Source organism: Tiliqua scincoides, chromosome 6 (assembly GCF_035046505.1).
Source record: "Tiliqua scincoides isolate rTilSci1 chromosome 6, rTilSci1.hap2, whole genome shotgun sequence".
NCBI classification, from domain to species: domain Eukaryota; kingdom Metazoa; phylum Chordata; class Lepidosauria; order Squamata; family Scincidae; genus Tiliqua; species Tiliqua scincoides.
The window spans coordinates 1,590,178-1,727,500 of record NC_089826.1 but is presented as its reverse complement, the minus strand read 5'-3'; the positions used below and the strand labels follow the sequence as shown (position 1 = coordinate 1,727,500).

General features: G+C 50.5%; 5 protein-coding genes across 6 annotated transcripts; 4 read left to right on the top strand and 1 right to left on the bottom strand.

Moving 5' to 3' along the window:
- Positions 1-23,325: 23,325 nt before the first annotated feature.
- Positions 23,326-45,975, top strand: VAX2 (ventral anterior homeobox 2). The gene is made up of 3 exons (XM_066632224.1): positions 23,326-23,608; positions 38,301-38,488; positions 45,265-45,975. Exons 1-3 carry the CDS (start codon positions 23,326-23,328, stop codon positions 45,745-45,747), a joined length of 954 nt encoding a protein of 317 aa, XP_066488321.1. The 3' UTR covers positions 45,748-45,975.
- Positions 45,976-53,385: 7,410 nt separating this feature from the next.
- Positions 53,386-101,732, top strand: ATP6V1B1 (ATPase H+ transporting V1 subunit B1). The gene is made up of 14 exons (XM_066632150.1): positions 53,386-53,494; positions 67,617-67,672; positions 73,392-73,490; positions 77,471-77,564; positions 82,658-82,735; positions 84,011-84,150; positions 86,949-87,050; positions 90,659-90,756; positions 91,761-91,884; positions 94,049-94,199; positions 97,848-97,930; positions 98,619-98,723; positions 100,977-101,106; positions 101,448-101,732. Exons 1-14 carry the CDS (start codon positions 53,386-53,388, stop codon positions 101,606-101,608), a joined length of 1,530 nt encoding a protein of 509 aa, XP_066488247.1. The 3' UTR covers positions 101,609-101,732.
- Positions 101,733-104,933: 3,201 nt separating this feature from the next.
- LOC136655634 (shootin-1-like) lies at positions 104,934-115,806 on the top strand. Its single transcript, XM_066632221.1, has 16 exons — positions 104,934-104,970; positions 105,705-105,748; positions 106,189-106,249; positions 106,371-106,465; positions 107,982-108,138; positions 109,075-109,151; positions 109,330-109,411; positions 110,481-110,575; positions 111,228-111,374; positions 111,596-111,749; positions 111,898-112,012; positions 112,327-112,376; positions 112,633-112,748; positions 113,218-113,271; positions 113,502-113,751; positions 115,211-115,806. Exons 1-16 carry the CDS (start codon positions 104,934-104,936, stop codon positions 115,288-115,290), a joined length of 1,614 nt encoding a protein of 537 aa, XP_066488318.1. The 3' UTR covers positions 115,291-115,806.
- Positions 115,807-119,180: 3,374 nt separating this feature from the next.
- ANKRD53 (ankyrin repeat domain 53) lies at positions 119,181-124,102 on the top strand. Its single transcript, XM_066632220.1, has 4 exons — positions 119,181-119,380; positions 120,550-120,714; positions 122,338-122,458; positions 123,383-124,102. The coding sequence occupies exons 1-4, from the start codon at positions 119,199-119,201 to the stop codon at positions 124,100-124,102; spliced, it is 1,188 nt and encodes a 395-aa protein (XP_066488317.1). The 5' UTR covers positions 119,181-119,198.
- A 1,290-nt stretch (positions 124,103-125,392) lies between these two features.
- TEX261 (testis expressed 261) lies at positions 125,393-132,160 on the bottom strand. Of its 2 annotated transcripts, none has more exons than XM_066632380.1 (6): positions 132,053-132,160; positions 129,586-129,665; positions 128,622-128,775; positions 127,812-127,879; positions 127,264-127,366; positions 125,393-126,620 (listed from the first exon to the last, which is right to left on the bottom strand). In XM_066632380.1, the coding sequence occupies exons 1-6, from the start codon at positions 132,120-132,122 to the stop codon at positions 126,505-126,507; spliced, it is 591 nt and encodes a 196-aa protein (XP_066488477.1). In that variant the 5' UTR covers positions 132,123-132,160; the 3' UTR covers positions 125,393-126,504. The 2 variants fall into 2 exon arrangements, with proteins under 2 accessions (XP_066488477.1, XP_066488479.1); XM_066632382.1 differs by lacking the exon at positions 132,053-132,160 and adding an exon at positions 131,248-131,315.
- Between the last annotated feature and the right edge of the window lie 5,163 nt (positions 132,161-137,323).

The window sequence follows — 137,323 nt, the reverse complement described above, 5'->3', positions numbered from 1 at the left end:
AAGGAGTGACGTGAAGACTGCAGGAATCGCGTTGTCTTTCCCAGTGGCGTAGCTAGAGGGCAAACTGCACCCCCTCTAGCTACGCCACTGGTCTTTCCAGTTCTTTGAAGATCCTGCAGTATAGATCACTGGGTTGGGCGGGTTTGGTGAGAGTAGCCCCCCACCCACGTTTCTAGGGGTCAGAGCCGGTGTCCCTCTGCCCGTTCCTGTGGATGAGCTGAGGACCAACTCCCCGGACTCCCCAGGAAGCCCAGCCCACTCTCCTTAGGGATTCGGGGTAGAGACTCCCTGATCCCGGGGTGGGAAGGTGGCTGGAGAGAACGCCCCACCAGCTGTCAGGGGAACGCTCTCTCGGGCTGGTGGGAAGGCACTTCTGACTTTACTCCGTGCAACCAACACCGACGAGGTCAGGCACGCTGCAGCTGGACCTGAGCCACCCCCGTTCAGTGCACACTGGTTCGGGGCTGGGGTCACAACGAGGCGAACCCTTTTTCGGTGGCGTAACTATAGGGGGGCAAAGCACTAAGTTTTGCGAGTGCTTGAACGCACCTTGCGAGCGCCCACCTCTAGCTACGCCATTGGCCCGCAATTTTAGCCCGCAGTAGTAGTAGTAGTAGTAGTAGTAGTAGTAGTAGTAGTAGTAGTAGTAGTAGTAGTAGTAGTTGTTGTTGTTGTTGTTGTTAACAGTATTTATATACCGCTTTTCAACAAAAAGTTCACAAAGCGGTTTACAGAGAAAAATCAAATAACTAAAAGGCTCCCTGTCCCAAAAGGGCTCACAATCTAAAAAGATGCAACACCAGCAGACAGCCACTAGAACAGACACTGCTGGGGTGAGGAGGGCCAGTTACTCTCCCCCTGCTAAAAAAAGGAGCACCCACTTGAAAAAGTGCCTCTCAGCTGTTGGGTGAAAAGCGGCTCTGAGTTGGCACATCTCTGACTGGCGGGTGCCAGGAGAGCGTTTTCTGTTTTCTGTTGTGGCTCAGAAGGCCAAGATTCAGGGCAGCGGAAGCAGTAATAACAACAGAGAGTAAGAATAATTTGTTTTTGTTTTTATTGATTTATTGCTCCAACAGACTCTTTGCTAAATATATTTTATTTGTTCACATTTTTATGCTGCCTTTTCTCCAAGGAGCTCAGGTTTGGGGGGGGGGGGGGAAGGCTCAGTGTTCAATAGGACTTCCTACGAAGAAGAGCCCTGCTGGATCAGGCCCAGGGCCCACCTAGTCTAGCTTGGTGTATCTCACGGGGGGCCTCAGGGAGCACACACAAGACCACAAGATGCTTGCATCTCGTTTCCACTCCCTTGCACCTGGCGTCGTCTTTACCCTCGAACCCCCAACGAAGACACCAGACTGCACTTGGGTTTAACTTGTGCCACTTATTAGGCACAGTGACCAACTTTTAAAGCATGAAGCCAACTGAACATCCTTCCCTCACTCCCCAGTCTGGGGTAGGCGAAAAAAACAAACTGCCATCCACGGCTAATTCGAATGACCAAAAAAAAAATTCCTACCGGCCCTGATGACGAGCGACCAGCTAATCTCAGCCCGTACATGCCCATCGTGGCTTGTAACCTGTGATGGAGTTTTCCTCCAGAAATCTGCCCAAGCCCATTTTAAAGGCATCTCAGCCAGACGCTATCACCACGTCTTGTGGCAAGGAGTTCCACAGAGTAATGACACGCTGGGTAAAGAAATATTTTCTTCTCTGACACTCCATTTTAAGTGCCCTGGTGTGGTGTTTGGTGGGAGGGAGAAGAGCATCCCTCTATCCACTCTATCCATCCCCTGCCAAATCAGACTAAATGTGATAAAATAATAATAATAATAATAATAATAATAATAATAATAATAATAATAATAATAACAACAGTATTTATATACCGCTTTTCAACTAAAAGTTCACAAAGCGGTTTACAGAGAAAAATCACATAACTAAATGGCTCCCTGTCCCAAAAGGGCTCACAATCTTAAAAAAGAAGTGATTGCGCACTCCTGCCTACAGATGAAATCTGTGAACTTACTTCCAACTCACTTCTTGGTGCTCATGGAATTATTTAATTCTTCGCCTTTGCAGGGTGCTTTTAAGCGTGCAAAACGCCTGCACTCTCTTGTCGCAAACCTGGCAGGAACCCGGTTAGATAATTCAGTACCATTGTCTACGCAGCTTTATGTCTTGAGTCAGGTCAGCATAAAATAGAGTATGTTTGTCCCCACGTACAAAACATTTGTGTGGTATTTCTAGAATATATTTCTGCGACGATTTATTCTAACTCGCTCCTTCCCTTCCACTCCTGCGAACATAAAACTTCAAGAAGGACTTTCCCCTGACCATTTTGCCACATCTGGGAGTAAACTCCATTGAACACAGTGGGACTTACTACTCAGTTGACCTACCTAGGATTTTGCTGTAAGAATATAAGAATATATTTATTCTTACTGTGTATAAGAAAAAAACACACACACTGATAGATAGATAGATAGATAGATAGATAGATAGATAGATAGATAGATAGATAGATAGATAGATAGATAGATAGATAGATATTGAGAGAGAGAGAGAGAGAGAGAGAGAGAGAGAGAGAGAGAGAGAGATATCTATATATCTAGGGGAGAGTCTGCTTTCCATTTAATTGTTACATTACTCCCAAGAGACCTTCTAAAATTAATACCTTTGAGACCTCCACCTCCTTTTAACTGAGTTGCCCTGTTAGGAGAGACCCTCCGCTGAGGATCTCGTTTTAAGAACCCCAGTCTGAAAGAGGCACCTTATGAGGAAAACAAAACACCTCTATATAAGATCTCCGAAGTAGGAACCGGAGAGATCAGCTTCTGTTCTGTTTTCCAACGATCTGAAGTGGCTGCGGCAAAAGACTTGGTGCTCAGGGGAAGGAAGCAGGAGCCCTTTCCCCCAGATCCGAAGGGGGTGCCCAGAATTACCACCCTTTTGGGGGGAGAGCGATTTGCGATCCGGGTTTGCTGCTTGCGAGATTCCTCGACTGGCACAAGCCCTTCCTCCTCTTCGCTCCCAGGCTGCTGGGATCCGGAAAAGCCCCTCCGGATCCAGCGCAGCCCCGACTTCCTATGGGCCCCAACCCACAAGAGGGTCCCGAACTCCATTCCTCCGAGACGGCCCCGCCTTTTTATGTAGTTTAAAAAAAAACAAACTTATTTAAACTTTTTATAATTATTATTATTTTTAATATGGATTTTAAAAACTTTTTTAAAAGCCCAGACGAAAAAAGAGGCGAGGCTGCAGTTCGAGGGGCTTCTGGCGTTGCTTTCATGTGCCAGCGGAGCCCAATCCAGTCGGCCAAACGAGGCTGCCCGGTTCGCCCAGGAGAGGCGCCGAAATACGAAGAATGAGCAGGAACCACCAAGGACTCGATTCCCAGCCTCTCCCCGTTTCCTTCTCCGGGCGATCAGAGGCCGGTGCGCGGGAACTGCTCTGATTTTCGCCCGCCCGCAGGGAGAACCTTTGTCACCTTCTTTCTGTTCTAGTCCGTTCCCCAAAGAATCTCCCTTCGCCTCCTCGGTTAGCGTAATAATTATTACTATTAATTACAACAATCAATGTAATAATCATCAATAATGATTATTGATGTAATGGTGTAATAATAATTGATGTTCATAAATGTTAATAATGTTAAATGTTATTATTAATAACATTAATGATCATTAAACATTAATAATTATTAATAATGGAATAATTAATGGAATAATCGCCTCTTCATTCTTTCTTTTTCCACTTCTTTACATCTCTCTCTCTCATCCTTTCTTTACTTCCTCACTCCTCTGCCTGTCTCTCTCTTTCTTTCTTTCTTTCTTTCTTTCTTTCTTTCTTTCTTTCTTTCTTTCTTTCTTTCTTCTTCCTTCCTTCCTTCCTTCCTTCCTTCCTTCCTTCCTTCCTTCCCAACCCCGGCAATCCGACGCCTTCTGGGCAACCCTCCCTCCGCGGCTGCCCCGTCCCCCGGCCTGCCCGCGCCCCCGTCCTGGGCGAGCTCCCCGGGCGGGGGCCTTGTTGGTCAACACGCTGAATGGGGCCTTTCAGGCGCGGCGGACAAAAGCCCTGTGTGTGCCTGCCGGCCGGCCGCCCTTCCGCACCTGGGACGGCCTGGCGCGGCTGGAGGCGGCGCGGCCTGCCAAAGACTGCCTGGCCAGCCAGAGGAGGCGGGGGTGGGCTGGGCTGGGCTGGGCTGGGCTGGGCTGGGGGGCTCCTCGCCCGCGGCTTGCCATTCTTCTTCCCAGGTGCGCCCTTTGGGGACCCCCCCCCCCCCACTGCGCCTCAGACCTCCTACGACGATTGCCCACCAGCCTGTCCTGAGCGGAAGGAGACTGCAGGACCAAAGAGACCCCCCCCCCCAGGGAAGCAGCCCCACTGAATGCTCCTGTCTCGGACTGCGCAGTCCAGACTGCCGGGCGCTTCCCTGTCCACAGCGCAGTCCGAGGAGGCTCCCCAGAAAGCGCTTCTACAGTTTTGCAGGGAGCCTCACCGCGGGGTGCGAGCGGCCCCCCCTCCCCTTCGGAGCCAGGCCAACGCCTCCGTTTTGCTCCCCCACCTGGGATGGCTTCGGGGGAGGGGGATGGGCCGCTCGCACCCCGCGGTGAGGCTCCCTGCAAAACCCAGTGCTTTGCACCCCCTCTCGCTACTCCACTGCCCCTTCTTCGAGATACGTGGTGTTGTTTTTGTTGCTGCTGAGGATGATCTGACCAAAGTTAAACATCTTCAAGTCCTGACGATTTCACCTGGAGAATCCCAGGAACAGTGGTGTCATCCTCCTTCTTGGACCCTCTTCTCCTGGCCCTTATTAGGGCTGCATTCCTCATCAGTACAGTTCTGTCGACACAGGATGACCAGGCGCAGTGAGGACAGCTTGCCAGCACCTTGAACCACTGGAGGGAAGAGGGAATTTGGGTAGGTGCAGTTCCACGCAGAAGGGCTGCCAAAATCCCTGCTTCTCTACAGTGGCTCAAGGTACAGGCAGCCTGTGCCCTATGGCACCTGGTCACCTGATGAGTGCCCGCACAAGGCTCACCTTCCCGGCTTCTCCGTGGAGATGGTGCTGGGCTGGGTTAATGAGCTTCGGCCTTTCTACTCCCGGGTTCGCATCGCTTGTTTGGTGGCTCAGATGCCTAAAAAGTCTTTTTTTCGTTTGCCTGTTGGTTGGAAGCGGCTCTTCGAAAGCAAGATTATTGACATGCCGACTCAGTGCTAACAAATCCATAGGACCCAAGTTCACACGTGACGTGATGGACTCCAGCACCTCATGTCTCACCCTGGATTGCCAGAAAACCGGTAGCCTGGAGTGCGTGTGGATCGATCCCGGGGACTGGACTGCGGGGGAGCTTCGCGATAAACTTTTGTCTGTGGTGCAGCACATCTTGGATGAACCATTCACACGTACAAAGCCATCCCTTGACGTCATCAAGTGCAGTCACCAGGGGGGGAATACGCAGGCGTGATCACCGACCACATTTTGTAGGATCTGGGGAAACAGGCTGCGCCGGCTAGCGCGCTGGACTCGGGCGTGGGAACCGGGCTCAGCGCAAGCACGCTCTGGACACGTCCGCCTTCCTCTCTCTAACAGCGCAAGCCTGTGCAGGTTTACTCTGAAGTGAGTCCACAGTGTTCATTGGGGCTACTCCAGAAAAGTGTGCACAGGATCGCAGCCTTAGTCGCCTTGCAGGGTTGTTGTGAATCTAACGCCTTGCAAGAACGTCAAGAAAGAGACGCAGTGAGGAGAGGGAGAGGAAAGTTGTCATCTGAAATGCTCCTGGAGGACAAGAACCCTCTTTCCCTGGGAGAGCCCGGAAAGCAGAGACTGAGGAACGTTTTTGGCAGAAGGGATCGTGAAGAGCTCCAGAAGGATCTCTCCAAACTGGGGACTGGGCAGCCAAATGGCAGGTGCGTTTCCGTGTAAGTAAGTGTAAAGTCATGCACTTTGGGACAAAAAAAGATGAAAGTGTGGTGGTGAAGAAGTCTAATTCCTTGCTTGGGATCATTAGAAAAGGTATTGAGAATAAGACGGTTAATAGTATAATACCGTTGTGCAAATCGATAGTAAGGCCACACCTGGAGTATTGCGCCCAGTTCTGGACTCCACATCTCAAAAAGGACATAGTGGAGATGGAAAAGGTGCAAAAGAGAGTGACTAAGGGCCGGATCCTATCCGATTTTCCAGTGCTGGTGCAGTTGTGCCAGTGGGGTGTGCACTGCGTCCGGTGGTGAAGGGACAGTCACTGGGGTCCTCTCAAGGTGTGAGAACATTTGTTCCCTTACCATGGGGCTGCATTGTGGCTACACCAGAGCTGGAAAGTTGGATAGGATTCGGCCCTAAGATGATTACGGGGCTGGGGCACCTTCCTTATGAGGAAAGGCTACGGCGTTTGGGCCTCTTCAGCCTAGAAAAGAGACGCCTGAGGGGGGACATGATTGAGACATACAAAATTATGCAGGGAATGGACAGAGTGGATAGGAAGATGCTCTTTACACTCTCACATAACACCAGAACCAGGGGACATCCACTAAAATTGAGTGTTGGGAGAGTTAGAACAGACAAAAGAAAATATTTCTTTACTCAGCGTGTGGAACTCCTTGCCACAGGATGTGGTGAAGGCATCTGGCCTGGATGCCTTTAAAAGGGGACTGGACAGATTGATGGAGGAGGTCCATCACGGGTTACAAGCCGTGATGTGTATGTGCTACGCCTGGTTTAAGAGGCAGGCTACCTCGGAACACCAGGTGCGGGGGGGGGGCACCAGGATGGAGGTCCCTTGTGGTCTTGCCTGCTCCTGAGGCAGCTGGTGGGCCCCTGTGAGATGCAGGGAGCTGGACCCCCTGGGGCCCGGCCCGATTCTGACGTGCTTCCTTGACGAGCAGGATTCTTGCACCGACGCCTCTTCCTCGGGCTCTCTCGCTGCTGTCTCTGCGCGTCCCGGAGCAGAGCGAATAAATTGTCAAGCGCCTCTTCCCGCCCGCCTCCTGCAGAGCACGTACGGGGGGGGGGGGTTCGCCGGTGCCTCTGCACGCCCCTTCCTCTGCCCTCCTACTCACACACGCATGCGCAGGGCCTCTGGCCCACCCGCGACGCGAATGTCGCAATCGCCCCTCCCAGCCCCCGACCGCCCGACGCCCAAAAGAGCAGTAGGGAGCCTGGGGGTCCCGAGGGGGAGGCCGGTGGCGTAGCTGGAGGGCTGCAAAGCACCCAGGCTGCCGTCCTAGCTACGCTTTCCTGGGAGTAAGCCACACCGCACAGAAGAGGAGTCACCTCTGAGTAGACATGCAGAGAACGGTGCCCAGAGTCTTGCGGGGAGCCTCACGGCAGCCTGCAAGCGGCCTCTCCCCCTCCCCCTCGGAGCCTTTGGGGGGGGGAGCAAAAAGGAGGCGAATGCCAGAGAGGACCCAGAGGAGAGCTGCATGTTGGATCTGCTGTCCAGAGGTGGCAGGATACTCTCCTGAAAGGGTTAAGCCATGGCCCAGGGACCCTACACTTTACCTGTCCCCTTTGGATGACCTATGTGGGGGTGTGGCCCAGACCCTATAACCTTCCCTTCCCTCCGAGCACGCCCCCTTTTCCTCACTGACCACTGACCTGACAAGGTGGCACCCAGCAGGGCTCTGCTGGTGAAGCCATCTTGACCACATGGCACGCAGGATGAGGCAGCTCCAGGGCCTTGTTATCTCAAGTTAGCGTAACCTCTGATCATAATCAGATGCTGTAAACATGCTTCTATGGAACTGTGAGTAAATGACTTCTTTTGCAACTTCAACCAGCCATTGTTGTTTGTCTTTTATTGATTAGCAGTCTGCCGGGTGTGGGTGCTTCCCTGGGGTTGATTCCCAGCAAGAGGGGGGTGGGGGTCTGCTGCTGAAGCTACTCTGCTTCCCCCCAAAGAGGAAACCAATTTTTAAGATTCCTCCAACAGGTTATGGGCCCAGGGAACGGACACTAAGGAACCCAGGGACTGTGCACTAAGGAACCCAGGGACCTTGTACTAAGAAACCCAGAGACCAGGTACCAAGAAACCTAGGTGGGTTGTGCACTGGAAAGCCCAGATCCCTTGAAAGAATATTTTGATTTTTGGGAACTCTCCCCACCCACTCTATAAGGCTGAACTTGCTTGCTGAGTAAACAATGGCAGAAGGATCAGACGTAGGAGCCTTAGCCGTACAACGAATGGTCAGGCTGAACCCCAAAAGCTTCCACAACTGGCATTGTAGGATTATGGCAGAAATCCAAACGCATGGAGCATTGTCCGCTCTAGAGGCAGAGCATCCTACTAGTGGAGAGGCAGCAATCTCAGCGTGGAGCAGAGAAGATGGCAAAGCCAAATGCCTCATTCTCAGATCATTAACTGAGCTTCAATTGCCTTATGTAAGAGAGGCTAAAACAGCAAAAGAAATGATGACTATCCTGACTGAAACCTATGCAAAAACAGGAGTGAAGGATCAGTTCAGATTGATTAATGAGTTGTGTTGCCTCAAACTAGAAAGAAAGGAGGACTGTGATAAATACTGTAGCAAATTGACTCAGCTCTTCAATGACTTAGCGCTTACCAACTTGGTTTTTTTGGAAGACCAAAGAGTGGCATGCCTTGTAGGATGTCTTGATGAATCTGTTTTTGGAAGCTTTATGTCAGCAATATTTGGAAGAGAGAGAAAGGAGTATAAAGCCATACTCGCAGAGCTGAGATCATATTGCACACCCTTCAGGCAACTGGATCAGATTACAGGGCAGATTTTAAGCCACACAAGAGACCCTTAAGGTGCCATCTTTGCAACAAAGAAGGCCACTTTGCTCACCTTTGTCATTCAAAGCAGCCAGGCATGAAGGAGCAGCACCTAAGCTCCACCCAAGGCAGAGGAAAGGGTCAGAGAGAGAATCAGAAGAAGGGGGTTGGCAATCCCACTCACAGATTTACTAGCAGCAGCTCAAACCAGAGGAACAATAATGATTTTTGCCTCAGAGGAGAAAAAATAGAAAAGAAGGATTATTGATTCAGGATGCTCATTTCATAAATGTTTCATCCAAAGTTTCTTTCAGGAAATGGACACAGATGTGGAAGGTCAGATTACCATCACTATCTGGTAAGAAAGTCCAGATCCAAGGAAAAGGGACAGTGAAAATGAAATGTGTAGCAGACGATTCAATAAACAACATTACAGTATGTGATGTTGTGTATTCACTCAGCTGATGAGTGCCAAGCAAACCTGCAGCAAACACTGTTTGAACTTGTGGCATGGCAGGCTGGGACACAGAGACACAACTGCAGTCCTGGACTTGCAAAACAAGGACCTCACAAAAGGAATACAGGTAAAACACTGTGAGAACCATCCAGACAGATGTGTATGTTGCATCAAAGGCAAGGCAGTCAGTCCATCCTTCCCAAAGAGGACTGAACAGCGCAGCACCAAAGGTCTGGAAATTGTACACAGTGATCTAGTAGGTCCAATGCCCAGTCACTCACTAGGGAACTATAAATATGTATTAATGTTTGTAGATGATTTCTCGAGATATACAGTGATTTATCTGCTGAAAGAGAAAAGTTCCTGAGATGCTCAGAAAATACCTAGCCATGGTGAAGAACAAGTTTGAAAGGAATCCTGGCACGTTGCAGACTGACACAGCACACAAAGTCACTTCTAGAAAGCCGAGGAATCAAACACAAATTAACTATACCATACACACCACAATTTAATGGTGTCGCAGAACGCAAAAATAGAAGCATCTTAGAAACGGCTAGATGCATGCTGACAGATGCAGAGCTACCCACAAATTTTTGGAGTGAAGCGATAATCACTGCCAACTATTTGCAAAATAGACTACCCACAAAGGGTGTTGTAAGCGACAAAACCCCTTTTGAACTGTGGCATGGCAGAGCACCAGACATGAAGCATCTTTGTGTGTTTGGATGCAAGGTCTATACCTATGTTCCAAAGGAGAAAAGTTCCAAGCTAGACCTGAGAGCTGAAGAAGGTCTTTTCATAGGATATGCTCCAGGAACAAAAGGTTACAAAGTTATGGACATGCACACCGGAAAGGTGACCACTAGGTATGGTCTATACTTTGCAGAGAATGAAAAGGCTGACAAAAGCAAAAGGTTCATTAATGGTCTATCACAGACAGATGAGGAACTCATGTATGTACCAGTTTATCATAACAGCATACCAGGACCCTCATCACCAGAGTCTGAGACCAGTGCAGCAGAAGAAGAGGAGACTGTTGAAGAAGAGGAGACTGATGAAGGAACTGTTGGAGCCAGAAGTTGCTGCAGAGGCAGACCAAGTTCCAGCAGAACCCAGACGTTCATCCAGAGAGAACAAAGGCGTACCACCTCCACGACTTGGACTGACCTACCTTGCAGGGTCGTCATCAGAACGTGAACCAGAATCCTGGGAAGAGGTAGAAGCAATGCCTGCAGAAGTATCAAATAAGTGGAAAGGGCTGCACAAGAAGAAATAGATGCACTACACAAAAACAAAACATGGAAATTAACCAAGTTACCTCAAAATAAAAAGGCAATAGGGTGCAGATGGGTCTTCAAGGCCAAAACAAATGCACAAGGCCAAATAGAGCACTATAAAGCAAGACTTGTAGCCAAAGGTTTCTCCCAGAAATATGGAGAAGATTTTGATGAGGTTTTTGCACCTGTAGTGAAACACACTGTTATAAGACTGCTTCTAAGCATAGCTGCTTCCAGAAAAATGTCTGTCCAACATTTGGATGTTGAGACTGCATTTCTCCATGGAGAAATTAAGGAGGAGCTTTACATGAAACAACCACCAGGTTTCACAGACAGCAAGAAGGCTCATCTAGTATGCAAGCTTCAGAAGGGGCTGTATGGCTTAAAGCAATCAGCCAAAGCTTGGAATGAAAAACTGCACCACATGTTGACACAACCACACTTCACACAAGGTGCAGCAGACCAGTGTCTGTACACAAGGCAAAAGGATGGAAAATGGACATATGTCTTGGTTTACATGGATGACTTGCTGTGTTTTTATGAGAAAGGACAAGATTACAAAGAACAAGTTAACCACTTGAACAAAGAAGTGGAAATTAAAAAGCTAGGGAAGGTCACTTATTACTTGGGAATGCAAGTAGAAAGAGAACAAGATGGAAGTTTTCTTCTCAGCCAGAAAACAAAGATTCTGATTTGTTGGAGTCACTAGGACTCAAAGATGCACACCCAACAGCTACACCAATGGAGACCAAATTTCTCAAACAAACAGATGAAAGTGAACCTCTCCCAAACAACACACAATAGAGAGAAGCAGTGGGCCGGTTGCTTTATCTGTCAAACACAACTAGGCCTGACATTGCAACTGCTACTGGAATTCTGAGTAGGAAAAATAATTCTCCCACAAAATGGGACTGGCTTGGAGTTAAGAGGGTTGCAAGGTACCTAAAAGGCACCCTGGACTTCAAACTGAAGTTGCCAGCCAGTGAAAGACCCAAGTTAGTAGTCTACAGTGACTCAGATTGGGGAGAAGACAGAACTGACCGAAAGTCAACCAGTGGACATTTGGCTCTGTATGGAGATGGAGTAATTAGCTGGGCAAGCAGAAAACAAACCTCTGTTGCTCTTTCTTCCACAGAAGCAGAATATGTATCTGCATCAGAAACATGCAGAGAGGTAATGTGGCTTTGTAAATTGTTGAATGATTTGGGCATAGATGAACAAAAGCCAATCCAGGTGTTTGAAGACAACCAGAGTTGTATCAGATTGGCACACTCAGAAAGCCAGAATGCACGCACTAAGCACACAGATATCAGAAATCACTTTGTGCGTGACATGATTAAGAAAGGACTTGTCAGGATGGACTACTGTCCAAGCCAAGAAATGACAGCAGATATCCTGACTAAGCCACTAACAAAGGATAAGTTCCAGAGTCTACGTGAAAGTATGAATCTACTGGACTTGGGCATCCGGAGTTGAGAAGGGGTGTTGGAGTTTGGTGCAACTCTGTTTGCTGTCCAGAGGTGGCAGGATACTGTCCTGAAAGGGTTAAGCCATGGCCCAGTGACATGATACATGACCCAGTGACATGATACATGACCAGGTGATACTTTACCTGTCCCCTTTGGATGACCTACATGGGGGTGTGGCCCAGACCCTATATCCTTCCCTTCCCTCCGAGCATGCCCCCTTTTCCTCACTGACCACTGACCTGACAAGGTGGCACCCAGCAGGGCTCTGCTGGTGAAGCCATCTTGACCACATGGCACACAGGATGAGGCAGCTCCAGGGCCTTGTTATCTCAAGTTAGTGTAACCTCTGATCATAATCAGATGCTGTAAACATGCTTCTATGGAATAGTGAGTAAATGACTTCTTTTGCAACTTCAACCAGCCATTGTTGTTTGTCTTTTATTGATTAGCAGTCAGCCGGGTGTGGGAGCTTCCCTGGGGTTGATTCCCAGCAAGAGGGGGGGAGGGGTCTGCTGCTGAAGCTGTTACCCCAAGCGGCTGTTTTGTTTAGGGGAATTAGTATACTACCCTTTTTGGAACTTCAGGATCGCAGGCTAGATAACAAGACGGCGTAATGCAGAGAAATTCCCTTTTTTGCTTACGGAGGAGACTGAGAAAGATAACTTTTTAATACAAGATTAGATTTCTATTACAAAAGCACAGAGGAAAACATAATGCACATTTCTTGGTTCTAGTACTTGAAAATTGTACCTAGCTTATGGTGGTTGCATGTGACATGTATTTGGTGCATCTAGGAAAAGGGAAATTTGTAGGGAAGGATTTTAGGGGTCCCTGGTCTGCTAAACCCCGTTACTAACTAAAGATGGGGAGAGAAGGGGAGAAATAAGTGGGAAAGAAAGAAGGGAATGAGTTCCAGATGTATATAGTTACCTGTTCTGAAAAGCAGTTGGATGGGGGATGGAGAGTCTTATGGAGGACTCTCACAACACAGATGTGTTGTGTCCTTGGAGGGGGGAGCCCAGAGAGAGTGAGCATGAGGCGAAGCCCTCTCTTAAAAAGGATTTCTTTTTTGGGGAGGAAGGTGGGCTGGGCGCTGAGCTGGGGTAAAACTGCCACCAGGGTGTTTGGGGTCAGGATGTCCCTTATCAGCGAAATTCAATGTGTCTAATGGTTGGCTTCCTAGCTAGGGGAACTTACACAATAAGCAGTGATTGAGTTAAACAATACAACAATAGGAGACACTTAAGCAACAATTTACTATGCCAGCCTGGAGAGGTGGAGGTTGTATAAGCGACCTGGAGAGGTAGAGGTTGTGTGATCCATGAGTTTGTAGCTTGACCAGGTTTTTTTGGAAGTTTGGCCTGTGAGAAGTTTTTGGCCTGCATGATATTTTAGTCCATAATAACATAACCAGATATAAAATCACAACTTAAAAGGAAAAAGGGGATTTTCACATAACAAAGCTACTCTGCTTCCCTTCTAAAGAGGAAACCAATTTTTAAGATTCCTTCAAAGGCCTTCCTAGTGCAGGCCTCCGTTTTGCTCCCCTCCCCCAGAATGGCTCTGAGGGGGGGCTGCTTGAGGCTGCCTGCAAATCCTCCAGCTACGCCACTGGTCCCCACTTCGCTAATAAACACCCCTCCCACCTGCCTACTCTGAAGCAAGCTTCCCTGCGTTCCCCAGAGCAGTGGGTGTCGGATTCTGCGCTGCTTCACATGCCAGGATCAAACCTGTTTCCTGGAGGAAGATTCAATTCAGGGTTAATCCGGATCAAGTGGAAAGTGGGTTTCAACCCCCCAAAAACAAGCGTGGGATTGCTCGTTGCCCAAATCCGGACTCGCCTAACACGCGAATGTTCTCCGTAGCTGGGGAGGTGGACCTGGAAGACTCAGGTTCAAATCCCCCTCAGCCAGGAAGCTTCCTGGGTGACCTTGGGCCAGTCGCTTTCTCTCAGCCTCACCTACCTCACAGGGTTGTTGTGAGGAGAAAAGGAGGGGAGCAGCTGTGTACTCTGCCCTGAGCTCTATGGAGGAATTGTGGTATATTATTATTATTATTATTAATAACAGTATTTATATACTGCTTTTCAACTAAAAGTTCACAAAGCAGTTTACAGAGAAAAATCAAATCACTAGTGCCTCCCTGTTCCAAAAGGGCTCATTAGACAGCCACTAATAATAATAATAATAATAATAATAATAATAATAATAAATAAATAAATAAATAAATAAATAAATAAATAAATAAATAAATAAATAAATAAGAGGAGATTTTAAAAAGCCAGCTGGAAACTCTTCTGGTTTGGCTTTAAATCAAGTTCAGGGCTTTGTTTCTGAATCCTTCAGTATCATCAGCAGGGCCAGGTTCGATCAGGCAGTGCTGCCAGCTGGGAATTTAAGAGGAGAGAGTGCCTCTGAGCATAGGGAGACTGCGCTTTCCTCCTCAGCAGAGGGAACCAAAGAAATGAAGTAGACTGAGAACTGGTGTGGCTGCAGCTCAATCCTGTGCAAGCAAGTATTGGATGCCTTACGGCACAATCCTACACAAGTCTACGCAGAAGATTTGACGTTCCATTGACTTTAATGGGAATTGCTCCCAGGGAAGGGTGTGTAGGAGGGACGTGGGGTGGGTGGAGAGGCAGGTGAGGCAGGTGAGAGTAGAGCCTCCCCCACCAGAGACCTTCCAAAATGTGTGAGGCGCTCAAGCACCGGCACCCACAGCTCATGCAGAGAGGTAGTGGCACTTTTCAAAGGACTCCAGTGGGGAGGCTCTGCCCTCACCTGCCTCACCTACCTTCCCACCCACTGCATGTCCCAGGCCCGGGCCCTTGTGGCTGAAGAAGGATTTCCCAGCACCAGACCCAACACTGACTTTCCATACTGTATGCTAACGTTTGTACAAGTCCCCACTGAGTTCAGTGGGACTTACTGCCAGGATCACAGCCTTAGGCCGAGATTCGATGCGCACTTAGGTCCAGGTAGGAAGGCCTGGAACGGAGGAACGTCTCCTGATGTTGCAGAGAGAGGCGGCAGGCTTCGCTGGAGTGATGGGCTGGGGGGCTGGGGTGTCCCTCCCCGGCCCCCCCCCAGCTGAAGATCAGCTGGAGAAGGCAAGCAGACGAACAGTTGCCCAAAGTCTGATGGTGCCAATGACTGAGGAGGGGGAGGCGGGCACACGGGGGTCGTCTTCTACTTCGGGAAGTCCTCGGGTGACAGTGGGGTGTGGCGTCCCTTGAAGACTCCAGCAGGAGACGCTGCGTTAGGGCTTCTCCGCACCTTAAACACCTCCACCAAGGACTGCCACGGAGGGGGCTTCGTGCATTTGGCGGCCACGGAGCCTCGCCGGACCGCCTTCTCTGTCTGCAGTTGCGCCGCAGAAGGCCGGAGCAGCTCTGCTCCTCTGAAGGCGGCAGGAGACGGACTCCTCGTCGTCACCGGAGGAGGAGGAGGAAGAGGAAAAGGAGGGCGGCCCAGCCAGCCAGCCAGCCAGCCAGGGAACTGGGAGAGACTGGCGAGAAGCTGGTACCTCCCCCAGCTCTCGCCTTGAGGGTCGAGGCAAGCGGGGTGACCCCTAAGTGATCACACACCCCCTCCGCACCTGGGCGCGCAGTGGGTCGTTCTCGTCCTTCCCTCCGGCCTCGGAAGGGTCTTGGGCAGAGCGGGAGGAGGAGGGCGGCGCAGGGTGCTGAACTCCTCTTCTGCTCTCCCCGGCTTGGCGGCCCGGCCCGGCCTGCACGTTTACTCAGAAGCAAGTCCCACCGCGTTCCACGGGGCTTCCCCCCCTCCTAGGAAGCGTGTTTAGGATTGCAGCAGCCTGAATCCAAAGTCCACCCTAGGGTGCCGGGCCGCAGTCCTGAGCATGCTTACGCGGGAGTAAATTCAAGTGTGTTCATTGCGGCTTACGCACGAGTAAGCCGGGCTGGTAGCTGAGCGCTCTTGCTCCGCTCCCACTCATTCAGCGGGCTGGTGCCGGGGAGATTCCGCTGGGCTGTACCCGGAGCTTCTCGGAAGTCCCGCAGAGAGATGAGAGCAGCGCTTTTGTTTCCAGTTCAGGGATCCATCTGTACGTGTCTGGAAGCCTTTCTCAGATGTCCTGCATACATACAGCAGGTGAACCAACCCCACTCCCTTCTTTCTAAACAGCTACCTCGTCGTTTCTCTTTGCAATGGTCTTGAAAACAGGTCGCTCTCGAGGTCTGTTCGCAGTTTCTTTATATTCGTTTGTGTTTTTAAATGTATTTTGTTTTTTCACACACTCAATTTTTTTTACGTTTACAGCCAGAGCAGCTGAAACCAGTGTGGTCTCTCCTTTCGTGCACAAAATGCCTCCATAAGTAGGTGACACATGAGTACACTTGCTGTTCCAGCCTTGTCTCTGTCCTTATGCACAACCCTTCTGAGATCGACCTTCCTTCATTTCAGTTAAGCCATTTCTGCCTAACGTTGCATTAACGCAACAAGCACCAAGCCTGTACAACCTGTGGGCCAGGCACAGCCATCCAGAGTTCAAGGGGCAAAATCGTGTGAGTGTAAGATCCTGTCCTACCTTCACCTGAAAATAGGTCAGGTGGATTTCAATGGGACTTGCCAAACCAAGTAAATATGCTGAAGACTGCAGTACAATCTCACAGCACAATCCGATGCATGTCTACTCGAATGCAAACTCCATTGAATTCAATGGGATTAATTCGGGTCTGATGGGCAGAGAGCCTGATGGGATTGTGTCCCATTTATTTCAATTGATTTATTAAGGTAGAAAGTAAACTTTTTTAAAACCGCTGCTATCTGGCGTGCCTATACTATAGCTGACCTTCAAGTACAGAATTGCACCATGAAAATAATAGAGGATATTCTGCTGGTAACGCTCAGCCATGAAAGCTGCGGAATCTCTAGGTCCAGAGACAGCCTATCCCTGAGTCCCATTTCTGGGACAAGATGGCATCCTCTTCCAGGAACATGATCTGACTACCCTCTGCTGGAAGCAGAATGTTGGGCTCCAAGAAGCTTCCGTCTAAAAAACACACAAGGTGGTCCTAACAACTTAATGCTGAGAAGGCTTTGGGAATGCCCCTCTGCTTGTGTCCTCAACAGCCCTGCACAGCATTTCGCAGACACAAATGCGCAAACGGAGCAAAACAAACATGTTTTATTCACGTATTTTAGCGAAGGGGGTTTTATCCCGGCTTGAACCTCAAAACCTTTCGAAGCTTACAACGGGCTTCCCAAATTCACTAGAGGAGCCAGCACAGAAAGCAGTCCGGAAGGCCTGGCCGGTCTCTGGATTCTCCACACTTCTAACACTTGAATCATTTCTCACTCAAACGGAAAGAAAATTGAATCATAGAAGGAAGGCCACGATCCAGCGGGGAGAGGTCCTGAGCACCCTCCAGTGAATCCTTTCACCTTCCTGTATACAGTAATGACAGCACACAAAAAAAGAAAGTTTCGGCAGCGGAAACCAGCGGAAGCTGGACTAGATGGGCCTATGGCCTGATCCAGTGGGGCTGTTCTTATGTTCCTAGTCATGGAAACACCTGGGGAGGGCATTTAGGTTGCTGGGCCTTGACTTTGAAATTCTTCTGTATCAGTGGCCTGACACAAGTGTATCTGGAAACAGAAGGAAGCCGTTCTGCCAAGGCAACGTATTTTCCAAGAGAGTAAGCAAGCAACTGACTGAGCCAGAAGGTCTCCTGCGCAAGCGAATGGGAGAGGCAAGAACCCGAAGGACTGTCCAATTAAAATAACACCCCACATTTTTCTGATCCCCCCTCAAAAATATTTTTCCCTCTTCTTTAACGACACACCCGTTCCTCTTCCCTCCCTCCCTCCTTCAGAATGGGGCCTCTTCGTGCAGTCAGGAGCTTCTATGAATCCAGAAAGTTTATCCTTTGAGATGAATGTGCAGCATAAATATCCACAGGCGGCCTCCGAGGCCCTGATCCGCGCGGCGCTTTCACCTTCGCAGCGGGTCCCGAGAAGCCAGCATTTCCTCCCTGCTCAGATTTCCGTCCGGGGAGGATCCGCGAGAACCCTCCCTGGTGGAAGTGGAAGAGTCCGGATCCCAGGCAAGCCGGAACACGCAGCCCCGCGCAGCGCCCAGCCACCCAGAGAGGCCAGGGGGCCCTTCCCGCCCGCGGCTCCTGGAGATCCCTTGGGGCTGGGGGACCAGGCGCCTGGCCAGGCCAGCGACCTGCCGCTCTCCCGAGACGAAGCACGACTCTCCGGACCTGCCCCCTGCAAAGGTGGCCCCCACCCTCCGCCTCTGCGGTCTTCTGAGGCCCAGCCAGGGCCGGGAGGCTGTGCAGGCGTCAGGCGCTGTCCAGGCACCCCCCTCCCAGAATCGGAACACTGTACAGGCGGATACCTGGGAGGGAGTTGGGACGGAGCTACTTGCTGGCCCCCCCGGGAGGGGCCTTCGGACTCTGTGACTTCCAGACGCCTCGAGTGCTGCTCCGATTGTGTGTTGATTGCACGCTGAATAATCTTGAGCAGCCCTTACTGGGCCGTGTAAAAGGGGCTCCGAGTTAAGGGATTTAAGGAAGCTGCACCTGCAGTGAAGGGGCTAAAGTGGATCCTTCTTGCTCTCGGTTCAGCCAGAAACACCTCGAATGCTCTCCAGGTGGGGCTTATCCCCCTCCAGGCTTCAGCGATCCTTCCCAACCAGGAGATCCCAAGGCCTGTGGCGGGGGGGGGGGGACGACTTATTTGTTCCAACTGGAGTGCAACTCCATTGCACGTTGCTGCAACATTCAGCCCTTGTTTGTGTCCACAGGACTGGCACCCCCCCAAAACAGGTGCACTCCCCCATCTGAAACATTTGACGGTCGCGGAAGCCCTTCCTGCGCGTCCGGCGGAAGCACTTTGGCGACCAGTTTGCGGACTGCAGGTCTTGCCCGGCAAGTCAGATTTTCAGATTTCAGGAGGACACGTTTAGGGCTGTGATCCTAGGCACACTTATGCTGGAATAAGCCCCGTGAACCTCAATGGTGCTCACTTCCGAGTAGGCTTGCATAAGACTGCACTGCCAGTGACCTCGGGATGAGAGCCTCAAACCGGTTCATATCCTCCTTGGAGGTTGATGCTGGATTGTCGGTCATGTGCGAAACGGGGGGATCTGAACTGTCTTGGAACAAAATACGCCAGAAGACAGTCCATTATTTTGAACTCAGATGGCGCAAGTGACTTTATTCAGACACAAGGCAAATAGTATTAAAACCAGGACCCATGAGAGGGGTGCAGGGGATAAATTGTACTCTGACCAGGGTCAAAAAGGGGGCCAGGAGTCAAAGGAGGGTCCCCCCAAATTTCCTGAGATCTTAGGACCCCACCAGGACTCAGGAGAGCGGGCGCAAGGCATAAATTGTACCTGGGCAAAAGGGGACGGGAGCCAAAGGAGGAGAGAATGAATTTCCTGGGATCTGAGAAAGTACTGTGTGAAGACTGGCGTTCACAGAAGCCCACACAGTTTTATATCTCGTAATTCGTAGAAATTATGATCCAGTGGAGAGGGAAGGGCCCCAAAGCAAACTTGGTATCCCCTGATCAAATTCCTCTCGCGGCCCTGATTAAAACGCAAGGGAAGAAACCTGGCGGCTTCCTCCGCTTTTGTCTAAGTTGGGCCCCTGCAAAACATTTAATTTTGGAGGGTGCAAGTCCAGAACCGCTGGAATGGAACCAGGCACCTGAGTCCAGGTTTGCCAAGTGGGTTTCGAAGAGGCCTGGACTGGGGCCCGCTCTGCAGGGCAGGGGATCAAACTGAAATTTCGCCCCTTTCCATCGCAGCAGAAAACGCTGAAGAGCTGGCAGACCCTCCGGATTAAAACAAATGAACTGTTAAAACAAATGAACAGCCAATCATGGGCGGGGCGGAGGGATGAAGTTCCCACCTGAAACCGAAGCATTCTGGTCAAATTCTGGTGGGGTGGGACGCCCATCTCGGTCGGGTTCGGAACCGGTGGTGTTCTGGGCTGTCAGCGGCTTTCTGATCTTTCCGGAGCTGGGGGGGGGGGGCGAGAGGCGCCCGAATTTTCTCCGAAATGTACACAAAAGTCGCTGAGAAGCAAAGCAGCAGCGTGGACATTTCATTTATTCTGCTGCTTCTTTTCCACCAGCTAGCCAGGAAGGGCTGTGGGGGGCACTAATGGTGTGTGGTTAGAAAACAGGCACACAAACACTTGGGCGCACAATTGCACAGGTACACACACATGGATGGGTCTTACAAGTACTGGACTTTAGCTGATCCCTGCCCCAGATATGTTCTTTTAAAGTCTTTTAAGACCCATTCATCTCAATGGGGGAGTGAAGAAAGTGCTGAAATTTCTCTCACTGTAATTAATGGGATTTTAGAAGACTTCATTTGAGTTGTCTCATGTTCATGAGGGGTTTGTGGGAAGCCAGTTTGAGTCCTCAAGGTTCAGAAGCGGCATTTATTTATTTATTTATTTATTTATTTATTTATTTATTTATTTATTTCTACCCCGCCAGTCTGCAGCACTCAAGGTGACTTTTATCAAGACTGGATTTGACTATGATAAAGCGAACGGTTGTGAGAGGAAGGAAGAAGGGCGAGTGTTGGGGGGGCCGGGTGCACGCGGGCCTGCGGTTTAGGAAGCAAATATTTGGGGGTGGCTTCGTAATCCCACCATCTCAGTCAGCAACTGCGTAAACCCCAATGGAATCGGTGTTCACTCCGGATTTAGGTCGCCTTTCCTGAAATTACTGCAGTTCGTAGGAGGAAAAAATCCAGGGAGAGAGAGCAGCTTCAGAGTTAGAAGGGAGCACTTTTTAAAAATAATTTTTAAAATAATTGTATTTTAAAAATTTTTTTAAGGAACTTCTTTTCAGGGTGAGGCTCAATCCCAAACCCAGACCCAAACTCCTCTCTCCTACGGTCACTGCGAGTCCCTCTTTGCGGGCTTCTCTGCCTTCCCCGCCAGCCTGGGCGTTTCTTGCCAAGAGTTGGCCTTTCAGAGGACCAGCCCCACTTCTCGTCCTGCCTGTCGCGGCCACGCCGAGCGAGTTCTCCTGCCCAAGCGGGGGATGAACGGCCGCTGCGGCCTCGTCCCCTCTCGTCCGTTTCAACGCTGCAGGAGAACTTCCGTCGGGATCGGGTCCTCCCGTCGCCTGCTCTGTCGCGTTTCCCAGTAGGGTCCAGCAACACTGAGAATGACGGCAGCGGGCTCGTTTCAGACGCACGTGCCGGATTCAGAGCCCAAACCTATGCATAGCTACTCTGAAGTAAGCCCCATTATAGCCAAAGGGGCTTACCTCCAAGAAAGTGTGGATAGAATTGCAGCCTCACTGCAGCCCGCGGCGACTGGAAAGAGCCTTAAGACCAGAGTCCTGTCTCGGATGGGTCTCCCCTGAAGGAGGGGGGCTTCACCCCCATGTGGACGTGCCCAGGCTCCGTCTCGTGCCCCACCCGGGTGTCCTTGGAAAGGCAGCCACTCCAGAAGTCGCGGCTTCCTGGTGTGTCTTTATGGAGAGGCCACCAGGCCTGCTCGGAGGGCCTCCAGGTTTCACCCCCTGGCTCCCGTTCCACGGCCAGAGAGGCCTTCCGTGCAGGGGACTTTCCTGAGCAGCGCCTGCGGCCTTGCTTTTGCCAAGGCTTCTCAGAGCAGCCGGCCAGTTCTGAGGCCTGCTGCGGGGGAAGCTCTCCTGTCCACGACGGGCGACCCCCAAAAGGACTCCACGTCTGGCAAGCAGAGTCACCCCCTGCCCAAATTTCTCCCTGGCCGGCAAGACCGAGTCGTGGCATCAGCAGGGCCCGGATCCCCGGCCAGCCAGCAGTGGCGAGGCTCAGGAAGGGGCTGCAGTCACTCTCAGCCGGTGCGCCCCAGCGGCTTCCGTGGGGCTGAGTCCCCGGGGATTGCAGCGGATTGGGGATGGTGGTGATTTATTACTGGTACTGGAAGTGACGGCAAACGTGGTGTTTGAACGCAGGGCCGCGCCTGCTGCTGCAGAACTCCTCCAGCAGAAGCCTCGTGTCCTCCTTCGGCCTCCAACAAGACCCAGGTTCTGGAGACCCTCTTGCTGCTTCCCCCACTTCTGCGCACTCGCCCCCAAAGGAACCCCAGAAGTTAGTGGAGAGGGAAGCGCCCCACTTAGGGACCCTTTCGGCAACGGACCAAGCGGGCCAGGAGGAGGTGGGGAGGGAGGAAGGCGGAGGGGGGGAGATAGATGCTCAGTCTCAACCCTAACCCACCCACCCGGGCCGCGTCGGACGCAGGATCCCCCCCCCAGAAGGGCCTTCCCAAGTGGGCAGACCTTTTCACAGCCTCCTCCAGCGGCAAAACAACCCCCCAGCCCAGCAGCCCCTCCAGCGCCAGCTCCCTGGCCGCCTCAGGCTTCCCCGGCAAGGGCCACTTCGGCCAAAGCGCCCCCCCTCGCAGCCTTCGCCCCCAGAGCAGAGCACCGCTCCCCCTTCTCGCGCTCAGCTCTTCCTGGCCTCATTATTTTTATTGCCCCCTGAAGCATCTTGCACAAACAGAAAACCCCCGGAGTTTTGTGGGGGGGGGGGCGCCGCGGGCCCGCGTGGGGGGGCAGAGGGGGCGGCTTTGTTTGCCAATGGAAGGCCAGAGACTGCCGGGCAGGAAATTGCGTGTGCGGCCGCCAGTCGGTTCAAAAGTGCTCCTCCGCCTCCGCCTCCGCCGCGCCCGGGGAGGGACTGGAAATAAACTCATCCCTCGGGGGCAGCAGGGACCCCCCCGAAGGATCGGAACTGGGAAGGACAGGAAGGCAGGCAGGAGCCCTGGACTGCGGCCGCTGCCCTCCCCCTGCTCCTCCGCCTCTCCGCCCGGGCTCCCTCCCCCCTCGCCCCCCCTCTAAATTCAGTCCGCCCACGCTGCCAAAGACTCCCCCCGCCGAGAGTCCAACCTGGCAGGACGCGGGGCGGGAGGGGAGAGCCCGGCGGCGCGGGGGGGCAGGGAGGCGGGCTTGGTCAGCTCCGCGCTCGGCTCTCGCGCCTGGTCCTCTCCGCCTTCGCTCATCAGAGAGAGACGGCGGCAGAGAGGAGCGGAGGCGCGCCAGAGAGCTCGCGGGGCCGGCGGGCGGGCGGGCGGGCGGGCGGGCCGCGAAGTTCTGCCGGGCTGCGGGGGCTGGTCGATGGGGCGAAGCGCTCGCCAGCCCGGGGCCCGCCGGGGAGAGTGGCTGCCTCCGGCCTCGCGCCCCGAATGAAGGGCAGCGTCTAGCAGCCGCGCGCCCCGGCTTCCCGCTCTCGGAAGGGTCTGGGCGCCTCCGGAGGGGGGCAGGCTCGCCTCCCGCCATGCCGCCTGCCCGGACCCCCTCCCTGGGCTCCCCGCGGCCGCTCCCCGCTTGCTGACCCCCGTTCCGGGGGCGCACGGAGCGGAGGGCGAGGGCGCGCTGGGCGAAGGCGGAGCGGGCAGCCCGTGGATGTTCCGTCCGGCCGGGGCGCCCCCAGGCATGAGCGATGGCGGCAGCGAGGCCGGCAGGCGCGCCCTCCTCCTGGGCGACCCCGGCGGCCCCCCGGAGCGGGCCCGGGACAAGGAGAGCGCGAAGCTGCGCGCAGGGGCGGCGGCGGCGGCGGCGGGACTCAAGGAGCTGGCGGCCGGGACTTCGGCGTCCAGCCCGGGCTCTTCCAAGGAGTGCGCCCCGGAGACGGACGCTCAGTCGGCGGGAGGCGAGGCGGACTACTGCCGCCGGATTCTGGTGCGAGGTAAGAGCGCGGGAGACCCCCCCCCCGGCCCTTCCTGCCCCACAGCTTCCATCTCTCCCCCAGCCCCGTCTCCGCCTCTCCCCCAGGACCCTCTGTGCCCGGCCTCCAAGCCGCTGCCTTCTGCCTCCTCTCCATCCCGCTCCGAATGCTCCCCAAAGACCCCTCCCCCGACTCCAGCCCCCTTCCGCGGGCCGGGCGGCGACTCTGCCCCGCTCTGCTCTCCGCACAGCCGGGCTGGCGGGCGGGCGGGCGGTCCTGCCGCCTCCTGCTCCGAGAGGACCCCCGGCCCGGCCCGGCCAGCCCCTCCTGCATTCGGTCCTATCCCTTCCCGGAGACGCTGCCTGGCCTTCTCCCGGGTTTTCCGACCCCCCCCCCCCGCCCTCCTGCAGGGCTAACCCGAGATGGGGCTGGGGAAGGGGAGTCCCTCGGCTCAGCCGGACGGAACTGATGACTTGGGAACTGCTGGATAGGAAGGGTTTTTTTTTGGGGGGGGGGGGGGGATGAGATGCCTCCTTGGCCAGGTGGGGAGGGGGCGACGGAATCATTCAAGCAGTCGATACAGAGGTGTGTGTGTGTATGGGGGAGGGGTTGCAGTTGTGCTTCCAACCCATGGAGGTGGTGGGAAGGGACCGAACCCCCACGTCTCCCCTACCCGGCAGGCAGATGTCTCCGTGCGTGCGTGCGTGTGTGAGCGAGCGAGCGAGCAATGCCAGGTGGCTTCCCTGCCTGCGGAGAGTGTCGCAGGAAAACAGCGTCACGGCAGCATCAGCACGTCCAAAGCGGTTGCCCCCCCCCCAGCAGGGAGCGGCGTCCCCCGGGACCCCCTCTCGCCCCCGAGTGGGCCCAGCTCGGCCAGCGCAGCCGGGGCTCGACCCCCTGCCCAGGTCCTGGCTGCGGGGCGCGTGCCTGCTGCGAGCCAGCCGGGGGTCGGCGTGGGGGGAGGTGCAGGCGCGCCCGAGTGCCGCAAACACGCGCGCGCACGCTGCGGTCACCGAACGCGGCGCCGGATTCGGCTCCGCAGCCCTGCCTGCCTGGCTCGCTGCCTGCGAGGCCGCCCTCCGACGGGCGCTTTCCTGAGCGGGTTCCATCGCGTGCGGGGGACTCGCTTCGGAGTAAACCGGGCCAGCGCAGTGCCGCGCTGTCAGCCCCCCTGGAGCCGCTTGCGAAGGAAGCCGGGCCCGGCTCCGGCGCAGGCCACGCCTGGCCTCTCCGCTGTCGGAGAGGGCTCTGCTGAAGCCCTCAGGACCACCAGGGCCTCCACGCACCCAGCCACCTGGCTCCCCGGTCGCCTTTCCGCTTCCTCCTGGGCCCTGTCCCTCCACACACAGTCACCCCCGCCTCCCTCCCCCGGGATGTGGCCCTGCCAGCTCCGCTTGGGGGTCTCCTCTCCCGCGGGCGTCCAGCCTTTCTTCGGACCGATCCTTTTTCCTCCTCCTGTTGTCTGCTTCGCTGTGAGATCCCCTGGCCGCCCGGCCTCCCCACTCCCCTCGGGCCCTCGGCCGGCTCCAGAGCGGCCTCCCGGCTTCTCCCCGTCCGCAGGAGCGCAAATGTGCCCCCCTCCGTGCCCCCCCCAATCTTGGGGTCCTCCTCGTCCTCCCCCTCGCGGCAAAGCCGGGCCAGCGATACGAAGCGCAGGCGGGCCGCAGGACGTGGCCGGGGTCTGGCCTGGCTTCTCCCGTGGCTCTGCGGATCGGGCCCCGCCTGTTCTGCAGAACCCCGAAAGGGTCGCGGAGACCCCCTCCAGGGGCGATTTCCAGTTTGTGTGGCCGGGGAGGCCAGAGAGAGAGAGAGAGAGAGAGAGAGAGACACCGGCGCTGCTGGGCCAGGCCTAGAAGCTGGCGAGGGGCCTCCCTCCTTACTGCTGCCTTGCAGACCCCAGACCCCCCCCCCCATCACCACCCATCCTCCATTTTAGCCGCTTCAAATACCCAACACTGGCAAGCCGGTGCGAGGGCCAAGAAGGTCTCCCTTCCATCGCGGCTGGAGGGGAGAGAGCGGGCGCAGCGTCTTGGCTGAAGGCCTTGCCGCTTCTCCGGCGTTGAAGACCCCAAAGCTCTTCGCCCCGACCCCACGCGGGGTCCCTGGATTTGTGAGGGAAGCAAGAGGCGGGCGGGGCAGGGGTCGGGGGCATTTTTGGCCTGGTGTGGCGGAGGACAAAGAAGGGGCGCTTCGCGTACGTGACTGGCACGGAAGGGAAAGAGCGACCCGATCCTTGCGGCTCTCGGGGCAGGCAGACGAGTTGCTCGACCCCGACATTCCGCCGCCTTCCCCTTCGGGGGCTGCAGAGCAGCGAATGTCCCCGCGCCCAGGCAGTGGAGCCGGAGCTCGGGTTCCGTTTTCCCCGCTTTGGGACTCTAGATCGGGCCCCCTGCGCGGCGGGTCTGTCCTATTTATCCCCTCTCGCCGCCCTGACTGGCAAAGGTCTCGGCTGCGCCTCAGTCGACTTTGACCCTGGCTAGGTGGGCAGAGAAGGCGGGCGCCACAGAATCCATCCCAGCAGCCTCGTGCCCCTCTTGCCACGGAAGGAACCCCCTGCCAGCGTCGAAGGCTCCCTCAAGCCGCAGAACCGCCTCGATGCCCTGGCTTGATTGTTTTTCCGCGCGGGCTTCGTAAACGTTGGGTTTCCTCTGCGGTCGACTTTAATTCTGAGTGTTCATTTCTCTATTTACGTTTTCTCACCCCCCCCCCCCAAGAAGGCTCCTCCCAGTGGCAGGATGCAAAGGACGGGTGTCAAGAAATCCTCAGCTGGGCTTCCCTGTCATTGCAGCCAGGATCGAGGCCCAGCGAAGCCCTGAGGATTGCAGTGGGAGAGGATGCAGCCAGCAGCCCACCCACCCAGCGGGCCTGCTCGAGCCAGGGGCTTGGGGGGACTGGCGGGGCTCGCGTGGGAGATCTTGGGGGAGTCGTGCCCACAGGAGCTTCTGGAGGCCTCGCACCGGAAGGGAGCCCTGAAACGGGGCGGAAAGCGGTTGTGTAGGTGGCTGGCTCCGGGATTAGTCTGGCAGGGAGGCCTCGGGGTCTGCGCGCATTGCGTACTCGCCTTCTCCGCCGAGATCTCCAGTTGTGTAACCTGCCTAACCCCGACACAATGATCTTTTGATGCAAACGGATTCCTCCTCCTCTATGGTCCCTGTAATTCCTCCGGAGCACAGAAACGTCTTCTGTTTCCCTTCTCCAGAGAGAACAGCAGGCCAGGCCGCCCCTCGCTGCAGTCTCCCTGTTCCAGGCCCGAGCAGGACTCTTTCCTTCGGGGTTCTCCTCCTCCTCCTCCTCCTCCCTGAGCCACTCTCTTTCTCCGCGGAGATCTAGAAGGCTCTTTGCAAAAGTAGTGCTGCTTCCTCTTCTGTTGACACTGTCTGATTGTGGCCCCTCCCCGTCTTATTTTGGCCACTCACACAAGCTGACCTACGGCCCGATCCTATGCATGTCCACCCAGAAGTATGCCCCATCATAGTCAATGGGGCTTACTCCCAGGTAAGTGTGGATAGGATTGCAGCCCTAGGGCCCAATCCTATTCAACTCTCCAGCGCTGTGTCAATGGGGCATGTGCTGCAACCTGTGGGGGCGGGAGGGGCAGTCATGGAGACCTCATCAAGGAAAGGGCATGTTTGTTCCCTTACCTTGAAGTTGCATCAGAGCTGGAAAGTTGGACAGAATCGGGCCCTTAGTCCCCAGCCTCTGGTCCTGCAGGCGGTTTCAAGTTCAGCTCGTCAGTTTCGCCCTGGGAAGTTCTAGGGAGGTGTGGCTCGGTTTGTTTGGGTTGTTTGTTTCCGCGGCCAGACGAACGTGTCTGTGTGGGGCCAGATGGGGGGTGGGTGGGTGGGGGTGGAGGGTGTTTGGGACCGGAATGGCTTCAGGAGATGAGGCCTTGCAGTCAGTGCGCGCGCCTTGCAGGGGAATGGAGTTTGACTTGAGTTTAAGGCTGACGTTTGGAGGACGCACCGAATAGATACCCTGGAAGCAGCCGGGGTCAGGCTGAGGTCGCAGGGCACAGACGAGACCAGCTCCTGCTCTGCTTGCCAAAGAACGTGGATTGCATGGCAAGGTCCGGATCAGATCCATTGGGAGCAAATAGAGAGATCCACAGGCCGACGCTGTTGGAGACAGGACTGGTTCCAGGGGCGACTGGGACGTCCCATTTACCATTTACACTGGAACAGAATTTACATTGCAATTGGCTCTGCACTGGAACTGCAAATTACATTGGGACAGAAAAGGGGAAAGACAGCAGGCAGGACCATCTAAAGCGGAACCCTCTGACCTCCCCTGACTTGAGTGAACGCGTTGAGAAGGAAAGGGACCCGCCGTGCTTGTGCCCTATATTTGCTCGCCATTAGAAGCGGCAGGTGCATCCTCTGGCCTGGTCAACACAATCATAACACACAAGAACAGGGAGTGGGGATTTATTTCTGCAGGAAAAAAAATAACAACACAGTCCACACTACAGTCTAAGGAAATTAGTCTTCCCAAATTTTCTTTTATGCAAACACCACAGCCGGAACAATTATTTTTTAGTGTTATACAAACATCACTTTTTAATTTAACAGAAATTATTTTTATGGGCTGCATTTTTTAAGATGCTGTTAGTGTAAAAAGTTTTAATAATAACAGCATCTTAAAAAAATTCCCCCCATAAAATGCTTTTGGTACAGAAAACTTTTTATACTAATAGCATCTTAAAAAAATGCACCGAATAAAAATAAATGCATAGCTACTGAATGGATTTATGTACCATATTTACACCCACATCCACACATACAGAGATTAATCTAACATTTTTTTTGCTGCCCCAACCGGGCCGCCCTCTCAGCGCCCAGGACTGGGTAAGTAACTCCAACGAAACAAAATCACAGAGTAAAATATCGTTGAAACCGAGAGGAAAACGGAACGATGCGCCCATTTTAAAATACGCGACTACCTGGCGCCAAGTCGATTGCAACGGGAATTTTCCTCTCGTTGAACTGGGTCGGATTCCGAGTGAGTGGGCCTGATCCAGCAGGAATCAGCAGCCTCCTGGTTTCAGTGGGGCCTGCTCAAGCGACCTCCTCACTAGTTGGCGGCCTTCGGTGCCTGACCACGGACTAGCGTGGGGAAGGAATTCGAGCCAGGGCGGGCACCCTTGGGTGCTTTTCTTTCCCAGTGTGGTGTTCAGGATTCCACGGATTTTCAGCCCGCCTTCAGCCCTAACCAGCCACCATCTGAGACAGTGAAAGCCCGACAGAAGGGGAGGGGGCTTGCAGGGCCTGCAAAGAACTCGCAGAGCCCGGATTTCCAGGGAAGGTGGCCCAGAGGATGGCTGGAAGGCCGGTCTGCTCCTGGTGGCGAGGAGGGACGAGCCTCTTCCTCCTTCCCTGCACAATCCAGCCCCCCAGCTCGGGTTTCCTCCTGCCGGATTCTTCGATCCGGATTCCAGAAGGGCAGGAGGAAAAGCTGGACCCGGAGGGTGGCTTTTCCCAAGAAGACATCAGATTGCCTCCATCTTGCAGCGAAGGCCTGGGCGCAGGGACAAAATGGAGGGCAAGGGGGGGCTGAAGAAAGAAGGTGGAAACCAGACGAGAAGCGTTAGGTTAAGGGCCGCAAGTGGGGAGAGGCGCACATCTCAACGCCTCTGTGCAAAGGCCGATCTCGGGCTACTGCGGGCAAGCAAACCGCTCAGCCTCATGACAGAGAAAAAAGCCATCTCTGCTGAGCTTTGCTGGACAGAGCTGGCCCTATAATACGCTGGATGTTCGGGTCGTCCGTCCCCCCGTCCCCCAAGCGAGCCCACCGAAAGATCGACTCTCACTACGCGACATCCATATGGAGCATACCAAATATTTAGGCATAAAAATTGAGGGTGAACAAATCCAGCCTGGAATTTCTCTCGGTTGCATTTTATGCTCTCCCCCCCCCCTTTTCATGGCGAGCTGGATCTCTTTGTTCCTGCTCCGGGGGAACCCCCTCGACGAGGGACGCGTCAATTCGAACCGAACCAAAACAAGCAGGACAAAGGCGCGTCTGAACGGAGAGCAGAGCTCCCTTGAGAGCAGGTCACTCCCCAAATATTGAAAAGCTGTTGAAAACTGTTGGAAAGTGGTACATAATTACTGGTACTACTAGTAGTAGTAGTACTAGTAGTAGTAGTAGTAGTAGTAGTAGTAGTAGTAGTAGTAGTAGTAGTAGGAATAAAAACGCCAAGTCCAACTAAAGAACAGGCAGCTGTGATATGCAAGATAATAATAATAATAATAATAATAATAATAATAATAATATTGGCGCGGATTTCGTGGGAAAGCGCACCTTGTTCTAGAGGAGCCCCCTTCACTTCAGCGCGGCAGGAGCAGAGATTTGCCCCCCGCGAGGCATTTTGAAGCCGCCCTTTTGCGTACGTTGAGATGCACTTGCTGGAGAACGTCAGAACGAGAGTTCCCCCACAGCCAACCGCGTGAATGTGCAGCCGGGACCCGAGTTGGGGTCTCCTTCGGCGGGCAGAGAGAGCCCCGGGCCCAGGTGGGCTCAGCTCCAGGCGTCTCCTGCCTGCCACGTGGTGCGCAATCGCTATGGAAACTTCTCATTTTTAATTCATCGCTAGCAGGGGAAATATTTGCTTCGGGTCCGGAAAAAGAAACCTGGGGGGGAGGGGCGGAATTCAGGACCCCCCTTTCGTTTGGGGGAAAAATACCTCCACTTGCTTCGCAGAGTGTGGACACCATCCAGGGCGCGTCTCTTGCGCCAGCTCCAGGCAGTGCATTTGGGGGGGGGGCGCTTGATTTCGTTCTGAATACAAAACAGGAACTTTTGAGAGGTTTTTATTTTATTTTAATTTTATTTTTTTAAGAGGTGGATTGGAAGTTGGGAAGGGGGCGTCGTGGACATCGGTGGTCCAGGAAATGATGGCGAGAGGCTGGAGCGGAGGGGGCGCCTGTACTTTCCTCCCCACCCCAGACAGCCCCAGATTCTGGGGGGGGGGGAAATTCAAGACCGACCATTGCACCTGTTTCGCTGCCAGATCCCCTTTCCTGGCACATTCAGGACTGCGCCTTCTCAGTATTTCTAGCTGGGGAAGCTTTGCGCGGCTGCGCAGGGCCTGGTCGCTGCTGATTGCGCCACTAGGAAAGCAGGACTAGTCTTATCCTTGCTGTCCTCAGGACTCCAGACTTTTAGCGCAGCCAGGCCCGGCTGGCAGGTTATATTCTGCAATTAGGCGTCTAGCCCAGACCCTGAGAATATTATTATTATTATTATTATTATTATTATTATTATTATTATTATTATTATTATTATTATTATTATTGAACAGTCACGTGGCAGCCCACCAGATGCTTGGACTGGGTTTTTTGGGTGCCCACTTGCCCAAACTCTACCCAGGAGTTTAAGAACTGGTGAGATGTCACCATAGAAAGTTTGTTGTTCCTGGTATTGCTACCCACTGCAGTTGTTCCACAGTTATCTTGGCCAGATATTCCTTAAGAGGCTTGGATTGCCCCAAGAACGCACTAATGACAATAGGGGTTGTGGGTGTTTTCTTTCCCCAAAGGTGCCACATTTCAATTTCGAGCTCAATTATATTTTGTGATCTTTTCCAATTGTCTCCTCAATCAGATCATTGCCAGGAATGGCCATATGAATCAGCAGGGAAGTGCTGGAGCCACAGGACCAAGACTCCAAAGCCTCCACTCCTTGAGTTGACTCGAGTTGCACATTAGTCATAATGGCAGCCATCGCGACTCGTCCAGAGTCATTTTTCAAATCATTTTGATCCACATCTGAGTCCTTTTGAAAAGCGAGTCAAGCCCCGGAAGCAGGGTGGAGGAAGGTCAGCACACACCAAAAAACAGTCACAGGCACACACAAAAGCACGTCTTGACTTGAGTCTATTTGAGTCTTTTCATTTTTAGGGTCAAACCCCCATGTCCCAAGTCAGTGCCCAAATTTTGATACACATGACTCAAGTCCACACGAGTCATGAAAAATGCTTTCACAAGTTTTCATTGCGCGAGTCAGAATCTCTGAATGGCTGTCCAGCCCTGGTCATAAGCCTCACTTGTTCTTCTGTCTGGCCTGTGGTGCTCCAACTTTTTCTCTGTCTGGATTTTGAAGCCCCGCAAGACTTGGGCCTGCTCCTTTTCTACAACCTTTCCAGGCTTGTGCTCTCAGCCTTTCTTTCCTGATGTCATTCAGTATCTCTTGCAGTGGAGCAGGCAGGGACTTCATTGTGGCTTTTGTACTCTGCAGTTTTGCTGCCCCCACAAGGTGCTCAATTATTTCCTTCATTTGAGACCTTTTCCTCTTTTGCCGTCATCACATTTGGATGCACTGCCTGGTCCTGTGCAGCAAATCTCAACCCCTCTGATTCTTTAGTCCTCCATGCTGCAGCCACTTCCAGCAAGAGCCCTTGTCCACCTTGTCTGCTGCGTTCTTGATGCAGTGGCCATGCAGTGGTTTATTCTGCTATGCATCTAATTGTTGTTGTTGTTGCATTTTTTTTTTTTTACAGTTTGTTCCTTACGGGCCCCTTTCGTTAGATTCTTTTGTTAACGCTTTATAAATGTCTGCCAAACTTTAATTACTATTATTAGGAGTTTGTTGGGTTTTTTGTTAAAAATGCAAACAAACAAAACACCTCCTTTTGGTGTTAAAATATCTGAATAAAAACACAAACACTGCATTTTGTATTTTAAGATATTTTCCAGAAATTGAAATCGATTAATTTTCTCTTTAGAAATAATACTGTGGCTTCAACTACTGATGCTGTGTCACCCAAAGTGGTACATTTTTAAAGCAATTATAATTTATAATCATAATTTATTAAAATGCACCCTTGGAATGAAAACACAGAACATGACCATTTGCTGTTTTAATCAAGAAATTTTGGGGAATTACTACTACTACTACTACACAGGCCAACACACATTATGCTTCCTTAAACGTTACACCAATTCTTGGGTATATTTGGGGTGCCGATTCAAAAAATGGCATCTGTTTTGCCCTATCACGTCTAGTTTTGGACACACAGCATAGCCTCTTTAGTGAATGGTTCAAGCAGCTTCCACTAATGAGTATACTATATCTCCAAAACTAGATGTGATAGGGCAAAACAGATGCCCAAATTCATATCAAACCACCATAAAGTTTGGGAAAAACTTTTCTGACCCTCAATTTTGTAGGCCTGTGTTGTTGTTGTTGTTGTTAACAGTATTGATATACCGCTTTTCAACGAAAAAGTTCACAAAGCAGTTTACAGGAGAATCCCACCAAAAACACACCCCTCACTGCTGCTATTAGTCGCCACTTTTAGCATCCAGCCCCAAAGTTCTGGAGCGGTTTCCAGGCAAAGAGGCGGGCAAGGGGCTGCTGGTCCCAAAGGGGCTCTTTGTCTAAACAAAAACACACTCAAGGGGACCCTGGACTGGAGAAGATGCGGCGCTGGCGTGGAGAGGTCCAGTGGCGTAGCTAGAGGGGGCAGCGCAGGAAGTTTGGCAGGCGCCGTGCAGGCGGCCACCCTCGCGGGAGGCAACCCTGCAAAACTTCGTGCCTCGCGGCCAGGCCTCGGGACCCCTCCGCCTGGCCCGGCCTGGCCCTCTCCTTCCGAGAAGCGCTTCCTCGACGGCGCCCGTCCAGCCCCGCTCCTCCTGGAGGCCCGCGGACCCTGCGCTCCGGCTCTTCCCCCGAGCGCGTCCCTTCGAGCAGGAGGACCGGCGAAGGGCCCGGAGCGGAGAGGGCGTGGGAAGCCCCTGCTGCCGGCACCCTCGGGCCAGGCCCCGCTCTCCTGCTCCGCGCCGAGGGACGCGCATCTCCTGGAGCCGAGGGCGGACCTGGCAGGCGGGCGTCGGGGGAACCGCTCTCGCCTCCTCACGTCCCAGGCCTCGAAGCCGGGGGCGGAACGAGCACAGGAGGCCGGCGGCAGGGCGGCCCGGATCCCCTGGAAGGGCGCGCTGGGAAGCTCCCCAACGACGGGGGACTTTTCCCTTCGACCCCACTATCGGGGGGCGGATTTATTCCAACGCCTCCGTGCGAGCCCAGCAGGCCAGAGCGCGAAGGCCCCGTTCACACGAGCGCCGGGACCCCCGTTGGCACCCAGGAGGAAACCCGGCCTGCGTGACTGCCCTCGGCTCCGGGCTCCGTTGCCCCTCCGGCCCCCAAAACACATGGAACCGAAGTCCCGCGTCGCCGCACTGGGACTCCTCCAAGGCTTCTGCACATGCAGACGTGCCTTCGAGACACGCGGGTCGGTGAACTCGGGCTAAGCGCTTCTCCTTCTCACGTAAGAGGAGGCCGGGCAGCCTCCCGCTCACCGCACCGCCTTGACAGGCTGCTGGCGGCAAACCTTCCCATTTGCGACGCCCCCGGCCCCCCCCCCCGGTGCTTGGCGCAATTCTGGCCACTGGCTTCTCAAAGGGACGTGCAGGGAGCCCCGGGAGCCGGCCGGGCTGTGGTCGGGAGATGCGGGCAGTCAGTCCTAGTGGGCGCGGCTGACCGCTCTGTGCTCCCGGGTATCCCCCGCGCTCCCGAAAGCGGCTCGGGATCCTCTGCCAACTGCCCTCCATCCAAAGGCGAAGAGGGCTCCGAGCAGAAGGGGGGGGAAGTAGACTGCTGCAGTGCCTGGGGGGTGAGTAGCGAGTTCACACGTGCACCCGCTTCTGGGGGCCAGATCTGCTCAGGCACGCGCCATCCTGGGAGGGAAGAGGAGGGGGCGCACCGCTGGACCCGCAGCCGATTTTCGTGGGACCGACTTGTGCTAAGGAAGAAACCCCCCTCCTGCAGAGAGCATCTCCTGCGCAGAAGCCCCGCGGAGGTGGGCGAGAGAGAGCCGCGGGTGGAGGAACCAACTGGCCTCCGGGAGGGTCAGGCTGCCCCGTGATGATAATCGCGCCACGGATCCAGGGGATCTCCTCGAGGAGCGGAGGCCACCGTGGGATCCAGACGGGGGGGGGCGAAGATGGGGGCCGCAGACCAGCCCTGCAGGAATGAGGAATGGGGTGCGGGGCGAAGGCCCCCCTGGCAGTAATGGGGACATCTCATTTGCGGGCCGGTCTTCCCCAGAGGTCTGTTGGGACCATAAGAACTCTTGGAGTGAAACACAGAGGCAGGCCCTGCCTGGAAGTCCTACTGGAGTCTCCAGCAAGGAGGCTGAAGAAGGCCTCCTTGTGAGTAAATGCCCCGTGAGCCATTGCACTTCACTTCCTGCCCTCTCTATTTCTCCCAGGCTATACTTTTGGATCCACCCGTTCACCATAAATCATGAGCAGGTCCTCTTTTCCATGATATTCCAGACAGAGTAGGGGTACTCAAGCTTTTTCCCACCAGTACCCATTTTTTAGAATCTATGGGGACCCACAGGAAGTGATGTCATTAACCTGGAAGTGATGTAGTGACGGGAAGTGACATCATCAAGCAGGAAAATTTTTAACATCACCATATGACAAAATCAAATCAGTTAATTAAGTAAATTGAAAATTCACAAGAAGTATATGTTTGAAAATTTCTTTAAAATAAAGAAGAAGCCCATTTTAGAAATGGGTTATGTCAGAATGCCAGATGCAAGGGAGGGCACCAGGATGAGGTCTCTTGTTATCTGGTGTGCTCCCTGGGGCATTTGGTGGGCCGCTGTGAGATACAGGAAGCTGGACTAGATGGGCCTATGGCCTGATCCAGTGGGGCTGTTCTTAACTACAATTCCCAGGAAGCCTTGCAGGTCTCTTGTTATCTGGTGTGCTCCCTGGGGCATTTGGTGGGCGGCTGTGAGATACAGGAAGCTGGACTAGATGGGCCTATGGCCTGATCCAGTGGGGCTGTTCTTATGTTCTTAAGAGTCCTCCTAACCCTCCCAAGCAGTTGCTGATCTGTTTAAAAAAAATTCCCCAAACATCCCAAAGGCTGCAGTCCTGTCCACACTTACCTGGAGTAAGCCCCACTGACTATCATTGCTAAAAACATTAACAGTAGCCTGTTAAAAGTGGAGAACTGTCACATTCCCCAAATGTAGTCACATACCAGGGTGACATCAAGTCATTGAAAAATAAAATGCACATTGAAATGAACAGAGACCCACCTGAAATGGGCTTGCGACCCCACAGTTTGAGAAACATTGAGGTATTTCACATAGAGGGTGAGACTTGCATGCAATCCTTGTGGTGAAACGATCACGGTTGATTCCCTCTTTGCTTGAACGTACATATCCGTTGGCCTGCTCTTCTGATAGACTGCCATGGAAATCTACCTCCATGCAAATTTAATGTTCCATACATCATTTTATCTTTATTTCATTTATTGATGAAATACGACTTTCACCTGGGAGCATGAAGCAAGCCCAGCTGCAGTTCATCTTGCGCACTTGTTGGAAGGAAGTCCCATCATGGTGGTTGGGACTTAGCTCCAAGTAAATTGATTTAGGAGGGCATGTCTGGGGAGACGACCCACAGTTATTTTCTATTTTTGCAGAAAAGAGCTATTCTGCACAAGCTGCATTGAGATGAGAACATGACAGAGCTCTTGAGTAGCTTCCATTCATCCCAACAGGGTTGGTCCTATCTGAGCAGACTTGGACAGGATTGTACTGTGAGATTCTATGTTAAGAACATAAGAACATAAGAATGTTATCTCCGGGGTTCAAATTTGGGAAACAGCCATGTTTCAATAGACTCTGGATTTCTTTTTAGACTTTGGGGGGGGGGGGTCCACTGTGAGTGCTGGAGAATGCTGTCTCTCGCTACTCTGGTCAATCAGCTACATGTAGTTCTCAGTCCCCATCCTTTGACTTGGATTGTAACAGGTTTCCTGCAGTGCATGTATTTGTCGGCTGTCAAAGCGTCCTCAGAACAGAAGTTGTTGCTGCAACATGACAACTCCTTTGGAATGCAGACAAAGCTGCTTCATCAGGCATTAGCTCCCCGCACAGTTTTTAAATGGGCTGATTCCTTTCCAACAACAATCTGCTATCATTCTGCAGGAGTACAGCAGCTCTAATGATCACCAACACGTGATCAAGGGACGGGATGTTGCATGTTAAAACTGGCTCTTCTGCATGGACATGTTTGTAGAGGTGAACACAGTCACAAATGTTTAACTGAGTGCCAGGAAACCTGCAAATGGTTCTTAGAGCCCATTGTGGAAAAAGCTTTGCAGCACGTCATATTTTGTGCTACAGGAATTTTCAGGATGTTGTATACTTTGTGCACTGAGTTAGCTTAGCCACTAGGTGTCTCTTTGCCAGGCCCCTCTTCTTACAAGCACAGTATCTCTGCTCCTGCTCAGATCCGAACAGGTTGTCTCTAACACTGGCTGGGGCCTAAATCTTTTGATCTGGAAAAGCCAGTCCCCTCTGATTTTCCCAGGGCATGTTTGCATGACGAGGGAGAGTGTTGGTGTGAAATGGCCCTCTTTGTGAAAAACTGACCACAACGGAGAAAATGTTCACTCTCTGACACTGTTGTCTGATAGGAACTGGGGTACAGTCATGCCTGTTTAGCAGCCCTGCAGGCTTCCAGTGCTTGTACTGTAAAAGAGGAGTACTTTGTGTATGAACAGATGCACTCTTCTGACTAAAGATGCAAACAAAAATTGCCTCATTGCTAATGGAATTTAGAATACTGGGGAGTGAAACTGCTGGCTTGATGGCCAATACTTGATGAGCAAACCCACACTTGAGATGGTTCTTTGTGGCTTTCTGCTTCCTTCCAGTAGGTCACCAAAATTTATGTTAGAAATGAGGAAGAATTTCCTAACCATGAGAGTTGCCTTGTGGAACTGTGGGCTCTACCTTGCTGGTGGTTTTCAAGAAGGGTCTGGAACAACCACCTGTCAAGGATACTGACACCGTCACTGTCATTGAACATGGGTTTGGAGTAGATGAGCTGCAAGGTCCCTTTCAACTTAAACGATCTATAATATAGTTTAAAAAAAACAAAACCTACTGGCTTCCAGTCATGAAGTCTAGGATATGCTCCTTAAAATACAGAGGAGGACTATTGCTGGGAGAGAAGGAGAAATGGTCAAAAGTGCCCCACCTCTGTCACCCACAATGTGCTTGTCTCAGACCATCACCAGGTTGGCCCATAGCTTGCGTATCTGGCAAACCACAATGAGAAGAGCAGTGTATGAAGTGGTTGGTGCTGCAGCTCATTTCCTGAGAGCCAACATGGTGTCAGGCTAGGAGCCAGGAGATCAGGTTCAGATCCTCACTTCGCTTTGAAACTCACTGGGTGGCTTCAGGCCAGTCACTATATCTCAGTCTAACCTACTCTTGTTGTGAGGATACTGGAGTGGGGAGGGAACCTTGTGTTGCTGTCCTGAGCTCCTTGGAAGCAGGCTGGGACAGAAAAGTAACCAAGAAGAAGAAGTGCATGCATTTGGTGAAGGAGAGCTTGGTTTACACCAACTGGTGCTCCACTAAATGTGCTACTCTCCAAGGTGCTGCTGGATTCCCAGCTGCTTTCTTCTGCTGCAACAGTCTAGCATGGCTCCTTCACTGCTGGAATTGGATCCAAGAGCAGCTGGCTCATTTTTGTGGCATTGCAACTTGGGCCTCAACCTCAACTGCAGTGGAGGAGGCAGCAAAATTTCTGGTGGTGGTCCTCTACGTAATTGGGAAGGCAGAGAGCTTTCAAAAGGCACAACAAAACCTCAGGCCTGATGTGGAGAGGGAGCGTGCTCTTTCCCCAGAGTAAGGTGCTGGAATGCCCCCTCATGTCTCTTTCTTTGTGGTTACCCCTAGATGCCAAAGGGACCATCCGGGAGATTGTCCTTCCCAAAGGGCTGGACCTGGACCGACCGAAGAGGACCCGAACCTCTTTCACTGCGGAGCAGCTCTACCGGCTGGAGCTGGAGTTTCAGCGCTGCCAATATGTTGTGGGCAGGGAAAGGACGGAGCTGGCCAGACAACTCAACCTCTCTGAGACGCAGGTAAGAAGAGGCGAGCCTTGGTGATGAAGAGTCTCACTCTCTCTGGGCGGTATGCAGGGGGATTCTTGTTCCCTTTCATTTGCACCATGAGTAGGTGGTGTGTAGTCCACCCCAGGGCCAGTAAGTCTCTTCAGCTGACTCTCAGGCACTCAGAGGCAAGTGCTGGGAGGGACAGGCAGGTGGTCACAGGCAAAGACAAGAATGGAGCTGAAGTCGAGATAGGAAGCCAGAGTCAGGGCTTCTGAAGGGCAAGAGGAGGATAATCCAAGAAATTCTCACAATGAGCAGCAAATACAAAGGTCCTCTTGTTTTATATAGGTGACTTATTAGCATTTACAGCCAAAATGACACAGGATTTGGCCTTCATTCAGACAGACACAGCAAGCTAGCTGGAGAGTAGCCAAACTGGGGATCTCTCAGGAAGGGTCTCTTTAAAAGTGAGGAATTCTTTTCCACTAGTACTAGGGTATTGTGTCCTGGACAATTCTGCCTGGTCAAATGTGTCCTGGTCATTGGTAGCCTGGACACTCGCGTCTGGCTTTTTTGTTTGCATTCTGGTCATTTGCATCCCACTCTAACTGGGGAAGAACCAAACTGTAACTGGGCAACAAAACCCATGTTATAGATCAGGGGCGCCCAAACCCCGGCCCGGGGGCCACTTGCGGCCCTTGAGGCCTCTCAATGCAGCCCTCAGGGAGCCCCCAGTCTCCAATGAGCCTCTGGCCCTCCGGAGATTTGTTAAAGCCCGCAGTGGCCCAACGCAACTTCTCTCAGCGTGAGGGCTGTGGGATGAGAGCTCCCTCCATTGCTTGCTCTTTCACATCTGTGATGCAGCAGTGGCAGCAAAGTATAGGCCAGGCTTGCTTTGTGCAAGGCCTTTTATAAGCCTTGAGCTATTGCAAGACCTTCATTCATTCATATAAGTTCATCTTTCATATATTCATTTATGTAGACTTATGTAAATTTATTCAAATTTTAAATGTAAATTAATTCTTTTTTTTCCCCTGCCCCCGACACAGTGTCAGAGAGATGATGTGGCCCTCCTGCCAAAAACTTTGGACACCCCTGTTCTAGATCGTAAGCCTCTTATCCCTAACCCTATTGTTGCATTTTAAAAGTGAAAAAGTATATCTCGCACATGGGTTGTCAGTGCTTGCAATCCTCCCATGGCAGTGGCGCTTGTCGAAGGACTCTACCCAACCACTTCATGTTCCTGCTATCTAGCAGGGTTGTGAAATCTCCCTCCTTGGAATCTTTCCAGAAAAGATCCACCAGACAGTTGCTGGGAGTGCTCAGGAAGGAATAGACTCTCTAGCTTTGTTATTAGGGCTTCAACGATAACATTTCCTTGCATGCTGCCAGTTTTTTTCATGCTGCCATCTGGTAAGTTGGACTCTAACAAGTGCTGGTGGAGCACATTACCAGTGTTTCAATGTTGGCTGGCAGCGGGGCAGATAGTCACCGGTCCAGATCATTTTAAGAAAGAATTAGACGGATTCGCAGAGAAGAGGTCGGTCAGTCATAGTTGTTTGTTGGAACATCAACCCAGAAGTCTGTGGCAGAGACCATCTAGCCAGGCATGCAGCCACTATGGAGCAGCAACAGTGTTGAGGGTCCCAGGGGCACTTCTCTGGACACTTCTGGATACAAAAGTCCAGACACGCTGAGCTCTGACCTGATTCAGCAAAGAGGTTCTGATATTTGGCGTTCGTTCAGTGTGCTGCTTCCCCTGAACCCTGCAAAGCCCTAAACAGCCCAGAACGGCCTTTTTCTGTATGTCCCATCACACCCATTGGCAGCTTCTGTGGATGATTTCTTGGAAGCCCCCCCCCCATCCTCAGAACAGAAGAGCACTGAGGGCACATGGAGAGCCACCGAAAAGATCCAAAAGCCATGGCAAGGCAACTCCAAAGTTATGCTACATCCTCCTGGTGGAAGCCCATTAGAGGCAATTCAAAGCTGTTCTGCTGGGACCCTCTTCCAGCCCCCAGGGACTGGTATCTCTCCTCTCAGTGAATGAAATGGTGCAAAAGCTCTGGGTTTTATGATTTCTGCTGTTGTTTACTTATGCAGCATCGTCAACATTTATGGTGCTTTGTAAAGTATCAGGTAACAAGTCCCTGTCTTCATGAGGCTACAGTGCCAAATTCAGAAGAGGGGTGGGAATCACCCTTACTTGGATTGGCTGGGGAAAAAAGTTTTTAAAGGGTTCCTGCTGATGGGAAAGGACTATCTTTCCTGCTTTGATGGGGGGCCTGTCACTTTGCTACTGCCTGACAGGCTGGGAAAAGAAGCAGGTCTGACGTATGTTCTTTAGTGATGACACAGAGGTTTGGTTTGTGAGTTGAAATCTGAATGCATATCTCCCCAGAGCCCATCTCAAGCAAGGACTGTGGGGGCTCTCAGTGTTGCCCCCTCCCACCATGGTTGCCCTCAATCAGTGGCATCCATGATCCAATCCAGCAGACAATGCTTGGAGACAAACATTGCTGATGAAGTTCGGAAACAAAGTTTGTGGGCAGGGCAGTGCAGGTCACTGAGTAAATAATAGAGAGCTCTTCCCTGCTTGGCCAAAGGCAGAGGTGGGTGGAACTATTACAGGAAGATGTAATAAAGAGCTAGCCAAGAGCAAAGGGGTACTTGAGCATGCAGTGAGTTCAGGACTGAAGACACACGCAGGCCACATGGCAGCTCAAAAGAACATTCAAAGAGTCCTGCTAGATCAAGCTTTGATGGGGTCCGGGGGGGCTAATCAAATTGAACCTCCTGCTTCCTACATGGTCCAACCTGATGCCTCCAGGAAAGCTGCATGCAGAGCTTCTCCCACTGTTCTGCTTGAGAAACTAATATTCAGTCACTTGCTCTGAAGAAGGTGCCATCTTGATCTCAATGCCATTGATGAGCCTCATCCTGCCCTTTGTGGAATTCTCTTGACGCCTTTGCCATACCACTGAGCTTAAGTGGCCTGCACCATGTTTTGTGGCAGTGAGTCCATCACTTAGGGTCCAATCCTATCCGATTTTCCAGCTCTGCTGTAGCCACACTGCAGCCCCAAGGCAAGGGAACAAATGTTCCCATACTGTATGGAGGCCTCTGTGACTGCCTCCCCGCCACAGGATGCAATGCTCCCCCCATTGGCACGGCTGCAACAGCACTGGAACATTGGATAGGATTGGGCTCTGAGTTCTGCATTGTATGAAGAAGTTCTTTCTTTTGACTTTCAGGAGACGAGTCAAAATCTGGCTCTTTGTTCTCCTTTTGGTGAAGGCAGCAGGTTGAGTCTTGTCCTGGTGATGGCCCCTCAGTTGGGCTTCTTGCAATGGGCCGAGTGCCTTCATGCTGAGAAGACAGTGCTGCTTTTTTAAAATTTGCTCTGTAAGCCACCTCAAGTTGCTTCTGTGGCAGGCAAGGTGGGGAATAAATGCTTTAAAATCAATAAATAGCCTGCCCTGAATCTCCTGCAGTCAGTTTCATTGGATGACCCTGGGTTCTGGTGTTGTGAGGGAGGAAGTAATACCTTATGGCCCAACCCAAAAATGGTCACATGTGGCCACAACAAGTGTGTCAATGGCATAAGACCCTTTTTACAGCTGTCACAAAATGTGACATGCCATTCAGTGTGGCCTGGCCACGCTACAAGCGGTGAGTGGCTGGGTTCACATGGTAGTGGCCAGAAGAAGCTCGCCTGTGCTAGTAAGTCAATGCAGGGGATGGAAGGAAAATGGGGAGGGCAAAGAACAGGGGGGAGGAGTGGGGCAAAGATGGGATGGGGAGGAGGGCAGATCAAGGGCAGGAAGGTGGTAGTGTCCGCAGCAGCAGTGTCTCCAATACCCTATCCCCTTTCACAGCCCCAGTCCCCTGACCCAGGTCCATTCAGACTTGCACCAGCTAAATCAGTGCGGCTACATTCTTGCACAGGGAATGTGTTTTGCACCCCTCCAAGCTATGCCACCGATGAGTGCAAACATCCTCCACACCAGAACACACTTGATAATTCCATTATTCCCCTGAAGCAGTCTCGTCTGTCCCCCTGGTCTCAAGCATGTGCTGCTTTTTCTTTTTTCCCCAATTTCTGAAGTGCCACATACTTAAAAAATTAAGCACCTGGGGAGCAACAAACTGGGGCAGATAAGCCCTGAGTGTCCTCAGGTCCCAAGCTGTTTGGGGTTTTAAATAGGCCACCAGTGAGGCAATCACCTTTCTTGCTTCTCTGATCCTCTTTAGTACCAGTGTTTAAGTTACTACTCCAATGAAATATAACCTTGTAATAATAAATATATTTATCAAATAAATTATAATTAGCATAGAGAGCTGGTGTAGTGCAGCGGCTGAGAAGCTGGCCTGCCAATCAGGACTTCCCTGCTCTGAATTTTGCCTCTGTAATGAGCTCACCAGGTGGCCTTAGGCAAGCCACTCTCTCTTGGCCTCAGTCTTCCCCATCTGCAATATGTGGACAATAATGCTAACTTTTCCTTACAGGTTTGTTGAAAGAATTTCATCAAGAGAATACATGTGAAGTCCTCTGAAAACTCAAAAAGTATTATTAATAAATGTGTCATTTTCATGTACAATACTGCATACATTAGAAACATAGCATAATTATGGATCACTTTTAATTATTACTGTCGTTCTTGCAAAGTGGTTTTAAACACGTGCCCAGATGTCCCCTTCTTTCACTGTTCATATTACTCTTTTCAATAGTTGATCTTCCTCACCTTGTCTCTATCCAAATTGATCTAGAATATAGAATAGAATTGATCTAGAATATAGAATATTCTAGAATATAGAATATAGAATATAGAATTGATCTAGAATATAGAATAGAATTGAGTATATAAATAGGCTCCCAGTAAATAAAACTGTAAGAAGTACGGCCCATGCAAGGACTGTCTCCCATTACTAGTCCAAGTCCCGACCAGATCTCTAAGGAGATCCTACAGACTCAGCCACTCATGCAGTTCTCTACTGTGTTTCTGCCAGGACTCTCACGTGACCTGTCTCAGCCAGAGGCCTTCTGAGCTTGGCTGTTAAGGCAGGACACCAGAGAGCCTCTACGTAGCCTCTCTCTCTCTGACACTCAAGTTGTTGTTGTGATTTTTTCCCCCTAAGAGTGACCCAGTTCATTTTGAATGTAGGTTGAGTCTTCAGAGCATGTGCTTTGCACCTGCCTACCTCCAGTCCCAGCTGCCATTGGGTCGTCAATTCTTCTCTGACATCACACACCCTTTCAGGAGTCTCTTACAATCCTCTTTAGCTCTCACTGACCCACATAGATTGGTGTCATCAAATCCTATTTATAGTATTACAAATCTCAGGCCAACAAAGACGCTGCCACTCTCTCCATGCTGGAAGTACAGGGTCTACCCTAGATTCCCAAGAAGCCTGCAGAGTTCCAGGTTCTCTGCACAAAGAACAAGATTCCCCTTTTGTGAGTCGCCTTTTGTTCTCGGGGCCAGACAACACATTATGTCCAATGCATTCTTGGGCACTACATGTATCTCCGGTGGTGTAGCTGGAGGGGGGGCAGAGCACTCAGCCTGTCAGGTAGCCCCAGCAGGATGGGCAAGTGGCCCCTTCCTTCCTGGCAGGGAGAGCAAAACGGAGCCATACAGCTCCATACAAGCAAAATGGAGGCGAATGCAGGATGAAGCACATTGGCAAGGCAACTGCCTCCATTTTGCTCCCCCTGCCTGAAATGGCTCTGAAGGGGAAGGGAGGGACCACTTGCACACTGCGGAGAGGTGCTTAGTGCTTTGCACCCCCTCTAGCTACGCCACTGGCACAGTCTTCCTGATGGAGCCAGGACTCTATGGGGGCCCAGGGTTTGGCCTGGCTGGGTGGTGCTCTGATGGGGACAGGCCCTCAGCCAGTGCTGAACTGCTGAGCACTGACAGCACTCCCAGTTCTACGAGACTGTAACACCGATTGCATTCACAGGTAGCACACACCAGGTGCTTGTCCCCTGGGGCATTTGGTGGGCCGCTGTGAGATACAGGAAGCTGGGCTAGATGGGCTTTTGGCCTGATCCAGTGGGACTGTTCTGATGTTCTTAACTACAATTCCCAGGAAGCCTTGCAGGTCTCTTGTTATCTGGTGAGCTCCCTGGGGCATTTGGTGGGCCGCTGTGAGATACAGGAAGCTGGACTAGATGGGCCTTTGGCCTGACCCAGTGGGGCTCTTCTTATGTTCTTAACTACAATTCCCAGGAGACCTTGCAGGTCTCTTGTTATCTGGTGTGCTCCCTGGAGCATTTGGTGGGCCTCTGTGAGATACAGGAAGCTGGACTAGATGGGCCTATGGCCTGATCCAGTGGGGCTGTTCTTATGTTCTTAACTACAATTCCCAGGAAGCCTTGCAGGTCTCTTGTTATCTGGTGTGCTGCCTGGGGCATTTGGTGGGCCGCTGTGAGATACAGGAAGCTGGGCTAGATGGGCCTTTGGCCTGATCCAGCGGGGCTGTTCTTATGTTCTTATGTCAGTGTCTCTGCCTCAAGGTGTGGTGGAACCTTCAGGGTTAGATTGCTTCTAGATGGAATTAGAGAGATACACAGAGGAGGAGGAGGAGGAGGTCTGTCACTGATTCTGCTAGCCAAGTGAAGCCTCTGACCTCCAAGAGGGAATCCATGCAGTGAAATGCTATTGTCTCTCTTGGCCAACTGTGGGAAGCAGGAGAGTGACCTCAATTGGCCCATCTGGGCTCTTGTCCCCCCCCCCCCCACATCCCACTACCAGGGTGGTGCCTATTGTGACCCTCCCTTCTCTCTTCGCTCCCTGCAGGTCAAAGTCTGGTTCCAGAATCGCCGCACCAAGCAGAAGAAGGACCAGAGCAGGGACTCTGAGAAACGCTCCACGTCCACCTCGGAGTCTTTCGCCACTTGCAACATCCTGAGACTCTTGGAGCAAGGGAGACTCTTGTCGGTCCCAGCCGCCCCTCCCGCGTTGCTCTCCCCAAGCGCCAACCCCATGGGCTCCTCTTCCTCTGGAAATGGCTCCTCCATGGCCCCATCAGGGAACACCTCGCCGGGGCTCAGCGGTGGGGGCAGCCCTCCCGGGACAGGGGGCTTTGGCTTGCAGGTGCCCTCTCTGGCCTCCTCTGCCTCTCCCCGGCTGCCTGCCACCCCGCTGTGTTTCAGCAGCCCACTGCTGGGGAGCCTGCATGACTTGCCAAGTGGCTACGGACTGGGCACCTCTGCCTTTGAGCCTTACACACGGCTGGAGAGGAAAGACAGCGCCACCCCCAGCAAGAAGCCAAGTCCTTGAACAAGGAGGAGGACAACAATTAAAGAAACAGTGTGTCAAACAAACGCCCTGCCCCCCACCAGCCCCCTTCCCCCACAACTGCTCATTCTCCCCTCACACTGAAGTTTCTCCACCAGGGGCTTCTCTTTTGCGGGTGGAATTGCAAAGACTGCTTACCAAATGTCAATGTGATCATGTGTGCCTGTGCGTGTGCTTGTGCGTGTGAGTGTGTTCCTGTCACGGAAATTAAATGACAAGTACAGACACGTCTGGCTTGATGTGGTGATGTGGCTGCCTCCACACGTGGGCCTGAAAGATCCTTCTGGGCTACAGCCTGATGTACCTGGGGTCATTTCGCTGCCAGTGTGCACCATCCACAGGAGCCTGTTGTGGCACTTTCAGGTGACCTGTCTGTACCCCGAAGGGTGACCCTCATGAGCTCTCTGCCTGCGTGCTGGAAATCCAACCCCACCTGTTTCGCAATTCACAACCTATCACCGACATTCACCCTATTCACACATTGCATTCAGCGCATGCCTGCTCCAAGTACAGGATTCACGACTGTTGATCTATATGTGGGTGTGTACAGTTATCCGTCTCTTATGTTCATTGCACACACAACAGCACACACAGTTCCCTTTTACAATGAAGACATGTATTCACACAAAAACAACCGAGTGAATTTAAGAACATAAGAAGAGACCTGCAAGATCAGGCCCAGTGCCCATCTAGTCCAGCTTCCTGCATCTCGCATCAGCCCGCCAGATGCCTCAGAAATGAATATCCCTACCTTCTCTATGACCCACGCGGTCACAGATCAGGACCAGAGTTCCACAAGTCAACAGTGCCCGAATGGATGATCACATGCATGTCAGCAGGTACGACTTGGCAAATGGCATAAAGGATGAGGGGGGTTTCCCTAGACTGCTTGCACTAACTACAGGGGGGGGCACACAGATGCACCAGCTTACACCTGTGTTCCTTTCTGCTATCCCCAGCCAATGGACTCTCTCACCTGGTCTTCTTTCCAACGCGTTGGTCAGTTTGTGCCAGGGGTGCCATTTCGTATGGTGGGACTCTCGCGATTGAAACTATTTTCCTGCAGGTGGTTAACCTGCAGACCAGGGAGAAGAGTTCCAGCCTCGCCTGCTCCCCAGCACACTCATTTCCTATCTGCAGCAACCTTGTTGGTGTTGTTAAGTATTTTCATGTGGAAAAGTGCTCAGTGGCCTGCAGCCTGCAATGCCACACCCAGGCACAGGATCACCCTCTCCATGGGGCTTTTGCTTCAGGTCGCAGAGTTCATCCCCTCCTGAGCATTCCCGCCACTGCTGCTACTCTCCCCTACGCTCCATGCTAGGGGTGTCCACCCTCCAGGATTGGCTTTGAATCTCCAGGAATTGGCACAAATCTCCAGGTGACGGCTGAAAAGCAATCCCAGGGGGTTTAACAGAGTCTCCTTGGTTTATGTCACAGTGGAGAAAAGAGCCTTGCGGCAGTTGTAAAAGCTGGAATAATGCCGGCAAAGAGGCCAGAGTGGCCGGGTGCGCAGCAGTGGACTGGGAAAGGCCTGCCAATGCAGGTTAGTTGACAGGGAAGCATAATGGGGCAGGGAGAGGGTAGAACAGGGTGGGGGAGGGCAGAACGGAATGGAACGGGGAGGGTGTAGGCATGATAGAGGGCCCCCCAGCAAAGGCAACTTGCGGTGCATGCTATCCCCTCCATAGCGGCCAGCACACCCCCTTTGACTTCCCCGGCTTGTGTTGGCTAAGGAGTGGGTGCAGGTCCAAGGAGACGCATAGGAAGCCATGGCACAGCAGACTAGGTAAGTAGAACTTTGCCCCACCTCCCGCTCCCATTGCATCATGGCGCACACACAATATGCTCAAGCCTCCTTGGTGTGGCTGCATTTGCGGGGGAGGGGAAGGATAGGATTGTCAGTTACCGACTGACTCAAGATTCGCCACCAAACAAGACTTCCAGCCTAGTGGAAGTCTAGAGTGCCAGGATGCTCTGCGGACTGGAATATGGAGGGGGTGTTTGTCTTCCCCTGCCATGTGCTATACCATGGCTCCAAATTGCAAGCATTTAGATGATTGAGAATCCAATCCTATCCAACTTTCCAGGGCCAAAGCAGCCAGAGTGCAGCCCCGAGGTTAGGGAATATACATTTCCTTACATCCAGGAGGCTTCTGTGACTGCGTGGCTGCCCCACCAACACCTCCACAGGATGCAGTGCATGACCCACTGGCATGATTACATCACTGCTAGCAATTTGGATAGGAATGGACCCTCACGGGAGGGCGACCCAAGGGAGTCCACCTCTGATCCCCACACCCCTCCATGCCAGGTCACGCTAAGTCAGACCTGCACCAGGTGTTCCTGTCCCCTTTTTTTTACTCCTGACAGCAATAAGAACCTGGTCTGAAGGGACCCTTCACCCTCTCCTTGATGCCTCAGCTTCCCCCCCCCCCATCTGCATGGTCCCTGCCTGTTGTGGCCTAAAGGTAATCCTATTTATTAGGAAAAAACACTCATCCCAAAGTCAATGCATGCTGGGAGGAAAACAAGTCCTATCTGAACCAAGACAACCAGTCTATTCTGAAGCAGAAACTAGGGAGCCTGGGTAGGCACTGAGCCACCTGCCAGTCACAGCCTGGAGGCAGGATTTCCAGCTAGTGCTCTCCTCCTGTGGGCTGCTGCCACCCGAGCTTGAAGCCAGCCGTTGACACTTGTCTCCACCAATACCCTTTCTGTCTGCAAACATGCACCAGCACCCGCAGCAGCAGAGGCAGGGCCGCCAGTGTCAGGAGGGCATAAGAAAAGCCTTGCAGGATAAGACCAAAGATCCTTCCTCTCCTTCCCACAGTGGACAGTCAGATGCTTTCCACAGGTTTTCAACAGGGCAGAAAGAACACAGCCCTCCCTTGTGTTTGTCTCCCCCAGCCCCCCAGCACCTGGTATTCATCGGCATCCTGCCATGTCAGACAAAATATCGAGACTTGGTCATTGAAATTGCACAACAATGGACAAAACACACAAAAGTAGTCTCCGTTGTCATTGCAGCACTTGGAACAATTTTGGAAAAGTTTTGTAAATAATTTTAAACCACTGCAGCTTATTGAAATAACACCATCAGAACTGCAAAAAATGATGCTTTGGGGAACATCGTACATACATTATGCGCAGATACCTAGTTGATACTTAGGTCTCTGGCTGAAACTTGTATCAACTACTCAATGCCAGTCAATGATATTTTCATTTTTTTTGTGGTTTGTTTGTTTTTGACTGTGTTTTATGTAGTTTGGATAATAATTATTATTTAATAATAATAATCCAGCCAATCTGGTATGGATTTCTTTCTTTTTTGATTCACCATATTGAATGGGTTTTCAGCAGTAACATAGCTAGAGGGGGTGCAAAGCACTAAGTTTTGCAGGGAGCCTCACTGCAGTGTGCAAGCAGACCCTCCTCCTTCCCGTTGGAGCCATTCCTGCTGGTGGGAGTAAAATGGAGGCAAATGCCAGAGAAAACCCAGAGAAGAGGCCTCTGTTTTGCTCCCACTACCTGGAATGGCTCCAGAGGGAAGGGGGAGGGGCTGCTTGCACGCTGCAGTGAGGCTCCCTGCAAAACATAGTGCTTTGCACCCCCTCTAGCTATGCCACTGGTTTTGAGCACTTTTAGTCTGCCTTCTCAGCAAGAGCTTGTCTGGCATGGACGATCCTACCAATAGCAAAGCCATCATCAGCATAGCCCCCTGCCTCACTGAAGCACTCATGCCCCACCGCCCACCATGGTAGTACCCTCTGCTGGGCTAAAAATAATAAGCAGTGGATGAAGTTTCCAACACAACGAAGTCTTACCCTATGCTTCTAAAGGCCCAATTCTATCCTTGAGATACACTGGAATATCTCCATGTACACCAGTGCAATGACACTGCAGCACAGAAGCCAGCCAGCTGACAGATATTGTGCCACAGATGCTGGCACAATACCCCAAAAAATGTCATACTCAAAACGTCACCCCGCCTAGAAGTTCATGTCAGAGATGAGCACCTCCCTGGATCCTTGTGTACCAGATGATATTGGGAACTGCTTCACAGATTACAAAATACAAAGCCTCTGCATCGGAAATACGATGCAAATAGCATGTAAGTAATCATGCTACCTCTGCACACGAGAGTCTTTGCTGGAGGTACATGTAATGTAACTGTGCTAACAAGAAGCAACTGAGACTTCCGGGGCATGTCAAGGCAGCAAAAACATCCTTGTGCAGTAACCATACATGACAATTTATATTATTTATTATTTATTTTATTTTTCACATTTTTATGCCACCCTTCCTCCAAAGAGCTCAGGATGGTGTACACAGCTGTTCCCCTCCTGTTGTCCTCACAACAACCCTGTGAGGTAGGTGAGGCTGAGTGAAAGTGACTGGCCCAAGGTCACCCAGGAAGCTTCGTGGCTGACGGGGGATTCGAACCTGGATCTTCCAGGTTTAAGTCCACCTCCCAAACCACTACACCATCCTGGCTGGTATTTATTTATTTTTTTTCACATAGGTGAAAAAAAACCTTGTAGTGACATAAAGAAACAAAACAACCTTGTAAGGGTTTGATAATGTGTGTCACAGCCCATTCTATTTGATCATCAACCATAAGGAAAGCCCTGCTGGATAAGGCCAAAGGGGCCTCATTTAGTCCCCTGTCCTGCTCCCTCCAGTGACCCACCAGTGCCTCTGGGAAGCCCACAAGCAGGAGAAAAAGGCATCCTTCTCCCCCACAAGCAGCATTCAGAGGCCTACAGCCACAGAACCTGGAGATGGGGCATTGCTGCCATGACTAGTAGGCACTGATAGGCATGCCCATTGTGGCTTGTCTGATCTCCTTTTAAAACCATTCAAGTGAGTGGCCGTGACCACATCTTGTGGCAATGAATTCCACAGACTCTGTGCTGTGTGCAGTTGTCCTTCCTTCTGTCCTTGGGGTGATGGAGAGTTCTTGGTCATTTTAAACAATTGGAACAGACCTGCCTGTGAAAGGATTTCAGCTTGCCCCCGACAGTCTTGTTTTCGAAGACCAAGTTACCAGCATCTGTCTCAGTCGAGCACAAGTTTGACGCAGTAATAATTAAAGGCCATTTCCTGGCCTGTGCAAACGTGGGACAAAGCGTGATGCTCCTCGTCATTGCTTGCCAGGAAACTCTATGAATTTTTAACTCGCTTCTTTCCTCTTCTGATGCAATGGCGGTTTCATGGATGGACACACTCACGGGCCTCCATTTCTCGGCTCCTGCTAAAATACTTCTGCAGGGCAAAAACAACAGAGAGCCTTGCGGCGTTTATTGATGAACCAGTTTATTTCAGCACGAGCTTTTGTGGGCTGCATCCACTTGGTCAGATGCAAGGGGGGGGCGACTTCTGCAATTGGCTGACTGTTTAGCAGGCAGCAGAGAGGACGAGCGCAGCCTTTGAGTTCTTAGCAAAGTTCCTCTCTTGGGATCAGGCAGAAAGAAAACATGGTGCTTCTGAGCCACTTAACAGGATGCCGGGCGGATGCAAAGCCTGCCATCTAGCTGGCTCCACCATGGCTGAGTGGGCAACCTACGCTTCCTCCAGAGTTGTCTACGGCAAAGCTCTGCAGCTCGGTGCAAGAGGTGCTAAAAGCACAGCCCTGTCTGGCAGGAGATTCCTTGGCAGAGATTCCCACCTCTGGACTGAGCGAAAGGACTAATGCAACCCTTAAGATGATTTCACATCCTGATCTGGTGAGGGAAGAGGCAAGGCAGGCCCCAGCAGTGGTGATGCACGCGGTTCCTGTGAGGCCCTCTTTGATGGTGGGGGCATTTCCTTGGGGCTCCTTGGTCATGGACTGGGCTTGCTCCGTGAGAAGAACAGTTATGGTGGAGGAGCTTCCATGAGAGATGGTTCCCCTGTGACAATGGGTCTTCCTCTGCAGCGTGCAGCTCCTAGAGAGTGCTGGGGCTGTTCCCTGACACGCTCCAAAGCTGGGGAAAGTGGGGCCTGTCCTGAGATGTCCCATGGGCCTACCCACCCCTATTTTGTGCCTGACTGTCTCCCCCACTCAAACAGGCTTGGCAGGTTTTCTTTCTAAGAATTTAAAAACTGTACAGTGGCTTGACCAGAGGCATCAGTGAGAGAAAGCACTCCACCCAGCAAACACCAATCCCTTTTCAAATCACCTCCAGCTCTCTGGAAAAACTATCATCTGCCTCCGTGCCACTTTACGTAGGGCAGCTGGGAGTCCGGTAGTCTGGTAAGTTCCACAAGGGCCAAACTACACATTAGATTGGAACACCTGAAGTGATTTTCTTGCAAAAGCCGCCATGAGGGGCAGGGTAGCTACTTGGACTGAGGCCATGGTGCAGAGAAAGAGGGGGGGTCTAACCCTTTCTGTCTGTGCTGCTGCAGTCCTGATCCAAGTTTCCACCCACCCACCCCCACAACTACTATTTGCCAAAGAGAGAAAATCTTAAATGCGCAAGTCAGATGGGATGGTGGCAGTGATTTAAATTGGGAAACTGGTGTGGGAACTTCCAACCACCTCGTGATGCAGCAATTGCAAAAGAAGAAGGCATGGGGCAGTCATGGTGGAGAGGGGCACAGAGACCCCAGGGCAGGGCTTCAGCAGCCCAGTGCCAGTGCCTAAGCAGGCTTCCCTGGGCCTGAGAGCAAACTGGCAGCCCCTTTCCCAAATTTCCCCCAATCTCCAATGCAAGGGTTTCCCCCGTGAGGAACGTCCCCTGTGACAGTGATGTCCAGCTCCCCCATTCTCTTGGTGCTTGTCTCTCCCTCCTCCTGCAAAACCCTTTTGGGTCCTGTGCGTAAGAAAAGCCAGAAAGATCAGAGGATCCCGAGGCTTGACCTTCTGGAGACAGTGTCAGCCCAATCCTATCCACACTTTCCTGGGAGTAAGCCCCATTGACTCTAATGGGACTTACTTCTAAGTAGACAAGCATAGGATTGGGCTGACAGTGGCAAAACACTTCACTGCCCACTTGTCTCTTGCCTTCTTCACACAATCCCTTTACATTTAACGAGTGCACTAGGGAAAAGAATGGGCAGGGAAAACAAATGGGATGGATATAGCTCAGCATGCAGTGCTCTGGAGGGAGGCGGCACAGACTCTGGGAGAAGGGCACCCCAGACCTGCTTCTCTCCCCCCACCTGTCGCTGATGCGAGCGGCATAATTTTCATAGGATGGCTGGGTTGGCCCTGGGACTAGGGGGGTTGACTACCTGGGCAGCAGAACAGTTGGGGAGCAAGGCCTGTTGGAAGGTGGCCTCCTGCTCTGTGCAGAGAAATCTGGGACCACCCTATCAGCAGAGAGACAAAGGTGAGAATGGCCTTCATTTGCTATGTCTGTAGGAAGCCAGGAAGGAAATTCCTCCATCTGTTTGGAAAGGCCAGCAGCACTCCCCAGATGCGGTGAGGCCATTCCATCATCCAGCTAAAACCAGCTCCTGCCCAAGAGTTTACAGCCAACAAGCTCTTCTGTGTGCAGGCACAACACCTGAGGGACCAGCAGGGCAGGACGCTCTGGTTGGGTGAGCAGCAGGCTGGCAGTGTTGCTATAAAAACCCTTGCAGAAGGCTCCTGCTTGCTCATTCGCTTGCTTCTCCCACAGACCTGGCAAGGACATGGCCACCAAGGTTGAGCTGAGAGTTGGTGGGCACGCGGGGACTCTAGCGGGGCCACGGGAGCATGTCCAAGCTGTGACAAGGAACTATATCACCCACCCAAGGCTCAGTGAGTATTGGGGGGGACGACGACACACCGATAGCCTGTGCTGTCTTGCAAATAATTGATACACACCCACCAGCTTCCCTAGCTTCAGATCCCTTGAAATAGTAGTTAATTTTTAAAAATTAGAAAAGTAAGTCAGGATGGAACTACCCCCCCCCCCAAACACCCAGATCATTGGCATTCAATTACCTTCACTCCAGTTTTCTGCTTACTTGCAGAGCACTGCAGATAGCCTTCCTGTCTTAAACTGCATCAATTTCACAGTTCTAGTCCTTATGGTCAAAACTATCTTCCCCTTTTCCCTGTGAGGAAGAAGCCAGGAAGTTTGTGATAAAGGGTCACAGGGCAAGGAGTTAAGCCAGAAGCAGGGGGTGACCTCCTTTCCCTTGGGGCTTAAGCCCACCCACCCCTGCCTTCTACATCCTCAAGTACAAATCACCCTCCTTTTCTAATAAGTTTTTGCAGTCTCAGGACCCAATCTTATCCAATTTTCCAGCACTGATACAGTTGCAGTGCAGCCCGTGGTAAGGGAACAAAAGTTGCCTCTGGCAACCTTACCTCTCTCTCACACACATGTGCACACACAGAGAATGTGTTAAATACAGAAATGGGGGAAAGCTAAGCTTGTTGGCTGAACTGCTCCTTTCTACACATCCCTTAAAGCTAGAGGGGTCTTTTCAGAGTCTGCTCCTGCTAACTTCACCACACCCACATTCTGCATGGTGTAGGAACAGTGGAATTGTGTGTGTGTCTGTGTCTGTGTGTCCAATGCTTGTGCACTGAGATATACAAATCCATACCTAAGAGGTCAGATGCAATGGCACTGCTGGATGTCCCTGAGGGTGCTTGAACTTTTAGGTATTTGCTTTCAGGAACCTGCCTGTATGAACATGTTCTGTGAAGTATTATTATTATTATTATTATTATTATTATTATTATTATTATTATTATTATTATTAACAGTATTTATATACCGCTTTTCAACAAAAAGTTCACAAAGCGGTTTACAGAGAAAAATCAAATAACTAAATGGCTCCCTGTCCCAAAAGGGCTCACAATCTAAAAAGATGCCAAGGAAAAGATGCCAGCAGACAGCCACTAGAACAGACAGTGCTGGGGTGAGGTGGGCCAGTTACTCTCCCCCTGCTAAAAAAGGAGCACCCACTTGAAAAAGTGCCTCTTACCCAATTAGCAGGGGTTAAGTACGTATCCCTCCTTTCAAGCAAACAGATGACATGCATGTTTGGTATAGATATGCAAGTCTCCAGAACTCAGAGACTTCCAGGGAACTCCCCTGTGGCCAGAGCCCAGGTGAACTGTTCCAAATAATTTCAGCCTCCAGCCTGTAAGTTTCTTTCGGCAGCAGGTAGCAAACAGCTCAGATCCGCCACAGACCTGCTCTGACACACAGGCCCTGGCAGCTCACAGGGTTTTGTTATTAACTGAAACAACAGCAAACAGTCAGCTTAGCTCCAAAGGAGGGCTGGTAGTTTTCCACAGCGCATTGCTTAAAGTATTAAGCAAACTGGCTGAGATGTGTGTGAATGAAGGGCAGGGGCGGAGGGAGGAAGCATGTGAGCGCCACTGCTTGATGTGTAATGATTTCCGTCAGGGTGCTAGGTGCTGTACGCAGAAGCTATGCAAGCATTGCCCAGAAAGTTTATGTAGTTGAAATTGTGTGTACATGTGAACAGTGGTGTAACTAGAGGAGTGCAAAGTGCTAAGTTTTGCAGGTGCCTGAACGTGCCCTGCAAGCGGCCCCTTCCCCAGCACCTTTGGAGCCATTCCAGGCTGTGGGAGCAAAACAGAGGCTCTGTATTGCCCCCACCACCCAGAATGGCTCCGAAGGGAAGGAGCCACCTGCACGGCACACTCAGCTGCCTGCAAAACCTACTGCTTTGCACCTCACTCTGGCTACACCACTGCATGTGAAGTGGGAACTCTGGGCTTCCATGTGCAGAACTTGAGACTTTCTGACGCTGGTACTTCACAATGTGCTTTGATTTTTACCTCCCTACATAGCTTGGTGTCATCCACAAACTTGGCCACCTTCCTGCTTACCCCCAACTGCAAATGGTTTATGAACAAATTTTAAAGCACCAGCCCCAACACAGAGCCTTGAGGAGCCCACTTCCCTCCACTCTGAAAATTGCCCATTTATTCCTTTTCTCTGCTTCCTGTTAACATAAGAACATAAGAACAGCCCCACTGGATCAGGCCATAGGCCCATCTAGTCCAGCTTCCTGTATCTCACAGTGGCCCACCAAATGCTCCAGGGAGCACACTGCAAGAGACCCGCACCCTGGTGCCCTCCCTTGTCAGTTGAACATAAGAACAGCCCTGCTGGATCAGGCCACAGGCCCATCTAGTCCAGCTTCCTGTATCTCACAGCGGCCCACCAAATGCCCCAGGGAGCTCACCAGATAACAAGAGACCTCATCCTGGTGCCCTCCCTTGTCAGTTGAACATAAGCACATAAGAACAGCCCCACTGGATCAGGCCATAGGCCCATCTAGTCCAGCTTCCTGTATCTCACAGTGGCCCACCAAATGCCCCAGGGAGCACACTGCAAGAGACCCGCACCCTGGTGCCCTCCCTTGTCAGTTGAACATAAGAACAGCCCCACTGGATCAGGCCATAGGCCCTCTAGTTCAGAACAGCCCCGCTGGATCAGGCCACAGGCCCATCTAGTCCAGCTTCCTGTATCTCACAGCGGCCCACCAAATGCCCCAAGGAGCACACCAGATAACAAGAGACCTCATCCTGGTGCCCTCCCTTGCATCTGACATAGCCCATTTCTAAAATCAGGAGGTTGCACATACAATTTCTTTTTGTTCTTTAATGTGTTCTTGTTTTCTGTGGCTATCAAGTTTACTCAAGAGTCTTTTGGTGAGTGACTTTGTCAAAGGTTTTTTGACAGTCCAAATATACAGTCTACTGGGTCGCCTCTGTGCGCATGCCTCTTGGCATGTCATTTAGGGTCCAATCCTATGGGCCTGCTGCACCACCAGAGCCCATGTTCAGGGGGCACAATGTACTTTATAGCAGTCATAAAATGTGATGCACCATAGTGAAGAAGAAGGTAATGTGGTAGTCAGTGAAGAGCTGTGAGCTGACAGCAGACGCAAATATCAAGACTCTGTTTAGAATTCCAGCGTTCGTGCAGGCCACCGGTTTTGTGCGAAGGAGCTTTGCTCTTGAAGAGCACTAGGGGCCCTCTTTGGCATCACTTGCTGAAAGGGACTGCCAAGGAGCTGTGCCAGGCAGCAAGGGGGGTGGCAGTAGCAGCAGGAGGATGCCAGGTGCCACCCCAAAGCCTTTGTGAAGCTTGACACTGAGGTGGTGTGTAGCCAGGTCCTTCCCCGGCTGCGCAGGAATGAATAGAAGCAGGCAGTTGGCTCTGAAACATGGAACACATGCCCTCCCACTCAAGGTCTGGGCAGAGGGCTCTCTCTTGGTGGTCTTAGGTTGCTCTCACGACCTGGAATGGCTCCCAAGGAGAGGGAGAGGGGCCGCTTACGTGCCGCTGAAGCTCCCTGCAAAACTTAGTGCTTTGCATCCCCTCTAGCTATACCCACTGAACTCGACCTGGTTTGCAACCAATCCTGTGTGGGCATTTTCTTGGTGATGTCACCTGACATGGCCAAGGGCAGAGGCCCAAAGGTGAGAATGTTCTGGACATTAATGGATTTACTGAGTTTTAGAAGAGGCTCCAGGGGGATTTGAAGGAAAATGGCCTGAAATGAAGCAGAAGAGAGTTGTGCACTGGAGAGCCAGGCGGTGGGGTCTGCACCAGCCGCCTTCTTTCCATTGTGAAATCCAAATTGGATGCCATCACCCCTCCCAAACACTTGTTATGCTCTGGCATTTCTCATTCAGGGAGCACAGTGAAGATTTTGGAGAAACTGGCTTCCTAGAAAGATAAAAGTGTGCTGCAAAGTCTTCGTTGTTAGCATTGCATTGTTGTGGATGCTCGTGTAACTCCGTACCATAGTAAGTCCTGTGCTGTCTGCCTCACATTTCCATCGGTGTCATTGGAACAAATCATAATAAAGATTTGTAAAGAGAACAAATCATAATAAAGGGAAGTATTCTGCATTTTTTAAAATTGCTGCAGAAACAATCAATGGGAGTAGTGAATCCACCTCATCGGTCAGGCCCATCCAAGAAGGAACTCCCAGAAGGGCCAACCAGGAATTTCACCGGAGCCTGATGCTGGGTTGTGGGGTCTCCTTGCCCCCATGACCCATCAGAGGTGCCAAGGGCATTTTGTCTGCCTGGAAATGTGACTGTGAGCACAACCACTTTTTTCTTTCTTTTCCCTTCGTCTTTTTTTGCAGGCCCGCTCATTTTGGTTCACGCTTGGGTGGAGCGGTCATTCTTTGCCCCCCCATGAGTCATGTGACCATGCAGGTGTGTATGGGAACCCTCTGCTGCAGGCCCTAATTAGTGGCATAGTGCGCGGGCCCCTGCTGAGCCTTTCACAAGGTCCGCTAGGCTTGGACAGGCCAATGTGTTTGACAGTGCTGCACAAACTGACACATCGCACAATGGGCAGGTTGCATAAGAGAGAGAAAGAGAGAGAAGGGATGGCAGAAAACTGGACACTCCAGGGACCATCGGAAAAGTTTGCAGTGAGGAGGGAGGAATCAGATGGGCTCTGTTTAAAAAAAAAATCTTCTGAGCCAACAGAGCAGGAAGTGGTGGATCAGTTGGGGGATTACCCAGAGCCTGCTTCCCCACGATCAGCCTGGACTAGCCCCATAATGTGGTTGGTCCTGCATGTCCAGATGGGTACATTCTCTTCATCATTTCCTATGGAAAGATGTGACAAGAACTGCCACAATGTCCTAACTGACAGACTGAGCTATGGGCCCAGAAGACTCTGGTTCAAATCTTGCTCCACCTACAAATTCATGTGGGACGGTCAGGGCCTTAAGCAAGCTATGGTCCCCTTAGCCCCTCTATGTCCTTGTAATATGGAGATCACCATATTGACATACGCTACAGCAGAGATTCTCAAACTGCCGGAGCTGCAACACACCTTGTCCTCCAGGGCTGGCGTCGCAACCTGAAACAGCTCCAGATGCAACCAGAGGTTTTGTTCACAAAACCAGAAGTGACCCGGAAGTCACTTCCTGAGGCATTATGAGGCCTGCAGAGGCCTCTGGAGGCTGTCCCAGGCCTGGCGCAATCCAGGAGCGGCTCCCGAAGGTGGGTCACAACCCAGAAGTGGCCTCCAGTTGTGTCCATTTAGCTCTAATTTGGAGCCAAACAGAAGCAAGTGGGACCAACCTGCAACCTACCTTGGCATCAGGCCATGGCCCACAGTTTGAAAAGCACTGCTCTATAGGGCTGTTGTGAAGACAACTGAAAGAAGGTGTGTGAAGGGCTTGGATTGCTCAAAAAAGTTTTATCTAGGTTTATTGTTACATACTATTAGTACGGAGGGAAAACACTGTCTGCAGCTCTGAGCCCTGAGATAGAGAAGTTATAAATCAAATGGATAAATTATCCAGGGAGTGTGAAGAACCCAAGAGACAGGAAGCTGGACTAAATGGGCCCTTGGCCTGATCCAGCAGGGCTCTTCTTCTAAGAGCCACGCTGGATCAGATCAAAAGTTCAACATCTGGTCCCCCAACCAGATGCCTTTGGCAAGCAGGAGGTGGGCAACAGGCCTCTCCCGACATGGCCCCCCTACATGGGCACGCAGAGGTGCACTGCTGGAGAGCCAGGAGGAGGCACCTGGCCTTCGTGACTGGTAGCCATTGCTAGACTGGTCTTCCTCTGTGACTGTATTTAGTTCTCCTATAAAGCCATGTAAGCAGGTGGCCGTCATCTTGGGCAGCTATACATTCTTTGGAGAAATCCTTGTAGGGGAGAAAGAGAAAAGGGATTGGGTTGGGGAGACGAAACAGTTTGTTGTAGATTCATCTTGTTAGATCAGGGGTGTCCAAAGTTTTTGGCAGGAGGGCCACATCATCTCTCTGACATCGTGTCTAGGGCCGAATTAATTTACATTTCAAATTTGAATAAATTTACATAAATGAATATATTAAAGATGAATTTATATGAATGAATGAAGGTCTTGCAATAGCTCAAGGCCTATAAAAGGCCTTGCACAAAGCAAGGCTGGCCTTTCCTTTGCTGCTGCTACTGCATCACAGACGTGAAACAACAAGCAGTGGAGGGAGCCCTCATCCCACAGCTCACTCGAGAGGCCAAACAGTTGCCCTCATGCTGAGAGCAGTTGCATCGGACCAGTGTGGGCTCCAACAAATCACCAGAGGGCCAGAGGCTTATTGGAGATTAGAGGCTCCCTGAGGGCCACATTGAGAGGCCTTGAGGGCCGCAAGTGGCCCCAGGGCCGGGGTTTGGGCACCCCTGTGTTAGATTGTTTGGAGTCAGCCAACACAGGTTATAGTATCATTCCTGCATGTTACTGATGTGGAGCACATGCTGAAGTCTGCTTCATGGGTAGTTTGTTATGTGCTTATGTGTAAACATGCATGCATTCAGAATGGCCCTTGGAGGCACAGCACCAAGGCAGTAGCAACAGGAGGGAAAACCCTAAAGGTGCCCTAGAAATTTATTTTTAATTTTTAGTTCCAAATTTCAAGAGGGTCTTCTGCTCCTTCAGGGGCACTGTTCACGCAGAGCAGACCTCTGCAATCCAAAGAAGAAGAACATTCTCCTCTTGAAACATGTTGGACCTCACAACCACAACAATTGTAGGACACCTTTGAAATTTCTTCTCTTGTTGTTTTGAGATGCTCTGACCTTCAATGCAGGAGTTTTAATGAGAAGACTCTGGGCTCCCATCTGACACTCTGGGCACATACTTTAGGTCACTGAACACAAATTACATTAGATTAAAACAATATAGCTACTTATTTTATCTGTTTATGATCTGCTTTTCTTCACAACACCAAGGCAGAGGACAGCCCCAAAGCATCATAAGAACATAAGAACAGCCCCGCTGGATCAGGTCATAGGCACATCTAGTCCAGCTTCCTGTATCTCACAGCAGCCCACCAAATGCCCCAACAAATATAAAATTTTTAAAAAATCATAAGACCTCTTGGAAATTCAGTGAGATCATAGTCAAAAAACAGCATCATTAGGCCCCAGAAGGTGTAATGGGTCTTTCTTTGCAGAGGGTGCCCCTTATCAGCAATACAGGGACCCAATTCTTGTCAGTATTGGGCTCAAATTATTCCAGGAAGCTTCACAGAGTGGGTGACGAAACCACGTCAATACTCCAGCAGTGTGCTACCCACAGTGTCTTTAGAAAGATCAACAGCAGGAAACGAAGACAAAAGTGCTCCTCCTGTGTCCCTCTCCCCACAGCAACTGGTCCCCACTCTGAATGGGTCCATTTATCCATCCATCACCAATAGCCATGAACAAACCTTTCCTGAATAGAGTTGACTGTTCCCCTTTTGAATGCTATATAAACTAGTGGCCATCAACTCATCTTTTAGGATAAATTCCATGATTAAATAGCCGTACCTGTTGGAATTCTCCTCTAGATTTTTTTTATAAACTTCACTGCAAATAGAAAGTTAGCATGTCAGGAGGGTTCTATATTAGTCTGTTCCTTGACATGCTGATTTTCTATGTGTATGGGTCATTTTTTTTCATTGAAACTTCCACTCCCCCAGATCTGCATAAAGTAGGACTCTCTAAAAGCAGTAGTATCATCTAATGAACTGTTTGTGTAAACCACACCTTGGAAGATTCTCCTGCACCAGCTCCATTGCCATGAATAGAAACTGTGCGAAAAGCATAGTAAAGAACTCCCTGGAGGATTCTGCTCCCACTGAGCGAGGCGTTTTTAACCTCTACACCTCTCCAATGCCGAGGGCATTGTGAACGCACGAGAATGTTTAGTGATAACAATGACGGTTGCTTTGCACAGAAACTAAAGTGTGCTTAAGCCCCACCAAAATCAATGGGGCTTAAGCATATTTGTATCCTTCTCAAGAAGCAGTGACAAAAACACTCTTTGCAATACCGGACAGAAGAAAGCTTGCTTCTTTGGCACTAAGTGGGTGAGGACGTCACAACAGGACAGCCAGCAGGATAAGTAGGCACCAATTTGCCTGGCTTTTGGGGCAGGTGAACCAGGTGAGGTCAGGCCTGGGGGGGGGAGTGCCAGGCCTTTTGGTATCCCAAAATTTAAATGCTTATGTGAAAAGCACATTTGTTTTTATCTGCTTATATGTGGCATGAAATCCTTGGGATTTCCAGACTTGTATGACTTGCAGATCTGTGTGTGCAAATGTATCATGTGAGATGGAGATCAATCCTGCCTGGCTGCAGGTGATGCATCAGAGGAGTGAAAGGAGTTCCAGATTCAATAAAAGAGGAAGAATTTGAAAGCTGAGCAGCTGGGGGCAGGGGGAGTCGTTGAGGTTCCTCACATCCTGCCAAGAAGGTTTGAGATCCAGTTTGCAAGCCAAGCAGGTCTCCAGAGTGGACGGCATATTAGCCTCATTACAATTTGGCATTGACTCTTTAATCAGCTCAAATTTTATCTGACTAGTACGTGATGCTGAGACTGAAAGTCAGACTTGTTTATTTTCTGAAGCCAGGTTGGCTTGGGGGTGGTGTTGTCGCACCAGAGCAAATCACATCTTAAAAATGATGTTCTTGTTACAAATAAGGGGTAGATTTTCCCTCATAGATTGCAAATCACTCTGCATTTCCTTCAGTGTAGTCAAAGCCGCAGCTATGTTGAGGTTTTGATACTATGCAAATTAATTTAAATTTAATTGTCTGGTTCAAAGCCAGACAGTCAACAAAGACCTTTTTTTTTTTTTCTTCAGTTGGCAAGCCGGCCCAATTATGTCACAAATCCAGGACCACCAGTAATTTGCACACATTTAAATTTACTTTAGCGTGCTTCATTTCAAAAGGATGCAGGGAGACTCAGTCTGGACTGAACCTTTGGAGCAGGAAGTGGATGCTGTGATGAGGGCAGAAAGAACTTTGCAGAGGAGCCCTAAGGATCTCCTCATCCTCCCGCCCCAGTCTGAGAAGAGGGACCCACCCAACAGATGCCAGGGGAAGGGGAAGGAGGGGGCTGGCTGAGTGGAAGCAATTAGCGACTTGGTGTGGTTGGGCTGGTTGTCCCCTTTGTCAGCACGGTCAATTTCCTCTGCTCCTTCACCCCCCTGTCCCCCCTGCCCTATGGGAGTTAATAATGCGCAATTGTCAGGGTTAATTCAGATTGCCAATGATGTTGGAGCGGTGAATTTAAGGAAGGAGGCTGCACAGAGGCCAGGCTCAAAGACCTCTCTCTGGCACACACACACTTTAAAAAAAAAAAATTGTGGAATCAGCAATCAGGCCCAACAGCTTTTCATCCACCTTTTCCCCTCTCTCCCTGACTCCCTTCACCTCCGCAAAGAAACTGCACAGCCCACCCACTCCGCTGCACCTAGGAGGCATTAAAGCCCCCTTTTTTAATAACAACTCAACCCCTTAATGATCTGAATTGATGCTTTCCGGTGCTGGCAGGTCTTTCCTTCCCTCCATCTCATTTTCTGTCCTTCCTTTCTTCTTTCATCTCTCTCTCTCTCTCTCTTTCCCCCGCCCCCCAAGTCTTGGTTATACAAATTCACATCAGTGGACACCTCTGTCCAACCCCACCTCTCCACTTGGTAGTTTTCTGTGGGGTTGTTTGAATTGGATTGTAACTTGTGCCAGAGTGTTGATTTTCAGACATTTGAGAAACCAGTTCCACACGCAGCCAGTGTGAGAGTGTGTCATTGCGCATATCTCTGTGGCCCCTCCCAATGGCAGAGTGTAACCTTCAGCCCATTTCTGATGTGAACCACCTCGCAACTGCTAGAAGCTGGTATTGATTCTTGCAAAGGGTGCTAGATGAGGTGGATTTGGTTTTGATCCAGCAAGGTCCTGCTTATGGTTCTTAAGCAAGAAGATCATGTGACACAGGCCAGCCGCTACATCTGAAGAGTAGGGGGGTTGACTCTTGCTTGTCAATTTTGAATAAAGTGGAGATTCTACTGAAACAGAAGGTAGCCCAGGTATGTCTGAAATTAACCCATCCTGTTCTGAGAGGCGGCCATGACTCCTAGGCTGTGTTTTTAGGTTATCGTCAACTGGCCTTTTTTTGCCTAGTTGCTGGTCCTGCAAATTCATTCATTCCTGGAAAAAGTTGGGTGAATCACATTTTGGATCCATTTTGGAGCATCCCCTTGACGAGATGCCATGCCAGAGAGTGACTCTGTGGTGGCCCCAGCAATCCATGAAAAGAGTAGTCACAGCATTGCACACATTGGTCTTCAATTCTAGAGTCTAGAACAATCTCACATCCCCGGATTATTTTCACTGTTATATTGCATCTGCTTTCCAAGCTTTTATATCTGCCTTATCTACGTTGCTACTGTTTTTATACCAGTTGAGCAGTTATGGCTTCCCAGAGGGGATTCTGGTAACATGGGAAGGCCCTTGGTCCATCTAGCGCAATACTCTCTGCTCCGACCAGCAGGAGATCTTTGGTATCTCTGGTCTTGTTAACTGGAGGTACTGGGGATTGAACCTGGGGCCTTCTGTGTGCAAGGCACATGCTCCTCCCCTATGGCCTTCAGTATGGGGAGGGCACTGAGAATTATGTGCTAGAGAAACCTGAGTCAGCCCACCCCCACCCCAGAGTTCTCAGACTTTCTAAGAGAAAGGGAATTATGGTTAAACTTAGTTTAAGCCTGTGGTGTATGTATTGCCCTACGTACAGCCTACGTACCTGTCTCAAGAGATAGGTTAGCTAATGCTGCTTCAGGAGCTGCTGGTTCAAATCTTGACCAAGGCCAGAGCTTCTGTGCCTCTCCAGGAGAACAGTTTTGCTGTCCTGGCTGCATTTCCTCCATTGATGGAGTCACCAGATGGCCCAGCAGGATTCCTGAGTTGGTAGACAGAAAAGGGTGGGCAATAGAGGATGCTGGCTGGTGCGTCATGTTGATGGCAGCTAAATGCCTGCTGCTGTCAACAAAAGAGGACCTCTCGCTGGGGGAGGGGAAGCATCTGGAGGAGACTCCCAGTCTCCCCAAAATGGGTATTTGTCCAAAAATGGTGAATGGAATTGAAAGCCTTCATTGTGAGATCAAAAGAGATAAAGGCCAAGGGGGGGATGCTTCTTTGGGAGGTTGAAGGAATAGAGATCAGTTTATGTCTTGTGTGGAATCTTAAACACTCAAGGCCCAATCCTATTCATGTGTAGTGGCTCCTGAACCAACCAGTAGCATACCGGGGGGGGGGGTGCAAAGCACTAAGTTTTGCAGGGAGCCTCACTGCAGTGTGCAAGTGGCCCTCCCCCTCAAAGAATATGTGTGGAGTACAGATGTGATCCAGATGAGGACGCTTCAGCCCTGCCCTCCTCATGGACCCAATCTTAAGCAGGGCAGGGGTGCCAGGGAGGGCCCCAAAGCAGGCCTTCCAGGGACAGTGGCATGAACCAAGTCATCTCTACTTTGGCCCGCAGAGTCCCAGTGATTTACACCTCCCTTTCTAATCTGACGACATCCAGAAATTCCCAGCTCATAATTTTGTGGACGATGGTGGTCTGGCCCGATGCCTGAGCCTGTGGAGGACTGGGAACCAGCCATTCTGGGCAGCCCTGTTGCTCACTCCATTCCACCACCGCTGCCCTGTTTATGTGCTGATTACTACAGCAGACAGAAGAACACAGTGACATTTGGAAACGTGCTCAGCTGACCTTTCACCCAGTCACTCCGCTGTCATGGCAAAGGATGTCACTGGCATTCTTGGTGCAGCTGGAAGTGTGTGCTGGGGCGGGGGGGGGCTGAGCACTAATCCCACGTTAATTACACGTTAGGCAATTTGGTCACTGGGGCGGGGGTGTCGGTCAGTGGCTAAGGCGGTGGTTGTGTGATAGGCGTGGTGGTGGGGGGAACCTGGCATGACCTGGCACATGAGTAGTGAATGCGGCATGCCCTCCTGTGGAGCACTGTTGCTGGAGTGTGTGGAGAGGGAAAGATGGAGAAAAGGCAAGACCGCTGATGTGCGCGCACTGAGCCTATTTAGGACACACACGCAAACCGTCCTCCCCTGCTCCTGCCCTCTGTCCCCTGACAGCGGGGGCAGGCTAGGCCCCAGCTCACAGATGTGTGAGCTCAACAAGGCCGGCCTCGCTGAGGCCTAGTGGGTAGGTTACGACCTTTACAGAAATGGTGGCTGTATGTGTCAGGCCTAATGGAGTTGACGGGCCCAGCCGTGGGCCGAGGCCGAGGGGGAGGGGCGTCGCGCCTCTCTCGGCAAGCCGGCAGGGACTGCCGGAGGAACATCCAGGACATGGGCGCTTGGGGCTTTTCTTCTGCCGTTTTGGCTTTTTAAGAGGAGATAGAAATGTGCATTTCTAGAGAAGCAACAGGGATAGTCGTATATTCAGCTGTTCAGTCTGGGAGGAAGCATTTCCCAGAATGGTCTCTTTGCCATCCCCTTTTCGCTCTTTGTTTACCACAGGCCATGGGAAATTGTGCGAGAACCTGGTGGCTTTCCCTCTTAAAAATTAATTTTCTTCCAAAGGCCTTGGCATCATGTTATGGGTATGAAGAGTGGAACGGAAGGAGGAGGCGGATGAGAGAGAAAGGCAATCCTCCAGTGACGTTCGGAGTGCAGGTCCCTCAAAATCCTCAACTGCTTTTGCAAGGATTTGAGAGGAATCACCATTTTCAGGCTGCGGGTTCCAGGGCTTGCAGCATCAAGCAATGGCTACAACATCAAGCTGTGGCTACATTTTGCTCTCCCTTCCTCGTTCTGCTTGTTCATACTTTGTGTCCATAATGTGTGAGAGGCTGAGATGTCAGAACCTTGGGAAGAAAATTAATCCTCCAGAGAAGACCCTATTCAGTTCTGCTGACAATTTTCCCATTTCTCCTTGTCTGTTAAAACAAAAGACTGAAAATTTGAGGAAATTGAAGACAAACAAGCAAGAATCCTGGGATATTTCCTCTCATGCTAAACTTCAATATAATAATATCCCACCTGCTTCTCTTGAAATATGTGCTTCTTTTGTATCCCTGTTGATAATGTTACAGGCAGGTTCATTGATTTTTACATAACGTTTCTTAGTACAAAGCCAAGCTTAGTTTTGATGATCAGGTAAATGCAAATATGTTGTATTTCTCAATTTTTTTAAGTGCTCCCTCCTCCTGGCAAGAAATCCAACACAAGATGCACACACAACCCTCTGAAAACAAACCCCTGCATTTGCAAGAAGGGAAAATACTACATCCAGTCAATTCATAAGAAATGAAAAAAAGATTTTATAGTCTGGCAACACACCACAAGTGGCTTGCAGGAGAATTTTGAAATATTTACTTCTGAATATATCTGGTGCTTCAACTCTGACATCACATTTTCCCAATAAGAAGTAATAAAGTTGTTCAACTGATGCACAAACAGCACAGATTGCAGCTCTCCCAAGCAGATTGCATCCTCTCCTGCTGCCCCAACACTATGCCCTGAACAGCCTTCCATGCTTCAGTAGCGCCACCTGCTTCTCAGCCTTCAAATTCCTCAAAACTCAACTTGGATGTGGAGCGCAGCCTTTTCCTTCATTCCTTTGTCCTGAGTTCTAATGGAAACTAAGCCTGACTAGGTTTGCTGGTGCTCAGTCCTTGCGACATTCCTCTTGTCTCTTTTTTGGACTCCCCACACTACTGACATTTCAGTTGGGTCTATTTCTTCTGTTTCCGTCCCTGCCTGAGTATGCACATAGGGGTGTATAACTGCGCCAGCACACTCCTCGGAAGGCTTATACAGGGGGCCATCTTGGTCATTCCCAAAGAATACGTCCTCCTGAATTGGCTGGAACCATTTGTTCTCTAGGCCATCATAATAATCAGTGCTGCCTTCCTTATTCCAGGTCTTGTGAAAACACTTTCAGAGGACCTGACCAGAATGTGCCCTATCATACAACATACAACATATAACATACAACAAACCTTTATTAGGCATATAAATGTGCCCTATCTTTGTTTGTTTTGAACCTCTTCCACTCTCTTGCCCCCCAAGTTGCCCAGTTTTCTTTCTGCCTGTGGGTGCATTAGTAACTCCTTTTTCTTCTTCTTTTCCACAGCTTACAAAACCGTGTGTGGTGTGAATGGGCCATTAGTAGTACTGGACAATGTGAAGGTAACTGGACACCTGTTCTTTCCCTCTTTTAAAAGAAAAGCCATGTTTGTTGTAGGGAGGACTGGTTCAACCACCAATAAAAGCCACCAAGGGATCCTCATAATAAGCATTGCCCAGGATGTAAAAGAATGGCATTCTGTGTGACGGTCCCTGGACACATGTATGGAACGTTGCATAGAAAGTCACCAGATTACCTTGTAAGAAGAATGCTTGCTGTCTACCTAGTGTCTATACAAGTGGCCTAGCTAGAGGGGGTGCAAAGCACTAGGGTTTGCAGGGAGCTTCAGCACAGTATGCAAGCAGTTCCTACCCTTCGGATTCAGGCTTACGCCTCCGTTTTGCTCCCCCCACCCAGAATGGCTCTTGAAAGGGAGGGGACACTTGCACACCACACTGAGGCTCCCTGCAAAACTTAGTGCTTTGCACCCCTTCTAGCTATGCCACTGTTCTATACCACACTGACTTTTGTGGGACTCTGACTCAAATTACTCTTGGTAATAACTATGTGTAAGTAGAAATGCTATCTGTGTAGACCCAGCTGGGCAGTGGACATGTGATCTGACATGCTTCCATAGTACATCATTCTTTGCCAATGAGATTACATTTTCAGCAGATCAGTTCACACATTCAATTGCTGGCCAAGAGAAATCAGTTGATTTCCATGTTGCCTGATGCAGAGTTCAATAGTGATCAAGTGACCTTCTCAGACAGAGACTTTTTTTTCTCCTTCTCTTGTCACATAACCTGGAAGTCACCTAATGAAACTGATTAGCAGGAGATTCAGAACAGACAAAATGAAGTCCCGTGTCACAAATGCATAATTAACTTATAGAATTTACTGTCACAACACAAGGTGATGAGTCTTCGTTTTACATGAGGATTAGGCAGACTCCTGGGTACAAACCTAGCAGCAGCCATCAGTCATAACAGCAAAATGGAACCCCTGACTTCAGGTTCTGTACAGCACCACATACCAGTTTCAGGAGGGCTTTTGACCTGCTTGTGGCCTGTCCAGAAACAGCAGAGTGGTCAGTGTGGGAAACAGGATACTGGACTTGATGGACAGCTTTGATCTGATCCAGGGAGGTTGTGTGCATTTCCCCAAATCTGTAATCAGGATTGGGTTGAAGGTTTAGAACTGAGCCACCTCTGTCCGAGGGGAGGCGTGCATAGACCAAAAAAATGTCAGCTTGGAATGAAGAGGGAAGAGAGATGACCCTCCAGAGGATTCCAGGTGTCATCTCAGACTCAGTCATAACCTCAAGGTTGACTCTGCATCAAAATGTTGCTCCATCTAGTCATTGTTCATGTGGTTGGAATGCATAACCACTGATGCTGCGTGAAGACCTCTCCACCCTCAGCACAGGGATATCTCCTCCTGCAGAAAGCATTTCTTCAAGCAATGTATATTAAATGTGTGGAATTCATTGCCACGATATATGATGGCTATGAACTCAGGAGAAACCTCGAGAGGAGAAGTTGGGCTGTGTTTGTGGGCTTCCTAGAGGTACCTGGTTGTCTATTCTGGGAAGCATGATGTTGGACTTAATGAACCTTTGCTCTGATCCTATGGGACCCTTTTTTCAGGAAATAATTGGTGACTACTTTGCAGGTAGGCCATGTGAGGCAAACCTCACCAGATAAATTATGTCCATCATGTAACCGTTAAAGGCAGAGAAAAGGGGACTCCTCATTTCCTTCTCACGGCATATTGGTTCCTCACCTGAGCATCAGGTCTGGGAAGGGCAGAGCTACACCCATCTTCACGGCAGCTGCAGAAGTTCTGAACCTGTGCGATGTTCTGTTCTTGGCAATTGGCTCTCTGTTAAGGCTCACCAGATGCCTAGACTCTGGGAAGTACATCTGTCTCTCTGAAAGAGTTTCCTCTAGACTTCAACTGGTGTTGGAATTAGAATTCAGGCCCCCAAATGGAAGCAGATATGCAATGACCTTAATCAGGTTTATCTGCCATCTCAACTCACCTACTATTCCCCCCCCCCCTCCAAATACAATATTAGGCAGGCAAAGATTTATTCTTTTGAAAGTGTGACCTCTAGTGGCCAAAAGTATAATCGTTTTACAGCCCCCAGAAACCTTGCCTTGCAGCTGATTAGGCCAACTGGGGGTTTGCAAGGCAGGCAAGCCTGTGCTTGCTTACTCCAGCGACAGGGGGCATTTCCATGGACTTCAGTGGAGTTTACTTCCACCTAGAATGGCAGTCACGTTTGGAGCAAAAGCTGCAAAATGTATGTTGCGCTTTTGGAGTCAAAGAAGCAAGTCCACAGTGGCTGGCTAGAAGCAGAGTCAAGCATACTTTAAGCCCAGGCTCAGTCCCAGTATTTTTTGGATGGAGCAGCAGAGCCTCAGACAGTGCCAGATTAAGCTAGTGTGGGGCCTGTAGCATAGGTTATAAAGAGGTCCTTCCCCCCCACCACATTGCATTCCCTCCCTGTCCCCATTACACCCACCCCTCGTCTCTCCACCAGCCCACACAGAGCTTACCTGCTCTGGCACACGCTGGTGTCCCACGGGCACCGGCAGGCTGGTACAGACCTTCTCATTGGCATTTTGATCTCTTCTACCTTTGCAATAGGCTTTGCCACATGTTTGCCACAGCCAGTGCTGGCAAAGTATGTCTGACACTGACACTGAAGCACAAGAGGATTGTGCCTGTAGTAAGTTACATTTGCATGAAATTATTTCTTGGTATCATGTTATTAATGACATCCGTAATGATTACGTACAGGTAAACAACAGGGTTACCTGACCCTGAGATGCTGATTTTACCAGAGATAGCTTGCAAGCGTTTAGTGCAGGGCCCTCAAAAAAGCAGATGCTACTTTTGCAACTAGGTTAATCTGGCCCTGGCCCCAAATTGTATTGAATGATAACAAACAGAGCTGAAATATTCATATGTTTAACATGAAGGGTGATCAGCTAAAGCTTTGGTTGATTGGTTGCTGAGGGCCAATTTGAATCAATGGTGTGATGTTAAGGCACATTCGTTCATTCTGTTTTTAGGCTGTTTTGGGCCTGGTGTTTGAAAAAAGAAAGTCTTAATAATGGCAGCTTTTCTTTCTAACAATGAGTGGTAACCTTTGTCTTTGCTTATAACAGCCCCTGGATAGGGTCCAGTAACACCTGGATCAAGATACCTAGAAAACGGCTTTCTCCCCACTGCTCACGTCAGTGGTTGAAATTGGCTTCCTATGGATTTTGATTATTTTGGCTGATGCAATATTCTGCAGCTTTAACTTATTTTTGTTCAAATGAGTGTTTATGTAGTTTTACTGATGGATGTCTTTGTGATAATGGAATCATAGACTGCTGGGGGGTGCCTTTCAAGGCCATCTTGTAGAGCCCTCTGATTGAATCCTCTCTGGAGCATTTCCAAAAGGTGCCAGTCAGGCTTCTTAGGCACTTGGGAGCTGCAGGGCCCAACTGGAAACACTTTTTGCTCACATCCAAAGGTTTGCATCCAAGATCTGTAGAATCTTAGAGATATAAATAAAACTTATTATATATGCTATATTCTCTATGATAGAATGGAAAACAATGAAAATGTGTGCTTAGAAAGTGCATGTGAGTTAATGGACCATTTTAATATAAAATTGCATTCATGTAAATCTACAAATAAACAAACAAACCACTCCCCCGGCCACCTTCCTCCCACCCAGTTACACCCCCTCCCAGCCCCTGTTCCACCCTCCCCCTGCCTCCCTGACACCCAGCAGTTCATTTACCCTGGTTGATGGGTGCAGCTCCAGCACTAGTGGAGGCCTGCCAGCAGAGCCCTCTCCACCAACGGCACTGCCCTCTACGTGATTGCAACATGCTTTACGCCATGGTTGTGACCTTGCACATTCCTGTTCTGCTGACAGGATCAGGCTCTAAATCAGATAACTAAATGGCTCCCTGTCCCGGAAGGGCTCACAATCTAAAAAGATTCAAAAGAAGCACCAGTAACAGCCACTAGAAAAGACACAGTGCTGGGGTGAGGAGGGACAGTTATTCTCCTCCTGCTAAATATAAGGGTCCAGTTAGCAGGAAGGAAGGAGCTGGTCCTGCATAACAGCTTACCTGCATGTTTAGTAAAGAGCTAAGGTGCTGACCATCCCCTATTTTTTATCCCCAACACCTGGTGTTTAGAGCTTATTCAGTATCTAAACAGAGAGGTTTTGTTTAGCAATCATAGCTAATGCCCATTGATGGCCACTAAGGATCATAATGGAGTGCAGTGGAGTGGATGCAAGTCGCATACATGCTTGGAAATAGATTCCATTTGAATCAAAGGGATTTACTTCCAACTACTGTAAATCTGTTTAGGCTTGGAGGGGGAAAACAGTAGGGTTGGAGAACAGACCTCATTTCTGGCATCTGTGCCCAAAGCAGCCAGGTTGACAGATCGCCCAGAGCAAGCGATCGTATAGCCAATTAAAACGTGCATTCCACATTCAAGCAGGGAATGTACTCCATAACGCATTAAAGCACACTCAGGGCTTTGTTGGGTAGTGCCCGCCACAATGCATCACTTCTGTAGTGCCTTTCATTCTGATATGTGCAGGAGGGGGATTAATAAGATCAATTAAAGAGCTGGATCACAGATTTCTTTTTTTTTTTTTTTTACTTCAGTGGAAAGGCCTAAAGTCCAAAGTGCAGGCTCAGCAGAAACACTAGCATGTTTGTGAGGAAGAAGCGGAGCTACACTTGAGGGCAAGAGCTGATGCAGATAGACACAGGAGGCAGGACTCTGAATGGCCGCCATCCACTGAAACCTCCACGGAGAGGGGCAGTGCATTGTGGATGGTTGGTTGGCAACCTTCAGTCTCGAAAGACTGTGGTATAAGCCTACAGCACCCGGTATTCCCAGGTGGTCTCCCATCCAAGTACTAACCAGGCCTGACCCTGCTTAGCTTCTGAGATCAGACAAGATCAGGCATAGTCTTCTGGGTAAATTCAGCTGTCCTGAAATAAGAGGACAGGTTCCCCTTCACACTTGCAATTGGCTCAGAACAGGAAGCAGAGTAGGATTCAATAGACAATTCTCACAGTCGAGGTCAGTCAGAAGTGGGATGCCACGAGGATGTTCTTTAAATTATTTGTAGTCGGGGTGATGGTCAGGTTTGCAGGTGGCATCAAGATACTCATGAGAATATGGTGAAAACCCAACAGAACTGTGAAGATGTCCAAAAGAATCTCTTGAAACGGGGTGAATTTACAACAAAACAGCATCAAAGGTGTTCAGTATTAGTAAAATGTGAAAAGATGAGTACTGGGGCCAAGAAATTCCAGCATAGGAACTTTCCTACTCCCTTCTCTCCCCAGCACCCAGAAAAAAAAACCTGAATTGGGGGGGGGGAGCCTCCAAAGCCATAGGGAATGAGCACAAGGGGCTGTTGAGGGAGGGGAGAACCCATCAAAATAGCCCTTTGCCCAAAATAGCTCTTTGCTTTGCACAGACAGCACTTAAACCAAGGTTAGGTTAAAAGCCTCGGTCTGATCTGTGTTTAGCTGGTGACTGTCCACTTTTGTTTTTAGAACTGAGTATAAAACACATGAAAACACCACAATTTATGAAAGATGAGGGTTGTCAAATAGACCTGTATGCGTCAGAACATTGCTTGCTTGTTCTGTATTTTGACCCTTTGAAGAAAGTGGCAGCAAATCTCATTCTTCGACTGCTGTCATTCTAACACTTGCTTTCTTTTCCTCCTTGCAGTTTGCCCAGTATGCCGAGATTGTCAACTTCACCCTCCCAAATGGCACGCAGAGGAGTGGGCAGGTCCTGGAAGTGGTGGGGTCAAAAGCCATTGTCCAGGTGGGACCTTCCATATGCAAACCATGCACTCTACCATAGAGCCACAGCCCCTCCCCTAAATGCCCAGGGCTGCAACTCAGGGTGCCTGGCGAATGGGTGCTGATGTTGGGAGCTGGTGCCAAAGAGTTTTATGTGCAGTTTCTCTCTGATGCCAGAAGTGGGGTGGGGGTGGGTGGGTGGGGTGGGTGTCTCCAGCATGGACAGAGTGGCAGAGAGAGGAAGGTGTTTGCCTCCTCAGACTGGAGTTCAACAACTCTGAGGATGTCTCAAGGAGGGCAGTTAATATTTAATGCTATTGAACTACAACCAAAGGGTCAACACCGAGTCACCAGGGCAGATGTAGAAGCCAGCAGCATCTAGCTAAATGCACGTACCTGAAAGTACAGTTGCTATAAATATATAATGGGCTAGAGATCTTGGCCCAGCAGCAAAGGGAGATAGTGAGAAAGATACTGACATTAGACTTGGCAGAGCAAATCGAAGTCTGACATCGTTCTGGAAGCCAAACCAACCTCACTGAACTCGCAGTGTGGGTTTACAACAGCAACCTGGTGTTTCTCTGTATAGCTGCCTTGTGGAAAAGAAGTGCTAAGATCACTGTGTGGTAGCAGAGTATCCAGCCCTTGTGAGTACTCTGATGCCGCACAGGGACAGACTGTGGTACAGGGCACAGAGGTCAAGTTTCTAGCCCTTGTGGCTTCTGAGCCTCCTGGCTCCTCTCCCTAGTAGAATTGCCAAGTGTCTTACTAGCCTCCAGCAGCACTTGGGCATCTATAAATTTGGCAGGATACTTTTGCTGTGAGGATAAATTTGCTGTGAAATGCTGTAGCTCAGTGTTTCTCAACCAGCACCACATGTACTTATGGTGGTGTCTGATGGTATGCATGAGACCCCTCACCACCTGGCAGTGAGACCAACAATGCAATACAGCAAGCAGCAGTGGGAGGCTTGGCACAGCGGGCAGAGCTCCACGTACACTTTTTGTGTGCTCAAAAAAGCCCTCCCATGTGCCCTGAGCTTCTTCCCAGTGTTTGTCACACTGCATCTTGCCTCCCTGTCTGGAAGTAACAGCAAGGACATCATTAGTTCCGCTGGCAGTTCCAAGAGGTGGACCATGCGGAGGGGTACAGAGGGGGACACTGCTTTAGCTGTTAAATTGATGTGTGTCCAGCTGCTGTTAAAGGCACTGGAGCAGTGCCAGAAAAACTTCGGCAACTTTAGTCGCAAGGTTTCATGTGCAATTTTTCTTCAGGTGAAACTGACCTCTCACAGCAGCTGCAATGTTTAGTCAGCACACTACGAATGACCCTCCCCACAGCAGTACAGATGTTTGTGAACATTCCTTGCTATCACGGAAGCTTTGCCTGCTGGAAAAGGGATGCAGGCAACAGCTCGTTTTTGTTCTGTTCTATCCAAATGCAACCCATGCATTGGACCTGGAAGCAGGTGGCAGGATGACGAGAGGGGTCTCTGAGCTCAGGGTTGCTGGGGGCGAGGGCACAAGCAGACCCGTCTGCACCTAGGAGGAGGAGGAGGTGCCCCGCGGGAGTGCTTGCCTCTGAGAGCACCCTGACCTTTCATCGCCGGGGCTGCTGTCCTCTGCAATCATCTGGGATGCCCTCTTTGCCTGCCCATCTCCGATTAGCAACGCCTTGAGCAGTCCTATTGAGTCAAGGTAGCCGCACAATTGACCTGCCGGGGACCTCTGCTGGCGAGCTGCCAAACTTCACTCCTCTAATGCCATGGAGACCTCTGCAGCGCCCTTCTAATCCTATTAGGGAGTCAGCCTTGCCAGCCCCCCACCCCCGGCCTTTGGCAGAAGCAGCTTAGAAAAAGCCTGATGATACACATTGAGCTGGGCTGCATGGGGTGGGGGGGTACTTCAGCCTCTGCACCCCACCCTGGTCCAACAGCTGGCAGATGTGTGAACATTCTTTTGCAAGGGGCTACACGGATCTAATTAAAGTGGTGGGCCGGAGGTCAGTTAATTCCAAGGGTGTCAAATATTATTCCAATCAAAGAGCCCGTGGAGGCCCCTTTGGAAAAGGTTTGATGCACCCTGACGGGATCCAATTAGAAGGTTCCCTTTGCTCCAACTGACGCTGGCCTTCCTTGCATGAATGCAAAGTTCAGGTCCTTTATTTAATAAGTTAATTTATTTAAAACTCTTATACCCCGTCTGCCAGATCTGGGCAACCACAGCTGCTTTCTGAATCTTTATTTATTTATTGACTGCATTTCCATCCCATCTTTCTCCCCCGAGGGCACCCAAAGTGTACAATTCAGCCAAATTGTAATGTTGATAAGGACAGTTGTTATCCAGCCCAAGAGGCCCACACTGATCATGGCCTCCAGCCAAGAGCATCTTCTTCGGAGGATCTTGCACCTTCTGAATTTGTCAGATATGGAGTCTGGGAGAGGGCACTTTTGGTAGGCCTCTGGGAGAAGGAGGAGTCACCAAACCTGGGAGCAACCACTCATTTTGCAGGGGATAAGCATCTGAATTAGGTCACCCAAGGAGGTTTGCTTTCCTCAAGAGATGGTTCACATGGCCAACTGGGTTGTCTGAACATGTAGGGGGCATTGCAGCAGGACCGTAGTGGCAGGCCTCTCCCTGAGCTCCACACAGTCATGGGCTCTTCAGCTCCCAGCTGAACATGGGCTTATAGTTCAGGCTAGAATCGTCTGGACCTCCAGGTCCAGAGAATTGCACCCTTCCCTACACTGTGCCTAAGTGCTGTTGGCAGTAATCAAAACCTCACCTGTGAATGCTAACTTAGGTGAGTGTGGGCTATTTGGGAGACCAGACTCTGCTTCCCCAGGGAGCTCTCCCAGGTGCTGCATTATCTGAGCTGAATCAGAGACTTTCTGGTCTCTGTGCTCTGTTGCTCCAGATTGGTCCACAGACCTTTCCAAGTATCCTGTTGGGCCAGCTGGAGCAAGAACAGATCCCAAGGATCTTCATTCTAATCCAGCTGTTGCCCAGACAATAAAGATCCATGCAGTGCCTACAGTCTCTCCACCCAAACTTGCAAAGCTCCAGGGAAGGGGGCACAAGAGCTTTTGCTTTCCTCAGGAGATGGCTCAAGGATGGACAGTCTTCTTTAGGTAGAAAGGTAATTCGCAGCATACAAAGAAGAACCAGGTTACAAAGTTTGCCAGGCTGGCATGGACCAAACAGACCTGCTTAGCCCAGTATTCTTTCTCCAGCAGCAGCCAGCCAGTCATGGGCCTCTGCTTGTCAGCTTCTCAAGGTCCACAGCCCCTCCTCTGTTGTTCGACCCCAACGTTCAGCATTCCAAACTATGTTGCCCCTGAACATGGAAATTCTGCATGAGCTTACCTAACCCATTTTAAGGCTGTGTAAGTGGCCACAGGCCAGAGCTGGGAAGGCCACAAACCCTACAAGAGCTACAGTGCATCGCAATTCAGGCAAGGAGAATCTTGGCCTCCATGCTTAAGCATCAAGAAAAGAAAAGTAATAAAGGACTCCATCTCCCCTTCCCTTCCTCTCTCTTATGTTTATGCTCGCATGATTCTTATGATCACATTAATTTTCCATTTTCCACGAACCTACAAAACTTAAATATAAGGCAGGCCCTGCTTAAGGGTGTTCAGTACAAACAAACCATGTAAGGAATGACAGAGGTGGAACGTAACAGGGAAGGGAGGCTCAGTCAAGAAGAGTCAGGATGAAAAACTGTGTCTTAAGGAGGAGATGCTTGAACATTTGCATAGGGAAGGGGAGCCCGTTGTTCAGTGGAAGGGGCCTAGGCAAAGATGGAGGGCACACCCTGTCCTAATTAAGAGAAGGTCCCAGGGAGAGGCAAAGAAGGGAAGATAGCCAGGAAGACTGTCCTGATTCCTCATTGTCTAGTTGGTGAAAATCCCTCCATGTGCAGATGGCAGGGACACATTTGCTGACTTTCCTCCCAGCTTCTGGTCACTGGGTCCTTGCCCTCATGGCCTTTTCTCCACAGGTGTTTGAAGGGACATCTGGGATTGATGCGAAGAAGACCTCCTGTGAGTTCACCGGGGACATTCTCCGCACACCTGTTTCAGAGGACATGCTGGGTATGTAACATCCCTTCCAGAGGCGATGCGCAGAGAACTAATTCGTTTTGATACTTTGTGGGTATATTACAGAGTGAAGGGCAAGTTAATCCAGCTGCAGAAGAAGATGAAAGGATCATTGGGACAAACAAAGGTCAAAGGGAAGCAGGAGGTGCCCCTTGAATGAGAGAAAGTTGGGGGGCAGTGGAGTTGGGGGACAGAGTGGGAGGGAGACAGATTGCAACCCAGACTGATGGGAAGCTCTCCTACAAAGGCTCCACTGAAATAAACGGTTGCACCCTTTGTTGCCATCTCTGCCCAGAATGGCTCCAGTGGTGCATGGGGACGGCCACTTACATGGCGCACTGCAGCACCTGCAATACTTTTCATGCTGCCCCCTATAGCTATGCTACTGCACCCTTGTGTGATGCGAGTTCACTTCAAAGAAGTCTGAGCAGAAAGTCTTCATGTTTCCAGTGGGAGAAGGGCCGTCCCTGAGATTTTCTATGCCAAACATGTCCTGAGGACTACATCAGACTATGACAAAAGCCCATGGGTGGAAGCCCATGGTCCTGTAGATGTGCTTTACAACAGTGCAACTCATGTCTAGATTTGCTGTCTTCCAGGGAAAATGTCCACACAGGTATGATGACAGAGGACACACTAATGGAGAAAGGTTTCATGTTATAAGAAAGGACTTGTAATACCGGGTCTGTTGTCTCTTGGTTGGCTGTGGATCATTTATAGCTGGGCAAAGGGATTCTCCTTCTGGAGGAGAGACAAATCAACTTCTGGCTCATGGCTTTGGCACATCTGCTCAAAAGTCCAAGATGCCCCTATAAAAGTAACTCCTGTGGGGTCTACATGGAAGATGCTCCTTTGTGTGTCCATGTCCTTCTCCTTGGGGTGTGCCTTAAATGGCATGCCACCATTTGGACATTGTATGATGCATTCATGGCAAAAGTGCCAGCATTCAGGGGACACTGCATGCCACTTCTTCAATGCTCAAGCACATTTGTGCCTTTCACTCTTTCAGTCTGGAGATAAAACAGCCCTGCCCTCTGGTACAGCTTGGTAAACACAACCCATTTATCAATTCATGCCTGATCTCACAGCACATGACACCACTTGGTAAGCTGGTCATCTTGCCAAGTGGAAAGGGGCATTTTGTCAGCCACCTGCTTCTCCAATTTCAGATCAAGTATGAACTTGTGGAGAGTTCTTCCAGGCACTCACCAGGACAATGCACTTGCCCATATTCAGCCATAATGACATTTTACATTGGAGTGCATCTTAGGATATGCTATGATACCCATATTCCAAATGCCAATGACAGAAATGGAGAAAAGCCTGCACTAAAGGGTTATACCCCTCTTCCCAAATCCACCCGAGGACACTTTCATGTTCTGAAACAACAAACCAGTGCAGGGCTGGGCCTGCTGGTATCAATGTGATTTCTGACATCTTCAGATGTGCTGTCCAGTTCTGGTTGCCACATATAGATTATTGTGTCTAGTTCTGGTCACCACATCTCAAAAAGGATATAGTGGAACTGGGAAAAAACCCAGAAGGCAGTGACCAAAATGATTAGTGAGTGGGTTGGGGCACCTCCTTTATGAAGAAAGGCAACAGTGTTTAGGGCTCCAGTCTATAAAAGGCACCTGATAGGGCCATGATTGAGACATAAGAAATTATGCATGGGATGGATAGAGTGAATAGATGGATTTTTCCCCCTTCTCACACAACATCAGAACCAGGGGACAGCCACTAAAATTGAGTGTCAGGAGAGTTAGAACAAACAAAGGAAAATATTTATTTACCCAGTGTGTTATTTAATCTGTGGGACTCCTTGCCACAGGATGTGGTGATGGCACCTGGCTTAGATGCCTTTAAAAGGGAATTGGACAAACTTCTGGAAGAAAAGTCCATCACAGTTTACAAACCATGATGGTATGAGCAACCTCCTGACTTTAGAAGCAGGTTACCTCAGAATGCCAGATGCAAGGAAGTGGCACCAGACATCTAGAGGTCCACAGTGATATACAGGAAACAGGACTAGATTAGCCCTCGGTCTGATCCAGCAAGGCTCTTTTTGTATTCTTAGGACACAATGCAGTAGTCTCAGCAGAGTTTCATGCCAGTGAGTTGCATTGCGGTACAGGTTCCTGGAGTAAAATTGCACTTGGATTGCATGTGGGTTTCTCTTCCTATAGAACGAAACTTAAAAGGGGTAAAAGATCAGATTTGGGGGGGGGGGGGAGGTTGCAAGAGGATGTTGAGCACCAAGTGTCCTAGCTGCAGGTTATCTGAAGCATGGCACAGGGCCTTGTTTTCTGCAGGTGCCTTGAAACTTTCCTCCACCACTTACTTCTTTCTTTCTTTCTTTCTTTCTTTCTTTCTTTCTTTCTTTCTTTCTTTCTTTCTTTCTTTCTTTCTTTCTTTCTTTCTTTCTTTCTTTCTTTTTCTCTCACACTCCCCCTCGTTTCTTGTGCTCCAGTGATGTGTGTCACTGAAGCACAAACAGAATGCTTCGTGAATACCAAGGTTACTGGCCTTTCATGGTCTGTGGCGTCTTCTTTCCATTGCCATCTCGGCATTGATCTTCATTTGCTGTGACAACAACAGTGTTTTTTCTCCATCCCTCTTAGAGAACTGGAAGAAAGTCGCATATTGGGGGACTTGTCCGTGAGGGGGAGGGGGGAGTGCAGCTGTATTGATTTGCTCCATGTGGTGGTTGATAACCAATCTATAAAGAGTCGAGGCTGGGAACGAGATGCTCGAGAGAGAGCAAGACAGATGTTTGGTGGAAAGGTCAATTTGGCCACCTAAGGAAAGGGCTTGATGTGTTGTGACCTTGTGCTGAAGCTGGCCTCAGACGCTGGGGAGTGCTTGGGGTCCCACCACTTCACCTTGTCCAGGGTTAAGGATGGTCTTTGCAGAATCAGATCACAGGTCCATCTACTCCTGGTACCTGATCTCCTATAGCCAGCCAGATGCACTTGGAACTCCTGCAAGTACATATGCAGGGCAAAGATAAATACAGTCATTGCCCATCCTTTTAGCCCAAACATCTGGGATCCACTGGCAACCTGCTCCTGAATATTTTAGCCACTGTGACTAATATAAGCCTTTGGGATGGCTGTTTTCCAGGAATTTCTCTAACCCTCTTGTAGAGCCATCTAAGCAGCAGGCAAGTGTGGGAGAGGTCATATGTCTAACGCCGTCCAACTTCTTGCATGTAGTCAACCAGTGCAGCAGGATGAGGGGTCTTCTCTCCAACGCCTTGTTTATTGCTTGTAGGGAGTGTTTTACTCAGAGGAACAGGATCTGGTGGTATGTCTGAAGCCCCCTCCCTCATCTACTACTTCATTCTGCGTAATATGGCGGGGTTTATACATGCCACAAAATGAGGTGAGAATGAAGTGGTAGAATCTTGAGGTACTAGAAGAGGCTGCCAGCTTCAGACTCCACAGCAGGCTCCAGTGGGCCTGCTTGTTCGTTTGTGCAAAAAACCCCAAACTCCTTGGAAAGGGAAAACCAGCACAGCAGGCCATGGACTGAGCTCCATCCTTCCTTCTCCTCAGGTGAAGACCATCTAAGAAACTGCAGTCAGTGCAGAATGCATTGACCTGTTTGGTCTCAGACTGTGCTTGACTGCTGCTCCTGCAGCTACAGTGGTTACTGGTTCATTTCTGGGCACAGATCAGGTTGCTGGTTTTGACTTCTAAAGCCCTTTGTAGCTTGAGGCCGGGGTCCCCAGCCTTCTTCCATATGAACTAGCTGCCCCTGAAGGGGCCCTCCTGTAAGTGCTGCCTTTGGCTGCAAGAAGGTGTAGGGCCTTCTTCATCTTGACACCATTACCGCGGAATTCCACTGCAGTTAAAAACTATGACCTTCTTGTGGCCTCTCTTTCCTCCTTAATCCTTTTAGTTTTTGTATTAATGTTTTTATTGTAGTATAATTTTAATTGTGATTTTATGAGTTTTGTATGCCCCTTTGGACTCCCCTATACCTGTAGGGAAAGCTCCTCATAATTCAATCCTTGCCTCCAACAATAATAAATAAACATACAGAGGCATTTGGGATCTCTGTCCTTGGTGGGTCTCAAGGGAAACCTGGGCAAGGAGCTGTTAGGTGTTTTACAGCACAATCCTATGCATGTCTACTCAGAAGTAAGTCCCATTGTGTTCATTTAGACTTTCTCCCAGGGAAGTATAAGAACATAAGAACAGCCCCACTGGATCAGGCCATAGGCCTATCTAGTCCAGCTTCCTGTATCTCATAGCGGCCCACCAAATGCCCCAGGGAGCACACCAGATAACAAGAGACCTGCAAGGCTTCCTGGGAATTGTAGTTAAGAACATAAGAACAGCCCCACTGGATCAGGCCATAGGCCCATCTAGTCCAGCTTCCTGTATCTCATAGCGGCCCACCAAATGCCCCAGGGAGCACACCAGATAACAAGAGACCTGCAAGGCTTCCTGGGAATTGTAGTTAAGAACATAAGAACAGCCCCACTGGATCAGGCCATAGGCCCATCTAGTCCAGCTTCCTGTATCTCACAGCAGCCCACCAAATGCCCCAGGGAGCACACCAGATAACAAGAGACCTGCAAGGCTTCCTGGGAATTGTAGTTAAGAACATAAGAACAGCCCCACTGGATCAGGCCAGAGGCCCATCTAGTCCAGCTTCCTGTATCTCATAGCGGCCCACCAAATGCCCCAGGGAGCACACCAGATAACAAGAGACCTGCAAGGCCTCCTGGGAATTGTAGTTAAGAACATAAGAACAGCCCCACTGGATCAGGCCATAGGCCCATCTAGTCCAGCTTCCTGTATCTCATAGCGGCCCACCAAATGCCCCAGGGAGCACACTACATAAATTTTTTTTTTTTACCCCTGCCACTGATTTTGTATAGTATGTATAGGATTGCAGTCTTAGTTAAATACACAGTATTGCATATTCTGACTTTTGACAGGGGCTGAATCAGAAGCGTCCCTCTTTCCAGAATTTGATGATCAAATATCCAGAGAGGACAATCCTTCCACTTCTCCCCATCCGCCCACCCCAGTTCCCCATTCCCACGATCTGGACAGGTGTATTTCTCTTTGCAGGCCGAGTCTTCAACGGTTCAGCTAAACCAATCGACAAAGGGCCAATTGTTATGGCAGAGGACTTCCTGGACATTAATGGTGAGTCCTCATGGCAGAACTCTCGTGTCTTCAGCTCGGTTGTGCTGCAAATCAAAGTGTGTGATCTCCAGCACAGAATGGGGCAACCCCAAAGACCTCTGAGAGCAGGAGGATAATCTGCACCATGTTCTGCTTCACCAGGAACTCTTGTCCCAAGACACAAAACTCCTGTCATTCATTGGTGGGGGATGTTCTTTACAAATGCCCCCCAGGATTGCCAAACGGAGGCGCCATGGCAAAGAAGGAATTTTCAAAAAGGAGCAAAGTCAAGAGAAAACATAGCTGTTCTTCTGTTCTACTTCTCAAGGGAATGGGAGTTACATCTAGATAGGCCTTAACCCATTTCTGCCCGGCCCACAGGTGTACACATTTAGTCCCTGTTGCATATATGCAGGGTTGAGTGACTTAACTTAAGTTAAGCTTAACTTAAGAAGTGGCTTAACGTGTGTGAACTAAAGGAGTATTTGTTGTTTTAAAAAGTCCTTTGCAGCTTCAAACCCTTAGGTTGTAAAAATCAGTTTTCAAGAGGAAAACTTGGGTCATAGTTCAGATGTGACACAAGTGGTCTGTGTAGGATTTCTTACTGGCCGGTAGGTGGAACCTGGAGGAAGCCTCTCTGGCTGTACTGGCCACTGACAGACCCATGTGTGTTTCAAGTCCTTAAAAAGCTGCTTCTGCTAGTGAACATCTCAGTGTCCTGTTGCAATCCGTCTCACAGGTGAATTATGTGTTGTGGCTTCCTTTCATTTGTTCCGAAGATGCTGCCCTTTTCCATAGGTATTCCTGAATTCTTGTATTTTGAGAAAGAATAATTGATCTTTGTTCACATTATATATGTTAGTGCATATCAATGTACACTAACATATATAATGTGAACAAAGATCAATTATTCTTTCTCAAAATATAATAATTTTTAACAGTATTTATCAATACACACTGTGTATATTTGCTGCCTTTGGGGACAGAATAACAGAGCCACATAACATACACAAATTCAATTGCTGTGGTTTTTCTATCACTCATGTCCATATTGGGGAGAAGAATAGCACCTGTTGGATTGCTGCCTGCCAGGCAACTGTTAAAGGCAAAGAGAGCCTGTCAAGAAAAGCAGCAACCTGACACAAACCTCTTTTCCTAGAACAGGGGTAAGAACTACTTCCTCTGGCCCAGAAGCACTAGTGAGGGGACAGACCGTTAATTGCTGCTCAAATGTTGGGAATGACCTGTTCCTTCCTGCACTTGCAGCCACACTGTGCCTCTTCCTTCATTTTCCAGGCCAGCCCATCAACCCACATGGGCGCATTTACCCAGAAGAGATGATCCAGACTGGAATCTCCCCCATCGATGTCATGAACAGCATTGCCCGGGGACAGAAGATCCCCATCTTCTCTGCCGCAGGTCTCCCCCACAATGAGGTGGGTATTAACCCCAACTTGCATTTCAGGCCCTGTTTGTCAATCTCCTTGCATTCCACCAGGGGTGGAAACATGGACTGCACACTGAAAATGGTTGCTGTTGTTGTTGGCAATATTGTCATACCTCAGTACCAATATTATCAACATTTTCCATGGAAAGATCACTTCTTGGAGATTATGGCCCCTTGCCTGCACAAGGGGAGAGGACCATGTTCCATAGTCCACTTTCAGAGGCTGAGGGGTGGAGCAGAGGGAATCCATCAGATGGATTCCTGATGTGTCTTCCATAATTTTCTGCTGCTATTGCTGTCAATTCACCTGAAGTTCTGGTCAACCTTTGGAATAGGGAAATGACCTACCTCTGTCTCGCTGTACAACAAAGGTGGCTCTCCAGTTGGGGGGGGGGGCTGCATGCAAAAAAACAGCTGGGCAGACATCAACAACAAAAGCACAATCAGGAATGGCACTGCAGGTAAAAAAAAGGCAACAGCCACCCACACATTTTTAGAGGGCTGGAAAAACGGCCAGGTCTGTGCTGGTGCAGGAAAGACATCAACGATGGCTCCAGGTGATCCTCCTTGGGGCTCTTTCACTGACTGTGGAGGGCCCTGAAAGAGCATCTTAGTGCAGGGGCATCAGGGATGGCCTCAGGGGTCAGTCAGGTGAGGCACTCAGCAGACATCCACACCCATCAGGGAATCTGCCCAGCTGGAACGACCTCTGAGACCTCGCTGCTGGTGGCAGTGGTGGCATCTAGTGTGCCACTGGGGTGGGCGGGAGGAGGCCTGGAGGTCCCAGTACAGTCCTGGTCCTGGTCCCTGCAGTCTGGTGCCAGCACTGATGGTAGGATTGTGTGGATGAGGGTGGTCCTTCAGGCCCCAGCTGAGGGGCCTTGTGAGGTCATGGAAAGAACAGGCCCTCGTCATGTCACAAGGTGACACCAGAATCGGGCTTTGGTTTCATGGCAGGGTCGGGATTTGAATTTGGTTCCCTCCCAACACATCCAGACTCGGTTCCGTTGCATCATAGTATGGAACTGATTGCTGTTTCTGTTGTTTTGCGGTGGTGGTTCATTTCTTAAACGTGGGACTGCAGTGCTTATTCCCGCTGTTGAAAGCTTTCAGTCAACTCACAAAGTGTCCTCAAGGAATCAGTAATATAAAAATTATATGTATTTTAAACACAAATTCTAATAGCTGCAGGTGGCAAATACAGCATCTGAGAAGAAGCATTTCTCCTCCTCCTCTCACATGCACAAGATAGATGGTCTCTGCTAAGATGATGTCCTCTACAACTAGGTAGCATCACCTAAAGTCAAGGAAGCCTCCTCTGGCTACCAGTCAGTGGTTTTGACTAGCAGGTAAATCCATGCAAAAATTAGTCAGCAGTTAAATGGACGTTTCTTCAACCGACTGACAAAGGACAGGCGCTGGAGTTCCAGTCTGTCTGCAAGTCATACCTGGTCACTTAGAGTCCCTCCCTCTTAAGCCAGGTGAGTGCATTCTGCACTCTCTCAGAGGCAGGCACCTCTTCATTTGACTTCAGATATTCTAGGGCTGAATGCTGGCATTCAAAATAATCTCTCGGGTTGGGTCTGACGAGCCCCAACATCTCTGGGTCTTTGCCTCTCTTTGATCATTGTTTGAGAGTCGGGTGTAGGAGGGACTCTCTTGCAGAACAGGAAAAGCACAGAGAGGGTCTCCGGGCTGCGTGTTGAGTGCAACGAGGCTATCAAAGCTGATCAGCCCAGAAATCGAGCCAAGCTGGAAACATCCATTTCAGCCAAAATACCAGGCAGTGTCAGGCTGGATTGCAGCCACTTGATCATGCCCTTTGCTGAACCTGAAACATCAAGCCTGATCTATGAATGCATCTGGGGACAGAGCAGGGAGGTGCAGCCTAGAACAAAACGAGCCCGTTTTTGTTCCTCAGCTCTAGCAGTCAGCACAAGCACACCGGCTGAGGAGTGCAATCAGGTGGAAAACGTCCCCTGACAAATCGGGAGTGACAGATGAAAGCGAATATGATAAACTCAGGGTCTGGTGAGATGGATTCTCTGCTGCCTGAGAGGAAGAGGGAGGGAGGGAGGGTGATGGGGAAAAGGAAGGACCTTCTTGCTCTCCAGGCCAAAACCAGGGTGCTTAGCTCCAGAGTCTATAAAACCATGACCAAGAACAAGGACTGAGCACATCCAAGCATGGGCAGAGGGCCTTTTTCACTATTGAGAAGCCACAAGTTTGCCCTCTAAATTTGGCTCTAGGAAGCAGAGCCAGAGAATGAAAGCTGCTAGCAGCTAGTGTTGCATTGTGCAGTTGCATCACTGCACAGGGCGTTGTGGTGAATTGGGCTGTAACACACCTGCACACAGACAGTCCAATCGTATCCATACCTGGGGAATGTTGAAAAACAAATTTAGAGAATGCAAATGAGAATCTTTCCAGGGAAAAGTTAAGAGTGTTTGCTTGACTACCCACCCACCCCCCTCATTTCATCTCTACCGCATCCACAGTCCATGTAGCTTTACACGTCTGGATGTGTAAGAGACCAGTTTGATTCTCCAAGTGGCCCTCCAGGGTTGGATTTGCGCCACTGGCCCCTGGAGAAACAAGGGAGAGGGAAACAGACACAGCTGTTATTTCCTCCCAAAGAAGATCACATCCACCTCCTGGCTGGAACAAAGCGGCACTGAGACAAACTCTGACGGACTGGGGAGCTTGTAGGAACGCCTGCCAGAGGTGAAGTGCCTCCTTTGCCAGAAAAGACCCCCAACATACTCCTCTTTTCTCCCCCCCCCCCAGATTGCAGCACAGATCTGCCGGCAGGCTGGGCTAGTGAAGAAGTCCAAAGACGTCATGGATTACCATGAGGACAACTTTGCCATTGTCTTTGCTGCCATGGGGGTGAGTTATGGCCGCCTCAGGGGCCTGGGTGCGGGAGAGCTTTTCCAAAGGAACTTCTGCGGACAAACAATGGCAGCCAGTCTGCTCTCCTGAAGGGGGAGACCCCAGCCCCCTTCTCCTGAAGGGGGAGGGCCCAGGTCTCACCCACTTCTCACAGGCTATCGGGTTTGTGTGATCTTCAGGCCAGTGTATTTCTCTGCCACAAATATCCAGGCCAAGGCCTGCCATGACTTCTACACCCTTCGTGTTTCCTCCCATCTCTGGTTTTAATGCTCACATTTGCCCATGTGCTGGTCAGCACCCAGCAAACAACCTTCATCCAGACATATCTGCTCCCTCCTTTCTGCTCACATCATGGACCGACGCCTGCTTCCTCTCCCATACTTCTGTCCCTTCCTACAAGTCCGTTTACACATTCTATACAGGGTGGAATGGCTCTTTCAGTCTCGTCTGCCTCAGAGTACAGGTGGATAACTTTCTGTCTGAGTAGATCAGCTGTGCCTCTTCTCCCCCATTAATCTTTCTTTCTCCTCTGTTGCAGTTCTGCTTCCTGATGTTGTTAAACAGTTGCCTCAGACCAGTGGTGTCACTAGGGTTCGTGTCACCGGTGCGGGAGGCTAGTGCCGTCACCCCTATGGTGGACTTCCTCCCATGCAGCGGGCAGGGCAACGCCCCAGGCGGTGGGCATGGTGATGAACTGTTGCCCTGCCCCGATGCTTGTTTGGTTATAACTTTTGATAGAATAGAGATATTTAAACAAGGTTTGTTTCACTGCAGCCTGCATGAAATTACGCGTTGATTGATATATAGCATGATGGTATTATTCAAAAATACCAAGATTTTAAAAATATTGGCAAGTAGTGGTGTCACACACCCCCATGCGCATCACCTTGTGCAGCTTGCACCCCATGCACATCTTTAGCAATGCCATTGGCTGGCAGTGCAGTAAATATGGCAGGTGCTGCAATGTGCCTTGTATGTGCTCCCTCCCACTTGCCATTGGAACCTTTCTGGGTAGCAACTGCCCAGAAACTGCGTTGCCCGCGCTGCCCAGAATGGTGAGTGGGAGGGGCTGCTTATACAGCACATTGCAGCACCTGCAATACTTACTGCACTGCCAGCCCCTTTAGCTATGTTGCTGCCACAGACAGACAGACAGACAGACAGACAGACAGACAGACAGACAGACAAGACAAAATTTGTGGAGCTGAGTTTCTTTCCTCCTTCAACTTCTTCCCCAAGATCTGCTTCCTTGATGAAACCTTTCCTCTGCTCCTGCCTCCCCACCACCACTGGATGCTGCCACTTTCCGGGCACAGATTTGCCCTCCCTCCTCCATCTCCCCCTCCACCTGTGCCTTCTCCGTCAAGCGGAGATCAACAGACCTCCGGACCAGGAAATCCGTGTTTGATGTTTTATTATACAGCGCGTAATACATGATTAGGGACTAAAAACCTATCATATCAGTCAGGGCTGCCCTCTGTTCAGGGCGCCTGCACCATCTGGTCTCCAGGAAATACAACCACAATTTCTGCACAAAATCTGTCGCAGCTTATTTCTAGTTCAGAGCTTAAGGCTCTGCTGCGGGCAGGACACTCTTTTCTTCATCTCAATCATAGTCACAGTGTCCAAATGGAGTTGCCTCTTCCAAAGCCACCACTGTGAATCATGATATAGGATCACCCCCAAGCAGGATTAAGTTTGACAAGTGACGTTTAAATTTCTCTGCACCTTTCATTAAGTAAAGCCTTTAAACTAAGAATGACAGTGCCTCAGGCTGCATATTCACAAGACTGCTCTTCTCCTTTTTAAAAAAACCAATTTGTGCCCCACCCACATTTGGTCCCTGTTGTGTATATTCAACACTGGGCAGAAATGGCTTGAGGGAGTGTGTGTAACAGGGAGAATGCATAAGAGCTTTCTTAGAGCCATTTGTGAGAACCCCCAAAGACTTAGAACCAAAGTCCTCCCCCTCATCAGGGGACTGTGCTGGCTCTCAGGAGAACTTGATAGGATCCCCTTGAGAGATGCTCAGAACTCTTTCCCTGTCGCATCTTCCAATAGCCAGATAGGCTAAGTGGCAGCACCTTGCTGCCCCCCAGTGGACAGTGCCATCCTTGCAACCAGCTCCTCTTGACAGCCCCCACCTGCCTCCTTGGCACCTGTCTGTACGTGCTCTTTTTTGGCGCCTCTGGCTAGTGGGCCTTGCTTCTGGTTTTCATATATCTCCCTCTCCCTGTTTTGCATGTCCTCATTTCTATATTTGTAAGCAGTGCTCATGGTTTGCAAGATGCCGTCTCGCTTCCATGCAGAGCTCAGCACACATTTTTGGCACCAATATTGATGCTGAACAATAAATGCTGAGGTTCTGTGATCGGGCATAATTGTTACTTGGGGAACATCATCAGCCCTACATCTGTAGGTCTCATCCTGTCCTGAAAAGGAAGCCACAGTTCAAGGCATGTCAGAACCCCACAGCCCACGCAATTTGAACTGAAGGCCCAAATCTCCTTCCTTAAGCAATTGCCCTTTCCATCACACCCCCTTTCCAACACCAGTTCTTCATAAAAGGAAGTGTTTTTTGCATGACCACAAATGGGTCAGTATAGACTAGAAACAGAAAAAGAGGTCAGGATTCTCTGCCAAAATAACCCAGATCTGTCCATAAATCTGAATTCTGAAATCTGCACAGAATGAATGACATAATTTAGCACTTTCAAATGTTCAGAGTGCTTCACATGCATCACCTTGCAGTCCTTACTTACAGCAGTTCTGTGGGTGATCTAATATCATGATCCTCATGTTTTAAATGGGGGAACTGAGACAAAGAGGATGGTTCATCTAAGGCCACTTTGTAGGGTCAGGGATTTTCTGATTCATACAGCAATCCAGATTGCGCAAAGGAAGCAAATCTGCACACGCGCACGTGCGCGCACACACACACACACACAAATGGCATAATTTTTCTCCAGCTAGTCATAGGGACGGGCAAAGAGCTACACATAGCACAAAACCTGTGACATCAGCCTCAATGCCCCCATGGTGAGAGTTGAATTTTTCCCCACAGAATATGCCCTCATGTGGTCACATTCTTATTTTGAGGAGGCTAGTTCTAGACCCATAACTCCATGGGTCATAGTTATAGAGAGAGAGAGCCACATGGGGGATGCAGTCCCAAGAAGAATGTTGCAAGAAAATTCACCCCTTGTTTCTGAGTTAGGAACCATTATCCCAGATTTAAAGGCAGTAGCCAAAATTCTTATTTTGTGGCTAACCACAAATTTTCCTCCCCTAGCAAGGGAGGTGGGGAGGGGCAAGAGAGAATGCAATAGGAGTAGAGAGGGGCAAAACCATTGCTTCTTTCCCTTAAGGATCCTTGCTGTTTTAACTACAGGTGGTCCAAATGTGCAGCAAGGCCTCTCTCACACACACATCTTCCACACTGGTAGAGCCTCCATGTTCAGAGGCACCAGGCCCTGCCTCCCAGTCTCAGGGCTGGGGCTTCTGTGGTCTGATTGTGGACCCTGTGGGAAAAGGATGCTGGGCTCCAGAGGCCAGACACAGCAAGGAGTCTTCTTAAGTGCTACATCCTCTTCTTGTTCTGGCAGGTGAATATGGAGACTGCCCGCTTCTTTAAGTCAGACTTCGAGGAGAATGGCTCGATGGAGAATGTGTGCCTCTTCCTGAACCTCGCCAATGACCCCACGTGAGTGTGACGCTCGCTTTGGACAAGGTCTTGTGACCACAGGGGAAGGAGAGTCCACAGCAGCTTCCCTCCTGCCTTGGAGAGCACCATTTCATCCTTTTCTCCAGAGCACCAGCCAAAAGCTGATCTGAAATCACCCTCCCAGCTGAGGGTGTGTTGTGCAGGGTAGAGGAAGCACTGCACCTGTTTTGCACAGAAAATGTGCTTCACATTTGGCACAAGAGGCAGATTCCCCCATTCAGAGACTGCCACTTTTCATTTAATTGCCTTCACAGCTGATCCACCTGCACATTTATTTGCAGTTCTTGGTTTAAACAAATTAACTCCAAACCCCAAGAGATGCTGGGCAGCGGAACTGACTGTGGTCAGAAAGCAGGCCTCAGGAGTCACCAGGAGCTTCTGGTCACTCCTCTTTGTTTCAAACTCTTTCAAACCCACTCAAGGTTGGATGATCACATGATTCTTGTGAGATTGTGTGCAGTTTCATGTGATCTTGGCCTGGTGCAGCGGGAAGAAGAGACTGTGGGTGCCCCTGTGTGCCAAGATCACAAGAAACTGCACACAATCTCACAAGAATCATGCAGGATCTCATGTGAGATAAACAATTCTGTGCAATTTTGCCCAGTGGTGCCATCACATCAAGGTGCCAAGGAAAGGCAAGATCTTGGATCATAGCAAATGTGTGTCTGTTGGCGTCCTGGTTCTCAGTGACTGTGGAATGCTTCAAGTGCAGAATGGAGAAGGGCAATGTGTAAGATGTGTAAGATGTAGGGATCAAAGAAAGGTAGCCCCCACAATAAAATCCTGTGCATGTTTATTCAGAAGCAAGGACTACTGTGTCCAATGGAGCTTTCACCCAGGTAAGTATGCAGCCCTAGAAAAGTCAGCAGAGTTTAAACAAGTCGGGGGGGGGGGAGGGATTAGGAGGTTGGTGTGGGAAGATGAGCTTCTAAGCAACACCTGCACACACAGCTGCCTGGCTGACTGCATTGTCTCTCCCACAGGATTGAGCGCATCATCACACCCCGCCTGGCTCTGACTACGGCTGAGTTCTTGGCCTATCAGTGTGAGAAGCACGTTCTTGTGATCCTGACGGACATGAGCTCCTATGCTGAGGCCCTGCGAGAGGTCGGTGGGGCACTGCATGGCTTGGGTCATGGGCAGGCCAGTACGACTTAAGGTGGCCACAAGGTGCCAGTGATGGGCAGATACCCAAGAGGGGGATTCCCAAATCGAGCAGTCCATCATTCTTGCTCACCCCCAACACACACAGCCATTGACGTTCGTCATCCAAATTAGCTGAGCCTTGGGCTCTCTGCCAAGACTGGTCCTCCTGAGAGACGTGGCCTGGGAAGCAGCATGACTTCCCCATGTCAGAGGCCTTGTGGCAGCTGTGGAGCTCGGCCACCACGAGAGCAACTTGCAGAAAACAGTGAAGCCCAAATTGTTTTGCTAGGTTGATTTTAGCTTTAGCAAATGCAAGATATGTGAGATACTGAAGCTTTAGAGAACATTTAATACAGGTGCAGGTTTGCTGAATGCAGAATGAATGAAGGCAGCACAGTTAGCAAATTAAGGGCCCAATCCTATCCAACTTTCCAGCACTGATACAGCCATGCTAGTGGGGTGTAAGCTGCATCCTGCAATGGAGTGTCAGACACGGAGGCCTCCTCAAGGTAAGGGACTGTTTGTTCTCTTATTTTGAGTCTGCATTACAGCTGAACTGGTGCTGGAAACTTGGATAGGATTGGGCCCAAAGGTAAAGAGCAGGAATTGCTGCAACTAATTTGATCCAAATGCAAGGCAGGGCACCAGGATGCAGGTCTCTTGTTGTCTGGTGTGCTCCCTGAGGCATTTGGTGGGGCGCCGTGCGATTCAGGAAGCTGAACTACATGGGCCTATGGCCTGATCTGTTACCAAAAAGGGCTGTTTTATATAGGGGAATAATTACACTGCCCTTATTGGAAACTTCAGGACCATAGGCTGGATAACAAGATGGCATAATGCAGAGAAATTCCCTTTTAGCTTAAGGAGGAGACTGAAAGAAAGATAACTTTCAATAAGATTATAGTTTTATTACAGAAGCACAAAGGTAAACATAATGCACATGGAAAAATGGTAAGTATATGTCTACTTGAATCCTAGCTTTCATGGTGGTTGCGTGTGGAGTGTATTTGGTGCATCCGAGGAAATTAGAAAAAGGGAAGGTTTGTAGGGAAGGATTTTAGGGGTCCCTGTCTGCCAAACCTAGTTGCTAACTAAAGATGGGGAGAGGAGGGGAGGAAAAGAGGGGGGAAGAGAAGGGAAAGAGTTCTAGACGCGATATAGTTACCTGTCTTGTGGAGCGGTTGGATGGGAGGGGGGAAGAGTCCTGGGAGGAGGACCTTCTGTCTTGAGGGGAAGAGTCAGAGAGAGCGAGCATGTGGCGAAGCCCTCTCTTAAAAGGATTTTTTTGTGTGACAGAGATGAGCTGGGTGCTGAGCTGGGGGAAACTGCCACCCAGCAGGGTGTTTGGGGTCAGGATGTCCCTTATCAGCAAAATTCAATGTGTCTAATGGCTGGCTTCCTAGCTAGGGGAACTTACACAATAATAAGAATACAGCAACCCAGGAAGGCAATTCAAATTTGCATAGAGTACTTAAGCAGTGATTGAGTTACAACAATAAAACAATAGGAGACACTTAAGCAATGATTTACTATGCCAGCCTAGGGAGGTGGAGGTTGTATAATCCATGAGTTTGTAGCTTGACCAGGGTTTTTTGGAAGTTTGGCCTGTAACCAGATATAAAATCACAACTAAGGAAAAAGGGGATTTTCACGTAACAGATCCAGCAGGGCTGTTCTTAGGTTCTTTTGATCACAGAAATTTAACCAGCAAAACAAATTTAATAATCCAAGTTTCTGTTCACTTATACTGGATTCTTGAAATCACTTTTTCTAGAGCTTAGAGTGAGTGTTTTAGTGGCGTATAATTCTGCACATTAGAAAAACCAAACAAGTTGAATTATTCTCTGTTCCCCTCATGCTTCTACCAATACAAAATTGGGAATGGAGTGTTGGTTCAGTACGTACAGGCTGGTTACGCAGTAGGTGAGAATAAACACTTCCTTATATCCCAGTCACTCCAAGTCTGTATGTTTCAATTCAGTTATTTGGCACACTCATATGGCCTCAATATGCGTCGGTTTCGTATGAACGCAGGTGAGAGCTTGAAGTGCCAGCCAGCAACAGGCAGGTGAGCTGGTCAACTCCCTCTGCTCCAGTAACTCTCGTCTTGTTCTTTCCCCACCAGGTCTCGGCTGCCAGGGAGGAGGTCCCTGGCCGCAGGGGGTTCCCAGGCTACATGTACACTGACCTGGCCACCATCTATGAGCGAGCTGGACGTGTGGAGGGCAGGAACGGCTCCATCACCCAGATCCCCATCCTTACTATGCCCAATGATGGTAAGGAGAGATTGGGCAAGAACCCTCTGAAAGTCAGGTTGCCGTGTTAGGGAACTTGAAAGTAGTACTTGGCAGTGAAAAGACCCAAACACTTGATAGAATTCTTAAATCCCCTCCCCCACCTCAAAAAAAGAGTCAGGGACAGCTATAACCTGGAACTGGATAGCGGTTGATACACAAAAGTTTGCAGACGACACCAAACTTTTCCGCATGGTGAAGACCAGAAGTGATTGTGAGGAGCTCCAGAAGGCTCTCTCCAGACTGGCAGAATGGGCAGCAAAATGGCAGATGCGCTTCAATGTCAGTAAGTGTAAAGTCATGCACATTGGGGCAAAAAATCAAAACTTTAGATATAGGCTGATGGGTTCTGAGCTGTCTGTGACAGATCAGGAGAGAGATCTTGGGGTGGTGGTGGACAGGTCGATGAAAGTGTCGACCTAATGTGCGGCAGCAGTGAAAAAGGCCAATTCTATGCTTGGGATCATTAGGAAGGGTATTGAGAACAAAACGGCTAGTATTATAATGCCGTTGTACAAATCTACGGTAAGGCCACACCTGGAGTATTATGTCCAGTTCTGGTCGCCGCATCTCAAAAAGGACATAGTGGAAATGGAAAAGGTGCAAATGGGAGTGACTAAGATGATTACGGGGCTGGGGCACCTTCCTTATGAGGAAAGGCTACGGTGTTTGGGCCTCTTCAGCCTAGAAAAGAGACGCCTGAGGGGGGACATGATTGAGACATACAAAATTATGCAGGGGTTGGACAGAGTGGATAGAGAGATGCTCTTTACACTCTCACATAACACCAGAACCAGGGGACATCCACTCAAATTGAGTGTTGGGAGAGTTAGGACAAAAGAAAATATTTCTTTACTCAGTGTGTGGTTGGTCTGTGGAACTCCTTGCCACAGGATGTGGTGATGGCATCTGGCCTGGACACCTTTAAAAGGGGATTGGACAAGTTTCTGGAGGAAAAATCCATTCCGGGTTACAAGCCATGATGTGTATGTGCAACCTCCTCATTTTAGAAATGGGCTATGTCAGATGCAAGGGCGGGCACCAGAATGAGGTCTCTTGTTATCTGGTGTGCTCCCTGGGGCATTAGGTGGGCCGCTGTGAGATACAGGAAGCTGAACTAGATGGGCCTATGGCCTGATCCAGTAGGGCTGTTCTTATGTTCTTAAGATACCCAGTACCCCTCCTTTCAAGTTATTTGATGAATGAGACTTGTTCACACTTGGAATTGAACGGGTGGGCTCACTTTTCCCCTAAGCCAGACTGACCAGTGACCTGGAGGACACTTTGGCTCACTTTCACAGGCCCTCTGGATCTATTTCCTTGGCATGGATCCTGCTGAAGTAGTTTCAATGTACATGGGTGGATGGGAGGGTAATGCCACAGCTTCCTGCTGTTGCCTGTGACCCTTGGCAGCCATGCTGCCTTCTGCTCAATTAAGCAACGTCTTTCCCTCTGTTCAGTTCCAAGTCCAGCTGTTCTAAGGCAGAGTCTTTTACTTTACTGTGTTCCAAAACCCACAATGCTTAATCCTGGCACCCTCAGGTGAAACAAGACCTAAGCACATGTAACACAAACATGTAACCACTACTGTTGCTTGCATTCATCCCTTGTGACCCAAGTATTTCCGCCTCCTCTTTCTCTATCACTTCGCACTATTGGAATATGGATGGTTGTAAGCTCCATGCAGCAGGGATCTCTTCAGCAAGGGAGGATGATCTCATGACTGATCAATTGATAACTCTCCTCTCCAAGGTCAAAAATAAGGCGCAATGAGATGTTGTGGTGGTGATGCAAAGAACTTGGCATGAAGTAGTGGCAGCAGTGACTTCAGGCTGGAGCGGTCACTGCTAGGATCACCAAGGGTCCAACGGCTGGGGGAAGGACCAGAAAGTGTGGTGGTCTGCCCTATAACTAACTAACCCTCCTCCTTCTCCTGCAACGGCCAATCCAACCCATTCCACCATAACTCCATGGCTCGTCACCCTCGAAATGGCAGTGCTGGTCCGCTCCACATTTTCAACCACCCCCCACCATCCCCCACCTCCTCAAGACTTTGATGACAGTTTGAGCATTATGCAAAAAGCTTTTCTGGAACATCTGGAATGACAAACACTTCATGTACATGATGCAGGTATTCTCTTTGGGCCAGGAGGCCAGAGGGCAGCCTAGTTTCCCACTGCACAACACACCAGAAGGGTTCAGCTGCAGGATCATTCTCCAGCCCAACTCTTCATGTCCTTGAAGGAAAGTTGAACTGAAACTGCTTCTCTTTTGACCCAGTGAATCCCTTGATTGGGGCAGTGAGAAACAGGAACTAAGCCACTGAAACCAAAGTCCAGTTCCTTATTTGACATTCCACTCCTTCTCCCAGTTCCCTGGGCATGTCATTCATAAAGTGAGAGGCCGTACTTAGAATGAAATTTGTGGGTATTTCTGCAGAGGAAGGGCAGTGATTGCAAACAAGTAGGCTAATCTCGCTTAGCTCTCCATAAGTTGGCAGCAGGCCGTTGACTTTGGCTGGAAGCCAGGGTTCTGCAGAGAGTTCTCCAGGGGAGGTTCAGACATCTGCATCTCGTGTGGCTGCACGGTGACTGCAGCACTATGGAGGAGAACCTTTGGGCACAAAGCACCGGGACATTGTACTCTGAAGCCCTACAGAAGGGGTGATGTGCCTGATCCACATAGAAGGTTGTGCAAATTAATCCCATCTCTCTTCCATGGAGTTCTGCACACTCAGGAGTCCTGCTTCTCCTTAGTCAGAGAAGTGAAGTTTGAAGGGTGACTTTGACCCCCCCTCCCCGCTCTGCAGTGTGTGCTCTGTGAAAAAAAAACACAAAAAAAAAACATGGCTAGAGGGAAGCCAAGCAGACACTAATGATCCATAGCATTGGTGTTTGCAGAGTTCTCACCCTTAGGAAAGAAGAGCTAGAAGTTTGCAGAAGTCACATGCACATTATAAAGCTGCCTTCTACTGTGCCAGGCATTGCCCCAGTGAGTTCAGCTGACAGCAGCTCTCCAGTGTTACCTAGAGAAAGATGGGGAAGGCAGAACCTGGCAAGGACCTTCTGCATGCAAAGCAATTGCTCTGTTGCTGAGCTATGGCCCTTTCCAGCTCAGGCTTCTCTGCTGTTGTGACCACCAGTTGCTCCAGTATAATTCAGTGCACAGGGTCATTGAGGCAATATCCTTTTTTGAGAGACCAGCTGGTGTTCAAAATATAGAATGTAAGCTTTCAGTTGACACAGAGCTAGTCTAGTTCTTCAAGCTAGATGGTAAAGGAATAAAGGCCTTAGAGGAGAGAATTGTAGATATTTCTGAGCATGGACATTTGGCTAAGCCTTGTCTGCAGAATTTGTATCAGACTTGAAAGGAGTGTTTGCAGCCATATGTCAGTCTAGGCCAGGCCACATGAGAGGGCTCCAAGTTAGAGAAAGGCATTCTGGACAAGGTGGCCGTGAAGAAGGTTCCCAAAGTATATGAAACCCTGACACAGACTTATCAAAGCACTGGGAAGGGGCACAGGATAAACTCACTGTGGTGAGAACCTCAACTCTGCTGGATGGAGGAAATGGTGTCCCACGCAGCGCTTGGTCATGGCTCATCGTCTCAACCTGCTTTTATCCCCTGCAGACATCACTCACCCCATTCCTGACTTGACCGGTTTCATCACAGAAGGGCAGATTTACGTGGACAGACAGCTCCACAACAGACAGGTAACAGGTCTAGTGTTTCCCTTAAGTTTTGACCACATCAGAGCTGAAGGAAACATGGGCACAGGTCAAAAGTCCCCCTCCATAAGCTAGACCTAGACCATTGGATCCCCTTTGGAATATCAGTGTTACAGAATTCTAAACTTACAGCCCAAACCTATGGGCCACGTGTGCCACCGTCAAGGCATGTCCCACAGCATACAGTATATGCCTTTCCAGAGTTGCATACAACTACTGTACACAGCTGCAGCCAGCCACCTGTTCCGATACACGTAAGCCGGCATAGGAGGCAGGCAATGGGCAGGGGGGCAGAAAGGGGGAGAGCAGGAGGCGGATTGGGACCACACGCCACCCTCCACATTAAGCAGCTTCGGAATACCAGTTGAAGGACGACAATGGCGGCAGGAGGTGGGGGAAGCCCCACTTTCCTTCTTATTGCCAGCCCAGTAACTGATGGGCCATTGTGAAAGCAGGATGCTGGACTAGCTGGCTGTCCCCACTTCAGCCTAATCCAGCAGGGCTCTTCTTATGTTTTTGGGTGACCACACATTCCTTCGTTCTGGGATATGTTCAGAAGGATCCTTGCTCTTTCTGGATTAGTTATACACACGTATGAACAAGCACACACACCCCACTTTGACATGACTGAGGACTCCAGTTGTCCTGTGCCTGTGCCTGTCTTCTGCTGCAGATCTACCCTCCTATCAATGTCTTACCTTCTCTCTCCCGTCTGATGAAGTCTGCTATTGGAGAGGGCATGACTAGGAAGGACCATGGCGATGTGTCCAACCAGCTGGTAAGTGTTGAGTCCTCCACAGAAATGGCACCCTGTTTTCTGGGGGTGCCACTGTTACCAAAAAGGGCTGTTATGTTATAAGGGGAATTATTATATTACCCTTTTTGGAAACTTCAGGGTCGCAGGCTGGATAACAAGACAGCGTAATGCAAAGAAATTCCCTTGTAGCTTAAAGAGGAGACTGGGAGAAAGATAACTTTCAATCAAAGATTTTATTTTTATTACAAAACACACGAAGGTAAACATAATACATTTCTTGGTTCTAGTACATGAAAAACGTACCTAGCTTTTATGGTGGTTGCATGTGCTATGTATTTGGTGCATCCGAGAAGGAATCAGAAAGGTTGTAGGGAAGGATTTTAGGGGTCCCTTAATCTGCTAAACCCAGTTTGCTAACTAAAGATGGGGGAAGAAGGGAAGGAATTTCAGAAACACAGGATAATTACCTGTCCTGGGGAGCAGTTGGGGAGGGGAGAGTCCCGTGGAGGACCTTTTGCCTTGCAGGGGGCAGCTAGAGAGAGAGCCATGTGGCGGAGTTCTCTCTTAAAAGGGGCTTGGCTGACCTGGAAGCTGACCTAGAATGACCGGATGTATCCCAGAGCTGTGCGCATGCTCAGTGTACACAGTAGGACATGTGGAGCATGCAAGAACATGATGACTGGGTATCAGCCATGGCTGACCTGGGGGGGGGGGAGGCAGTTTGCCTAAGGTGCTTAAGAGTGATAAAGCTCCAACAATAGAACAATAGACTTCTTCCTCCGGAAGTGCATGCTTGTTTTGCATAACGGTGATTGGATCAGGAGACATTCCTTGACTGGAGGAGGGGATGTAATCACCAAGAGCTTTGCTAAACTTGTGACTTTTACCAGGGCCTTGGAAAAGTGTGCTGGGGGAAGGGTGTCCTGTATTCTGAGGTTTGACCTGCATGAGTTTTAGTCCATAATACATACAAAATCACAACTTGGAAGGGAAAAGGAGATTTTCACGTAACACCACAGACAAGATCAAAAATGTTCACCTCATGTTTAAGCGGCAACTGTAGCTGTGAAGGGGCTGAGCCTCAACGGAATGCTCAATTTTTGTTTGTTTAATGAATGAATGACCTGTCTTTCCAGTTGAAAACCGCACAAGGCAGCTTATACTAAAATAAATACATTAATACAATAAAATAAAATATAATATCATCTAGGAATTAAAACACAATCAACAGGCAATAAAATAACAGAAATAAATGGATGAAACATTCCCTTCTAAATACCAGGAGCAGTGGCAAGAGCACAGTTCAATACTTACAAGAAGGCAGTGAGGCAGCCCCCTACCTTCCCCCTTCAAAAGCTTGTTGAAATTTGTTGTTGGCATCCTTCAGTCTCGGAAGACTATGGTGTCACGCTCTGAATGGTGGTTCTGGAACAGTGTCCTCCCCAGTGCGCGAAGCCTGGGTAAAGTAGGTATGGAGGATAGGCTGTTACCCATGCAGCAAATCCCCACGTCGCTGAAATGGCCCAATGGAAAGGCAGAGGCCAATACAGTTGGTTCCAGCGGCGTCGCAGGAGTTGCCAGAACGTGACTGTGTTCAGCCATGAACTGCCTCAGGGGCTCCGGCTCCGGATTTTGCCTCGAGGTTGACTCCTGAAGCCTTTTCCATAACTGGATGTAGCCACAAGGCAGTGGAGGTTTGGGATCAGAGTTTTCCTTCTCTCAGATGAACTGCCTTCCCAGGCTGAGGAGTCCCATCTACCCGGTGGCTGTTTAGTCGCCTCTTACGACAAGTACAGCCAAACTGAGGGCCTATTCTTATCCCCAGCCCCCAGGGGAAGGGATAGAAATAGAAGTGTTGAAATAGAAGTGTTGAAACAGAAGTGTTTTTAAGTCCCATTGGAATTGCTCCACAGAAGGCGCTGGTTGTAAATCCCTCTGGAAGCATGTCTCAGAGGTGCAGTGCCGCCACAGAGAAGGCCCTGCCTCTCTCCACCATCCCTTTGACTTTGGAGGGTGGTGGAACTCTTACCAGATCTCTGCCAGATGGATGAAGGGGACAAGCTGGACTACATGGGAGTAGGCGATCCCTAAGTTGCCCCAGTCCCAGGCCGTATAGGACAGTTCCAAAAGACACCTTTACACATGAAACTGCAGAGTTTTATTTTCAGTGGTGGTTTCGGTTCTATAAGTTATTCCAGTGGAGTGAGGCAGTTTGCCAGCACCGCTTAGGGGAGAACCCTGAGCCTTCTTTCACTTCCTTTCTTTTGTGCTCAGTATGCTTGCTATGCCATCGGCAAGGATGTTCAGGCCATGAAGGCAGTGGTGGGAGAGGAAGCCCTGTCAGCAGACGACCTCCTGTACTTGGAGTTTCTCCAGAAGTTTGAGAAGCAGTTCATTGCACAAGGTAGGTGTACCTGGGAGAAGCAGACAGGGAACTTGGACCTAGGCAGTGACCTTGGCCCCCTGCACATGTATCCATGCTAAAGGGAGGAGGCAGTTGCCTCAGAGCATCTCCCGGGAGAAACCCTCCACCAAGAGTACCAGTGCATCCTCCCCTGGTATCATCCCCAGGTCACATGCATCATAGCCATAATTGCTTATGCTACTGTGTCTCACAGCTATGTAGTGGCAACAGGGCTGGCTGTAGAAAGTGTGGGGCCCAATTGCTCAGGTTCCTTGCAGGGCCCCAGATATTTGTATTGACCCCCCCACTACTAATGCACTCCTGACTTCTGTTTCTCCCAGGGCCGTATGACAACCGGACCATTTTTGAGTCTCTCGACATTGGCTGGCAGCTGCTCCGCATCTTCCCCAAAGAGCTGCTGAAGCGGATCCCAGAGAGCATCCTCTCAGAGTACTACCCACGCGAGGCCAAGGGGGCACAGCACTCTGACACTGCCCTCTGAGGTCCAGGAAGCCCATGGCGAGCCAGCCATGCCCAAGCGAGACTGAAAGAAGAGACTGGCTGCCTCAGGAGGGCATGGAGAGTCCTCTGCATCACACACGCCATAAAGAACTCTTTCCCCAGTACCATGTCTCTTTCACTGCCTTACAATCCATTGTGCACATAGTAGTCTGATGCAAAATAAAGCTGAACTTTTTGGTGAGTGTATCTGTGGGTATGGCCAGAAGCTGATGGTTAAGCACAGTCTTAAAGTGGACTTACCTCGTCCCAGGAAACTAGGCAGTTTGGCCCAAACCATGTGCTAGCAGCAGAAGAGGCTTTACCTGAACACAGGTCTATGCCAATCACATATAAAGTAGAGCGACAGAAGCCCAGTATTTTGAGCAAAGGGGGTGTAGAGGCAGGGGGCTAACTTTCCGCAGAACACTTTTCCCCTTAGCAGAGCTCTGATGCTGGAAATGAGCCTAGTTGGAGAGGCACATGCTGTGAGGAGAGGTTTTGGCTCCCTCTGATGATGTATTCCTCTGACTCTTTAAAAAAAAAAGGTGGCCATCCCGGCCACCTATTTGTGACTGGAACAAATCCAGGTTTCAACAATGATGCCTATGGGGGCTAAGCTAAGAAGGAGATGGGAGTTCTGTGGCTGGAATTCTTGCCGCCTCGTTTTCCTTTAAGCAGCAGCTGCAGGGACTCTTGTACATGGCAGGGAGCTAATTTATTGTGCTCCCAAATCCAGCCCCCCCCCAAAGCTGCTGTTGAACAACCCAACATACTGTCCCTCCCTGTGGCCATAGCTCATGTCTTCCCTTGTGTGTCTTTCAGGAGTCCCCTTGGGGCAAGGCACAATTGGATCTCCCCCTTCTTTGTGGAATGTTTAGCACTTTGATAACTTTTTTGTTGAGACACCATAAACTGATATTCTTACAAAAAAAAACATTAGCCTAGAAAAGGAAAACATGCACAATATGGGTACCTGAATGGTTTTTCTTCCATGGCTGATGACAGCTTTGGGGTGAGACATTTGCATGGGGGAATGTGCACAATGGCAAGGAAAGGCCCTCCTCTCCCTGTGCTGTAAGCCCCAATTTTAAAACTGCATTGGCTGATTTTTTTTTTTAAAAAAGACCATCAGGCAACAGGAGCTCCAGTCACAAGACTCATGTCATGTCTCATTCGCACTACAAGGCATATGGTAGTTTAGGTATGACTCTTGTTTCCATTCAGTTTTTTGTGATGGGTTTTTCCCAGCAAGATAATAAAGAGAACCTGTGAAAAATCTGGGGTGGTGGTGGGGGTGTTGTCAGTCAGAACTGCAACCCTGGGAGAATTCACAAGACCACAACAGTTTAACAACATGCTTTAAAAATTAGTTTTCCAAATTGTGCACACCGATGCATCCTGAGTGAGGATAATGATGACACTACAAACCTCTCCTATGAGCACCTTCACTAGTATTATCTATTAAACTACTAATAAACAGTCGTGAATGAATGAATTAATGGTGAATGAAAGCTGTTGGTTAACCTGGAAGCAATAGCAGAGACAGGTAGCAAATGGAACAGGTGAATAAGCTTTTGCATGGTTTTTCTTGCTCACCTCTCCACATTGGGGCCAGAAAAAAGATCCCAGAGGATCCTGAGAATGCTGTTCTTATACAGCCCCCATTCATTTCAACACAGCTTGTGCAGGAGATCTTCCTCATGAATTATGTGCCCCATCCTAGGCTTCACAGAATTATTATTATTATTTATTATTAACAGTATTTATATACCGCTTTTCAACTAGAAGTTCACAAAGCGGTTTACAGAGAAAAATCAAATAACTAAATGGCTCCCTGTCCCAAAAGGGCTCACAATCTTAAAAGATGCAAAGGAATACCAGCAGACAGCCACTAGAACAGACACTGCTGGGGTGAGGTGGGCCAGTTACTCTCCCCCTGCTAAAAAAAGGAGCACCCACTTGAAAAAGTGCCTCTTACCCAAATATATATATATTTCAATAAACCCAATTTCTCAAAAATCCTCCAAGCTGACACCCACACACTTCTCCTAAAGCTGTCCTGTTGATGGAAATCTGAAGAGGAAATGGCACAATTTGAAGGAAGTGAAATAACACTTATTGTGGAGGAAGGGAGGCTCCAGCAGAGCTAAGAAACAAACCCAGAATCTATCTTCCAGTTTTACTTCCAGAGTTACTGAACTTGCATCTTTGAGGTGGTTCATCAGTGGGTGATGCCAACTGGTCAAAAATTATTCTGGACCCAAGAGTTATTTCCTGATGAGCTGCATGAAGAATCCCATGCAGGGAGATTTGAGGGAGATAAACAACATAAACCATTCCTATGCAGGCTGGCCAGATTCCAAAAGGTCCACGGCTCTGATTCCTTGAAAAGTTCAGTGCAGAAGGTGAAGCTTCACTAGATATTATTCCACCAAGTCTCACATTTGCTGCCACAAGATATGGTGATGGTCATTAGCCAAAGAGCTCTCGGTCAAGGTGGTTCTGCTGCTCTTATGGAGGTGGTAATTAACCCCCAACTGAAACATTTTACACTTGACTTGAGCCAGGCAATTTAAAGAAGGTTCTCTTGGTTTCTGGTTGACTATTTTGGAGCCAGGTGAAGCTGAGTCATCACAATGCACCCAAATCCTTTTTGATGAAGCTGGTGATTTAGATCCATTCCAAGCTGCTTTCCAGCTTGGTTTTAGAAATAAAACTACCTTGGTTGCATGGATACCCTGTGCCAGGAGGCAGACCAAGAGTATGCAAACATGTTGACTCTCTTGGATCTCTCAGTGGCTTTTGTATTACCAACCATGGGATCTGTCAGGATACCTTGCTAGATGGGACAAGGAGGTATCAAGCCAAGGCGATTCCAGCCCTTTCTTGAACGCCAATCCCAGAAAGCCACGAGTGTACACTGCTGATTTGCTCCACAGCTTTCATGGGTCCAAAACATTCCACTTTGTTTTTAAACCACATGACTGACATTTGGCAAGGCCACTGAGCGCCAGTCCAAGCTTTTTGGAGGGTAGATGTGGCCCCTGACTGCCATCCACTTGCTAGAAAAACAGCACAAAGCACTTGATGTCATTCAAAGGCCCATTTTGTGGGTCACCTTTTTCCAGCTTCTGCAGAGAGCCCTTTAGGACATGAGGCAACCACAGAGTCAGCAAACCCGGGGACTCATGGACAGACTCAAACAGGAAGAGGAGGTTTCGCTTCTTGTTGGCTTAGGGCAAGGCCCTGTGAGAGTGACAGGCAGGCAGAGCTGAGCCCAGGAGAACTGACAGGCAGAGGCTACCTATCCAGCAGCTGAGCCCTGAATGGCACTTCTCCAGGATGACTTCAGCCAAACTGCAGGTAAGACAGTGATATACAATATCCAACCATAATGACCTTTGTAGCTTGCACATAGCTGTGGATGGAAGAGGGGGATTCTGGCATCATGAAACTGATGCAAACCAGCTGTTGTACAACCTGGATTAGGGGCACCACAGCTAATTTCCAAAAGGTGGGAAGGGGGGTTGTCCTTAACATCATGTCTGGTTTGACACTTAAAAAACCGACCATACCAGTTTCCGTTTAGAACTTCAAAGGGGCTTATTTAAATGGATTTGGTTATGCTTATAGATCAGCAGGAACCCAAAAATAGTCACTAACATTTTTTGTCTGGGGAGGCAGTTCTTGAATGGGGATAGAATGAATTAAGGGCACAATCCTAACCAGGTCTACTCAGAAGAAAGTTCTATTTTGTTCAATGGGACTTACTCTCAGGAAAGTGTGGTTAGGACTGCAGCCCAAGTCTCCTGCACTTTAGCAGCATTTTTTAAAGACATCTCCAAAATCTCCTTCAAAAGCAAAGGAGGGAGAATAATTTAGCTGGGATGCTGAAAGGGAATGGGGAATGCACAAGACCCGTGGTAGTGTTCTTGCACAGCTCCCATTTCATTTCAAAGGGGCTAGCATGAATGGGGTCCTTAGTGGGCAAATGAGTGACAGCTGCAATGGGTTCTTGACCTGGGCCTTCAGTACCCCAGCACTTCTCTGAGTGGTTGTTTGACAACTTTCTCTGTGTTTTTTTGCAACCATTTTAGCATATGGCAGTGACCCAGGTTCTGAGGAAGAGGAGGATGACAAGGTATGTGAGCAGCTTGCTTCAGGCATGCGGCATGCCACTCTAGGAAGAGACACTGCAGGCTTTAAGGACGAAAATTGCTAGTCCTCATGGAGAAAGAATGAAAAACCATGCATGTTGGGTAGAGAGTTTAGGGAGCAGGTGATGAAGCAAAGCTCTGACAAACCTTGGCTTCATTTAAGTCCCACCAACTGTTCCTGCCTTCCCCTACTGCCCAGTGATTTCCATGCTTGCTTTCCATGTCTTCTCCTTGGCAAACAGTCTAAATTCTGGAGAGTCTGTTTTGCATGAACAGTGGTGCTCAGCCCAGCACACCTCGTCCAGGCATAGATTGTGTTGTGGAATAGACTATGTCTATCCTGGCCCCCCCCCCCCCCCGCTGAACTGACCAGGAAAAAGAGTGGTAGACAATTGCTCATCAGACCCTTCCATTCTTCCTCCAGGAGGAGGCCCTTCTCCAGGAAAGGGAAGAGGCCAAGCAGAAACTGGCAGAGCTGGAGTGCGGTAGGTCTACCTGTCCCCCCAGCCCAGTCCTCTCTCTGAAGGCCTGATGCCCTGCTCCTTCCTTGCACAGAAGACTCCTAATCTGCTGCTTATTCCCAACTGCCACCTTTCCCCTTCGCAGCTTCCCAGGCTTTGCTGGCAGAGCTCTTGACCTTGGAATCAGAGTATGAAATTGAGAAGTCCTGCCGGAAGCAGGCGGAAGCCTATGCAGCTCAGGTGAGTTTGGGCTAGGGACACAATGTCAGGGGCAACCAACCAGCATTCCATGGTAAGTTGGGGGTGGGTTGCTTTAAATAATGTATTACGACCAAATCATCACAAAACCGGCTCTGAGAGCCTGCTGGGACTTCAGGTTTGCTTTTCTCCAAAGCATCAGCCTTTACAATACCCCTGTGATTGCATCTTCCCCCTTTACTGCAAATCCCTCAGCAAAATTTGGCTCTCCAGTAACTGACCCACAGCCCAATTCTATGTATGTCTACTCAGAAGTAAGTCCCATTGGAGTCAATGAGGCTTACTCCCAGGAAAGTGTGGATAAGATTGGGCTATCAGTCATCCAGGCAAGGCAAGGAAACTAGCCAGCAAGGTCATTGCAACACACCAGTGGGCTAAGGCAGCTGTGCAGGAAGCAGTAGAGCTCAGGGCACGTTCATACAGCTGTTGTAACAACAGCTGCCAAGCAGGAACAGAGGTGCTTGCAGACAACCCAGCAGCCTCATCCTTTCTGGTGTACTAGAGGGCCCCTGATCCTGACAGCACAGAAGCTCAGGATTCCTCTGGAACAGGTCACAGCTGGAGCTTCAGTTTGGATTCATTGCCATCTCCACTCTTGAGTCCTGTTGGTGACTGTGGGAAGCCCAGCATCAAAGAGAGTCCAGTCGGGGTACAGGGCCCCAAATTCTGCAGGTTCCCTGTGAGGAATAACATCGTACGATCTACCTTGTCTCCCTCTAGTGACTAGTCCTGGTTCATGCCGGTATCCTCTACTACAACTGTCCCCTCAATATCTACCTGGCTGGCTGGGGGGGGGGGCAGACAGAGAGTCATGGCCATCCAGCCAGCATCAGATCTGTTCTCTGAAATGCATTTCTGTCAAACCAGAGACCTCCTGATTCATAGTCAGGACCAAAGCAGCATGACAGGAGAACTCCAGGACTGGACTTCCCCAAACTCTTTTTCCTATTTATAAAGCGGTCACAGGCAGGGAGGAGTATGATTTTCATCAGGACTGCAGCACAGGTTTGACCTTCTGCCACCCCCCCTCCCAATTTCCTGACTGAAATTGCTCCTCCCTGAAGCCAAGAACTGCAAAAGGGAAAGTGTGTTTTCCCCTCCTGCAGCTAACAGCAGCTTTGGTGCAAGAGGGATTTAGATCAAGGCTACAGCCCTGGGGAAAGCTTTAGACCCAGCATGCCCCACACCACAGCGCCAATCAAAATCATCCCCCTAATAGCTGAACATAAGAAAATCCCTGCTGGGTAAGGCCCAAAGGACCCTGTCTAGTCCAGCATTTTGTTTCCCACACTGCCCTCTCCCCACTGTCTCTGGGAAGCCCACCAGCAGGAGAGGGTGGCCATTCTCTCCTGCCATTGCTCTTCTTGGTTGGTTTTGGGGCCAGTGAAAAGCTGTTGGGAATTTCAACTGCGGAACTCCCACGTCACATCTAGTGAGCTCGAGTGAGCCCCCCCAGCTCTTATGCTACCCCTGGCATCACCCTTCTCATCTCTCCCAGGTGAACAGGGACAACAAGGAGTTGAAGCGGATCAGCAAGGTCTTCTTGCCGCTGCTCAGCCCCTTCCCGGGGGACCTCATGGACCTGAGCAAGGGCAGCGAGGTTGCCCCTGAGGCTGGGTCAGATCCCCTGAGCCAATATTTGCAGCAAATCAAAGGTAAGTCCAGAATCCCTACCTCTCCGACTGGAAGTCAAAACACAGAGAAGGGGGAACACAGAGGAGGGGGAATTTCTTGTGCTGCTCAGGGAAGGGCAGGCAGCAGCGGGGCAGGCAGTGCCAAAACATCATTTTTGTGGGTTTTGTTCAATTGTCACTCCTCCCCTCTCCCCGCAATGAATGGTCTTGTCTGTTTTGAAAAACTGAAGGAGAGAAGCTGGTGACCTTGAGTTTCTTTCAGTTCCTTTGAAGCTCTGCGCAGTTCTGGCTTGTATTCTAGCCAGACCTGGCAATAGAGCATAGATGCACAGATGAATTATACGCAAATGCCTTTGAGATCACACCATTCCCTGTCCCTGGGATTCGGTGCAAATTCTTCCATGAAGGCCAGAGACCCCCTCCGTTGTTTGCTCCTCTAGGTTCCGGGCCCCATAAATCCTGTGACTCCCTCCCACTATCCCTAGGAGGGTCTCAGTGCCCCTGATCATTTTGGTGCTTATCCCTCCCTCCTGCTGCTTGATGCCAGGGTATATTAGGCATGGAAAATGCCAGCAGGAACAATGGCACTCTGGATGTGTCGGGGTCCCTCTTGAGGGAGGCTCATGTTCCAGAGTTTTCAGTAGATGCTTTCCCTTACCAGTCACACACCATCCCCAGTAGAGGATGACACAGGCCGAAAGTTGCTCATTTTGCCTTCTGTTCTGATGCTGTTTCTGATCAGCTCCAGGAAATCTTGCAAGATCCAGACTAAACCTGGCCAGCTTCATTAGATACAGGAAAAAGATTTGCATAAACATTCTTAGCCAGGATCTCCAATTTATCTTCCCTTTTTTCCTCATGGTAATAGATGGCCTCTCTGCAGGTGAAGGACTGGGAGGGGGGGGAGGAAGGACCCTGCTTTCCATTCATGATTTTGTCCTTCTTCTTTCCTTCAAGACCTTCAGGCAAAGGTTTCCTGGCTGCTGGAGGAGAAGAAAGAGCTGGCCATGCAAGTGAAGGCGCTCCAGGAACAGGTACCATGGGCCACCCCTAGGAAGGGAGAAGCCTCTGAGCTTCAGGGCTTAGGTGGGCGTAACCCAAAGGGAATGCTGCCACAGTGTTTGTGTTTAGCTCATTTGAAATATGCTCTATACAGCAATGTATTATTCCAAATTCTTCTTTAAAAAAAACAAAACCCTCCTTTGTGCAAAGTTGGAAGAGGAGTGCTCTGAGAGGCTGTCGCTGCAAACTGCGCTGGAGAAGACTCAGAGGGCTTTGCAGAGGGTCAAACAAGGTGAGTTGATGATGGTGTGTGGGGAAGGGGTCTGGAAGGGGGCACTGGAGGAGCCCACGGCTGCAGCCAAGACAGAGGCCTCTACAGTTCTGTACAGTGCGGGATTATGGTCCTATAATATCAGCCTGATATCTTCATACCGAACATGCTCTTTATACAGAGGGCATGATCCCGAATGGGCACACGGTTCTTTGGATTTTTGGAGAGGCAAACAACAAATGACAGGAGAATTCAGAGGACTTCTGACAAAAGGAAACGTTTACTCGTTTGCAAACGGGACCCCCCCCCCCACACACACACACGTGGAGGATCCCGAAGGATTACAATGATGCAGGTTTTATAGGATATTTTTAGAGAGGGGAGGGGGACAAGAGCACACAAAGAGAGGAGGGCATCCATGGGAAGAATAACACACAAACAGGCATAAAAACAACATTTGGCAGTTGTTATCAGCTCAGGATGTTAATTTGAGAAGGGCAATTCTATGCGCATCGACCCTTTGTTTACAGACATATCCATTATAGAGGATCTGGTACTCTAACTCATCCCTTTTACCCTAACTCTTTCATCCTTATTTGTTGATTGCCCTTATTTATGGCTTTCTGTTCACCCTTGGGGGCCCATACTACAGCCAGCTTGTTCTCTGAGAGGGATATTAAGTGCTGGCTAGTGCACAAGGGTCAGAGAGGGGCTGTGTGGGTATTTCTATATTGTGAACTGGACATTTTGGGATATTTCTATACTGTGAACTGGGCATTTTGATATCAAGCATGTCACTCAAACAAAGACATTTGGGTCCTGTGTACGTATTTTAGGAGGCAGGGCAGGGCAGGGTGCTGGGTATACTCTTGGCAGCATCTTCAGTGGAAAGGTGATGAGGGAAACCTTGAGAGAGGTGCTACCAGTCCAATTGGACAATGCTGGGTCAGATGCACCAAGGAAAGGCTCTGGAGAAGGCAGTTTCCTGGAGTCATGTTTGTTGCTGGCTGCTGTAGCACTATGCCCATTCCTAGCCAGCCCTAAATCCATTCAAAGGTGCTGATGGGCGCCTCTCCTGTTCACTCTCCAGTGTCCCGCCTCGTCACTGAGGAGTATGGAGAGGTGTCTCGGCAACTTGATTTGGAACAAGAACTGAGGCAGCACGCAGAGGCCTTTGCCTCTCAGGTATTAGTCCAAGGGGCAGGAGGGAGGGAGGGAGCAGCCCAACCAAGTGCAACTCTTTTGCTCTTTGAAGGAAAATCCTCTAGATGATGACCACGATTGATTTTGCTGAGAGGCTGGATGATGGACGCTCCAGACATGGACCCAGATTCTGTTGAGAGCTCTTTTCAGTATTGGACTATGTGACAGAAAAGTACACAGGAAGCCCCCAGTTTTGCAGGAGCACCTCTATTTCCGTATCACTGGTTCAGTTTTCAAGACTTCAGTTTCCAAAAATAGGTTTTGGGCTACAATTGTGAGAATTTAACGAAGGCAAAGTACACGGTGCATAAACAGACAGGTCCCTGTCCCCAAGGTGCTTACAATCTCAAATGGACAATGGGAAAAGGTTTGTTTCCAGAAAGGAAGAACAAACTAAAGCATTGCATAACCTTGTGTAGGAAAATTCTTGACCATTGAACTGAATGGGGCAGCCCCTGCCTGTGTGGAGCTCCATGTGCTTCCCAGAGCACTACAGAGCTGTTGAACCAGGATTCGCATGCCTGGCCCAATTTCCTGGGGGAGAGTGTAGTAAAAGGAGAAATTGGTCTCTGGGTCTCAGACTTCTCAGCTCCTAACCATGGCGTTTTCTTTCCCCCATCCTACTATGCCACAGATGCTGGTGAAGCAGAAGGAGGCCAACCGGCAGAGTCGGATCCTAATCCAGAATGCTGGGCCAGATGCTCAGCTCCTCCAAGCCCTGGAGGACGTGGCCAAAATGACCAGGGCTCTGGAAGAAGCCAGGCTGGAACACCAGGTCAAGGTGAGCCTGGCTTGCCTAGACGGCTTGGCAGGGAGGGGCTTTTGCAGAGAGGCAGAAGGATTTTCTTGGGGTCAAGAACAGTATCGTTTGAAGGAGGCGGCAGAAGGGGAACGCCTTTGCAAGAGACTGTATAGTGTCATTTTTGTCAACTGTGATTATGTTTAAAGGGGGAGACATTTGCCTTTAGGGTCTGAATGTACTCACATAACTCTGGTCTCCAGGTGGAGGATCTGGAGGCTCAGTTGGCGGGTCGACCACAGCTGAACGAAATGCACAAGCTTCAAGCTGCTCTGGCCTTGGCTCAGGATGAGAAAGCATGCCTGGAGAAGCGCCTGGCCCACTCCGAGGAGAGAGATGCTCTGCTGGAAGAGAAAGGTACAGCTTGCTAGACTCCCATCTGGTTAGGGACTTAAGAACACAAGAAAAACCCTGCAGGATCATATATTTGGTCCATTCTGGTCCTGTACAACAAAGAAATGCTGCCTGGATATCAGTTCCTAAGTCTAAGCCATTCTCATTGCAGTGAAGTCCCTGGAAGAGAAGGTCAAGCTGGTGGAAGCATCACCTCCTGAGTTGGTTCCTCCACCTCCTCCTCCTCCCCCTCCCCTTCCTCCTCCTCCCTGCCCTGGCCTAGTGGAGTAAGTATCACGTACAGTAAGTAGACACAATACAGACTTTTAAGAGCACTAAATTTCAGGATCCACAAGGCTTCCTTTGCTGAGGTTACAATCTGTCCTTCATTGATTGGCAGAGTGTGTGTCTGTGCCTGGGTTTGTGTACACTTGTGTGTGTTGTCCACTTACTCCTTGAACAGTCTGGGTCCCTCCTGGGTTCTCTATTAGCCATGTTGACAAATTGAATTGGAGGTTATTCATGCACGTTTGTTCCTACTTGGTTACCAACAGCAATGTTACCTGAAGAAGGCTTCATCTTTCTCTTTTTACCTCCACAGCCCCCTGTCAGCTATCAGGCAGAGGAAGGGAGCCAGACAAGCACAACCTTGTAAGTTGATATGAGGGAGATTCTGGAGTGCCGTTTGGGCATGTTTTGTGGGGGGGGGGGGAACTCTTACGCATACACACTCTCTTTCAAAAAGGCCAGGAAAGATACAAAATTCATCGCAGTCCCTCTGACTCAATTGTTGCAAGTTTTCCATAAATACAAGCGTGAAATGAATACGAGGATGCTATAGATGGAGGTGTGGGAGAAACCAACAAGGCAGAACAGTCATGACAGGCCTCCTTTTCCTTATGAACAGATAATGATGTCAGCACTGACGACTTCAAAGTCAAAGCGATGGAAGAAATGATGGCCCGGATCAAAAGCGGGGTGGTGCTGCGCACAGCCAGGCAGGACACTGGGGCATTGTCCAAGGTAAACAAGCAGACTGGGATGCAGAGCTGGGAGCCAACAGATGGGTTCCTGCAAAGCCTTGGGCTGAGAATACACCCCAGGCCAGATTAGGGAAGGCAGACTGGGAGCATCTGAACAGCATGTGCAGTGCTGAGGGGTTTATATAGACATGCTGCATTCATTGGGACAGACCCTGCTCTGTGTCCCTCTGGCCTCCTAAATAAGTGATGTGGGTGGACATATAAAAGCAGATCTTGCTGATGGGGCACCTGGACCCTGGAAAATCTCCATCTGCAAAGGTCAGGCACCACACACCACCCCACCCTCAGTGGGAAAGTGAAAGTAAACACATTGTTTACTTGCTTTTAAATGGTTGGTTGTTGATTTTGTCATGATTGTTCACTGTCTGGGAGATCCCATTTTGGGGACCAAAGAACAGGGCAATAAATATAAGGGACATGATTAGATTTTCCATCCATCCCTTCTCAAGGCCCAGTCTGCAACCAAGCGTAGGAGCACTGTGATGGAACTGCAGGGCCTCTTGGTAAGAATCATCTCTGTTCAGCTGGGCTTCCTCCTGGCCTTTTTGGGTGTGTCTGTAGAACCGGGAGGCATTAATTTACAGAGAATGCAGGATGGCTGACTTCTTGTGCTCAGCACGTGTGTTTTATGATCCTAATCGGGAAGGTCCTTTTGTGGGGGCTGATTCTGTCTTCAGCACAAGGGCCAGAGTAGTGAGGGTCTGCTGGTCCATTCCGGATCTCTCTTACCCAGAGCACCATGAAGAAGCCCGTCAGGAAATCCAGCCGACGTAAAGGCAGCCAAAAGCGCACTGACAACCAGCTGGAGGCCCTCCTGCAAAGACGGCGACGGATCGTTGACTCCACAGGACAGCCACAACCACCACAACCTTCTGGGGCAGCAGCACACAGCCCACCCATTCAAGCTCCAAGGGCCCAGGCAGAGCCCCAGAAAAGGAATCCACCTCCCAGCATGCAATGCTCCCAGGATTCCAGCTCACCAGGTTAGAAACTGCTTGCTGGTCCTTCTTGTACTCCAGTTGTCCCTTGTCAGCAGGGACACTCCCCATTTTCATGTCCCTGTCCTTGATGAAGGACTGTCACTGTTTTGGGGAGGCCTGGCTGATATTTTACTAGTGTTAGATAATCATAGTGAGAGGTTAGTGATGCTGCCGCCATCCTTCAGGGTTCCATTTCTGGCCCCAGTTCTGAGTGTTTGGGATCTGGGTAAGAGACATCTTGTCCCTTGAGCACATGCACAGAAATGCACACACCCTAAAGGGCCTGTAGTGCACAGCCTACAATTTAACCATCATCTGCTGCTGAGGGCACATTACCTGTTTTACCTGCACATTAACCTGGAGCGCAAAGGTGTCCTTGGTGTTGTAAACAGAGTTGCACAGGTGACTGCACAGGTGACTCCATTCAGTGCACCTGCGTGGAGGCTGCAGCAACGTGTGGTGATAGAAAGGTGGCTAGAGAGACTTTGGCCAGTGAACTTTAGCAGGAAGAAAATAGGTGTGTCATGAGCAGAAAGCAGCTTCCTGTGCTCAGGCAGTGGAGACTGGAGGGGGGAATTAGCACTGCAAAGGGCAGAAGCAAGAGGTGTCTCCTCCAGGGAGGGAAGCTCAGTAGAAATTTTAGGAGAGCCCTGAAGGCAGTTTGCAAGTGGAGGCTGCAACGCCTCCCTCACAGGAGTTTCTGTTGCCTCTGAACCCCCAAACGCAGTGCGAGGTTCATGCACAGTGTGCAGCCATCCAACCAAATTCAGGTTCAGCAGCTTTGTACTGCTGGTGCCGCAGCAAGGTGCAGGTAGAAAGGGCTCAGATCACGTGCAGACCTTGGGCTGGGCACAGCCAAGCCTTCAACAGCAGGTGCGACAAGCACTGCACAGGAACAAGGGAGTCCAGTGTCTTCCGCTCTCACTGCCCCGTCGCCTTCCCTCCACACCACGCCACTGTGAGCTGCATTTGTTGGATGAGGGGGTTTTCCGCCACCGGCTCCAGGCGTTCTCCAAGGACAACTTCACTGGCAGTCTGTGGAACTCCCTGCCACAGGAAGGGGTGTGGCACCTGGCCTGTGTGCCTCAAAGGGGAGTGGATGGAAGCTCATCACAGGTGCAAGCCCCGAGGTGTGTGAGCCTCCTGGCTCTAGAGGCAGAGAAGGCAGCAGGACGCAGGTCCCTCATGTGCTCATGAGCGGTGGCGTAGCCGGAGGGGGCGGAGCGCTCAGGCTGTCAGGGCTCCGTTTCCCCCCCCCCCGCCGGGAATGGCTCCGAAGGGAGGGGCCTGCCAGCCTGAGCGCTCCGCCCCCCTCCGGCTACGCCACCGCTCCCGAGGCCTCTGGGGACAGGGCCGGGCGGGCCCCGGGCCTGCTCCAGCCGCAGGGCGCACCAGGGCTCTTGCGGACCAGCACTCGGGGTGCGGGACGTTCACACTCCTCCCTCTCTCTCTCTCTCCCCAGGCGGCCGGGCGGAGGCTGCGGTCGGGCGCCCGCAGGCCGGCAGACGCGCTGTCCCGCCCCGGGTGCCGCAGCAGCTCTGAGGCCCTCCCACACCTGCCGCCTGGAGACGAGGAGGGAGCTGTTGCCAGGGAGACGAGACAAGGAGCGGCCTCGCCCCCAGCCGGCTCGCCCCGCCCTCCTGTGACGCTTTCCGACCACGCCCCGGACAGTCCCGCCTCGCCCCTTCTGCGGCGTCTTGACCACGCCCCCAGCCGCCTCGTCCGGTCCCAACAGTCGCCTCTGCTCACGCGCCATTCTGTGACGTCTGCGCCACTCCCGTTCCACAATCATCCTTCCCAGTAGCAGCCTGCGCCCCGCCCCCTCTGTGACGTAATAGACCATGCCCAGTTGCCATTGCCACGCCCCTTGTGTGACATCATTTGTTCGCGCCCAAGGCGCCTTGCCCAATCCCAGTAGCTCTGCCCCACCCCACTGTGACGCCAATATACCTCGCCCCAGGTGCCTTGACCAGTGCCCCTGACGTCAATAGGCCACGCCCCAGGCGGCTTGACCAGTCCCAGCAGCGGCCTGCACCTTCTGTGACGTCAATAGTCCGCGCCCCGCCGCCACCATGGCCGCCACCAGGAGTCCCCGCCGCGGCGCCGTGCCGGCCGTGGGGGGGGAGGAGGCCGTGAGGGGGGAGGGGCCCGCGCGGGCGCGGCGGCCCAGGCGGGGGACGACGTCGCCCCCGCCCCCGCCCGCGCCTCCGAAGCTCCCGTCCAGCTCCAGCCTGAGCGCACGGGCCTCCGGCAGCTGCTGCGGGCGGCGCGAGGCGGGGAAGGCTGTGGCGGGGCTGCAGCGGAGCTCGGGCTCGGTCCGCATCGCCTCCGGCAGCAGGTGCGGCGGGAGGCGCGTCCCGCCCCCACCAGGTCCCCCCCTGGGCCTCCCTGAGCCTGGCTAGGCCCCAGGCAGGGCCGCGTCTCTGAAGGGCCCCAAGGCCCCCCTTGGGCCAGCAAGTGCAGAGGGAGGGCAGGTGAGGCAGTGCCTTCCCAGGTGGGGAGGCAGAGCCTTCCCAGCAGAGTCCTTGAAAAAGCGCCGCGCCATGGGAGGCACCCACCACCTCCACTAGGGAGGCTCTGCCTCCCCTGCCTCCCCACCCACCTGGACACTCACCAAGTGGCACTTCTCCATGTCCCCACTGGAGTCCTCACTCCCCAGGTGAGGCAGAGCCTCCCCAAACGCCCCTGCCCTGGATGCCGAGGTTCCCTGTTTACGCACTGCGTAGCCCAGCATGCCTTTGCTTCTCAGTGCACCGCCTCAGTGCCTTTTCCAGCGTCTAAGGCAAGAGCACAATGTCAAAATGCCACTGCCACAGAACCAGTTGGAGGAGAACAGCATAAGGAGCTTGTTCGCAGTCTGGGCTGTGACAAGCGGCATTCTAGCGATTGGTCAGACAGGCGCAAACTAAAGGTGCTTCTTTAAAGCCACTTCTGCCCAGTGTTGCATGTGCGCAGCAGGGACCAGCTGTGGTCAGGGCAAATGTGTTGATAGAAAAATTACCTGCCCCCTTTCAGACCTATTTTAAGTCCCTCCCCCAGTCTTTCAATTAGTGCGAAAACACTTTAAAATCCCATTGTCAGCTATTGCAGGTACTGCTGCCAAAGACCTGAGATGAAAATGTTTTACAGCTGCATAACTTTTGTGAACACTGTTTTCCATCAATGACCTGCTCAGGCAGTTTCTCTTTCTGCTCCGCACACTCAGATCCACTGGGGTGGAGGGAAGCCAGCAGGAAACCCCCACACACTCCTTGTGGAAAGTCAGCTGCAGCTTTCCTGCTCTGGCTGTGAGCACATGCGCAGTGAGTGGTGGGAGACACCTGTCTGCGAAACCTCCTGTGGCTAAATTCCTCAAGTGTTTTCAAAAAGGGAGGTGGATGGAATGATTGATTTGCATTTACTTTTGTGTTTAGTACCATAAAAACAGTCAGACTGCTGGCCCCAGCGAAGCCTTCGACTCGAGAAGAGAATTTTGCTGCCAGCGCAGGACATACGAACTGGCTCCAGCTCTGCCTGCAAAAAACTGAAACTCCAACCCAGGCTGATATTACTGTAAATCATTTTGCATGCTTTCTATGGAGAGTGGGCGCATTTGGCACATAGCACCCAGTTTACCTGGGGATTTAGAACCCAACCCTATCCATACTTGGCAGTAAGCCCCATTGATATAATGGGACTAATTTTGGAGTAGACATGTATAGGATTGGGCTTGGGTGCCTGGGTGAAGCACAGCTGGAATGGAGAGGAGCAATAATTTATATGCTTTGCTTCTGTCCAAATTCAATGTTACCCATTAAGAATCTGCCATTTCAAAAGGAGGAAGCACATCTAAATGGAGAACAGACATAAATAAATGAACGGAGAAAGATTTAAATGGAGAACAGACACTCAAGATGAAGAATGCAACAGGCAAGAAGTGAAATGAAGAATGTTTAGAGTGGTGGTCTGGACACAGTCTTAGTTTGTGAGAATCTGGCTTAAGGAGAGCCTTTTTCTTGTCTCCCAGCATGTCTGCTGTTAACAGAACTCTCTAGAACAGGGATGTCCAAACTTTTTGGCAAGAGGGCCACATTATCTCTCTGACACTGTCAGGGGCCAGGAAAAAAGAATTAATGTACATTTAAAATTTGAATAAATTTACATAAATTACTATATTAGCAATGGAACTTGTATGAATGAATGAAGGCAATAGCTCAAGGCCTATAAAAGGCCTTGCATAAATCAAGGCTGTCCTTTCCTTTGCTGCCCCTGCTGCAGACATGAAGCAGCAAGCAGTGGAGGGAACCCTCAGTTCACAGCTCATGCAAGACATCAAACAGTTGCCCTCACACTGAGAGCAGTTGTGTCAGGCCAGAGCAGGCTACAGTAAGTCTTTGGAAGGCCAGAGGTTCATTGGAGACTGGTGGCTCCCTGTGAGCCAGATTGGGGGTCTCTGAGGGCCAAAAATGCCCCCCAGGCTGGGGTTTGGGCACCCCTGCTCTAGAAGACGGAGCAGAACTCTGGGATATTTGCATGGGGTTTTATTAAACATGCCACCTCTAGGCTTTTCAAAATGTATCCGTTATGTAGAAAAGGACACACATCTAGATATTGACATGAAACAACAGAGGGAAGGGAAGAGACAGACGGGGTAAGCAAGGGAAGAATGTGCCAGTTTCAGTAGTTTTGTTACAGTGGGGAGGAGGGACAAAGGGGTACTGCCAAGGGCACCATTTATATTTGTAGGTCACCTTTAGGAGCAGGTGTAATAACTGAGAGTGCAAGCCTCCAAATGAAAATTTGACATTAGACACTGGTGACAAAAGTACATGTTTACCCTCAGCTCCTTTCTGCAATACTGGATTTGTTATCCAGTAACGGGGCGGGGGGAGACCTGCAGGGGAAACACTTTCAGCATTCCAGGAGTGATGCTTTTGTGGAGTGTTATGGGGGCTCGAGGCAGCCTACAAGGGGTTGTCCCAACTTATTTTGTGATGGTGATTGGTCCAGGGTCACCTGGTGAACTTCCTGACTGGGTGAGGATTTGAGTCCAGGCCTCCCGGTTCATGGCCGATACAACCTGTGAAGATTAATTGAGGGGTGCCCTCCTTCCTGTACATATGGTACATATGTTAACAGCACAGAAACCAAACATCTACAACTGAAGAGATCACCACCACAGAAGTCTTTTCTGTCAGACAAACCAGTCCATGATTATTAGGATGGTGCTTTGGACTCTTCATACCACTGGAGCCTTGCTCCATATCCCTGTCTGGTTTGGGGAGCAAGAGGGCGCAAGGACAGCAGCTATCACATCCTGCCTATGATAACTTTCCTTGGCTTTAGCAGAGCTCCGCTTGGGGTTCCTGAGGATGTCATAGGCAGTGGGAGTCAGATCTGAAGGTGGTCCAAACAGCTCACACTCAGTGACTGGCCTCTCCTTTCCACGCCAGGGCTTCTCTGCACTGCACATGGCTTCTCTGCACGGTCGACTGGACTGCATAAAGATGCTGATCGAGAAGTACCACGTCGACGTGGACCTGGTCAGCGCAACTGGCTGGCGGCCTCTCCATCTGGTGATGAGCAGGGAGAGTGAGGGCAGGGCCCTGGAGTGCCTGCAGTACCTCATTGGAAAGGGTGCAGATGTCAATGTGTAAGCTTGCAGGGTCTCTGCCTGCTCTTGCCACTTCCCCCCTATGCAGAACCAGCCATCTGGAGGGCATTTGCAGGACACAGACAGATGTGCCTGGACCTTTCCCATCGTGAATTATATTCAGTGGACAAGCGGGGGAGGAAAGGTCAGAAGTTGGCTGGCTTCGTGATTTTACTTGTTCATAGCCCTTGACAAATAGGCTCTCTTTTTTTCAAGAAAAGGTAAATAGTGATGTCCAAATTACTGCATTTCCATAAAATATAAACATCGGCAATAGTAGTGAAATTCAATAAAGGGCAACAAGGGCAATTCTGGGCCTTTAAAACCAAGACGGTAGCCGCAGAAGCAGGGCTCTGTGCCTTCACTGATTTAATGCAGTCTAATGATGGGAATTCTGGGAGGCCTAAGCATGCAGGACCTTAAGCTGGATGGATATCAGTAGTAGGGGAGAGTCATAGCACACTGAGGGCCCAATCCTCTCCAGCACCAGTTCAGCTGCAATGCAGCCCCCAAAAAAGGGAACAAACATTCCCTTACCTTGAGGCCTGTGTGACTGCCCTCTCACTGCAGTACGCACACCTCGTTGGCATGACTGCACTGGTGGTGGAAAATGCGATAGGATTGGACTGTCAGCCAATGCCTGTCTGTATAGCCTGTGGTAGCATTCTAGCCTCCCATGGATGGGAGTCCCACCGATGAGTGTTGAAAGCGTTCATTGCTTAACAGGACAGTAAATGCTTTCTGCCCTTGCTGCAAAGCACTGAAAGCCTGGAGGAGCAGTCAATTTTTGTCAACCAAGGGCCATTCCCAGTCTGCCGCGGGACTGACCATCCACCCCCAGATTGTAAGTCACCTCGGCTCCATGGATTTTAAAGATGTACACTCAGCAGCTTCTGTTCTGAGCACTAATGCGGTGTGGTTGTGACAAGACTGAGCTGTGAGCCAGGAATTCCCCAGTTCGAATCTCCCCTCTGCCATTAAGTGTTACCAGGTGGCCTCCTAACCTTTCCCAGCTGCAGTACAAAATAATACTCATCTCTGCATAGTTTCTGTAAGCATCGCCTCAAGGTAAAGCAGGCAAGGCACTCTGCATGTTCAGAAAGCGAAGCATAATGCTGGTTCTAGTTGGATGCCGTGTGAAACTCAAATCCTGCACTCCCATTTCCCAGGCAGAACCAAAACGGAGTGTCTCCCCTTCACAAGGCAGCCAGTGAGGGGCGTCGGGACTGCATCAAGGCACTGGTTGAAGCTGGGGCTGATGTCCACGCCAAGGACATTGAGGGGCAAGAGCCCATTGACCTCTGCAAGATGTGGGGCCACAGGGCCTGTGCCAAGTGAGTGCTATACCAAGGCATTGTGGGTAAGAGGATGTGTGGTACAGTAGGTGACCCTCCCCAGCTCTGCAGATATGTGCACTCTTGGGTGTAACTCTTACAGGCACGGGTGGTGGATCTGAGTCACTTGTTTCATAGAACTTTGTGGAGAGCTTTTCTAGAGGGTCGTCTGATTCTTGGACGGTTCTTGGAAAGGAATCCCTGTTTAAATAAGAACATAAGAACAGCCCCACTGGATCAGGCCATAGGCCCATCTAGTCCAGCTTCCTGTATCTCACAGCGGCCCACCAAATGCCCCAGGGAGCACACCAGACAACAAGAGACCTGCAAGGCTTCCTGGGAATTGTAGTTAAGAACATAAGAACAGCCCCACTGGATCAGGCCATAGGCCCATCTAGTCCAGCTTCCTGTATCTCACAGCGGCCCACCAAATGCCCCAGGGAGCACACCTGATAACAAGAGACCTGCAAGGCCTCCTGGGAATTGTAGTTTAAGAACATAAGAACAGCCCCACTGGATCAGGCCATAGGCCCATCTAGTCCAGCTTCCTGTATCTCACAGCGGCCCACCAAATGCCCCAGGGAGCACACCTGACAACAAGAGACCTGCAAGGCTTCCTGGGAATTGTAGTTAAGAACATAAGAACAGCCCCACTGGATCAGGCCATAGGCCCATCTAGTCCAGCTTCCTGTATCTCACAGCGGCCCACCAAATGCCCCAGGGAGCACACCAGACAACAAGAGACCTGCAAGGCTTCCTGGGAATTGTAGTTAAGAACATAAGAACAGCCCCACTGGATCAGGCCATAGGCCCATCTAGTCCAGCTTCCTGTATCTCACAGCGGCCCACCAAATGCCCCAGGGAGCACACCAGGTAACAAGAGACCTCATCCTGGTGCCCTCCCTTGCATCTGGCATTCTGACATAACCCATTTCTAAAATCAGGAGGTTGCGCATACACATCATGGCTTGTACCCCATAATGGATTTTTCCTCCAGAAACTTGTCCAATCCCCTTTTAAAGGCGTCCAGGCCAGGTGCTATCACCACATCCTGTGGCAAGGAGTTCCACAGACCAACCACACGCTGAGTAAAGAAATATTTTCTTTTGTCTGTCCTAACTCTCCCAACACTCAATTTTAGTGGATGTCCCCTGGTTCTGGTGTTATGTGAGAGTGTAAAGAGCATCTCCCTATACACTCTGTCCATCCCCTGCATAATTTTGTATGTCTCAATCATGTCCCCCCTGAGGCGTCTCTTCTCTTTTCTAGGCTGGAGGCCCAAACGCCGTAGCCTTTCCTCATAAGGAAGGTGCCCCAGCCCCGTAATAAAGGCTACTTGCGGGAATTTATGTTCCCACAAGATATACATGAGATTGATTAGAGAGCATTAACACCTCAAATTCGCCAGGACCGAATCCAACAAGATTCAGCAACTGAATAGTCAAGCGATTGTATAGTCCCAAGTCATGTATTGACACTAAAGGCAACTACACACACCTGTGCAGGAAACTGCATGAATCCCATATGCAGTTGGTCACGTTTGATTATCACGCTTGTGTCTGTTTTGCTGCGCATCTCGTGCCACCCCTCCAGCCATCTGCCTCCCCTGCTCTGTCTCTGCAGATATCTCTCCAGTGCCACATGGAAGCGAGACAAGGCAGACTTTGCTCGGGAGGTCTTCAGGCTGAACCAACTCAAAGAAGAGTGTGAGATCAGGGAGAAAGAATTTCTTAAAAGGGAGCAGGTAAGAAGCACCACAAGTGGCCACAGGCAGGCAGTCTCTCCACGCTCCACCCAAAGTTGTGTGGCTGTATGGGGAGCCAACTGACCGGCCACTCGCTAATCTGCTGGTAACCTGTCCTAAAAGCTGTCACCCTAAATGGGTGACAAAGGTCAACACAGAGCTTCCTTGAATAATGTAAAACCAGTTGCCTGCTCATCTCTGGATTCAATTCAGGGTGCTGGTTCTTACCTTTAAAGCCCTAAATGGCTTGGGACTTGTGCCTCCTTCTACACCTCATGGCATCCAAAGCGGTGTGTGTCTCCTGCCGTTGAAGTGCGATGGTTGTCCACTAGGAACAAGTCCTTCCCACAAGTGCACCACCCTGATGGAATGCCTCCCCCAAGTAGGGCCCTCCTGCACTGAATCCTGAGTGTCTTGAGATCTCTGGCTGAAGCCTGTTTTTACAAAAAGGCCTTTGCAGTGATTGTCAGCCATTGCTGCTGCATAAAGAATACATCCCCTTTTTGTTTACTCTTATCATGTTGGGGCTGTTCTACTGAGGATCGTGCCATTTTGCTGCAGCTTTTCTTTGGTTTATGACGTGATGTTTATTGTTGAGAGCTGCCTTCAGTTCACTGAAAATATAAATATTTCAAATAAGAAAATGAACATTTTGCAAGGCTCCTCTGCAAATATATAATCACTGCAGAGCCCCAGTTGCTGGGTGAATTCATCAGTCCATCAATCCAAACTCTCAGTTCCTTTGCCAGCTCAATCTTAGCAAACCAGAGCTCCTGAGTCACCAACTCTCAGAGCTACTGAGCAGATCTTTTTGCCAGCAGACTAAGCCAGTACACTTAGATCTGGGCTTGGCAGATTACAATCGCACAACTGCACAGAAGATGAGTTCAGCTCCTCACCTGCTTCTTGTGTGTTTTGTTCCAGAGGGAGTTGGATTTTGTGAACAGTATGGCATACGAACGGTGGCTAGAGAAAAAGTGCTTGCCTCCCCCCTCAGATAGGATTCTGGGTTTTCTTAAGAAGAGGGCTCAGTCAGTGAGTCTCTCTAAGCCAACAGGCACAAGGGTTAGCGGACCAGCCTTCCCACCTGCCAGAACTTTAGTGGCCCTGCCTGAGTCCCGGGACCTGCTCCGGCCATCTTGGAACATAAGCACCAACGTTTGCTCTGCACCTGCGACTAGCATAATCCGGCCAAGCACCATCCGGATGGGGATCGATCCAGAGAAGCCTCTTGAGCACGACTTCTCCTCCTTCTTGCTTCTCTTCCGGGACTCATTTGGAAAACCAAAGATCTACGTCAGCAATTGGGGCAAGGTCAGCACAATGCCCGACCTGCCTTTCGAGATCATCCAGAGGAGCATCTATCCCCACACCCAGATCACACGCCTGGAAGGCCCCCAGGACTTCAAGTCCAGGCACATTTTTGACGTGGCATCCAAGCGCCACCCAAGTCCAGAGCACCGGTGGACGGACCAGATGGCCCTGAGCTTGCGGGAGACGCTTGACCCAACCTACATAGGCACACTCAAGGCCCACCTCGCCATGTACACTGACCCCAGAGTGGTGTTTCCACAACTGGAGCCTGACTGCACCAGTGGCAAAGAGTCCTCCATGCAAAGCCAAGCCAGCAGCTCCCTGAACTGAGTGACCCTCTCCATGTTGCCAGGCCATGTTGAGCGTGACTGACCTTGGGAGCTGTTGCACTCCTGCCCCAGTTCTGTGCAGGGCACAGCAGAGGATGAAGTTGCCCCTTTACCTTGGGTGTGTTTTGGAGTTCTCTGCGTACCAGGGAAAATGCCTCAGCATCCATGCTGCCAGAGGAAACAAGTGTGCATGGGGAGGGGCACCCAATTGTGCACACACCAATGTGTCTGCACAAAGTAAAACTTCCCTATTTCCAGTCCTTAAGTTTTGTCCTCATTGTCACGGGGAGAGGGAGGGGGAAAGTAGCTTCAAGCCACTCCACAGCCAGGCCACAGTCCTCCCTCCCTCTCCCATTCTCTGAATGGCACAATTACATTAAGGCTGAATGCAGACTCCACATACAAAGTGCCATGGCCTATTTATAATCCCATAATTAAATTCTGTGCACTGCCTACTTGTAACTCATACCAGGAGATTAACCATTTTTGTGGGGGACTCGTCAGGCAAGACCAACCAAGCTGCTCTGAGATGCGGACAGGTGGCAACCACGTAGCCCAAACTTGGGACTAAAGCAAGTCACGTTAAGCCAAACGCATTCCTGCCCTTGTTGCCCTTCTGACCAGGGGCTCTTCCACACACGCTTTCATAGGGACACTGAGCACGAGTCTGTCTGTTCCGAGTGGAGGGTACTCTCCAGGTCTCAGGCAGGGAAAGATCTCCCCCAGGCTTGCTTTCAGAGATCCCTTTGCTAGAAAGCCTGGGAGGAGAAGCAGAGCTGTGGGTGCTGGGAAAGGAAGCCACCCTCTCCACGGGATATGCCAGACACTTCCCCTGTTGTACGCAACAGCCTCAAATGCAGGCAGGCAGCTCACTTCCTCTCATCTGCTCCTTCTGCAGAAGCAGAGCAGTACTGGCATGAGAGGAGGTTTAACAAGACCACCTCACCCTCTCAAAAAGATGCCAGAGCAGGAAAAGGGAGGCAAATTCTTCCCCCTCCTGGCAAGCAGAGGCTTCCCCGTACTTCTGGGTTGATTCTTTTTCAAAAATGCCCCTATCCCCACTGGAGGCTGCAGCTCCTGCAGTCCTGAGTCGTCACCCAGCTTCTTTGCCATGTTCTGCTTCTGCGAACAGGTTTCTAACCCTCTGCCTGTTCAACTGCACAGATAACAGCAGGCCATCTACAGAAATATTCCAGAGGCCTGCTGCAGTGTTTGGAACCCAGAACTGTGACTTCAGTGAACCACCAAAGGGAGGAGACGTCTGGATTTCCTTCTTGGCTTTTAAGGCAAATTCCATCTAACACCTTTATTAACACAGACTGTGTGCTCAAACAGAAATCAAACTTCCATTAATTTAAAAGAGAACAAAACATATCATCATCTGAATCCACACCACTGTTTGTGGAACCATCATCTTTTCAGCTGCTCAAGCAGCCTAGACTTGCAGATGCTGGGCGAGGAAACAAGTGCCATGGAGACCACAAGGGAACAGGACTCTCCATTTTCACACAGGAAACCTTTGCATCCTGGGCACAATCAGCAGCCTCTATTCATTTCTTTGCAAAAAGTAGTTGGCCTCCTTTCTCAGCATCCTCAGGTATTTGTTCAGTTTGCTATTCACCCAACACAGCAAGTTCCAGAGAAGTGAAAACTCCGCAAGATATGGCAGCCATCTTCATGTTTGAAAAGGGTTATTTAACAATGGAGATCTTGGAAGTCTGTGCAACAGTCCGATACAGATTGCCCAGCAGAAGTTGGCAGAGTGAGGAAGGGGAGATTCCCAATGCCTGTTCCTCCAAGGGCAGGGTTCATTTAAACAAATGCTGATCACACTTTTGTCTCCAGAAATGTCACCCGAGAGAATCAGGACTCGTACCCACCTCTGCACCACAATGTCAGGTATGTATTTAGCCAGGGGCACGTTTGGCAGTCGGATTGCTCCACTGCCAACAGATTTCGACACAGGAGTGCTTTGTAAGAATTTGTGAGTGTCCACATCAATCATACGTCTACCTATAGCCCAGTTAAACTGTGAACATCTTCATACCAAGGAAAAGAAATGGACTGTCTCTGAAGAAGCACCTTTGGTGGAAATGTTTTGGCTTTAGATATAAATAGACCATGACAGCTCACCTCAGGGCTCCATGCTGACGGCAGGAGAGGCATCGTCCACAGTTCTGTAAGGCTTATCCCCCTTGCTAGCAAGCTGGGAACCCAAGTGGTCCAACAGACCAGCCTCCCGGCGTTTGTGCCGCCAATGCCTGTGGTTGCGTGCCCCACATTTCCTAATTGATTCTTCTCAAAATATGCCCCTTGGGCAAGCAGGAGAGAGAGGCAAACGTAGAGGCTCAGGGACGTATCGCTGCTCCTGCAGAGACCAAAGGCGCGAAGGGCTGGCCAGGATCAATACATCTTCTGGCGGCTGGGCAAGATGGCCTCCTTGATGAACGAGAAGACAACGAGGATGCCAGAGCGCTTCCCCCTCTTTCCTTTTGTGAAGTAGTTGGACACCACGTCGTCTGAGGAGACACAGAGAGAAGGTCAGAGCTAAGCCCAGAATGTTATCAGACGATCTGATGTGAAATCCAGGTGGCCATTTTTTCTATTGCCTGCTGCCCTGTCCTCTACCCGTTTGCAAGAGAGCAACTGGGCCTCTCAGTGCTGGTAGTTCCACTATTAAGTTCCCTTAAGCACCACACCCTGGCACTGCCTGTAGATTCCACAAGTTCCTGTGCTTAACTAAGATCCTAAGAGACCTTCTCCGTTGGCTGGAGGGAATATAAGCCAAGACTCAGGATGCTCCACACATCCAAAACGTTTCTTCACTTAATGATGAGAGAGGGAAACTTACAGAACTTAAGGGTCACGTCTGATGAAATCTAAAGCCACCAATCTGGCTGGTGGAGGAGACGAGCTTTGAATCTAAGGTGACCATTTCCTGGCCCCAGCAATCCCAATCCCACCACATCTCTCCCCTCTTGGTCCCTGTCAACAGTTTCTCTGCAATTCCTACTTTAGAACTACAATTATGAGGAATTAGCAAATAAGCTTCAACAGCATCATTTATTCCTTATCGCTGAAGAATCTCATGCAGAGTTGTGACCCTCCAGCCACACACCCCAAATACAGAAGGGCTGCTCCAATTCTGCCTGGCCAACTCACCTCCTGGCTGCATCGTGGAAGGGAGCACGTTCTCCCCAGCTGACAAGGAAACAAAAAACGCAAAGGGAATCAGCCACAGGCAGAAGGTGAAGTAAGCAAGAACCTGGGAGTGAAACACAGAGAACGTCAATCAAAGCTGCAGTCAAGAGCGCCCACTGTTCATTGAAAGGAATGTGCCATTTGGTTCTAAGAGCCACCAATATTTCTCTGCATGTCCTGGGCATGACCCCACAGATCAGTGGAACTTGGACTAGGTCTGACCCTTTCACTCCTTGGTAAAGGAACTGCATAAGCCATGGGAAACCTCTGAACTTTTAACCCTTAGAGTCTTGCAGAGCTACAGTCAAGAAGGGAACAGACCCTCTGACTGCCGGGCTGCAGCAACTACAGCCACCCTCAGAAAGCCTGAGGATCCCACTCCTCTTGGTCGTTTTAAACACCAGCTCTAGAATGTTAAAGTGGGAGGGGGAAAACTGGGGCCTCATCTCTGCCCTGCCCCTCAAAAACACGCATACAAGCTCCATGTGATCCCCTGCATCATATCTTACCTCGGAGAAAGGATAATATTCTTCCGCAAAATACTGGAACGCCAAGTAATGATTCAGCACAACCAGCACTGCCAAAGGAAACAGCAAAGTGCCGGGTGAGAAACAGCACTCCCAGCACCAGTTGAAGCCACTCCAGGGCTCTCCCCAGGCAGCTGCATAAGACCCATGGAGGGCATCAGAGAAGGAGGACACTGTTGGGGCACAGGTCAGGGGAGGGGGAAGAGTAAAGGAAGACACTGCAGAAATGGTATTATTCTGCAGGCAGGTTTTCAAATATCTTCTCACAGCCACAAGGATCAGCAACATACTTTTTCCAACTGCTCAAACCTCCACACCAGGTAAACACCAGTGTCCAATTCCACTGCTACAGATGGACTGGAACAGATTCCAGCATCTCCTCGGACGCTGCACATTGTTCAGGACACCGTTCAAGGTGCTGCTTTGGGCCAATGAATTTCTGAACAGCAAGTGCCTGACATACTCTCACTGTTCTCAGCATAAACCAGGGCACCATCTTTAGCTCAGCTCTAAGGCCAGCCTAACCCTCAAAGACCCCATTCCTTGAGATAATGGTGTGGAGCAACAGAGACCTGCTTCCTACAGGGACTATGAGAGCAAAACACCATGACTGCTGCAGAGCGCTTTGCAATGAGAAGTGCTGTTCCTCGGCTACCAGGCAAGAAATCTATTCACATGATAGGACGGGATGAAACGCTCACAATTCTGATGGGGATCCCAGCCAGCCACAGATCAGCAGACTGAACACCAAGAAAAAGATGTTCTTGCTACCAGCATTTCAAGAGCACTCACCGCATGACAGGATGAAGTTGGGAGAGGTCAGCATGATGAAAGGGAAGGTCTGAAGCAATCCAAAATAGACCAAGTTAGTAAAGAGGCCTACACCAACCATGGCACCAGGGAAGTGTTCAAAGAGGTACAGCCCAACCAGCACAGCTGTGGAGAACTGGAAGAGAGCACAGACAGTTAAAACCAGCTTCAACAGGTCACACCCCAGCAGGTCACAGGGGGAAGGAAGGCTGCACATGTCCCTCAAGAACCTGCCTGGAAACATTTGGAGATGCCTTCTGTCCAGTCCACTGGTCCACCTGGTTCAGTATTGTCTACACTAACTGGCAACATACCTAGAATGCAGACAAGAACTGAACCGAGGTCCTTCTCAGCACAAAGCATGTGCAAAGCATACAGGTTCATTCCCAGTCTGCTTGCTTGTGATGGACATTCCTGGATGGATGATCAATGCCATCAGGTCCTTTCAACACTTTTGACATATAACCACACATATCTCCTATGTTTGGGGGGCGGGGGGGGGGGAAGGTCACACAAGCACAGAGAAACAAAGCAAGTTTCCCCAAAAGCATTCTATAAAGGAAGCACTTTCCTTCTCTAAGGAAAGTGAGATCTGGGAGGCTGCTGGCCTTTGACTATCACAGAGAGGTTGGCCCTCTCCTTGCTCCCATAAGCACAACTCTCTTTCCAACAGAATCCTTGCTCGTGTGAACTGTTGCCTCATTCCCATTTCTGGAATCAGTCCAGTTTCACCTTTTTCAACAGTCTCAGCTGACAGACAAAAACCTTGGCAGAGCTACTTGACAAGGCCATCCCCTGCCTTTCACACCAAATACCTGGCCTGGGGCTTCTTCCCACTGGTGCAGATTATGCCCCAACTGTGCATAATTTGTGGCACAACCGAGCTGGGCAACAGCTCACTTATGGCCTCAGCCTGGAGCAGGCACAAGGGCAGCCGGAGACTTACCCAGATCATGTACTTGATGATCCTGCTGGTGGTGACGGTATACTCTTCTATCAACTCTGCCAAATAGTACAAGCCAGCCGCTGGAAAGAAAAAGGAAAGGGCTGCTGACCACTTCACACAGCAAGGCATAAAGGGAAATGAGCTCCAAAAACACTGCCTGTTTAGCCACGTGGCCTCTGCTTCCAACTCCAGAGCAGCAACTCTGTAATCAGAGTTGGCCTGTAATGGCCTGTAATCAACTGCAGGTCCCTGAGCTGCTGTGAGTTCAAGGTGGTTGGAGCTCAGATCCCAGGACTGCCTCCAATATGCTGCTGCAGACCAGGTGTCATGTTTGCCACTGCTGCTGAGGTGGCCCAGGAGTTTTTTAAGTATTTAAAGTTCTCAACATAGTTCAGGTAGAATAATGACAAAAGACAGCTGCCCAGGTCCTCAAGAATTCCAGATCTGAAAGGAAAACCAAGGGAGCCACTGGGTAGTGTGAAGGGCTAGGAAGCAGAAGGCCATTAAACAAAGTCGTATTTCCTCTCTACTCAATGAGTTGGGCAATCAGAAATTCAGTTGGTGGCACATGTAATAGGCAATTACTCTTTTTATTCAAAAGATCTAGGATGTCTTCCCCCACATTAGAATTTGTGTGACGGATATCCTTCTTCGAAGGGATATCACAATTTTTTTTTTTTCAAAAACCAGTACTGTATTTTGCTACAGGAAACAGATAATCTTCCCCAGGGACTGCATCTGGCACTCTTCAAATGGTGATCCTGTGCTAATTTTAATTTTGTAAAAAAGTGTGGGGACAGCAGGGTGGATTGATTTCAATGAGAGCAGGACTAGAGCCAGCTGGAAACACAGGAAAGTAGTTTTAGGCTAGACACAAAGAAGAATTTCCTCACTGTAAGACCTGTGTGGCACTGGAACAGTCTGCCTCGTGCAGTAGGAGGCTTGATCTCAATGGAGATTTTCAAGCAGAGGCTGATGGCCTCCAGACAGAGATGCTGCTGTTGTCTGCATTGAGCAGAAGATTGGACTAGCTGACTTTCTAGGTGCCTTCCAATTCTAATATTCTATGGCAAATTAAAACACTAGCAGGGGTAGAACCATTTTAAATCATTGCTTTAAACCCAGTTTCTCATTTTGTAATTCCTGAAAACAGATGCAAACACTTGAACGCTTATGGGAAGGGCATGAAGGCATCAGCTATTCCCCACTCTTGTTTCCCCTCCCCAAAAAACTGGCACTCAGCAGCTTACACAACACTAGTATAAGTTCCATTTGAGCATAAATTTGTCTAATTCTCTATCCATAAAAAGCTACTTATGCAGGGGATAGAGAGTGGGTGGAGATACTCTTTTTCCTCTCACATAGCACCAGAACCAGGGGGCAGCCACTCAAATTGAGTGTCAGGAGAGTTAGGACAGACAAAGAATTTCTTAAACCAGCCTGGAACTACATGCTATTACGCACTGAGCCCTGCTGGATCAGACCAAAGTCCCGTCTAGTCCAGCTTCCTGTATCTCACAGCTGAGGCCTCCAGCAGGGAGCACCCTAGACCACATCCCGGCACCCTCCCTGCATCTGACATTGGAGGGAGCCCACTTCTGAAATCAGGAGGCTGCACATGCATCACAGCTTGTAACCAGGATACACTTTTCCTCCACTGACCTGTCCAGTCCCTTTCCAAGGCATCCAGGTCAGAGGCCACCCCACATCCTGTGGCAGGGAGTTCCACAGGCTAATGACAGGCACATGCACGCACGCGCGCGCGCACACACACATTGTGGCTTGTCACCTGGGATGGACTTTTCCTCCAGCAACCTGTGCAGCCCCCTTTACAAGACATCCAGGCCTTCTGATGCCATCACCACATCCTGCCGCAAGGAGTTTCACAGATTAAAGGGTCAAACAGCCTCCGTCCTCCATCAAGCAGTCCAATCCCCTTCTCAAGGTACCCAGGCCAGATGCCACCTCACATGCAGTGGCAGGGAGTTCCACAGACCACATCATGTGGCAGGGAGTTCCACAGACCAACCCCTCCTGGCAAGAGTGGCCCTGCTAGCTCAGAACAAGGCAGGCCCACCCAGACAGCAAGCCGCTTCCCACCAGATGCTCCTGGAGAGCCCATCAGCAGGGCAGGGAAGCCGCAGTCTTCCTAGTTAGTGCCCAGGGATGGAGCCTCCCTGTCCAGCAGCAGTCTACCTGCCCATCAAGACTAGCGTCCCCTCCCCCCGTCTTTCAGGACGGAACCACTGCTTGGAATGGGGGGGTGAAGTAAGAGGCGCGCGCCCATTGGCCAGCCGCAAACTCCCGGGGCCAATGGGGCGCTGCGGGGGGCGGGATCATAACAGCGGCAGCCAATCGCGCTCGCTCCTCGAGCGGAGGGGCGGGTCGAGCCGGGCGAGTCCATCCCAGAGGGGGGAAGGTTGGAGTGGACGCGGGCGGGCGGAGGGCAAAACCTGAGGGGCCTCACCGATGCCCAGCGTGACGAAGGCGGCCTGGATGAGGAGCGCAAGCCAGCTCAGCGCGTACATGAACCACATCGTCGCGTCGTCCTCCCTCCTCAGCCCTCGCCCCTCCCGCCACTTCCGACGGAAGTGGGTGGGGGTGGCTCACCACCGAGTCGCCCCAGGCAGGCGGGAAGGAGCGCCCGCGGGGGAAGCGCCACAGCGGCCTCTAGCGGCCAGGCGGGGTCAGGCCTGCAGGACCACCCCCCGCAGCTCAATGGCGGCTCCGCACAGCTTGACCCGCCCGTCGCAGCTCATTGGCAGACGCGCAGCCAATGGTGTGATTGGCCGCAGAGCTTCCTGGGAGTTGTAGTTCTTTGAGGGGCTGGTGGGTGGGGAGGCAGGTGAGGCAGAGCCTCCCCACTGGAGTCCTTTGAAAGGCACTGGCACTGGCGAGGCAGGTGAGGCAGAGCCTCCCCACTGGAGCCCTTTGGAAAGTACCACCACCGCCGTGCGAGGTGCTCGTGCACACTCAACCCAAGCGCAAATTGCGTGGGTTGAGTGTGCACGAGCACCTTGCACGGCAGCGGCGGCACTATCCAAAGGGCTTCAGTGGGGAGGCTGTGCCTCACCTGCCTCATCTCCCACATGGTGGCACTTTTCAAAGCACTCTAGTGGAGAGGCTCTGCCTCACCTGCCTCACCACTCACCGCACCTCCCTGGTGCGCAGGCACATTGCAAGGAGGGTGGGCGCCCAAAACTCGCCACAATGACAGCCTGCAGCCTGACACACACCCCCACTCATTGGCAGGCGCCTGTCCTTCTCATCCCTGCAGCCTCCATTCCTCGGGGTGCCCTGAGGCTTCAAGGGAGCATTGGCAGCCCCTTTTGTGGAGGGCGGGTTGCGTCCTACACGAGGGGCAAAGTGGGAGGCACCAAGAGGCAAGAACAGCTCGCCAAAGGCATTGCTGGTTGGGCGTGGGGGGTGCTTTGGGCTCTGCCGGAGGTTTCTTCCCTGGGCGGATGGAGCTTGCCCCACTAGACCACCTGCTGCAGCTACTGCCCCTTTCGCCTTCATCTCCCCCAGTTGCCTCCGTAGGTTTCATGCATTGGGTCGCTGTGGCCCAAGTTAAACCCAGTGCAGTCTGGACACCTTTGGGGGTGGGAGGCTAAATAGAATGCAGGGGAGTGGCAGCAAGATGCAAGTATCTTGTGGTCTGGTGTGCAACCTGAAGCATCTGGTGGGCCTGCAGGAAGTTGAACGAGGTGGGCCCTGGGCCTGATCTAGCAGGACACTTCTTATGTTCTTATGTACCCACCCTGGCAGAGGCTGCCACCATGACATTTTAAGAAGCTTCAGTCAGATTGCCTATGGCATCTGAGAATTACACAGGCACACACACACACCCCCATGCTAAGACTGCAGAAATCAGGAAGGTCACTAGCAAGAGAAACACGGGCCAGTGGGTAGCTGCCCCACATCCAGCCGAACACAAATACCAGTGTCAGGAGATGCTTCTGCTGGCCCTAACTGGGCAACAATAGCTGTTGACAACTTACCATTTTGTTCTGACATCAAAGCGATCTCCCTCCTCTTCCTTCTCCCAAACCCTCCTTTTACTTTGGGGCTGAGAAAGGTTAGTGCAAAGCTGGGGGTCATGGTGGCCAAAAAAGAGGTGTGGGGCAATTTCAGAGTAACTCTCCCCTCCCACCCCCGAATTTCAACTCAAAAGTTCTGTAGGAACTCGTCCACCAACTCTGTTTTGCTTTGTAAACCTGAAAACAGAGCTAATGTCTCATTTCCTGTTGGGTGTAATTGCTGCCCCAAACAGCATTTCATATTTTAGAGCTACTTCAGGATACATTTTTTGCTTGCAAAGTGGTATAAAAGTCTCATAAATAAATCTTCTGCATCTTTGTCCCACACAGCTGCTTCACACACATCACAATGTTTGGCTTGCCCCAGTCATCAGCCCTGACCTTCCAGCCTCTTGATCCCCAAGAGGTTCAGAAGCACTGCAGATGACTTCCTTATGCTGCGTTCGGTAACTGACCAAAGCTTCTTAAAATGTCACAGAGGCAGCCTTTGCTTGGGGTGGGCATCGGGCAAATGTTCTTTGCCTTCCCTGCCAATGAACGAGCTGCTCTCCTTGGCCTGATCAGTGACAAATGCTGTGTTTCCCTTGGGGAAAGAAGAGGTCGAGAGTATAGAGCAAGAACCCAGGAAATGCCATTTGGAAAAGGTAAAGGAGCCTGAAATGCACTTAATTAAAGATGTGCAGAGGGGAAGGAAACTGTCACGGGTGTCGGGGCAGATCTTCTTCTCTGAAGACTGTGACGGCTTCTTCCGTGGTCAGAGGAGGGAGGGAGAGGGACACAGTCTCCCATTTGCCTCCTGCCAAAGGTCACCAGCAGTTCCTTCCTACACTCGTTTCTTAGCCTGGGAGAGCTTTGACGGCGTAGTCGGGCAACTTGGCCAGCCAAAGCCTGGAGGCTTCAGGATCCTGCTCTGTCAGGCAGACTGTCAGATCCTTGACCTGCAGTGAGCAATCACGTCTCATTCTGAATCATCCTCCTTCCCAGGAAAAGGGGCCTAGAATGGTTGAAGGGCACAACCCAGTGGGAAAGTCCCACAGCTGTGCAAGAGGGGCTATGGATTTGAACTGGGCTTGCAGGAGAACTTCCTGCTGGATTGTACCTTGTTGCTTTGATTGCACTTATTATAATAACTTTTGGTCCTGTTCTTCAGTCTGAATGATTACTGCGTTATAATCTAAAAAGTGATGAAAACCAGCAGAACAGAAGAGGTATAAGCAAATCAAGGTAAAAACACGGGTAGTCCTTACAGGAGTGCCATAACCCTGGTCTGTAGCTACCTGCAACAAGGCATCAGCCTTGATACCAGGTAAGCCTGCCTGGAGGAGGACCACATTAGGTTCGCAAACTTGGGTACCGCTGAGGGCCCAGGCCTGTTGGAGATCCTACCTGGCCAGGTCAGCCTCTGAACCCTCAGCTGTGGGAGCACCCACTGGAGTGCCCCCAGGGGCCCTGTGGCAGTCTCCAGGCTTGCTTTCAGTTGTCACCTGGGAATGGCTGGTGATTCCTGGAGGCCAGACAAGGAGGGTTGATGACCCCAAGTACACAGCACTTTTGCACATGTTGGTGACTCTCATATAAGAGCAGCGAGGGAGAGAGCCGAGAAAAAGAAGCGGTGCGACAACCCTAGGCAGACAAGGAGAGCATGGGGTGGGGTGGGGGGTTGAGTCTCAAACTCCCTGACCTGCCTCTGAGCTCCCCTGCTGACTGGGCAGGTGGTTGGCTGCTTCAACTCTCTCCCAGAAGCCAAGCTTCAACGGTAGAGCAAAGAAGGCTCTGTCTCAGGTTGCTCCCTGGGCCAAGCTCCAGCATCTCCAGCAAAACAGATGCCCAGAGGCAGGGCTGGGAATGCTTTTCTGCCTGAGACTTCAATGACGTACTGTCAGTCAGAAGGGCTATTACCAGGCAATGGGGTACAGCAAGCCACTTGGTCCAGGGCTCCGGGCCTAGATCTGGACCTACCCAGTGCCTGGGTGACAGCCCAAGAAAAGCCTCCTGGGGTCTCTGGTGATGTGCAGCAAGGTGATATTGAGTCTCACTGAAGTAGAGCCAGTCTGGCTGGAGCTGCCTCTTCCAAAGAAGGGGACCAGATGCCCTCCTGCTAGCTGGGGGTCTCCATGCTCATGGCCTTGCACTGGCCTCCCTGTTCCCCTGTCTTCCTGCTCTCCCATTTTGCACCTGGGCAACTCACCTCCCCCCCCCCCAATCATGACCGTCGTCACACCACTTCTGCACACCCTGGCACATGCTGCGTGCTTTATGTAACAGGCTTGGCCTAGAGAACTGCTGCGGTGGTGAGTGACGTGTTTTTGAGCAGAACTCCAGGTGACCCCACCAGAGAGGGTAATGTGAAGGGACGTGCGCACATGCCTCTGATCTCCCCTGACCCCGCTTTCCATTGGGCCTGTCTCCGCAGTACCTGCTTGTCTCCCCCTAATGCTTCTGGACAGAGTGTGCCCGTCTGCCACAGAGACAAGGAATGCCTGGGAATGCCATTTGTGCCACAGCAGTGATGGCACAGGAGAGGGTGAGGATGCTGGTTCTCACCATGAGGTTCTCACCAAGAGATCAATCAGTAGGGAGACCTCAAACATTCCCTGCAGCCACCATTTTGTGTTATTTGTTTTTAAAATGTTATGCCCCACTTTTCTTGTGTCTTGGAGAAGCACATGGCAGCTTACAGCCCTTAAAAAAGATAAGAACCACACCATAATAATAATAATAATACAATTTAAATCACACAACAGAGGAAACAGCTGCACTTTTGCAATCCATACAGAGAACTAAATCTTGCAATGAGACAGCAGCAAGATTCAACTAAAGACTTGCTGACATAAAAGGCTGTCAGATTCCTACAGAACATTCCCTCCAGCAAAGGAGATATTTCAATCTCAAGAGGCAAGGAGTTCCATAGGCTGGACACTACAGCAGAAAAGACCCTACAAACTACAGAGAAGACAACCACAAACACAGCACCTGCCACATGGGGTCCCAAGATAACCTTGGGGTGGGCCGATGCCTATGGAGAGAGGCTGACTAAGTATTCAGGTCCAAGCCAGGTAGGAGATTGCAGGTGTTCCTCTTGCATCACAGCTGATTTCAAACACTTCAATCTGCATTGGGGGAAAGCATCATTTAATACTCCCTTTTCCTTTGTTTCGGGGGAGAGCCTAACATGCCTTTTCCAGGGCACCACTGCTGCTCTTGTTATTCTATCCACCTGCAAATGCTAAGTTGTGCATGAACAGAGCACCTTTTGCAATAGGGGCTGACTGCTTTATGGCAGTCAGCACCATCGCAAGGGGGGAACCAGCATCCGTCAGTTTCCTGTGGTCAGTATAGGATTGGGCTGTCTGTTTTAGAAAGGGAGGAGGGAGTCACATCACAGCCCAATCCTAATGAAACCCCCCTGCAGTGATGCAACTGAGCCAACAGAGGGCGTACTGTATCCTGCAGAGGGGCAGTCATGGGTGCCTCGTGGTAAGCCTCCCTGATAGGTCTACTCAGACATGCGCCAGCTCTTTAGCTGGCACAACTCTGAGTGGACCCAGGGAGGTGGATCGGGGATGGGATATGGGCAGAGCTGCTGAGGCCAAAACCACCCCTTTCTCACCCTCAATACACCCCCTCTCCACGTTCGACCCTGCCCCATTCTCCCCCTTTCTGCCCACCTCCCCCACAACTTACTGGTGCTGGGACAT

Excerpts from the sequence above, each read along its gene's own strand:
- VAX2 (XM_066632224.1), top strand. The coding sequence starts at position 23,326 with ATGTTCCGTCCGGCCGGGGCGCCCCCAGGCATGAGCGATGGCGGCAGC. Across the intron at positions 23,609-38,300 it reads CCGCCGGATTCTGGTGCGAG|ATGCCAAAGGGACCATCCGG; the intron begins GTAAGAGCGCGG and ends GGTTACCCCTAG. Across the intron at positions 38,489-45,264 it reads TCAACCTCTCTGAGACGCAG|GTCAAAGTCTGGTTCCAGAA; the intron begins GTAAGAAGAGGC and ends CGCTCCCTGCAG.
- ATP6V1B1 (XM_066632150.1), top strand. The coding sequence starts at position 53,386 with ATGGCCACCAAGGTTGAGCTGAGAGTTGGTGGGCACGCGGGGACTCTA. Across the intron at positions 73,491-77,470 it reads GGTCAAAAGCCATTGTCCAG|GTGTTTGAAGGGACATCTGG; the intron begins GTGGGACCTTCC and ends TTTTCTCCACAG. Across the intron at positions 90,757-91,760 it reads AACCTCGCCAATGACCCCAC|GATTGAGCGCATCATCACAC; the intron begins GTGAGTGTGACG and ends TCTCTCCCACAG.
- LOC136655634 (XM_066632221.1), top strand. The coding sequence starts at position 104,934 with ATGGCACTTCTCCAGGATGACTTCAGCCAAACTGCAG. Across the intron at positions 105,749-106,188 it reads AGGAAGAGGAGGATGACAAG|GAGGAGGCCCTTCTCCAGGA; the intron begins GTATGTGAGCAG and ends TTCTTCCTCCAG. Across the intron at positions 106,250-106,370 it reads ACTGGCAGAGCTGGAGTGCG|CTTCCCAGGCTTTGCTGGCA; the intron begins GTAGGTCTACCT and ends TCCCCTTCGCAG.
- ANKRD53 (XM_066632220.1), top strand. The coding sequence starts at position 119,199 with ATGGCTTCTCTGCACGGTCGACTGGACTGCATAAAGATGCTGATCGAG. Across the intron at positions 119,381-120,549 it reads AAGGGTGCAGATGTCAATGT|GCAGAACCAAAACGGAGTGT; the intron begins GTAAGCTTGCAG and ends CCCATTTCCCAG. Across the intron at positions 122,459-123,382 it reads AATTTCTTAAAAGGGAGCAG|AGGGAGTTGGATTTTGTGAA; the intron begins GTAAGAAGCACC and ends GTTTTGTTCCAG.
- TEX261 (XM_066632380.1), bottom strand. The coding sequence starts at position 132,122 with ATGTGGTTCATGTACGCGCTGAGCTGGCTTGCGCTCCTCATCCAGGCC. Across the intron at positions 127,880-128,621 it reads CAACTTCATCCTGTCATGCG|TGCTGGTTGTGCTGAATCAT; the intron begins GTGAGTGCTCTT and ends TTCCTTTGGCAG. Across the intron at positions 127,367-127,811 it reads AATATTATCCTTTCTCCGAG|GTTCTTGCTTACTTCACCTT; the intron begins GTAAGATATGAT and ends TTTCACTCCCAG.